The sequence below is a fragment of the Mchenga conophoros genome, linkage group LG15 (genome assembly GCF_057382185.1).
Source record: "Mchenga conophoros isolate Kocher_MC1m ecotype Shallow Benthic linkage group LG15, M_conophoros_male_GT1.1, whole genome shotgun sequence".
Taxonomy (NCBI): Eukaryota; Metazoa; Chordata; class Actinopteri; order Cichliformes; family Cichlidae; genus Mchenga; species Mchenga conophoros.
Window position 1 is genome coordinate 6,907,655 of NC_140540.1, and position 131,346 is coordinate 7,039,000.

A 131,346-nucleotide genomic window follows, 5' to 3' on the forward strand; every position below is an offset into this window, starting at 1 on the left:
CACAATATAATGAATTTGCATTTTGTTGCCTTGTAGCGATACATTTTATCTTTCAGTCTAGTTGAGTAGATGCAGCCACAATCATGTGGAAGACTGCTGGCTTGATAGTTGTCAATCAACACCCTCCAGATGGAGAGTAAGCCACAGAGAATCATTACTAAAAGGCTGGCTGTGCACAGAGAGCTGTATCGAAGCAGATCAATGGAAAATTGGCTGGAAAAAAAAAGTGTGGTATAAAAAGATGAAAATACAACAGGAATGACCAAAACCTTGAGAGGATTGACAAGAAAAGCAAATTCAAGAACTTTGAAAGCTTCACCAGGAGTAGTTTCTGGAGGCTACAACTGTCACATTCCTGTCACACACAATATCGAACCACTCCTGAACCACAGACAGTGTCAGAGGTGTCTTACCTGAGCTAAGGAGAAAGAGAACCAAGCTGTTGCTTAGTGGTTCAAAGTCCTATTTTCAGATCAAAGTATATTTTGTATCCAGTGTAAAGTTTCTGCAGTCTGTGATGATTTGGGGTGGCATGTTTTATTAAATCCAAAGTCAATGCATCCGTCTACCAGGAGATTTTAGAGTGTTTCGTGCTTCCATCTGCTGAAAAGCTTTATAGAGATGCTGACTTCCTTTACCAGGAGGACAGTGCCAAAATTACTACCAAATGATTTGTTGACCATGTTATTACTGTACTTGACTGGCCAGCCACCTCATATGACCTGAATCCCACAGAGAATCTACAGAGTATTGTTACAAGGAAGAAAATACAGACGAACTGAAGGCTATCAAAGCAATTCTGGCTTCAATAACACAGCAGGGCCATGAGCTGATTGCCTCCACACCACACTGTACTGAAGCAGTAATTCGTTCAAAAGGACCACCAACAATGTGTTGAATATATAACTAAACATGTATTTTGAACTCTTTTTTTGATTGCTTTTAGGAAATCTTTAATAATTTGAGGTGCTTGAGGTAAGCGCTAATCATCAGCATTAAACCAAAAGAGGTTTGAAATATTTCATTTATGTGCAATCAATTCAGACTTATTTACCCTATTAATTTTAATTATTTAAAAAAGACTTAAAGTGCCCCATAATGGCTCATAGAAAATAATAATCATCACTAAGAAAGCATTTTATAGTTTTATGCATTGTGTTGAAGATTAAATAGCAAAAGAATGAGAGTAGCACAGGATACCATGAGGTATTTATTTATTAATTTAAGAAAATCGGTTTGTTCTATATCTGTAACGAAAATGCATGCCAGTATTTCTTTAGCCAAAGCTGATCTTTTGCACTTAGTGTCTAACTGCTGGTGGGTTTGGTAAGTACATAATCCAGAACTTCCACCATCCGTCAGGCTCTAATCGTTGTATTTCAAACATATCACACACAAATATGCTTCTGTTTGAAGACAGGCCTGCAATTTGTACTTGTCCTGGTGTTTGACAGATACAGTGCCACTGTCTCTAACAGATCCTGTTGATCCATATGTGGGTAAGTGCAGGAGGGTTAGCTTGTTCATATTCCAGTCATGTTTGTGTCACCTTGCAGCTGAGGCTCTTCACCACAAATAATTCCTCTCTGTTCCTCCTCCTCCCTCTGAACCTCATTTTCTTAAAATTAATACTGCGATAATTGCCCGCTTTCCGCCCACAGCCTCAGTGACACAGCTTTTTATGTTCAGATTTTATCATTGTTATTACAGTATTTCACAGAGTGTGTATATCTGGCACTTCCAGGCTGTTCATTGAAGTAGGGAGAAGTGAAGGGAGAATTAAACAGGATCCACAAGATGATGATGGAAAGATGGCTTGAAAGTGCACATGCACTTTGTTTTAAAAACACACTGTCTGAATGTGTTCAGGAAGGCAGATGGTGCCATGACCCGAGACTGAAATAGAAAGAAAAAAAGAAGAAGGATATTTTGTCTTTCAGAGCAAGCAGAGAACAACCCTGTGGGCTTCAGAGAGTGTGCACACAACATGTATACACAACACAGAAACAGCACATTACAGTTAATGGACACTGGCCACATTTCTTTTATTGAATTATTTTTTTTAAAAGCTCAAAATAATAACATTTATAGGTTGGGACTGTGAACCCCAACCAAACCCGATCTGAAAATGGCTTAATTATCAAAGTGTCCAACAAAAAAAAAAACTCCCAAAAAACTAAATGCTGGATCCTGCACTTCCCAGAGTGCTCACAGCACAACCATATTAGACCACATCTGCCTGGTGAAAGCCACAAATATTTCAAACTCTGTATCTCAAGTTTGTGACTCATACTTTCTCATAAGTCTCATGCCAAAGCTGTGATTTGTAATTCATGGCACTCCCTCAGACGCCAGAGAAAAGCTCAGTAATCCTCAATGACCAGTAAAGTGATCTTCATGTTTAACTCTGCAGAAGATTTGCTAAAATGATAGATCTACCTTAGAGTTGTTTTAATTTAATCCAATTCCAGTTCTATTCTATTCAATTTTATTTATATAGCGCCAAATAATAACAGCAGTCACCTCAAGGTGCTCTATATATTTTTTAAGATAAAGACGCTGCAATAATACAGAGAAAACCTAAACAATCAGACAACCTCATTTGAACAAGCATTTGGCAACAACAGGAAGGAAAAACTCCCTTTTAACAGGAAGAAACCAGAACTAGCCTCAGGGAGGGGTAGATATCTGCCATGGCCTGTTGGGGGTGATGAGAGAAAGAAAGGATTAAAACACACTTTAGAAGAGAAGAGCTAATGATTAAATGCATGGATGTGTATAAACCCATAGTGACTGAAAAAAGATGAGTGAAGAAGAAACACTCAGTGCATCATCTGGTCGTTAAGTCTGACCACATTAGCCGTCCAAACGCCACTTCAGGTCCCAATGTCAAATGAACTCTGTGGCATCACTGAGAGTTAAAAACTGTCTAAATTCTTTCATCTGCAATAAAATGATCAGTGTGGAGGCTCTACCAGGTGTAACAATTACGTTTAACATGCAGGCATCCATGAAAACAGAATTTCTGAAGTTAAACGGAGGTTAGCAGGGATTTAGCTCGCTAGTTTCCATCTAAAGATGAGATACCATGTTCTGATTGAGGGATTTCTGAAAAATTAAAAGGTACAGCTCTGCTATCACTTCTGACATAAATGAAGACAGAAAACTAAGCAGCAGCGATGTTTGTAGGGTTACTGAAGTTGGGCTAACTGGTATATAATGATGTGCTACGTGGTGGCTAACAACACAGCTATGGTTAGTATAATATAAACACATTAGCACAGTGAAGCTGGAGGATGAACGCTAACTTTTTTCCACTCAATAAAAGTTAGCACTCGCATGGCAAGACGCTGTTAATGGACCAAACCGAGATAATCCATCCACAATCAAGGTTAGTCATTAATATATTGCTGCATGGGCTGGGCTGTCGTTACATCATAAGGGGTTTTTTTGGGGTTTTTTTTTTAAAACTGAGCTTTAAAAATGCTGCTGATGAGTGTGGTAATACAAACTGAGCAAGATCGACAGTGATCACCCCCTTTTTTGGGGGGCTTGTTCAGATTAAATAATACAAGATACAAAGCATTAAGACATCTTAAAAACATAACAGCCTTAATAAAAGCAGAGTAGTTTGGACCCAAATGCAGGGTTCATACGTCATCACTTAACAACCGGATTGGAAGCCCCCGGCAGCTTAGGCCTATTGCAGCATAACTAAGGGAGGACTGAGGGTCACATGATCCAGACCTAACTATTTGCTTGATTAAAAAGGAAGGTTTTAAATCCTATTTTCTATTTACACTGAGAAAAGATGTAACAACTGCATGCTGGAGCTCACATTGTGCAGAAAGCCAGAAGAAACTCTTGCTATGCTCTTCAAGGTTAAATGGACTGAAGGAACAGCCCAGGTGGTCACAGGGTTCATGAATATGCAGGAGCAAGTTCTATGAATGATTTCTGTTTCTGATGAGCCACAGCAGGTACGAAGCCCTACTTCTAACACTTTGCAGTAGATGCTATCATTGACCTTGTGATGAGCTGACATTTTGCAGCAGTGAAGTCACACTATGAAACGTTAGCACTGACAACCCAGAAAGTCAGGAAGAGTAGTGCCCTTTACTCTCCTATTTGATGGGACTGCAGAAGAACAAGCTTTCACATTTACCCCGATGTGAAACTCTGAGAGGGCCGTAAATGGGTGACAGCCGAAGACAAGATTTCGAGAGTGTAACTTTAAGATTGCTACACTGATTATTTGAGTCACACTGGATGGTGATAGAAACATGCCCTCCATCCACCCTCAGCCTCACAGTCACACTTGGCTTTGTGAGTGCTGGTGAATCACACAGTATGTGCTGCCATCACTGTACTATATCGCATACAGGTCGGCCGATGACTGAATCATGGAATCGGTTGTGCTGCATTACTCTGTGTGATTCAGCAAATTCGCACATTATGAGGGAAGCTGTGAAGTAAAAGAGCTCGGAGGGTTTCCGCCGATAACACCCTGGTGACCCCGTTTTACAGAACTCTTACGGACATTTTCCATTTATTTAAAGATGATGTAAAAAAAGAAAAAGAAAAAAGGAAAGCTCAGAAAAAAAAAGACTTTAACAGTGTGTACTTTACTTATGTGTATGTGCTGGTTGCCTGCCTTCCTAGAGATGGAGGGTCATTAATGTAAACAAGCAATAAGGTTATTATAATTTCATTATGAATATTATTTTGATTGAGTGCTGGAACAGAGCTTTGAATCATTTCCAAGTCACGTATTGACCGTGTTTTGTTTCTTGATGGCTCCAAAACTCAGTGTCCGGCTATCTGCCTCCTACTGATCAGTAAGCAATTAAGCAAATATCCAAAGAGAGCACACACAACCACATCCATACGGTTCATTGCCTCACCTTTAAAGCTACATCAGGGGTTTCTTTGGCCTTGCTTTCCCATGAAGCTAGAGAAAAGAAATACAGTTGTCAAATCCTTCAGGTCTAATACAGTACTGTGCAAAAGTCTTGAGCCATCTCTCATTTCTTTATATTTTGTTTCCAAGGAGCCCGAGTTTCGTGTAACTTTTAAAGTGGTCTTGAGCATTAGTTCTTCAGGCTATAAGAAGGTCTTTCAAAGTTTTTCTTTGGACATTTTCTGCTTTTTCACTAATTTTGGTGATTCCCAAAAAGCTGGCACATTTCAGCATGGTGTGCAGGTTGTCTCTAAAAAATTTGAGGAAACTGGACAAGTGGAGGACAAAAGATGAAGTGGCAGTCCTAAAAAACATCATCAACAAAAACAATCCGCAGTAGATGAACACATACCTAAAAGTTATTTTCTTAAGAAATAGGAAGACTCTGATGTGAGGACTTGAGAGATTGAATGAATCAGGTGAGTCAAGATTAAGAACGAGTGGGATGTGGCTATTTCCGAGTGACAGGTGGGTTTCTTGTTAAACAGTTGGTAGCCAAAGAATTTGATCTTGTTCATTTATAAATCAATGGGCACCATTAGACTGGCTAGATTTATTCTGCTTCGTAAAAATATAACTGGAGAGAGAAATCAGCCTTTGCACAGAGATTTAGTTGGACAGGTTCAAGTAGAACAGACTCATGTTTGAAAGCCACCAAAGTCACTCTAAAGTTTCAAGGTGTAAGTTGACATCTAACAGGTGAAAAACTGTACATTCAGACATAAATGAAAAAAATAACAGGGGGCAACTTAAAAACAGCTTGTCACTAAAATAACAGCAAAATATGTACTTCAGTGTACTATTAGAACATCAGTTTGAAGATTCCCATCACTTTGCTGTTGTTTCTAAACAAATACCAGTTGAATTTACCTGTTTGAGTTGACGTGAAGTACGTTTTCCATTATAAGCTTGAATAAGGATGTTTGAAGTGCTGCGACTACAATAAGCAACTATAAGTGAAAGATTTGTAGCCTATAAGCCTATTTTATGTGGGACGCAGAGTCCTCTCTGCCATTACATGAAAGACCTTAGTTACCGTTATTGAATGCATAGCAATACAATAAAGGGAGATAGTGTAGAGATTCATGCCCACATTGTCCTAGTGCTTCATGTGCATCAGCTTTGAGGTGGTTATATTTGTAAACAGAGCCTTTTCTCTCTATTTCAATCCTTCCTCGGTTTCAGCTGAGGCAAAATAAAAATCGTGTGTGGGTGTGCTTGGGGTGTGAAGGGCCTGTGAATGGTAAATGCATAATGGTAAATGTTATTTTCAAAAGCTGAGATGTGCACAATTTAGCAGTGATGCTTGGAAAGCTGATAAAAATAGAAACATTGCTTTAAAAGGATTTTACATTCTTAAGAATCCTGATTCAAATGTTTTGCATAATGGTGACTGGTTGCTTTTTGGATAATGGATTTTGGTTTTGCAAGAGCAAATTGTGGTGATTCAACAGACAAAATTTTTGCTCCAAAATGTTTCTGGGAAAAACTGGGACCTTTTACCGCAAGGACACCATATTATCTATCGGTTTCAGTCATGCAATGCAATAAATTTTTCTTCAGGGGAACCTTTAGTGTTTGCATTAATGTTACTTAGGCAAGTACCATAAATCTAAATGGTGAAGCAGATCAAATATGACCCTGTAGGGCAATAGCATGTTTGACAACAGCATGACCATGTAACCCGCTACTTTGAAAAAGGCTGCTGAGTAAAACTCGAGGAACATGAAACTAGAGCCCAGGGTGTTCATCCAGCCTCTAAACTCCTCAGATCAAAATCCCAGTGACCATCAGCGGGATGCACTGGAACTCAGCAGCCAGTTGCCCAAACCCAGAGTTTCAATTGCAAATGCACTGGTGGCCTGGATGGAGGCAACCTGTCACCAAATAATCGCAGACTGCTTCAGGCTGACTGCAATCACTCTCAGGTAGATTAGCAACATGCTGCAATCAATCACAGTAAGTGTGGGACAGTGAGTGCAACTCATCCGCATCTCCACTCAGCTGGTTTGCAACCGGTTGTCAAGCGCCTATGTCATTTTGCAGTTAAGTGACCATACTGCAGAAACTAAATCACAATTTGTGCAGGAATTTCTATTTTAGATCCATGAAGTTCAGGCTTTGCTCTGAATGCAAATAGTTAATTTGGGAAGTTTTGTTTAAATTTTGTTTGTAGATGGCAACAATTTGCCTAAAGTTTGCACTAAAGTTGCTTTGAAGGTGGCAACTGACTGAGTGGTTCCAGACCCATCTTTGACTCATCTTCAGAGGCAACAAGGCTTCAAAGACTGCAGTAATTTTGAACGTGCTGCGGTCTCCCACCACTGTGACTCCAGCATATACAATTGTATCGAAGTAAAACAGTCCCTTTAAAATGCTCGCCATTGTTAAAATAATTTTCTTACTGTAATCTTAATGTAGCAACACACACACACACACACACACACACACACACACACACACACACACGTGCACCCAGACTGAAATAAGGAGACGGGGATAAGAGGATATTAGTTCTGAATCTCATATCCTGTTTTATTGTTCAAATATGGCAGAACAAGATATACAACACAGTACAAACAACACACCCACTCAGTCGGACATACACGTGGAAACATGGAAAGGCAAACAGAGAAGACATATTTGTACGCTTGTTCACACACGCACACACACACGCAAGTCTGAGTTTGCATGATTGATACAGACAAGAATTTCTCAGGGGAACCGCTGATCAAACGTCCCACAGACAAACACATCCACGCTTTCACAGACACATGAACAGGCCAACAGGACAACTTGTGTATTAAAGGGGATTTTAAGGAGATTAAGGACCTGGTGACAACAAAAAAAAAAAAAAGCGAAAAGAAAATATTCAAAGTCCACCTTAAGACAGCTACCCCCCTCCTCCTCCTCCTTCCATCCGTCTGTGTTATTGACCGTTTAAGTAGGTTCCACAGAGATGAGAGTGCATTTTCCAGCTCACACCTGTTCTCACTGCAGGGAAATTAAACCTCAAACAGCTGAAAATCAAAGTCACTTGCTTTTTTCTTACAATGGAAATAACACATATTCTGTTTTATGGTGGACTTTTTAATTTTTTTTAAAAACATTTAACTCAAGAATCCAACCCTTTAGCCTCAGGCTGATGTTTAAGAGACTTTGGCAAATCCCCGAACCTACCCCACACGCGGGGTAAAAAACATCCTTCAAGAAAACAAGAATCGCACGAGTTTGTTTTAGTGACTGAAGGCCACTTTGATCTGAACAGTATAAACCTGCTCTGTAAAATCCGAAACCAGTTTTTAAAAACATAAATTACAAAAATCTTGTGCTTTGTACACCTTCGAAATACAAACTAAAATCCAGCGTCTTCATTTTTTATGTTTTTACATTAAATCATGTAAATCAGCTGTAAGACAAAGCAGCTAAACAGATTAAATAATCACTGTTCTAGCTGTTTCCTGCAGTAATATCTAATTTAACACTGGTGCGTACGTATTTCTGAATAACAGTGGATGGATTTCATGAGCACAACGCTATAAGGGCCTATGTCATTAAGCTTACATTAAAAAAAAAAGATGGAAGACAGCGAAATTAGGAGCTGTGGGGTTCTCAGCTGTGAGGAGCTATTGTGGGACTCTCAATCACTGCTTGCCTTTAACAGCTCTTCCATGTACAGTACTACAGAATCAGATGCTTCTCAGCATCAGCATACTGATACACCCCAAAACAAAAACACTGAGCCTCAAACAAACGGACTCCAGCCTGTGTCACAGACTTAACAATTGACCAACTGTGCTGCTCTTTAAAAATGCATTTCATAGAGAATCAAACAAAAAAAAGAAAAATCACACTGATGTATTAGAGAGGAAGGCGAGTTCTGAAATAAATACTTAAGTCTAACAGTAATAACAGCTTGTCAAGGATTTAATCATGAAGGTTCTGGCATTAACGGAGAGACGTTTTTGGCAACTCATAGTGTAATGTTACGCTGAAGCACATCATTTTATTTTGTAGCATCCCCAAGCCACCAAAGTTAGTGTTTTTATTTATTTTTAGTGGAGGTTGATTTATAGGATTTTGCTCAAAAGCATCACTTAAGTTTCCAAAGTGAATCTATCTCAACTCCATGATTGTCTCGGTGCTGCCTCGGTAGTACACACTCTGGTAATGCAACTGTAATATATGACACTAAAAGCAAAGCTGTGGGGTGGGGGCAGGTTATGTCAGTTTCTGTACCACACGTGAAGAAGATAAAATAAAATGATAGAAATATAAATAAGATCTATTTAAGTGGACTGCCAAATGCAACAGAAGCTTGCACAGATTCAAGTCCAGCATACTGACGCGTGTCTCACACTTAAGTTTGAAGAATCCAGCCAGTCACACGGCCTCTTCAGCCACAAAGATGAACAAATGATTTTCTGTCTATGAAGGCAGAAGACGTTTAAAGGATGGTGAAAGACTCTTCACCTGAAACCGTTTCAGCAAAAGGCTTTTTTTTCATTATCAGAGGGAAATAAAGGACATTTCAAGTTCATTTTAAAAGGTAAACTAAACTATAAACAAAACTTAATTTTTCTTATTCTAAAAGGGCAGTTTTGCAGTGATGGGTCACAGTGAAGCCTTAAATACGGATGAGTGTCTCTACAGGAGTGCTTCACATCTGTGTTCTGGGTTTGAGTGCCAACATGTACCCCTCCCCTGCAGATCAGTGCAGAAGGAGGGACGAAACTCTCGCTGTTAGATGTAGGACAGCAGAGTTGGTGCGGTAAGTCAACAGGCTAAACAGGCTGGCCTGTTAGGACGGTCACCTGGCGTTAATTTCAAGCTACATCTATTTAACTAGCACTGTGTCGAGCTAGGTCAGGTGGGCGGGTGGCTAGCGTGGCTGGCTGGCTGGGTTAGCTGGTCAGCAAAGCGGGCTGACTGGTTGGCTGGTTCAAGCTTTGTGCCCAGGTCTTACTGACTCTTCTCATGTCTAACCAAGCTTGGCTGATGGTGTCCGGACTGCTGGTTTTTCAGTCTCTGCGCCTCGGTCGGGTGAGGTCACTTCCTGTTCACTGTGATGGAGTTGGCTGTAGTGTTCGTCTTTGTAGCAGTTTCCTCTGTATTTCCAGGGGGCTTCACTGCGGCAGCATTAGGACCGCCCCCATTCTGAAGTGTTTCCTGTTTGTACTGTTGCAAGGCGCGGTTGACGGCGTCCTCGACCAGTCGCTTGCTGACCTTCAGCAGCTCCGCCTCGTCTGGCTCAGACCGGCGACGCCCACCTGGGTAGCAAAAGCACAAGTATATGAGCACGTCATGTCCATTAACAGCGAGTTGAAAAAAGTAATCAATCAACTTTGCCAATAAAAGAGTTTGTCAGCAATATTGTGGGGAAACAAAAACAAAGAAAATCACATAATTGATCAAAATCAACAAATCTTAGAAGATCAGTGGAATTGTGCCAAAGGAGAAAGCCATCCAGCCATGGGCCAGATTCAAATTACTTACTTTAAAATTGTTTAAAAAAAAAAATTAAAAAAAAGGGTATTGGACATAGCAAAACATTTTACATAAATATTGCCTCAAGGTCGAGAGTCTGGTCAGTAACGACCCCTCCTTCCCTTAGTTAGCTCCAGTTGCTAGGCAAAGTGTGTACCACTTGCAGTTGCCGAGTTGCTGCTGGAGTTGGTGGCAACAATGATGCAGCACATGGGGGACTCTAGTGAGTAAAACTAGTGAGTAAAACTTGCTTCTTACCAGTGCAACCAATATGTTTCAACACATTGACTTTAAGTTGAAAGTCAAACGTTGCCACGTTTCTGGCTTGCATATCAATTTTGCAAGTTTGACTACTGCTGAGTAAGTTGTTGGCGAGTATTTTCAGACAAGCTGGCATCTGCCATTCAATCTATGATGCAGCACTAGGTGCAGCACACTCTTTGGCTACCAATTACACCTGGCAACTCCAAGCAACCTCCAGCAACCACTTGCCAACTGGTTGCGGAACACGTACGTTTCCCTAGCAACTGGATGTTGCCATAGGGTCAATGACTGATCTGTAAGCCTGCGTGACTGAGGTCTAAATTCGTTTTAGCCCATATTGCGCGTAGTTTTAAAATGTAATAAAGGCAAATTTTGTATAACTGGCACCTTCAATGTTAAAGGCGACCTATTATATTTTCACACACTGTTATAATGATGGGTGCTCCTATTAAACACAAACCAGTGCACAAACATCTGAATGATGTCAGTGATAGGAGATTTCCACAGTATTGTCATCAACCTGAATGCAAAGCTACGCTACACAGTCCAAGAATAAAAACATGGGAGTGATAACAAGGATGCCAATGAAACTCTAAACCCGATTTATACCACCATCGTCAACTGTCAGAATATAAATGCCCCCTTGTGCCTGTAAAAGGGCATGTTAGAGCAACATCAGTACTCAATAAAAAAAATATCCAAACCCATCATGAAACTGCTGATTGTTCTCTGTGTTTGTGGCTCCAGCTGAGCTTCCACTTCACCATATGTGTCAGGAATTAGTCAATTTTTAGCTATAGTGACATTTAACTCGACGGTAAATTTGATTGCAGCACTAAGCTGCTTCCTGTGGTGTCTGAGTGCCTTTCTGATGAAAGCACGACCCGTTTCATTCTTTTTCTAATATGCTCAAAATGAAAACAGAAAATAACCATTAATCTGACAATAATTAATTGTGTGGATTCTCCACTCATCACAGACTGAACACGGCGACAACAGATTGATGTCGCAATAGGAAAGAAGTGATCGTTGCAGAGATGATAGTCACAGAAGATGTAAACAGCTGATATTAATTTCCTTTTTGGTTTGAACACCAAAGCAAATCATTTAAGTTTAGTTCAGCTACAGACAAAATGGCAGACAGAAAGACGGCAACGCCAGTCAGAAGAATCGCCGAGATGGTCAGTCAGTCAATAATTCATGTAGAAAGAGAGCAAAGCAGGCAGGCAGGCTGTAGGATGGACAGGCAGGAGCAAGCCATTCAGAAAGAGAGTAATAGAAAAATCATTCAGCCATCCAGTCTGTCTGGCGCACACAAACACACACAGGTACGCACAAACACTATATAACCGCATTAGCTTTTGATTACCAAGGCCAAGCACAAGATTCGCACACTAACCCTCTTTACCACAGAATCCCACTGGGCCCATAGGTTTGTTTCATTTGAAATCAGCGTCGTGCTCTATTATTCATTATACAGTGAGACAGAGCATACAGCAGGAGACGACGATGATAATTTTGCTGAGGTCAGAACCAGCTGAGAGTATGATGCGTAATTTATTGTCATCTGTTGTTTTCATCCGACAGAGGTGTCTCAAACCAGCCATGTGTCACATTCTCTTCTTATGTTTTTTTTAATATTAACCAACAAGATGGTGAAATTAAATTAAAGCAAGTTCTGATGCTGTGTTAATTGTTCAGTCATCTGCTGTTAGACTGTTACATAAGTGACAATCCACACACAATGAATCATTTTATATGAAAATCCTTCTGTGCAGACTACTAAATTAGCATACCCATGAATAATAAATACAACAAGGTGCCACCGACCTTGCTGTGCCCTCTGTTAATATGCAAATATCAGTGAAGTGCATCTGCTGACCTCTGTGCAGAATATAATACAGTGGCATCAGTCACCAAAGACCGACTGTGAGCTGAAATCTGTTATCCAGACCACTGGAATAAGTCACTGTCGCGAGTATATCACCTCCGCCACGGTCTGATGACACGAGCACTGTGCGACTGTGGATTTATGCTGTTTATGCCAAGCGTCCAGCCTGGTAACAGCACGCCAAACAGAAAACAGGAGTCGTCAGAACAAGCCAGCAGTTGCTTCTCACTCATCTATTTAACGTCCCCGTGTGCTCGAATCAGCTTTTCCATCTATTGTTTTTGAACATGTTCTGTTTTAGCAACTTGAGGTTTATCGATGTTGTGCTTTCTACAAAACGCTGCTGCTGTTGTACTGAGATGTTATTTGATTACCTGCCTGCTTGTCTTTTTGAGTGAGTCATACCTCTGATTGATGTTTGTTTTTCTATCTACCCTTTAGTTTTAGTGACTGAATTCACTGAATATGCCTTTCTCAGTAAAACTGCAGGCAGATTTCTAAGTAGCGCAGAGTGGCGCTCCTAGCACTAATGATCACAATCGTTTAAATCATGTGACGGTCATCCTGTTTAGCCTTTGCTCCACTCTTAGAACTCCCTCACAGTCAGCGCCACAAAGCGTCCGCTCATTACTGATGACCGGTTTCTGATTCATGAGATAAACAGCAACTGGGCCAATACTTATTTATTTATTTTTTAAGCAGGGAGCATATTCTGCACTTTACTTAGGCAACCTCCTAGTGGGCGACAGTCTGAAGTAAAACAAACATTAAAATGTTTGCAGTCCTCTCTGCTGTCAGAAACTGTTTAATCAACATTTAAAATATAGTAAAACTGCAGTAAATGTAGTTAAATTAAACTGTGCCTAACAACAGTAAAGCTGTAATTTGGTCAAACTAATCTCTGCTTTCTTTCTCTGCAGCAGTTCACATATAAAAGCTGAAAACTGTACGTTAATTGTGTTTTGTTATTTATGTTTTGTTAAATTTTATGCTGGATATTTGAGGGTTTGTATAAGAATGCATTAGAGCTGGCATATTTCAATATGTTTGGTCTAATCATCATTTTATGAATTGAGAAATAGCCCAGTCAGTGACGGTTACAGCCGGAACAAACTGGGTGAAACCTCGCCTCTCATCAAAACAGAAGAATCATATCACGGTGGGAACTGTGTAATTTACTGCAAAGGACAAGACGACTACAAGAGATATTCCTCAACAGGGTTCTACTGGTTCTACAGTTGAATTGCAGTTTGTACACATGCTGAACCCATTATATGTCCACTAGTTTCTAAAGGTCTCAACCCAATTTAAGTAATTTATTTGAATATAGATTGAAAATAAAACACATGAAGAAGGAATGTCTGTAATAAAATATGTGTAAGTAAATATCAAAGTAAGAAAGGTAAACCTAAAATGTAAACAAGGATTATGATTTCGAGTGCAGGATGAATTATTTTACTCAAATGAGGGGGATGCAACTGAAACAAATACATAAAACCCAGCAGCACGATTAATGGACAGCCTACTTAATCACTTCCTGCCCAGATGCTCTAAATAGGACAGAGACTGCTTCTGCTTCCACCATTTACGCTAACTTAATAAAGAGGAATGAGATTGTATGTGATTGGATTACAACAATATTAGTAAAAATACTGAGAATGATCAGAGAGACAAGATTTGGATACAAAAAAGCAACGAGATGGTATCATCTTTTGTAATCAATAAACTGGAGATTATTCCAAGGCAAGAAGTAATCACACCATTAATCAGCCTGAATTTGATTGTTGTGAAGGTATATGGGAAATGATGGCTTTAGGGTCATTGCAGTTGTAGCTTGTAATCAGATGCAGATCACACTTTGAATGAACCCTCCCAACTCTGATTGTACACATATGACGGGAGGAGGACACGTACTTGAGCGTTTAGCACGGACTGGAGCCTGAACCAAATCTGCAACACAAGCACAAACATCAAATATTAAGTAAGCACAAACAAACAAACAAAGCAGACATATTCTGGCGTCTCAGGGATTGCACACACTCTCCAAACAGCGCCGTTATAAGAGCCTCTTTGTGTGTTACCACGGGGGAGATACTTTCAGTGCTAGACAGCAGTGATTTTAAACATTAGTTTTGGACCCCGGGGCTACATGAAGCCTAAAATGGATGCAGAAATACTGTGAAGGCAAAACTGTTAACCAAAGCCACTGAGTCATACTACCAAAATATTGCATTAGGTTGGACAGAAGGATGGAGAAGGAAAGCAGGGCACAATACCGTGGGCAAGTTTTCTTCTTGTAAAAAGTGGCTTTTAAAAGAAATCTGTTGCATACCAGAAGCTTTTATTTTGAGGCTGCACTTCAGAAAATAAAACACTGGACAAGATACGATGACATAAGAGTGAACTAAAACCGTGACTTAGCGCTTCTTGAGCTCCTTCCGTTGCATTGAACACCCAGAAAATATCGCTTTCGATGCCAACCTTACGTAAGGTGGTTTCGTCTCGCTTGTCAAAGGTCTCTTCTGTGTCTGTATCTGTTAATGTGACTGCGTGTTTCTATCTGCCTATTCAATCTTGACCTGTCGAAGTGACGGCCTTTATGATGGCAGTAAAGCCATCCTCTGTACCTGTTTCTCACCCACACACACTAGCAGAGAAACAGATAAGCTTTTCAAACTGCGGATAAACGGACTCCACGGCAACGAGGCTGACAGACACATGAATCTCACTCGCTCAACTTATCTCTCTCTCCCCCTCACTCACACACACACACACACACACACACACACACACACACACACACACACACACACACACACACACACACACACACACACACACACACACACACACACACACACACACAGTGTTCCCACAATTTCTCAAAGCGCCAGCCCTCCTCGTATCCTCTCCTCTCGCTGCCACTCTGCTTTTACCTTCTCTAACCTCGCTCTCTCTTTATTCAAACATTTGTTCCTCTTGCTCTCCCTCTCTTCACCTTTTTTTTGCTGGCTGTGTAGTCATGGTGACAGTGATGAGAACCAGACACACACTTTTAACAGCAAAAGGAGGTTGTACCGACTTTCCATCTGTTTTTGTTGTCAAGTTTAACTCTCTATAGCCTCTAAGTATCATCTTCTCCCAAACCAGTTCGTCTTTACCTATTTGGCTTCTTTGCCTCTTTCTTACGTTCCACTTCCTCACTTTTTGGCCTTTTTCAAGTCTCTAAAACAGCTTTTTTGGTCTTAGACTGAAAGAAAAAAACAGTAGAGAAAAAAAGTTACAAGCGCTCTGCACTGAGGTCCCATTATCAAGGAGTGACCCTAATCATACGCTAATGTAATTTTTGTTCTCGTTTCTAAAACAAAAGGGGCAGAGGTTCGTTGGTTTTCTACTTCGATCCAGGCTAATGTATCTGAACTATCATGACTAATACATCTTTTAGTGTAACTTTATTGACTTGACTTTATCCACATCCAAACTAGAATTACAGCATTACTGTTAAAATGATTACATTACAGCCTTACAGTTGTGTCCCTCCCGTAATCAGTCAAGGTGCAGTGTAGACTTTAAAACTAATTTTATTAGCAATTCAGTTTCTTATCTTTCCCTGAGTCACTGAATAATAGGGGTGGGGGGAAAAAAACGATACTGTGTAGTATCGTGATATTTTGTTTGCTAATAATGTATCGATACAGGGACAGCAGAAATCGATATTTTGTTACAAAAAAGTTTTTGTGGCCTGGAACATGCTCTGACTTCAGAGCATGTTGATCAGCTCCTTTTTCTGAGCAAGAATCCTGACATTCCTTCACTGTCCAAATGTGTTTAACTTTTTTTATGGCAGCAATAAACATGACATACTTATTTTAATTTAAGACATGTTTTATTTTAATTAAGTTTAAAACTTTTTTATTTAATGTAAAATTATATATTTTTTTAATTTACTTTGAAATTCTTCAGTTGCTGAAGGGGCTGCATAGTTTTCACAAATTGCATAGTTCAGAATAGCTATAATTGTACCAGATGGTTGCATTGAGTTAAGTTGGACTAGACTGTAATACAAACCGTTCAGTTTGTCAACATTAAAACTGACTGAAATGAGAGAAAGACTGAGTGCGAGACTTTGTTATTAGATAAAATGAATATTGATAAAGTTTACCTTTATGTACAGAATCTGAATATCGCAAAATATTTTTAAAAAATTGCAATAATATCGTATCGTGCGTTAAGTATTGTGATAATATCGTATTGTGGGATGTATGGTGATTCCCACCTCTACTGAATAATGGTCCAAACAAGGGTTTTGCAAATCCTTTTGATATTACAGTAAAGCTGACCCTTGATCTTTTACAGCCACAATCTTATCAGTTCATCCTTGGCTTTAGCAGATAGATGGAGACTCCTTTCAAGAATTACTGTGATGACATATTCACAAGAATGGGCTTGGCACTGTCACCATTGACAAACAAAATCTAAGACGTTTATTACTAAGTTTATTGTTATAGCTGTTGCAGAGTCCATGTGAAAAGTTGTGTAAAATGTAATTAGTTCCCTCAATGTGTTTAGGACATGTGACAAGGTACATAAAGACATATGAAATCACTATTCTGCTACTGCTGCTGCTGGTTCAGATCCACAGAAACTCAACCAAATGAATATGCATTCAATCAACAGCAACAGAAATTGTCTTATTAAATAAAACACAATTCTAATCTTAACATGTGGAGTGGTTTTCAATAACTCAAAGAGGTTTTCTATTAAGTTTTCTAAATAAAAAGGTCACTCTGCCACAGTCACAGCATGTCCATGTACTGATGTTAACATATAGTTTAAAGCATCGGAGCTGCTGGGTGTTCTTGATATGTTCTCTTTGTTCCTCTCTGATGTGCTCCTGCTGTCTCGGTCTCTAATATCTTCCAGGTCTCATAGTTGCTCCGAGAGGCAAAGGTTGAAAGGTTCTTGCTGTTCTTGGTGTGCAGACGCTATGTTTAGGATTTTGACCGTACACTGTCAGCTTTGAGTCTGTACAACGTCAAGTGGCAGTGTGTGTCTGCTCGAAGTCACCACTCCACTGTAATATATGTTGCCCTTTGAAGGGACCGTTAAACACCATTACTGCAAATTCTCTTACACAACCTCCCCTACTTATTCATCTTGCTTTTAACAGCCTTTTCTTCAAGAGAACCATTTGCAGGATTCTGTTGAAACCTGGACAATTTCACTTGAAAATATCACCTCTTGGATGGATGGATATTCTACTGAGCCCAAACCGGAAATTAAACGGACCAGATAACGGCAGCTACTGATGATGCAAAACCGTGCACAGGAACTAGCTGTAGTATCTAAAATGATCCTTAATAATCGCATTAAATTGAATCTAATTTACTGGATTGTGTTTGCTAACTATCTAAAAATTTGCTGTCATAAATACACTCTTTTTACTTTGAATGAGCTGATCATTTTTGAAAGCTCTCACAGGGGTTTGAGCAGAACATCAATGCAGCATATCTGCAGAAGGAGGATGAAAGGAATGGGTAAATAAAAAGGAGGAGGAGAGGAGCGTGTTCGGGCCCTAGAGGAAGGCTTGCTGTATCATGAGTGCGTGCTTTGACCTCAGCATCCGCAAACAACTGGGAAAACAGAAGAATTTCATAGTAGTCTAATAATGTAGAAGAGACTGAATGTAAAAGCTTCTTCTTCAGTACGTGACTTTAGGAAGCAGAGGGTAACAATATCTGTGCAATAGGATGGAGCTTGAAATGAGAAAAAGCAGGGGGGGAAAAAATGAACTTGGTGCATGCGAGGACAAAGACGAAGAGAGAAAGCTGAGGTTGAAAAAGAAGAGGCCGGCGGGGTTTTGTAGGCTGTGGAGGGGTGGGTTGGGGTACAGAGCACTGACAGTTTGCAGAGAAATATACCAGAAAGTTTTCCATACTTGATTCTGACTGCAGCAGAGTGCAGCACATTTATGCCTGATTCTCAGCAGCCCATATCCTGGTATACACTTTATGAGGATGAGCTGTCCATGGATCGTTTATTATTAAGCACCAGGTTAGATTTTATCACCGAGGAAAATTCTGCAGCTGTAACGTGGCTTAATTTTCCACTACTTTGTGAATCTTGCAACACAAGAAAGTAATTACGTTTCTGACCATCTCTTCGCCGTGCCAGAGCAATGGGATACAGCAGGGTGTTGGTGCCCAGATCTGTGCAACTCAACCAGCGCAGTGAAGACAATTTTAATGGCTCAAACAAAATGAGACACAAGGATGGACCCACTAATCTGCTTTCATATCATTCTAAATACAAAATAATGAGATAAAAAAAAAACCCCAATGGTGATACATAAAGTGTGATCAGAATTTTTTTTGTTAATTTCGAGTTTCTCTTAATAAACTTGAAAAAAAGGGAAGCTTCATGATTTCCACGCCGCTCAGCAAACTGAGCTAATGAACTAAAAATGGACACGGATGGTAGCGAGCCAAAGCCATGCTGACTGCACAATTACACACGGAAACAAAGTGCTGCGGACTCATAGATGGCACCAATAATCACCAATAATAACAACAGATTTAGTAAAGTGGGGTAGCATTACTCTGTGGGACTATAACTGAAAATATTTCAACAACTTGCGCTGTAGTTCCAATTTTTTCAAACATTTTGAAAACGTGGCAGCTTTAATACTGTAGCAGTCCAATAATACTTGAACAAAGTACGTTTTCAATTATTTTAGGCAGCAGTGGTTCCAACAATTACCGTAGTTTTTTTAGAAAGACGATTATCACAAACTCAGTGAGAGGAAATCAGTTAAATGAACATGCAGGAAGAAAGGCTGATTAATATGTGAACGTTTGACTGAATAAGTAAATGTAAACACTGCAGCGACAAAACCAAAGTGTCCATCTTCAACTTGTGTTGAGCCATTTTTATCTGGTCCAAAAATATAAATCCGACTGATGAGCTGCAAGAAATGTCAGCAGATCCAATGAGCAATGATATCTAGCCCAAAAGACCAGCACTGCCTTCATTGAGCCATGTGACCGACAATGAATAAAGATAACAGTTTCAGCGTTGCTTTCATTAACTTAAGAAAAAAAAAAGTGGCACGTGATCTTTTAAGATTCCTGTGGGTTTGACACTGGAAGCAGACATTAAAGCTGCAGAGCCGGGCATGTGCGGCGTCTGTGAACTCAGTTTGACTGTGCATCAAACAGCCCGGTCTTTTAGTGTGAATGGAAAACAAGCACGGGAAAAAAAAAATCCCACTGCATTTTGATTTGATATGTTTCGGTCTTTTACTCTGGTGTGACAGAGCAACACATCATAGTCTGTTTGCTCATTTCCACACCTCACCAGTAAGCAGTGATAGTAAACTGGTTTATTTTCATTACTTACACATAGAACTGTATCTAATTTGGCTTTAATGTGTGCTGGAGATCTTTATAACGGCTGGAGACAGTCTGGTCCGGTTCTAAAACAAATTGAGCTTAAACAGAGTCTGCACAAACACAGACGCTGGCTACAATCCTGTCACAATCAAGCACTGATGGGGAAAAGGCACTGAAGAAGTGAACATCACATATTGATTGCACCTTAAAAAAGGAGACAGTGGGTTGTCTTCATGTAACAAAAACTTAGTCCCCAGGCCCCCTAGGCCATTCTTTGGGCCATGTGTGGTGTAATTTAAACCCAAATGTGACTCACTCCTTAGTATCAGGACTTGAGGAAAAGGCAGACAGCACTCAGAAATGGCCTTTTCTGCTCAGTGACCTGGGCTGTCAGGTCCACTCTTATAAAAGCACACTTACAGGTCATGAAAGAATGGGAATATTTCAGTGTTAGTAATACAGAGAAAGGTTTTTGAGTGCTTTGGCATTAGCAGAACTTCAGATCTGATTACTAATCCAATGTGGTTTGAGCAAAGACAAACATAAAACATCTTCAATTTAGGAGAGGAAACTTTAAATGTGGGTTTTATAAAATCCACAAAATCCAGTTAATCACACAGACTGATTTTCTTTACAAAAATAAAAAGGCTGTTTGGTGTGAACCATGCAAAAAACAAAACTTAAGACTGTTGACAATCTTCTTTAGAGTAGACATCTGGCTTGGATCACATAAAAAGCAAGACATGTAATGATGAAAAGTTAGAAACAAAACCAAATAAAACCCCCAAACCCATGGGTGACACCAAAACGTGCACAGATCAACAAATTCCTAAAGTCGTGTTCATGTGTCTATCATAAGGAAAACACTGAATGGTGTTAGAGGAAGGCTGGTTCCCAAAAACCAAATCTGCAGCATATTTTAAGTTTGTGAAAGATGATCTCAGTGCTCCACAACACTCTTGGAGTAGCGTTTTATGTGGACACACGAGACAAAAGTCGAACGTCTGCAGTTGAAGAGAGACGTCAAAGCAGACCAACACAAACATCCTACCCCAACTGCGAGGCATGGTGTTGCTCCTAAAGGAGATGTTACTAAATTCGAGAGTTTCCCTACTTTTTCACTTACCGAGTGTGTCTGATCAATTACAGCTGTCTGTATGTTGTTAGTTCAGTCAGATTGTTTCGTCTATAAACACCCGAGCCCATCTGATAGGTAATCATTTCAAAAATCCTTTCATTTCCTGATGTTTCCATACAACAAGGACGAGTAAAACCAGAGAGGCGCCAGAATAAAAGAAGAAATCTTAGCACAGAGGAGTGGCTGGGAGGAAAGAGGTGAAATGAGCAGCGCTGTATCCATCTCTTCCCTTTCTCTGTTTCTCTTTGTTGTCGATTTGCTTCCCCTCTTCCGCACGTGGTCCCTGCTGACTTCATCAGCACATCTCACAAATACAAACACAGAGCTGGATATTTAACACTTCTGTGACGTCACAGTTGTGCAAACCCATGCGACAGGGAAAGATGTCCGATCAAGGTCATTTCTGCTCTTTAGTTACAGATCATGCAGGTGAAAAGCTAAAACAGATATCCATATAGAGGCTGTGTGACTGTTAATAGCTTGTCCCAAGCATGCTGTGTGAGGAATAAAGTTTACCTTTACCAGACTGTTAGAAGAAGAAAAGAATCTAAGATATGGCTACAAATTAACTGCACTGAAAGGACATGAGTGTTGCTCCTGTCCTTTCCATGTCAGAAAGAAAGCTGGTTTAAGTAAGTTTGAATGCGGCATGGTTGTTGGCACCAACAACAGCTGCACAACAGTTTCTGAGTATTTTAGAAACTGCTGATATTTCCCCACACAACAGTCTCTAGAGTTTACAGAGAATTTTCTGAAAAACAGAAAGGATCCAATGAGCAGCAGGATGTCTGGGTGAAAATGGCTTGTTGATGTCAAGAAGTCAGAGGAGAATGGCCAGATTGTGTTGAGCTGAGGCAACAGTGAAGCTGTTTGCACACTGAAAACGATGACTAGTGATCATACAAAGTGAATGACATTCCTTGAATTCAGTGGACTATGGGTGAAAAAACACTGGCAACACAGAGTGAGTGGACCTGAGATAAATTTTTCTGAACTATCAGGTGAGAGATTAAAGCGACTACCAATGAGAGCCCAGGATACTGTTGACTGACGTGTGACTTCGTAGTCGAGGGTCAATACTAGTCAACTGGAGCCTGGAAACTTTGCAAGCAACCAGCTGTCAGCTTCAAACAATGCAAAACAACCTAACTGCATCTGTTTTTTAACGCCGCAAATCAAATAACCACCTGTTACGACCAAGCTATAGAAGAGCACACATAAATGCATAACACATTGAATGTTGAAGCAGATAAGCTACAGCAACAGAAGACCAGACTGGATGGCACACCTGTCAATTAACAACAGGAAACTGAGGGTATAATTCACACAGGCTCACCAGAACTGGACAACAGATGATTGGAAATATGTTGCCTGATTTGAGGAGTCTTAATTTCTGCTGTAACATTTATATACTGGCGTCAGAATTGGGTGTAAACAACGTGAAAGAACAGATCCATCCCACGTTGTATCAACGGCTGAGGATAGTGGTGGCGGTGTAATGGTGTGGGACATGGTTTCTTGTAACACTTTGAGCCGAGCATCATTTAAACACCACAGCATACCTGATTATTGTTGCTGATCAAGTCAAGGATTGGGTTTCGATTACATTTTTTACATTAATACTCAACTAAATAACAACCGTAAGAACACATCTAGCTCTCATACGGCATTTTAATGGGTATGACAAAAAATGGCTATTATTCATAAAGTTATAGTCATATAAAGAAATTAATTCAACTGTTTCAATTTTCTAAGTTTCACCAGCAGTGACAGCCAACACCACCGTGTGACACCCTGTCTTGTTGGTCAGTGTTTTATTCACACACAGATACACAGCAGGAACACAAGTACGCATGTGTCTTGTTGCGCTCACGAGGGGCAACTGTCACCACATCACATGGGTAGCATCTGACCTACAGAACACACACGCACACACACATACACACACGTTTGTTGGCTCCCTCTACTTGCCTCTGTCTTTGTCTCAATATTCCCACTTCTCTTAAAGCCCAATCCCTCCTTTCTCCCTCATTAGTTTTCATTCCCTGCGCCGCTCTTTCCTTTTCTCTATCCTTCTCTCTCCACACAGAAGTAGGGCACAGTGGCTCGACTGTTTATAGCAATGCAGCTGCAAGCGGGGAAAAGAGCAAAGAGACACATCGGGGAGAAAACAGAGAGGAGGGGAGAACACACTCAGCCCAGTTTAATATTTCTGCCCTTACAAAAAAAGAAAACACACACACACCCACAGCCCTTCTGCAGACGAGCCATTTCAGCTGGTGTCAAAGTCTGTCTTTATGACCTCATGATCAGCACGATCAAGACCTCATGTAAGGCCTGCACACACAAACATACCCTTAACTGACCATAAATCAGTGGACGATTTTATTACTTTGTATCTCTGTTTAATTATTAATCTAACTGACAGGTCGTAGAAGGCATCATCTACCTTCTACGTAAGCGTAGCCTCACACAGAGACTAGCTTTTCTATTAGTATCTACATTAGATCAATTTCAATTTACCGACTTTCATTTCATTACTGGGACTGAGACAAACAAGTAGCAAATCCAATTTTACCGAAGAGAAAAGAGAAACCCTCACACTGACCGAAACCCTCCTTTAACTAGAGCAAATCTATATGTGGCAGCATGTGTGCATTCAGTTTAAGAGAAGAGATGTATTGACCTTTAACACTACTCTTTAATGTTGCGTTAAATGTTGTGACATGCTATGACCCTCCACAACAGATTGTGTGTGTGTGTTTTGATAATATTGGAGGAAGAGAGTAATAATTGCAATTCATGTCCTATGACATGCAGCAGCCCCAAAAACTACGCTGCACATTCATGCAAAACCCAAATTAACTAACAATACAGCTGCTGCAGAACAATGAGAGGGAAGGCTGCAATCAAACCACAAACTGCTCCCATAATTATCCTCTGGAGCTCATTTAATTTCATGTAAGCTGATGAAGAGCAGCCTCTTTTTGTCGCTGTCACTTAGTGGAAAATTTGTCCCCTGACTTTAACTATTTATTCATTTGAATTTTCCTTTAACCGACCGCAGATATTGTGCAACGACCCCGTGCATTAGATAACAGTGGTGCTCGAAAAACAAAAAAAACATCTTCCAGAAGACGCGTTAACTGGCTAATCCATGGCACATGACGATTAAACGAATGCAGAATGATAACCCAAGAGGCATTTACAAGTTATTTTAGAGCCGCCCCTCCCTCCACTCGTTGGATATTTGACCTTCACTGCGCAGCGTGACTTGCAGAGCTTGACTGTGAGATGAGCGTTTTCGTATTTGTCTGCTAAAAGGTCGAAACTTTCTTTGTGCCCAACTTGAATCTGAGTTTTAAGACGTGCACATATGGCAATGACATTGGAGCCAATTATGCCCAAAATTGTAGCTCGGCCAGCTGATACGCTGACCGCAGACCGAGAGTTTCAGTGAAATATCGGGCATCGAGTTTAAAACAATCAAATAAAAACCACAGAGTAATGAAATATTTTAGAACAGCTGTGAAGGGGGATGAGTAGATCTAACTTCAAGGAGCATTATTGAAAAAGTGCGTCAGTGTGACAGGATCTTTAGCTTCTTTAGTCCATTATGTTAAAGCAAAGCAGCAAAAGTTAATAAAAGAACATACTCATAGGTATTATGAGTATAATTTATACGATTAAATAAGAAATATAAACTTAAAGGCAAGCACAAAAGCAAAAAGCTCCTTTGCTTATTTATTTAATAACTTTATATTTATGAAAGACCACTGCTATGTAATATAATAGAGGTGGAGTAGTAAGTAGTAGTCACAGTTTAGCCCCGTTTTGTTTGGCTCGTGTGCAAAATAATGCACATGCACAAGAAATTAAGGACCTGCTTATCAGAAGCAGCAACACCGAAAACAAACAGCCAAACAAACAATAAAAAATAAACACTAATGCAAAGCCACAGAGCAGCTTTCTACAGACACGTTTTGCACAACCTATTCACAAAGTGTTTCATCTGAAGCTTAATCAGTGGCTCTGCTCGGCCACTGATTAATTACACACTGATGACACAGAATTACACAGCTGAAATAGGACCACTCGTCTACAAACGCTCAAACATACACAACACTAATCTGCACACAAATGCTGTGACATGATGCTGCTCTCTCACAGACACTCCTTGTCCATGTGTAGGTCACACACTGACATGTATGTAGCTGTGCGCACACACTCAGCTGACACAAAGCACTGCGCACACACACATATACGATGTGCAGTATCTTCCTACACTGCACACATGCAGTCTTTTCCAAAAAAGCAGCACCGCTGAGTATCAATCCGATTGGTTTCTCCAACAACACACACCCACGCATGGAGACAGGAGCAGGAGGCACTTACTGATTTTCTCCTCGGCTTGGGAGAAAGGGAAGCAGCACAGTTGACCCATGGCGCCTCCTTCCCTCTCCTCCTGTTCCCCTCGCCCTACTGTTACCCCTCTTTTTCCTCAGCCCCTTGTTCTAAGCCTGACGGATGGAGGGAGAGCCCCGCTTCTCCTCCCGTCTTGCCCTCTGTGTCACTTGTTCTCCTCCCCTCCCAAAGGGCAGACAAACCCAGTGAGGATGAAAGCAACCAAACAAGAAAAAACCCCAAAAAACCCTCGCTCTCCGTCCGTGCAGCCCAAAGAAGACAGAGAAAGACAGCAGACGCTGGAAAAAAATGAACGAGTGATTCCTTGCTCTTGCTCTACTTTGCACTAACACAGGGAGGAGGGGGGTGTGTATCAGAGAGAGGGAGAGAGATAGGGAAAGAGGGAGGAGAGAGAAAGAGAAGAGAATGGGAGAGCTGGACGGTGCATGTGTAGGAGACAAAAAGACAGAACAAATAAAGAGTGATTTTGGTTTGAAGTGAGCAAAGCAGGGGAGGGGCGTGCATGAGTAAAGATAAAGAGTGCATGTGTGTGAAACTAGATGAGGACAGAGGAGGAGGGCTGCATGTATGAGCAGGCTTCAGTGAGAAGACACTGAGCGAGCCTTCGGATGTGGAAAAGGGAGCAGTGCGTATGAGGAGACGGCGGACATCGCTCTGTGTTTGTGTGTGGAGGGGTCGGGTGCCTACAAGCTCCGCCTCCTCTCGTCACTGTAGCTTGAATAATGATTGTTGAACAGCCGGCAGCTGCAGCCTGCTACTGGGTTTATCTGTGTAATTTATGAGGTCTGGAATGGAATTAGGACGTGGTGAAATAAAGAGGATAACATACATTACAGATAAAAAAAAAAAGTAAAAATTCTGGACTCAAGTGTGGATTATGACTAAAACAATAGTCAGGGCTAAACACCGACGTCCCAAGATGAGGGTCAAGGAAAGGCACATAAGGAGATTATCATCAGCTTCCTATATATATCCACTCTCTTATTGTGAAGGTTGCAGTCATTCAGATGTAATGACTAGTAATTCAGTGTGGCATTTACATCCGGGATCTCAATGAGCCTGACTGGGGGTGCTGAGCTGTTAATGTCTTCTTTTTAACATCTTTACAGCAAGTTAGTTGGCAATAAGTGATTTTCAAATGCTAAACAAAAAATGGTTTGGAAAAAAAGCTTGTCATGGTTTCTCAATTTTTGCAGGTAAATATTTGCTTTATTTTGTTTGTTGTCTGGTGACAGTTGTCTTAATTTTTTCATTATTATTTGTAAAATCAGGTAAATGCGCTCTAGACGACATAGACTACTCCTTATTATTAGAGATGCAATCGATCATTATCCAACCTGGATATAAATTTAATTGGAAATAAGCATGTCAATTACTGGAAATACAGTTAGCAGATAGGGCTGGGCCATACTGGCAGGCATGTCTGACAGCGAGAGCAGTGTTAGCACCTAAAAACTAAAGAAAATCCAACAAAGCACAGTTCTTTGTAAATGATGCAGGAAAACTGATCCTGCTAACAGTGGAAACAACAAACGTTTCACCATTTGAGGTTAAAGCACATCACCGAGTACAGCCAGACCGAATCCACATGAGGAAGACTAGGGCTAGACCCAAAACACAAAATATTTTCTAATTTTATATTTTATTACACAATACTGTGTAGTTCCTGAAGAGTTACAAGAATGATCTACATTTCTGTTAAACTGGTGTGTCAGGCAGTCAAAATTTCAAAGGAAACCACTTCTTAGGCTTTTTTGTGCTCACATGTAGGGCTGAGTATTGTCACTGATTTCTAGAATCGATTCGATTCAGATTCACAAGGTCCCGATTCGATTCAATTGAATTAGATTTGAATCTGGTAAATTTTGCCTAAGACTAGTGCTGGGCAATATGGAAGAAATATTTATCACGATATGAATTATTTTATATCACGATAACGATATATATCACAATATACCACCTGACCTGTGGTCATATGGAAAGTACGCAGTCTGTAAACAGCGAGCGCAGAGGGTGCAGTCTTTGTTAATGAAATGGATGGTTATGCTCATGTAGGGCTGCGTATCTCTGCTCGTTCATAGGTCAGTCGTCAAAGCATAATGCACAACACTGCAAACATCCTTCTCTACTTTGGCCCGGCATGCGTCATATAAGCGAGGCAACTCGACTTTACTGAAGTGCTTACGACCGGGCATAACGTACCTCAGATCAAGGACTTTGACGAGGTCACGAAAGCTGTCCTTCTCAACTACATAAACAGGGGCCATGAATTTACAAATGTAACGCGAGACGGCTCCTGTGGTTTGTTTATGGCGCTTGGACGTTTTCTCATAAGAGCCTTGTGTGAAAGACTGCTGTATCTTCGGCTGGCTATAGTTTTTCTTTTCCCAACTTGCTGCAAAAAAACAGCATGTACATCAAAATAAACGATTTCCAACAGTGTAATTTGAGTTCTAAGCATCCAAGAAATGATACAGAAAAGCATAAAGTCAAACATAACTTTTAAAAACACCAGTATAGGCTTATAAGGCCCTGAAGGTTAAAAACAAAACAAATCTACATTTTCCGCAAAAATGACGTCACTTCCGGTTCCGGGCAGGTAATGGCGGACATGCGATAGTTCACGCTGACCAACAACAACTCTTCCAACATAGGAAGTGTTATGAAAAGCTGATCGGAAAAGCGTGTTTCTAGAATATTATGTTTTTGTTGCTGCAAGTGCTTTTTATGCAATTTTTGCAAAGCTATATGTGGAAGGAAACCGTGACCTAGGACAAGCTGGTAGCATAAGATTGAAATGGCCTGTATTTGTATAGCACTTTTCTAGTCCCTAAGGACCCCAAAGCACTTTACACATTCAGTCATCCACCCATTCACACACACATTCACACACTGGTGATGGCAAGCTACACTGTAGCCACAGCCGCCCTGGGTCGCACTGACAGAGGCGAGGCTGCCGGACACCGGCGCCACCGGGCCCTCTGACCACCACCAGTAGGCAACGGGTGAAGAGTCTTGCCCGAGGACACAACGACCAAGACTGTCCAAGCCGGGGCTCGAACCGGCAACCTTCCGATTACAAGGCGAACTCCACGATCGCCCCAAGATGTAAGTAGAACTCCTCCGGTTTCATATGCAAAAAAAATTATTGCCCTAGCTTACATGGTTCCAGTTATACAGGGATTTAAAAATAATTAGGCAAAACGGAGCGTGCCCACTCCGACCGGCTTTAAAGTGTTAATGATATATTTTATGTAATAATTTATAAAATTAGGTTAGAAACGATAGAAGACAAATGGCACGATAGACACTTTTCTATCGTCCACACGATATATATCGTCATATTGCCCAGCTCTACCTAAGACAGTTAGAAATATTATAACTCTGATCATTTATCAGTACTGACACTTGTGAGACTTCATCAGAGGTGTAAGCATCACAGCAGATGCCTTCGTATCAAAGTAACTGAGGATAAAACAGAAAAATATGAAGGAGATTTTCCTGGCCTGGCTTTTTATAGCAGATAACCTTAAAAATATTCTGCAGTAGAACAAAAACGGAAGAAAACATGACTCAGCATATGAACATTACCTGATGCTGCTGAAGCGAAGTTACAGAGGTTTTATTAGAGACGCTGCTAAGCATTTTGCAATTTGTCATAATTTTAAAAAGTTTGAATTTCTGCTGTTCAATACTGAAGAAATGTAAACTAACTTAGGTAGTGTTTCATCATTGACAGTAACTCTTTAACGGGAGAAGATGTACTATTACGTGTACTATTGAGATTTCTTTTTCCATTTCTTTCCTATGCCAGCATTTCCATGCTATTATGGTTAAGACTTTTGGCCTTTCAGACACTTATTAATATTTATATTCCTTATAAATGGTAAAAACATCATTTTTACATTACTATGTATATATTTCCTGTTTCTTCTATACTAAAAAATGTATTGAACTGAGGTGCATGCAGATTTATGTGCCGTGACATCTGTTAGGAGTGATAAGTGAAAAGTATCGTCTGTGAATTGATTGGTTTCTTGTGCTTATCTTTAACGAGTACATCTCTTGGTCTTGGCTTAATCCAGCTGGATGATGTCAGCAGGTTTTTCAATATTTATAAAAAGAAAGCTGCTCGACAGCGATGATGTAATGTGCATTATGGTGCCTAAAAATGCAGATGTTCCTGCTCCTCTTTCAGGTGAGCGTGAGGTCCTACATTCAAAGGCACTGACCTCAAAGAAGGATCGCAGATGGAGCTCAGGCATTGCAGGCATTGCAACTATTCCAGCAAAGAAAAAAAATGTTTTGCTTCATCCATCTGTGAAAATGGATTATGATAATGGCCAACAGAGTCAAAACAGACCATCAGATTGTGCCTGTTTTAATGAAGTTGTTCTCAGGGCACAAAACACAAAATATGGACGCGCATGATCCCTGTAACACTTTCTCTGTGGAAACTCACACCTAAATCAAAACGGTGGGCTGCTGAAGAAATTATATCCACGTACGTATATCCCACTTTCTAGCTCTGCAAGCCAACATGCAATCTGCAAAAAGTAGAGAAGCAAGGATCAATTTTACATGAGGATGGTGATGAGAACTGGGCCTCCAGGTATAAGGCAGAGACCAAACAGCTGTAATCAAGGTAAGATTACAACCAGGAGCACGAGTATCACGCTGCATGATCTGTGCTGTGTGCCAGTACGTGTGTTATGTATCTTTTAAGCCTTGCCAACACAATCCTTGTTCACCACCAGCTTCACCTGCCAGATTTTCCTTTCTACAACTTCACCCTATACTCCACAATGAAATTAAAGTTAAAGAGTTGTTTGTTTAAAATAAGGAAACCGATTCAGTGTGCACCACAGATCCAGAAACCATCCAGAGGTGCACAAGGAGTCTATTTTCAGAGGTACATCAGACAAATTTAAATAAGGTGAGTGAGGAGCCTCATTCTCCCTAAACTTAAGGTCTCAACTGGATGGGTCAAACACCAACACCTCCCCTTGCATGTTTTCAAGTTGCAATACCACTCTGTGGTTAGTTAGTAAGTGTTTGAAATCACGTGCGCATCTTCCATGGAAACTACAGGTGACCATGAAAATCTATAAACATTTTTCTCCAGCAACCGGAGGCTGCCAGGGCCTCACCAACTGTTCTGTTGGTCTTCACGGCTGTGGCTTCCATATTCAAAGAATTTTTGATTTTGTTTTTCAGTCTTATGTCAATGTAACTTACATCAATATGGGGGAAAAAAAAACAACAAAAGCAAAGTCAAATTACAGGCAAACAAGTGTTAAGCTAAAATTTCTAGCCGTCTTTGTTGGAAGCACTTTGCTGCTACGCAGACGACTGTGTGAAACAATGAGGATTCATGAAGGAGAGTGATTACACACACGACACACGACTTATAAAAACATAAGGGTGCATTCAAGTGTGAGTTGAGTAATAAATTACTCTCCACCAGTTCCAGGGACGCGTTTTTCTAGCTGCAAGTGATTGTTAAAAGCACACCTCTACCCTCCAGCATTAATGGTGGATTACACACAAGAGCTAAGGGTAAGGGGAGATGTGTTAAAGGACACACACACACACACACACACACACACACACACACACACACACACACACACACACACACACACACACACACACACACACACACACACACACACACACACACACACACACGTAAACCATGTGCATTGTGGAGCTTTATAAGCTGAGCTCAGCTGCATAAGTAGACAGTGGAGCTTTTTTCTATCAGAAGAATTCAGCTCACAGCTGCCACGTTTCACACAAACACACTCGCAGCTGTGAGGAGGTGTTTTTATTGATTTGCCTTGATTTCTATTTAGTATCAGTTACACCATAACAATACAGTATGTGTACACGCAACGCTTGGTATTGATTTTGGGCTTTTTAATGTCAGATGTTCAGGGTTAGCTACAGGGTTACTTATGCAAACAAAAAGCGATGTGAGGACGTTTTATCCCAGAAGAACACATTTATTCTCCGCATGTTAAACCATAAAAACAGTTGGGGTTATTGGTGGTATCTTAAGTACTCTTCCATTTAAGCCTCACAGTGCACACACAGCGATAGCTAAAAAAAAGAAAAGAAAAAGACACAGTGTGGACTTTGTTTAGCTGATCTGAACTCATGGTGCCTCAGCACTTTGTCACAAGACAGGTTATGCACACAAAGCAAACAAGACAACTGCATACTTTAGATAACCGAGCCCTATTGAGAGCCTGTTGTTATCAATGCTATGTGATTATCTATACACGTGCCCACAGTTATGTAAGACTGTGTAACACACCTGGCATTTCAATAAAATCAACCAATACTTATTTATGTAGCATTACTATAAACATTTGGTCACATAATTTGGCATTTCAAATACGTAAATCAAACCAACACCTCTCCATCTATTCAGTATGAACAAACTGAAAGTTATCTTATTGCTGCTAAGGTAAACTAAAGCTACAGGAAGGTAAATTATAAATCATCTTTCACTGCAAAGAAGATGAGAACTATTCAGCACAGAGGTGCAGATTTACAGATTACTGCTCTCCTGGCGCGGTCGCCACAAGGTAGGATTTTTACCATAAAAACTCAAACTACTTATCAACCTAAAAAGGAAAAAAAAAAAAAGATTACTCATCTGCATTGCACATTTCAGCCAAGACTGAACACAAAACCAAATGGGCTTTTTAGTGGATAATGTGGTCTTTCCACAGTACCGACAGATGAGGTTTTTCTAATTGTCTGTTTTATTTAGACAGAAAACACCACATAAATTCACTTTACTTTGGCTGCTATAATGTAGCCTGTTTGCTCGTCTAAAGTAGCACATCCCTCTCCCACACACGGGCCTTGTTATGATGTTCGATTGTTTGTTGTGTTGAATCAATTTGGTGAAACTAATGTAAAGTAGCATTTTTCACGTGCTCGCTCCATCAGCGTTCACGCACACTCCAATAAACAAACTGTCCATTGAGCTGGGATCTGTATTTACTCATTCACAGGCTGGTGGAGCTTCTTTCACTCAATCATACAATACTACTATGTGAAACCCTCAGGCTGTTTGCAAATGTCATTTTGGTAATGTTTTTTCCCCCAAAGTAACATGTAGTAACATGGTTCTGGCAATTGGATATGCACCAGAAAGACATAAATTATGGTAAGTATTATGGTAATATCTAGGTAAGTAACACAATTCTCTTTTGTATTTTAATCTTGAATATTTCACAAGTACACATGCATATGAAGAAATCAGCAGCCTGGTGTTGTTGGATTGAATCAAACATCATGTCCCAGAGGTGTTCTATTGCAATCAGTGGTATCAATTCCTTCATTCTCCAGGAACTATCTACATATTCTTGCCAAATAAAGCCAGACATTGTAGAGCACCAAGATGAAGCCAGGTTAGAATCTGACAGAAGGCCCAAGGATTCCATCCTGATACCTAATGGCAGGCAGGGTGCCGTTGCCTAGGCTGTGGAGGAATGTGCGTCCCTACATGGACATGCTTCACCAGACCATCACTGACCCACCACCAAACCGGTCATGCTGAACGATGTTACAGTCTCCAAACGCTTTCTCGTCTGTCACATGTGCTCAGCGTGAACCTTCTCTCATTTGTGAAAAGCACAGGACGCCAGTGGTCGACCTGCCAGGTCTGGTATTCTGTGGCAAACAGGCTTGACACAGCCAGGTTCACTAGCGGACATTCAGACATCAGTCCACCCTCATGAAGTCTGTTTCTGATTGTCTGGTCAGAGAGATTCCCACCAGTGTCCTGCAGATCATTTTGTAGTTCTAGCAGTGCTCATCCTGTTCCTCCTTTCACAAAGGAGCAGATACTGGTCCTGTTGATGGGTTAAGAACTTTTCGCAGCCTTGTCCAGTTCTCCTCGACTAACTGCCTGTGTTCTGGCACCTCTCCGTGCTCTTGAGACTCCATGCTTATGGAGTAATGATGTGTCATCCTGGAGGAGATTGACTACCTGTACAGCCTCTGCAGGGTCCCGGGATCACCTCATGCTACCAGTAGTCACACTGACCCTAGCCAAATGCAAAACAGGTGAAAAACAGTCAGAAAAGATGAGAAAGGAAAAAAAATTGTCAGTGGCCTCCAACTGTAAAACCAATTCTGTTCCTGTTTCTCCAACTTGATTAAGTAGATTTGTATCTGAGACATTTAATTGACTTGATGCTAAACTCTGATTAAAAAGCATTCTTTTAATTTTTTTTGAAAGCCACTACCCAGTTGTGCATCTTTTGCCAGTCCCTCTTGTCATTGCAGTGTCTCCTTAGCTCGACCGAGCCTCCTCCACCTCGCCTTTTAAATCAAGCTTCAATTCGGTTGTCTGTTTAATGTCATCTTCACTCACATCTCCAATTTTCTCTCACCATCTGTCTGGCCTACCTATCTGCCCTTTCCATCCGCACGATCTATTTAATTCTACTGATTGTGCAAGCCCGTTCCTCTCTCCTCTGCCTTTCCATTCTCTTCCCACACTCATTTATCGTTCTCGATTAATCTCACTTATTTCTTGCTCTCTCCTTTTCAATCTCTTTCTGCTGTGCTTCCATCCTCCCATCTATTTGGCCGGATTATTTGATTCCTTTCTCCTTCTCTATTCTCATCTCCTTTATCTTGCTCCAACACACCTGCTATCCTCTTAGCGTTCACTACTGCAAATTGTCAGGTGCTTATAGTTTGCTGCGCTCCCTACAGATTCAGATGTCGACCTGAGATAACATACCTGTGTGCCGCACATAAGCTTTACCGTTCTTTTTTAACATCTGAAAAATTCCTGGCAGGGCCTGCTTGATGCTGGAGCCTTGTTATCTGGTATAATGTGTAATTCCAGGATCATAGTACATGATATTTTTTTCTTTCAAGATGTCAGATACAGCAGTGAGAGTCAAGAAACTGCTACTTGGCCATGAGACAAGACTAGACCCTCATACGACAGCTTGGATTTTCATAGTGTGCATGAAGGACAAAGGTGATTGTGAAGGGGGTGTTAATCATGGCAGCACTGTCAACGTCCGCGCTCTTCCTCGTCAACATATTCTCATGGTATTCGTCGGGACTATGACACTCTGCAGAATTTGTCAGACTAGCTGAGAAAATGATGTTGTTCCCAGATGATGGACAGTTGTCTTATAGTTTACTTCTAGTAGTAACACAGCATGCAATAAAACAAGCATCTGTTTTACTGTTCTGCGATCATTGGACTAATATTGTGTAATCTGACTGTGTACAATGCCTGATTTAAATCGGGCTGAACTCCCCTTCAAGGTCAACCTCAGTAGTCCCTATGGTTCAGCTTTAGCATTGCTCGTTCGCTGCCTTTAAACTTCCTCTTTGATTAATAGTCGTTTTTCTCCAGTGTGTCAAACTGGTGATCCTTTAACTGGATTTTTATTTCAGGGGAACTTGAAGAGAGGTAAATCTGGCGAGTCGATGGTATTCTTCTAGGTTCCCACCAGTGTTGGTCAAGTTACTTGAAAAAAGTAATCAGTAACTAATTACTGATTACTTCCTCAAAAAAGTAATCCCGTTACTTTACTGATTAATTATTTTCAAAAGTAATTAATTACTTAGTTACTTAGCTACTTTTTAAAAACACGATTTACAACCTGAATAGGTAATAAAGCGATAGATCTGTCAGCCCAATTCTACTTTTTCTACATAATCCATCATACAAAATGTAATCAAATGGAAATGTCTCTTTTTTAAACTTGTTTTATCAGTTTTAATCTTTTAACTTTATGCATCAAGCAAAAATTAAATTATATGCAACATTCTCTGACTTGAAGAAAGTAGTTTAACATTTAAACCTATTTTCTGCACATTCCAGCGCATAAAATAAAATATTTTTGCGTTTACACTCTTTTCAAATAGATGCAAGTAAAACACAGCAGAATATAAATATTTTCACCTGTAAAGCAGGAGTGGGGTAGGCGGAGGTGTGCTCTGGTGCAGGTGTGCCACAGCGGTCAGGTGAAGAATCCGCGAGTTTCTCTGTGAATTTCCCATTAACTTTTACTCGTGCACCATAGAGAGCATCCTGGCGGGAAACATCTTAACCTGGTTCGGGAACAGCACCATGCAGGACAGACGAGCTCTAGAGAGGGTTGTGCGGTCAGCTGAGCGCACCATCCGCTCCGAGCTCCCTGACCTGCACTCAATCTACAGCAGGCGGTGCTGGACCAAGGCCAGGAAGATGGTGAAGGACCTCAGCCATCCCAACAACGGACTGTTCTCTCTGCTGAGGTCAGGAAAGCGATTCCGCTCCCTGAAGACCAACACAGAGAGACTGAGGAGGAGCTTCTTCCCGCAGGCGATACAGTCTCTCAATCACACCACCACACAGTACTGACCCACACATATGGTTCTTACACACACACTGGACTTTCTGGACTTTGGTTTTGCACAACACTGGTCACTATATTCTTCATTTCCGGTTAATACTTGTACAGCTGCTGTTATTGTGTATATATTTATTTATATTTAGATTTCTTCATACATTCTTATATAGTTCTATATTGTGTATTTTGTTGTACAGTTATTTTATTTTCAACTTTAATTTATATATTTATCTTTATCTTATTCTTCCCAGTTAAATTTACCCTTCATTCTAATTTGTGTTGTACAGTTATTTCATTTTTAACCTTAATTTATATTTTATTCCTTCCTAGTTAAATTTACCCTTTTTAATTTTTCATATTTATTTCCTATCTTATTCATAGCCTTTTCCTTTTTTGTTTTCTTTAGGTCACGAGCAGTTGTCCAAGCATTTCACTACATATCGTACTGTGTATGACTGTGTACGTGACAAATAAAAATTTGAATTTGAATTTGAATTTGAATTTAAGTCGTTGCGCACTCGGAGCTTGTTTAGGGGTTTTTTCGGTGTAAAAAGAAGTTTTCTTCCCACGCACAACGGACACTAATGTTTTTGTCACTTTTTATGGAATCAAACTCAAAGTAAGGTCAGTACTTCCACGTTTTAAACGCTGCACGCTCATACTCTCTCCCGTACTCGATATATGATCCATTGTTGATCTGCACACAGCTGTTGTCACGAAGGTCGCACTCGCTTACGTCACTGTCAAGAGACATTCTTGCAAAAAAAAAAAATCACGGTTTTAGTAACGCAGTGTTCCTACGGGAAAGTAACGGTAATCTAATTACCGTTTTTGCAATAGTAATCCCTTACTTTACTCGTTACTTGAAAAAAGTAATCAGATTACAGTAACGCGTTACTCTCCAAGTAATGCGTTACTGCCCATCTCTGGTTCCCACTGCAAGGTTTACATGCTTCAAGACATTTTCATCCTAGGGAACAAATTCACAGAGCACAACTTAAATTGTGGCACAACTTGGTGTCGCTGGATTGACTGCGATTGAACTGTGGACCTCAACTGAAACATGCTGGGTCAAAGCCAGAGACCCACTTTGCCACACAAAAATCAGGTCAGCTTGAAGGAGAAGTTTCACACCAATAGTTTGCTTACTCTGGTCCGAATCAGTTGATAAGTTTGGAAACTTGTAGCTTTTCCCTGTGACTTGGTTTCTTTTCACAGAGAAAAATCCAAGTGATCTCCACGCGAACCTAAAGGCGTCACTACAAACAATGTGTGAATGTTCAATCGGCTTATTGGCCAGATGTGTCTGAGGCGGGAGCAACAAAAATAAATAGAGGAAGAAGATGCTAAGTTCTGTACTATTAAGAAGTATACTGTGTATACTTAAATTATAGTGTACTATAGTCCCTTGCCACATCCCAGAATACACAGCACACATGGCTACGGAAAGTTTTTCTTAGCTCAGTCTTGCAACAAACCCCTAGTAGCTGTTTCAGATTAAGGTTGGATTGCCTTGGAGTACATGGTCTTGGTGCTGTTCTTTTGGTGAGCACCTGAGTGTTCACACCTGCTCAAATGAACCAGAGCTCAATTTGAAAGGGACTAAAAACTGCAGGTGTGAAAGGATCCTAAAGTGTGCTCTAGAAATGTTCATGCAAAAAGATTTCCAGGTTGCGATTTAAAAGTGTCTCTGAAAGCAGTGAAAGGTGCACAAGAAGAAAAAAAACTTGAATGAGAAACTGCCCAAGACATTTATGATTACATGAAAATTGTTTACATTTTTATTTTTGTACAATTATGTTTTCCTCCCTTGTAAACACATCCAGAGTTACTTAAGTATAAATTATGCTGGTCACACCAAAATTGGCAATACCTCTGTTTTATGAGATGGCGCTATATAGCACTAAATCGAAGGCCTTACACAGATGCTCCAGTATAACAGACACTCATATCTTCCCTTCTTCCAAGGAATTACAGAGGAGGAGGCGTGTACAGGAAGAGAGGTAGTCTATATTAAATTAAATCAATTATTAGAAACAGAGCCAGGCGGATGTGCCAATATTACCACACGGGAAGACTTAAGCATTAACAGTGAGAGCCTTTAGTATAATTAAGGCTTGTTTGTTTTTACTGTTTTATTTCCCTAGCGTACCCATAATTGTTGTGCTTCCAGTCAAATAAGGACACTGATCACTGCTTTTAAAGCAGTAGCGACAGCCATAAAAACGCAACTTGTAACAAAAGATGAGAAAGAAGGGGAGGAAATCTAAATTATCTGCTTAGTGCCATCAAACAATGAACCACTACCCAAGTAATTCCAAAAAAAAGCATTTTTCCATGGTCCCTGCACTCGAATGTTTGGCATGTGTCTTTCAACAAATGCAAGGCAGATAAGATTCAGCGGACCTACCCGTCCTTGTGGCTTCTACAAACCAGAGGAGTAAAAAATAAATAAATAAAAATAATAATAATCCATCCAACGAAACTCTTAAATGTTCAAAACATCAGCGGTCCCTGAATGCCGTTAAACTCTTTACAGCTCAATTTTCATCCTTTAAATATTGTAAACCCCTGATTCAATATTTCTCCAGAGAGAAATTAGCCCACTTACACTCAAATTAACAAAACTGCGTCATCAGTCTGTGTAGCTGCTGAGTGGAAAACGAGCACTGCCAAAGAGTTACTTCATAGAAGAAAAAAAAAAACATGCAGCACAGTCTGTACAGAAGTGAGTAACCTTATCTTAACAAAACAGCAAAGGGTCAGAGAGCAACAAAGCACCTTCTTGAGTCCATGTGCACGCAGTCCCACAGTGCTGCTGAGCACTTCTAGTCTGTGCATGCCTGTTAATAAGCATTTACACCCATTTATTTGGGTGTCTGTACATAAAGCTGAATACTGTAAATACCAAAAGGTCCCGAGTTGACCTAGACCTATTATTCTACCTCCACAGACACAGACTGGAAATAATACACTGACCATCTCCTATGTAAGGCTGCTTTTATTATAGGCTCGACTTCCCTTGGCTGTAACTACATATTAATGGGAAACTGTTCTACCTCTAGGGGGGGATTAAAAAAAAAAAAAAATCAGGATAAGTATAACAGTTTAAATGTTCCAGGCACATTTTGTAGTGACATCACGAGTGATGAGGACACTTTTCAACACACGCACACAGACTTCTTTCATTGTTTTGACTCCGTGGCTTAAATTTATGTCACATTCCAACAGGCCAGCGAGTGGAAAGCGAACGAGAAGAGACTCAAGTGTTTTTTGGTATCTTCGTGCTGAACTTTTAGCGCCTGTCCAAACAAAAGTGCACAAACAGCTTTTCCATTTATTCTCTGGCCGCCACAGAACAAAATAAGTCAGATAAACATGTCAGATTTTTGTAAAATCAGACCATTTGTTTTATATTACATCTGCAACACAAACTCTACACAGTATCTTTTTAACTATTTCCTGTATCGATTGATGAAATTATTTTTTCATGTGCAGGTGAGTTGAAAGCAAATAACATAGTTTTTCTTATTTTTAACTATGTGGCGTGAGCCTCACTGTTTGCACTTCACTTTGCTGTATGTATTAGGCACTATCGGCTTCTTTGGCAACACTGCAAACACAAACCAGTTGCTCCCTGTTGCATGAAATCCCTGCTTGCTTCAGGACCTGTACTACTAAACTGTAACCGCCACGACAAACTGATCTCTACCGAAAACATAAAAGTATACAACTTAAGAACATTACAACAGGCAACAAAAATCCCCCCCTTCACTCTTTGTTCTTGCACTCTGTACAGTGTTGCTTCCTCAAACATAAAAAGATGCCCTTTTAGATTACATTCAATGAGCTCTGTAGTGGATTATGTTGTAGTGTGGATTATGGGATTAAGATATACACATACAGACTCTGACCACTGTGCCCCACCAGACAAAAAAACAAACAAAAAAACCACAGAATGAGAGCCTGAATAATTCTGGATTTTATGTTTTTTACCAATCAATTTATAACTTGAATGTGTTAGGGTTTTTCTGGATTTTTAGTTGATATTCTGTCTTTCCATTAAAATTAAACCGAGACTGTTCATCTCTTTGTAAATGAGCAAACTTTCAAATTCAGCAGGAAATGATCAAATAATAATTTCCCGTGAGAAACACGGATGTAGAAGAGAACAAGCCCGACCAGTTCATCGGACGCTATAATCAATAGCAATAGACACCAAACTACTGCTATCACCTGCAACGCATTATGATATTTTATGCAATATTTTGTAAGCAACTCAAGTACAAGGCCTTGATGAAAACTAACAGTATGCGATAAAGCTCCACTTTAAATTAGCGATTTCCCATTTGAAATACGGTTGAAGTGCCAAGTCTATTCCCGCTGCATCGTCGTCTCCGTTGAGCCATAAGACAGCAGCAGGTGTGCTGGCTGAATAATTGCTCTCCTACAGAGAGAGTGATGACACACGCTGCTCATCATGTGTTCTTTGCTTTAAAGATTTCAAGTGTTCGTGCGGATGCCGGTCACTCTTAAACCACAGGTGTTTGGGAAGATGAATAGTTTGTTTTTCTTAACTGCTTCAATTCTGCCATTGTTGTGCACTGGTATAAGTAGATCCATCATACACAACATTTCTGCTCTTAATGCTGCTGTTGTACCATGGCTGGCAGCAAAATGAAAAAAAAAAAAAAAGTATTGGTTTGTTGGTGTGTTTGAGTGGTTTGTGGGAAAATGAAGAAACTCTGTTTTTAAACATAAAAAAACCACAGTGTGCTTTGGAGGGCATCCATCCATCCTGGTTTGCTACAGAATAAAATCAAACACTATCGATGCTCAGAGGAGAGGACTTTTGTGGTACAGACTGTCATCTTGCTCTCAGTGTTGCAACAAGTAGCCCGGTTATAGCGATCTAAAAATATGCTAAGGTCTCATGTCAGATTTCTGTCTCGTGTTGGTGAAGCTGTGATTATGGTCAGCATTGTTCTGTCTGCACGTAAGAGTCCAATGAGTGAATTCTGAGTCATAAAGTGGGTTTTCCTCCATGAGTTAGGGTGTTTAGTTAGGTGACGACGTTAACAGCTGTCACAAATATACAACACTTTAAAAAGAATACTGACAGACACCAGTGCTACCTTGAGTTATCGCATTTACAACATTTTCAGAAAACCTCAGAACTTGTTTTTGACATCGAGGTAAGTGAGATTTGAACTCGTCAGAGATTTTTAGTAGATGCACCTATGGCATCAATTTGAAAACCCTAAGTTCCCTTGTTCTTAAGTTACTGTGCTCACAAAGTTGGGTTCCAAAACCCAGAGAAGGCCGAGCATGGTGGTCAGCATTTGGCGTCTTTGTCGCAATTTACTCCTCCCTCACCTCCATCAGCACCGGCTTTATCTTTATGTGGCTTTTACAGTTTGTGTATTAAGTGTTTAGTGTTGTGTATTAGTCCTGATGGACTAAAAGTAGTTTAGGGGAGAAGCTTGAATCCGCCAGCCCGCTCTGAGGTTGGTTCATGGTCTTCTTCTGCGTGTTTTAGCCGGGGCTCCCATCTCTTTTTGTTGCAGTTGTTTGTAGGTCACTATTTTCATTATTAAAGGCTTGTTGAATGGCAGCAGTGAGACCGCGAGACTTTGCACAGTACAAAACATCACTACAGCTTCAGCTGAGTTATTGTAGTTCTTAGTTTGTACGAGGACGATTTTGTTTTTCTCTTAAAGTTTACATAGTCTCGGTTTAAAGCTTACGTAACCTCTAAGCTTGAGGGACTCATCCACTTAAATCCTGCCTTTCCTAGCACTTTGCTCACACACAGCGAGCAGTATCACATCATATTTAAACTCTCCTCACTGTAACATTCAGTGTGCAGGCTGCATGGTAACATCAGAGCAATGGATGCAATATTTTCCCCCATTTTCATACATTTTAAATAAGCGCTGTTTTGGAAAAACACTTGACAAAAAAAACACAAGCTTTTTGATGATGTGAAGTGTGAGGTAAACACCCCCTCCCCTTGACCGTTTCTCACTCCCACACACACACACACACACACACACACACACACACACACACACACACACACACACACGCTCTTTGTCTCTCACAGACAGCCCAGTGATCCACAAAACATTGTGACAGCCTAGTTACACTGACAGCTCTCTCACTCACACACACACTCACGCATACACAGCAATTACCGCAGATACTTGACAGCGAGACTTAGGAAGTGCTTGTGTGTGAGACTAAGGTATACACAACTCCTGTTAACTCCATGGTAACTAAGGGTAGGACAAATTTTGGTGTGACGACATATCGGAGTGCTTTTTCTTGTGAGAGCTTTCTGCAAAATACCCTAACTAAAGTTTATTCCACTTTTCAGAGCCAAACTTTATTTCAGACTCATGACTGAGACTGAGTCATAAAAATATATAAATATTTCTACTGAAGTAAATATTGTAAGGGAAAGGGTTACTGGTAACAACATTATGAATATAATAATTATGGAGCTGCTTTGAAGCCAAGAGAAATGAGATATTCAGTGGATCCTTTCATCTGAAACACGAAGATGAAATCCACCATGAATCTTCCTTCAGTACTTCAGACCTGTTTTACTTGATGGCATCTGGTTCAGACCCCAAATTTTGATGCTTTTATCTGCTTTTTAATGACTGTTTAGGTTTTCTGCTACACTTAAAACATGAATGTAACGTCTGGGTGAAACCAAGGCAAAGGGGCTGATTTGCGTGGTTGCAAAAAGACTTCTCTACCTATAGAAGTCGGGAAAACAGCTTCTGTAAACACCTAATGAGTTAATGGGCTCAGTCACTCATTAGTTAGATCATTTTTTAAGATTTTGTAAATTCTGGTAATACTGTGTTAAGAAAGGATTATTTCGGGTTTGCAACAATCACAAAATAAGAACTTGTGATTGACAAGTTGTTAGCCGAAGAGCATGCGGTTTCACACTCAGACCTGCCTCTTCTCATCGCATCAGGTTTTCGTGAAAACATCTAAAAGCTTCAAAACAGGACTTCACAAACAAGTGGGTGACACCAGGTGGTTTATGTTCTTACCCAGCACTCAAACCATATTTTATACTGCAAGCTGCATCCAGCATTTGCTAATTTAATCAACTCAATGTTATTTGAAAAGAGGGTCATCAGTCATTAAATTCAGCACTTCATTCATCTTTTCCTCCAGCTTTCTTGGGGTACCTTTCACATTTACTCACAGATATTATGAAGCATCACAGGTGACCCGTCACGTAGGGCGTTAAATACTGTGATACCACTGGTGTGGCTCCTCGGTGAATCCTACTCATAATAGAAAAACATGTGGCCAATGCACAGAAACAAGTCACTCAGTGTTTCCATCCCACCGTGAAACTAACTGAATATTTATTTGGTTTTTTAATTATCACACAAGTGATTTTCATTGAACCACAGACCACATTAATTAGGTCAGCAGAGTTTCTCAAGTTAAGACTTCTTTGTTGGCAGATTGAAACACTAATCAGTCACAGCTTAAAACTACATGATGGATGTTTTATGAAAAGCACCATAAATGACCCTGAGAGAAGCATTTGTGCTTCTAATCTAAGTACAGCATGTTGCTTTGTTGGTATTTCAGAGCTGAGGGGCACATTTTCATTTTGTTTCTAAAAGCAGATTAAATGATTACAATAATTTAACATCTTTTTTTTTTTTCATTTTTTAATAACAAAATGTCTCCAATCTCATCTCATCATGTGAGGACTATCAGTCTATTGTTTTTCAATGACGGATGACAAGAAGTGGCCGCTCACAAACTAATCACGGCAATTTGTTTTATCCCAGACAGACGAAACTGATGGAAGTAATCCTTTAAAAGACACGTTTTCCTCTAAACACAATTCCCTGTCGACTCCCGGTAGCTGCTAGACAAGAAGAGCACAAACGTACTGACAGCCTGGCAGCGTCCCAAGTCGACAGTACCGTCTCAAATCATATCTGGCTACAGAGTAATAAACAGCACGACATCAATGACAAAGGAGCTGAACGGGCACAAGAATTATTCTACGCGATTCACATCAAACCGAACTAAAAGCATGAGCCATTCCCCTTCATGTTTTGCACACTCACATTTTTACATGTTCTACTCACAGTAATGAAACTGCTTAAGTTTTTAAAGCAGAAACCTTCCATTACTTCTTACATTTAGAGGAAATTTGAGTCATTATTCTCTACCGCCGCCAAGTTTTCAAAGACCCGGCAGGCGTTAATACACAGCTGGGTGGTAATGGCTAAAATGGAAATTAGCTCTCTTGTGTAACACTGCTGTGTTTGATTAAACCACTGTGCCTCTCTTTTAAGTTCTGCTAAGTACTTGAAGTTTGACGGTGTTACACAAATCCCCTTAGAATAAAAAAGAAAACTGATCAAACCACTAACAACAACAGCAAGTAGCAAGAAAATGAAAAAACTGCAGATAAAATCAGCAAAACCACCAAATCCTCATTCTAATGAATAACAAAACTGAGCTTCAGTTCACTTCTCAAATTACAAAAATATTAAGCCAAACTGTTGTTGCTGTGAGCACATTTTACCCACAGCTATGAAAACCAAATTGTTGAGACTCTCATGTGAGCTGACAGCGCCCTCCGGTGGTTCAGTTTTGCCTCTGACACAACAAAACGAGCATCGAAAATAACTGTGTGAGTTTGTGCCTTTACTAACCGAGCTGTAGTGACGTTTCAGTGTGGTAATATCCATCTTGCTGCTTCTTCTTCAACATAGAACAAAGATCCACCCGCTCCACCGTCTGATCTCCAAAGAATCTGTGGTGATGAAACGAAAAACAGTCACAATGACAGAAGATAAAGACGCAGCGAGCACTGAGGCCTCCAGCAGATAATAAAGGCAGATGTCAGTCATATAGCCGCATGATGGCAAAGAGCAGCGGGGGTGACAGCCAAATTTAAGCCTTTTTCACACGCAGCAGGTGGGAGAGAGAGGATGAGCACTCGTAAGCTGGGAATTCAAAGGATTATTACCTGCACTATTCTCATGCTGGAGTGATCAGATGTCAAATGTATTTTGCACCAGGGAGATGGCTTTAAATATATGGTACACTAGGTTTCTGTGTAAATTTGCATCTTAAAAACCACAAAAACTGAGTCAAAACATTACAAGATGCCATAATGTTCAAGCACCGTGTCATCTATAGCTGCTGTGTGAGTCTTACAATGGCCCCACTGCACAAGAAGTCCAAACCTTATAATGTGCTGTGCAGATTATGAAGTTTTCATTGTATGAGAAACAAAGTACCTACTTGTCAGTGTAGTTGGAGTAAAGGGCCGGGTCCACACGCTTTATACCCTGAGAGAGACAAAGGAGAAAGGAAGTGGTATTAGTCACAGGTTGCGATAAACAAAGTGAAATTTCTGCACGCACACAAACGCACTGACAGGAAGAAGACAAGTTCGCCGCCCGGCAGGCACCAGGAAGGATAAGGTAAGATAAAGTGTCAGAGGGAACGAGATAGATGCTATAATTCTTCTTCCCTTATCATCCACCCTCAACCATCTTTCATATCTTCTTTATTTATCTCCTCTCTCTTCTTGGTGTTTGGCCCTTAACCTTTACAGTAGTCATCACGAACTCTAAAGTGATATAAATTCAAATTTCTTCTTAGTTATTAATTCTAATGCCCATTATCAGTTTCTGCTGGAGCCACAATGTGACATTTACCTACAGCTGCAACATTTTAACAGCTTCTGAGAGGAAGGGGAGGGAGAAGCACCAGTGCAGATGGTGTAGTTAAAAGCAGCTTTTTATTAAAAACAACACAAACCTGAGATCGGAGTTTTGAAGCTCTGGACAGCTTCATAATGGTGAGGTGGGGTTCAAACCCTCGGCAGTCTCCTTGCAGAAGCCCCTGCTCCTCAAAACGGCTCCGCAACAACTCTGCAACAGACGTGCGCACATTTATTTTTAATATAAAGCTTCTCCCAGTGAGTCATTCAATTAAATACTGAAAATAAGCACATCAAAAAATTCAGCATATTTTCACAGCAAACCAAAACAAGCACATTTAATAAACTAAAAGGAAGCATGATAACTGATATAATGATACACATGCATAAATATAGAGAACATGACGTGGATTCAAATGCACAATAACGTGACTCCATTTCTTCCGCTCAAGCATCTCGACTCCCTATTATAGATTTTTTTTTACTGCTATAACAGAGCACACAAATGGAGCAGCCACAGATGGCTGAGAATGTGTGTCAGATGATGGGGAAAAAAGCTTTTAGCCAAAATATCATTTAGCTACTGAGATAAAGATAGATAAGTGAATAAAGGCGTGAATACACAGACAAGCCTGCAAGGACAAATATACAGACAAACAGTGTTTAGAGTCAGACTACAGAGGTATTTTTAGATGAGGAGCTCTACAGGGAGAGAAAGGTTAGTATATAATCAATACCAGTGGTGGAAAGTACAGACAAGATGACGAGAGAGCCTGACTTCCTGTCTTATATTTCCTTTTCTTATAGCACTTCCCATAAGGAATTTTGATTTGTAAATCTTCTGTCCCTACAGAGTAATTTTCTGCAAAAACAACAACCAGAGCCGTTCTTTATGAATGCTGCTTGTTAAACTTCCAACTTTTCTAAATGCTTCATAAGCAGGGCCCTAAAAGAAGCTTCAGTCTACGTGAAAACAAAGTTTATGTTTCAACATAAACTTTGTTTGCGGTACTAATGTTACTACTAATGAGGAAAGCCTTACAAACTCAGATTCACAGGGGGTGGAGGGGCCATTAAAATATTCCATTCATCCCATAAAATGTAACTCTACACCTTTAACTTGTTTAATATGCAAAGATCTATGACTTTCATATCAGCCCTTTTGCATTATCCTTCCACTTGCCTGCAACTCGTCCCCCAGAGTCCTCCACACTCTCAAATTCTCCAGCTTGTTTTGATAACCAGATGAGAAAAGCCCTGTTCATTAATGTCTTAACCACGAGGTCCTGGAACAGGTCGTGGTGCTGCTGAAAATTCAATACAGCCATCCAAGCAAAGCTTTTACATACATTAACATTAGTGCAGTAAAAGCTTCCCAGCCAAAGAAACATCAGCATTTCCTTTGAACCTTAATTGTCACTTTCTCTCCTCTGTCTGCGTTTCTGTTTCGTCCGGAGGAGCACAGGAGACGTACACGACGAAGCAGAGAGCAAAGAAAAGAGCGAAACACCAGCAAGGACGTAACATCATCCAAACAGCATCACAACACAGCGATTCTGCGATACGTGGCACGCTGCTTTGACAGATCATGGCATCCATGCAACCAAAAGATAAAAAAACCTGCATAAAAGGTGTGAAATATGAATTTATTCCCTGCATTTTGGTCTCAGCGTGCATCAATACCATTTAATTTCAATGCAAGTGTTACCAGCTCTCCAGTTAGCATTCCCCACTGTCCGCCATTTAGTATTACCTGGTACTGTTCTCTGCTTCAAACAGCTTCAAGTTTCACTAAGAAGATTGATATCTGGTGCCAGCTTGCTGATAATTGTATCATAACAGGATGTGATACACTATATACTCACATCAGCATTTCATCCCACTTCTTTTAAGTTAGATAACCTTGTCCCAAATCACTGGTTCTGGAAAGTTAGCCCCAGCTAATTACAGCCATGCCCAAAACCCATCGCTGTCTGATTTAGTGTTTTTGAGACTTAGATAAAATAAAATCCCCCTCAAACTCTCAGATCAAAAGTAATAATATGTAGAAACTTTGCCTTTGTAGCTCTGTATAAAACAAAACGGCTTCAGTATTGCTGAATTACACCAAACCCTGACACTCAATTCTTTCTGGGATTTGCCTTTGCTTGGCCAATGTAGCACATTTTTGGCTCTCAGCAGCAAATCTCAGCATGAGCAGCTACAAATCCCACAAAAACAGTAATGCTGCCCAAACACTATATGTTCACATTAATATAGAACATCTCACAGAGGTAGAAACAATCGAAAAACCTTAAGTATCATACACACATTAATTACAGCATACTTCCAATTTAACTGTTAAGGGTGAAAATGGAAAGTATTAAGGTCACCTCATTTACTGTGTATTAAACGTGTGTGTGTGTGTGTGTGTGTTTTAGTGGTGCAAGAGCATTGGAGTGGGAATCCTCTTAGAAATGGCTTAATGTTGTTGCCGGAGGCACAACACAAAAACAAACATGCAAAAGATTCTGAAGGCACCCACACACGTGGATTTAGGCACAAGAAGAAAAATGTAGGAACAGAAATGTTCACACACACACACACACACACACACACACACACACACACACACACACACACACACACACACACACACACACACACACAGATAACAGAAAAGGAAAAACATCAAAAATTCCATTTTATTTAATCAGATTGACTAAATTACAGATGAGGACGTGTTCACACTGAAAAACAAATCAAAATGTGGACGTCTCTGCACTACACAGAGTATGACTTTAATCATTTCTACACGTTTGTACGATGTATAACTTTGACCCGGAGGTTCTTACCAAACTGGCTGCAATTTATTTTTAGAATTCCGCTATTCTCGTTTTACCAGGTCCTCTGTTGTCTCCGAGACAAACGTCAGGCTTAGACTTTCCATGACTTCTGAATGAGAGACTTATGACTTAAAACATCTTAAAGATCTTAAACATCTCATTCTCTTGCAGTTGTCTAATCATTGATACCCATAAGAAAGGCTCCACCACAGCAAGCATCCACCTGCATTAAGGTGTTTTAAGCTTCGTAGTGTCTCGAGAAGGAAAAACCCTCCAACTGTGCATACTTTTAATTGATCTCATATGTAGAAACGTAAGCAGACACTATTAGCTACTAGCAGCTGATTCCAACTTCAGACACCCCTCCAGAGTGCACACCAAGTACAATATCACATTAGCATTGAATTTCACCCTCTACTAAAGCGTGAAAAGCAAGTAGAACAAAAATGTCACTCAATGCTTTCAAACCTAAACACCAAAGAGACAGAGAGAGGAAGGATGACCACAAGAGCAAGAAGCTAAATGTTTGCCACTGACCTGCCAAGCTGTCCAGTGTGTGTCTGTGTTGTCCGCAGGCCAGTCCGACAAACACCACCTCCTTCCTGAAATGACTTATCCCTGAGAAGGGCAAGACCAGATCCCTCCCACCCAGCAACTCAGCCAGTGACGGCTCAACCTGAGCCAGCACCGCTGCCGCCCTATAAGGAAATATACACATGAATATGCACAACACACAAACACGCACACACATTCATGACTTAATCCTCTCTCTCGCTCCCTTCCTGTCATATTACATAATGGGAGAATCTAGTGATTACTAATAACACCATCTTCTTCTTGATGGGATTAAGCATCACTTCATCACATAACGCAGCTCCGATGTCCCTGAGTGTCACGGAGTTAGCTCACAAAAACACAGACTGCCTTTATATTTCCATCAGCCTCTAAAGCTATGCGAGAACAGCAATTTCAAACTCAAATCTTTATTTTTCTACCGACTTTCAATTTACTTCAGTTGTATATGATATGATATGTGCAGTGGCAGAATTTGAACTCATTTAGTATTTTAGCCTTTAGGATGTGTGTGGGACAGATATGTGCTGACAGAGTAAAAAATAACTGAAAATGCTTAAAATGCTTAAAAGAACGTTTAAGATGAAAATGATGTAATGAAATCCAATCCAGGGGCGTTTATTCACTTTAACTGACACATAAAATAGGTGATTTTTAATCTAAGCTGACTAAGACAAGGCTTACTCTAAAACATCCAAACCACTGGTAAAAATGTACAGCCTGACCGTCGTGGAAGTGCTGAGAGGAAAAAATAAGACACAAGCCGTACCTAATGTGACACGTTGGTAATTAGGCACTGCCGACACTGCATCCATATATTTACTTCTGCAACAGGATTTTGCCGAGCATTGCATTTTATGCTCAGAGAACAATAAAGAAAATGGAGAAACCGGAACAAAAGAGATGTTGTTCTAGTCAACCTACATCCCAAGACACGACACCTGCTGTCACTGAGTACACCGCTGCTACATGCATGTGTGCATGTTTGGGGGGAAAAAAAGCTGCTGAGGATTCTCCGCATGGAGGAGGAGGAGCGACCCAACACAGTAATCTGGGGGATACAATGATCTCAGTGAGGGGCTGAAATTTGTTTTGGTAAAACAGTTTTTTGTTGCATAGCTTTGGTCATTTTATTTGCCGCCCCTCTCTGAGCCTGGGTCTGCTGGAGGTTCCTTCCTGTTAAAAGGGAGTTTTTCCTTCCCACTGTCACCTAGTGCTTGCTCATAGAGGGTTGTGCAATACCGAAGGGTTTCTTTCTGACATTTTAGGAATTTTACCTTACAATATAAAGCACCATGAGGTGACTATGGTTGTAATTTGGCACTAAGTTTACCTGAGTTGAACTGAATTGAATCTGAGTCTTCTTAGGTACAATAATGAGCCTCAGCCCAGCCCTGTAATGTAGCATCCAATGTGTGTTATTTTTAAAAAAAAAAGCTCTGAAGGAATGAATCAAAGAGCTGCAAGAATGTGTGTGTGTGAATATGTCTGTGAAGGTTCTCAGTCATCCAGGTCATCGTAGTCAAAGGAGCTTGCAAAGAAAAGCGTCAGTGTGTGTGAATGTGGCTCGCAGTGCTGGAGTGGTCAACAAGACCAGAAAAGTGGAATATAAAAAGCAACCCACAATGCTGTGAGCACTTAGATGATCATTTTCAGGCTCACAGAGAGAAGCTCTGCTGTAACTAATAACATTAACAATAGCCGTCTTTTTACTGTTACTACTCAAGGCCATTTTTAATGCTATGAGTAACATCTGAGTTCAAAATGGCTGCTGTAAAAAAGCATTTTGTTGTGGGATCAACAGAAGACTTTTGTGATAGAAGTCATTTTATTATGTCGCAGTAAGAAAAGGATGGGTATCTAAATGATAATTAACTTCTTCAGTTTGAGGGCGACTCTTATTCAGAGCAAAGTTTACTTCCTGATGTAACTACTAAAACGTCATTTATTGCTGTCATGAACAATATAATGTCTGCTTTTTAATGTTAGTGTGCTATAGCATGAAATATGACATGCACTTACATTCTACAATGTAGTTATAGTTAGTTAAAGAAGCAAAGGTAATTTCAGACAATTTGGGTGTCATAGTATTCATATGAACTTCTGTGTGTGTGATGTGATGTGGATGTCAGCATGCGCACCAACTCACAGGTCTACTTGCTCCTGATTGGCAAGATGAGTGACTAAAAGCGTGATGTGAAGAGTTGGGACAGGGATCATAGCTTTGGCCAGTCGGGGGTCCTGCTGGAGCACGGCCTCTTGGACCTCACTCACAGCTGAACTTATCTGTCAGTGGACAGAGAGCAGAAGTCAGTTAAAGGTCACGTCCTTAAACTGTGATTTGTGAGACACAATGTGCATAAACTCCACCTGCTCCAGCTTCTTACCTGAGTGTTAGTAATGGGGATGGAGACAAAGTAATTGGGTCGCTGGCTCTCTTTCTTTTTCTTCTTCTTGTCCCCATCGTCCTCACTGTCCACTCGGCCCTCGCTGTCTCCTCGCTTTCTCTTTCTCTTTTTCTTAGTTGACTCTTGGCTGGGGACTACGGACAACAGCAAAATGAAAATTGCAATTAAAAATATCAATTAAAAGGTCCCACATCGTGAAAACACATCCTATTTTGTTATGTAGTTCTAATAGAGTTGGAGGTGTAAAATATAAGCTATGAAAATATGAAGTTGCTTCTGATTCCGTTCCTCTAGCACCAACACCCACACATAAAAACTGGACATCATGCTAAGGATTTGCATGAAAATAAATATAATACAGGATGAGGACAGTGAAAACAGACCACTTATTAGCCATAAGGTGCCCGCTTGACTTGTCATCAAGGCTTCTTAATAGTGGGGGGAAAATGTTGCTAATTCAAGTAATTATAAAACATTAGAAACATACATAGTGTTTTCCATGTTGTTGGGCTGGCCAAAGCAAATGGAAGCTCTGACAATAAGTTTTCAGAAGTATCAGAACACTTCAGCGTTTTCTTCATCAGTTTCTTCCTCTCCCTCCTCAACTTCCTTCTAGTCTTCTTCTCACTTGATCCTGAAGGAGCTGTCAAAAAACAAACAAGTTTATCATACTGTATCTACATGAACTGAATATACAAATGAAAAAAAGAACAGACATGCAGTCACAGGCATGCAGTGTTACCCACAGACTCGACACGGCTCATGAAATAGTGTGCTAGACACAGCACCAGAACCCAAAATTATGATACCCAAAATCTGAAAGTCTGAGAATCATACAAGAGGTATTGGTACTGAGTATTAAGTTTCTGGCACCGTAACATTTTTACAGTGTGCTTAAGTTGCTTAAGTGCAGAATGCCGGCATAGAAGATTGTGTTCTTCTAACGTTAAATTATTGCTACTGTACGATAGGGCTGCTCAATTAATCGAATTTTAATCACGATTACGATCTGGGCTTTCAACGATCATTAAAAATGACTGAGCCGATTATTAGCCCCTCCCTAATTTATCCACGACACCTTAAAGGCCGGTCCGTGAAAATATTGTCGGGCATAAACCGGTCCGTGGCGCAAAAAAGGTTGGAGACCGCTGATTAAGAGGACCCGAGGGAAGCTCGGAAAGCTAAGCAGAAGTTATTTGGAGAGTGACTGCCGTTGGTTGAAAAGAGAGTTTAAAAAAAAACAAACTTCAGTGGTGTTGCACACTATTTTATATTATTTTTTTTAAAGTCATTGTTAACCCTTTAAAGCCGGTCAGAGCAGCACGCTCCGTTTTGCGTAACTATTTTTAAATCCCTGTAGAACCTGGACAGTGTAAGCTAGCGCAATAATTTGTTTTGCATATGAAACCGGAGGAGTTGTACTTACATCTGATGCCATCAGCTTGTCCTCGGTCACGGTTTCGTTCCACATATAGCTTTGCAAAAATTGCATAAAAAGCGCTTGCAGGAACAAAAACATAATATTCCAGAAACACGCTTCGCCGTTCCTATCAGCTGTTCGTAACACTTCCCACAGTGAAATGATGCACCTGCTGTTTTCTTTGCAAATTTGCATCATAGGATTGTTTTTGGTTTTTCCTGCAGTATATAAAAATTGCTGTTTCTCCAAAATAAAACTATGAAGACACTCAAAATAAATTTCCTGTTGTTGTAAACTATTTTTTGCAACTTTATTGTATTTAAAGTTTTGAGGGATAAGCCTCTTAAATTTCTCCAAGTAGAAATATATGTAAACAAAACAAAAGCGATTTTCAATTTTTTTTGTAGTTTATTGCACTTTTTTGCAATTTATGTAATTACTATGGACTTAATGCATACATATTATTAAAATATGGGCTATAACAGTTGTATTGATGTATAGCAACTTGAAATGCTCCCACAAATGGCACTACAGCATGTAAAAAAAATAATATAAGCTCTGGTGGACTTGGTTCTATAGTAGGTCTTAAAGGGTTAAATAAATATCGTCAAATAATCGTGATCTCAATTTCAGTGAAAATAATCGTGATTATCATTTTTGCCATAATCGAGCAGCCCTACTGTACGAGTCGTCATCTAAATTGCATCTGGACTTTGACTCAGGCAGAACCGCATTATAAAACGTGTTAAGCCATAAGCTTAAGAGTTTCTGGCAAAAACTTAAAGTTACGTTTGGTCACCTCATAAAATTTTAAAAAGCAGTTATGAAACTTTTTTCATTTAAATTCAATCATGCAAGGACACGTGGCAGTCATGTTTACTAGTCTATTGTTGTCCACACTCACATTTGATAAATATTGCTTTGCTAAATAAAACACAGATTTCAAATTATGTGGTACCAGGAAGCCAACAAAAAAGTGAATCTATTCCCCAATTAAACCAAAGATTAGTCAGTATTGTATGACAGTTTCAGCCATTTAACTTACTGGACACCGAGGCAGCTTCAGGATCTGCAGGACTTTCCTGGACCTCCATGCTGACTGCCCCTGTCTGGGCTGAAGTCATCACCATCTCTCTCAGGTCCTTGTGCTCTTCTCCGACCTCCTTTCCTGCCAGATTTTCATCACCCTCATCATCCTCATCTGATGCAACTGCAGTTGTGTCTCTTCCGTAGGAGATGCTGGCTGGCTGCATATCACACACGGTGAGCAGATGATGATAGGACGGTGCTGTCACCTAAAACAGAGAGGCCATGTATCATTTCCAGGTTACACTTTCTGCAGCCAGCTTGATTTTTCTCTTCATTACCTGAAATCTGAACCGCTGTGCAGGCGGCTTGAGGCGAAGAGCTCGTTGGCAATGACTGACAGATACTGAATGCTGACTCCTAAGCAGCACTTCATTAACAGCACATATCCTATGTAAACACGCGCTTTGTGAACGCTTAGACCCGAGGCTCAATATCACACGGCTGAAGATCATAACACACAAGTCTGTTCAATTTTAGATATAAACTTTTAGATTTTTAAACAGAGAAATGTATGAAGTAGGCATCACAGAGAACAACATTGCAACTACCACAAAAAACAAACAAACCCACAAGTCTGCAGCTTCTTATGAAACTCAAAAGACTGACTTTACCTCCATTTACAACACCTGTTGAAATATATCAGAGCCATGCTGCAGAACATCTGCTGAGCTATACAACTGTTAGCTAACTCTCTCTAACGGAGCTGTGCTACTGTTTATCAAACTAAACGAAATACGCGCACATTTTTCTTACTTTTTTATATCGAGCTGGCGCAAAAAGCACGCAGGTGGTAGTGTTTGTATCAAAACTGGTAAGGTAAATAACACAAAATAATATTCATGCCAACGCGCTAGTTAACTAGCAGGACCTACCGGAAGCATTCATTTGTAAACAATATCAAACTTCCGGTCTAGAAAAATAAAATAAAACAAACATTTTCAAAATAAAAGTACAAGTTATATGTCCTCTCCATTTAGGAAAACAAAGACACTAAAGACACAATCGTATTCATCCAGCTTAGTTTAACTTCATATTTACTATTTCTTTCCACCGTAAATTTCCCTTTCACGAATGCCTTTCTGCAGAAGCTCTACGCCCCAGGGGGCCTCAAAACACAGTTTAAGTACCACAGTGCTAATCTAAAGAATTAATAACACGTCATTTATGTGACATTAATTTGGCGTTGCTAGCAAATCAAAGGACCGGATTAAACGTAATTATTCCGTCAAATACTAGAATACAGCGCAGTTTATGTTAGTTCATTTTTATTTAGATGACAAACTTTACACCAGCCAAAAAAAAAAAAAAGAAGTTTGTCACACACAATTTTTCATTTTCTATGAATATAATGTATACATCTATAAAGTGGCTTATCATTGAATATGTGGTCTTTGCACTCTTTAGTCTTTCTTAGTGAATAAAAGTCAAGAATATAGAAAATAACAGCAGAAATATTAGCTGAACTAGGCTAAATTATACTGTAAATACACTGGTGTTTTGAACTGTTCAGGACCCCTCAATTTTTTTTTTTTTTTTAAAAAGGAAAAAAGAAAAAGAAGACAACAGATGTTTTTTTAACATTTTTATTCACAATTTTAAACATTGGCTTGATTTTTTTTTTCTGAAAGATGAAAATAACTTGCAGATTTACATAGCAACCGTGAAACTAATCACAATATATTTGACTTTGATATAAATATATTTATTATTTATCTTAATGATCAAAGGACTTACGATGTCACTGTGTACATATAGCTGTAACTGTCAGTTTTGGGTTTTTTTAGAGATAAACAGCAGTTGGTACAGTTGAAAGTAGTTTTATGGCTATCTACACCCATATACTGTGTCTCTGACCTCTTCTTTGACACTTCATGATCACACCTGTTGACTCAGCAACTACCCTTACAGCTGAAATAGCTTAAAGTACTGAAATAAAGGTCACAAAGACGATTCTGTGCTGCCCTTTTGTTTCACAATGCACAAAATAATTATTTTGCATGATCAAAACCATAAAATCCTTAAATCCTATGCAAATGGTCAGAGCAATCTGCACTACTCAAGTGATACAGTGCAAAAAAAGTGGATTACAAAAGAGTAATGCATGGGACATATTTACAGTTTCTTTGACTTGTGATATCTGACTTTACACTATGAAAATCCAAAAAGGGATTGAATTCTCATTAATGCACCACCACTATTACTACTTTTAGCAGCTACATGTGTCTTTCCACTTGTATCTTTAATTGTCTGGATATCTGCGTGCTGCAGTAATGCCTTTCGAATTTCAGAAATGGCACTGTTATTTTGCTGACACTGCAACAATCCATGCACTGTCTCATGGTAGAAAACATGGACTAGTAACACAACATTAGAAACGCCATCCCATGTTTTCATTAAAGTTACATGCTTGGGTTCATGTGCGTGATGCATCAAAACCAGAATGACAGGCTGAGAACCTACAGAGAGCAAAAAAGAGGAGACGGATTACGAGAACATAACATAACAGTGGAAAAGTATTAAAAGAAAAAAAATTTAATGGCCACAGATTTTCTTATACTATAGAAACATTAGACAAAATTCATGCTATTCCTGATGCTTTTAAAAGCTCATCATTATTATGAGTTACTTTCAGGTCGTATTCTCAAACCCAAAAATGTCTCATAAAAAACAACTGCAATTTTTTGAATGGATGACTAATTTAATTCTTTCCCTTACCTTTGACTTGCGTCATGGCTGCACCAATATCTGTCCCCATACGTGAAACAATGGGACAGAAGACAATAATGGCCTGGCAATCCTGATTGCTGTCTTCCTGTTCGATCAAATTCAAATCTGGATCCTCACTTAAAGCCTTTACTTTTTCCAGTATCTGTTGATGGGCATTAAAGGTTTTTCCACTTATCACCATCTTGTACTTCAGTGTGGCTATAGAAATAATACAAAAAATTACAAATAAAGAGCAAGTTAAATTCACAGGAGAATCAAATTAAACTTCCTGGAATACAGTGATTCATGATAAATGAAATAAAAGACTTTGCTTCAATGAGTGAAATCAATTTATTAATATAGCACAAAAAATTCTTGCTTAAATTTCAAAACATTACTAGAATGATTAACAGAGCTGTCTGAGTCTTTTATATATAAAGTTTTGAGTTGAACAGGTTTTAAACATAGTGTTTTAGATCATCTAAATGCAAATATAAAAATGTTAAGCATTCTCGAAAATATATGTGCTCAGGTAACTATACAACATGCAGCTGAAATTTTAGGGTTTATTTTTCAATACAATTTTTTAGAGTGGAACAAAATATCATTTGATACACTGTACTGCCAAAGGTATTTGCTTGTCTGCTTTTACACACATATGAACTTAAGTGGCATACCATTCTTAATCTATATGGTTTAATATGATGCCAGCCCATTGTTTTCAGCTATAACAGTTTCTAACTCTTCTCGGAAGGCTTTCCACAACGTTTAGGAGTGTTTATGGGAGTTTTTGAGCATTCTTCCAGAAGCACATTTGTGAGGTCAGACATTGATGTTGACGAGAGGCCCTGGCTCGCAATCTCTGCTTTAATTCAACCGAATGATGTCCTGTTAGGTTGAGGTCAGGATTCTGTCCAGGCCAGTCAATTTCAGTCATGTTCCTTCTATGTTGGAATAGAAAGGGGGCATCTCCAAACTGTTCCCACAAAGTTGGGAGAATGAAATATTTCAAAATGTCTTGGTTTGCTAAAGCATTAAGGGGCCGAGCCCAATTCCTGAAACACCATGCCCCATAGCAAACTATGATCCCCCTTCCACCAAACTTTGCACTTGGCACAATGCTGTCAGACAAGTACTGTTTTCCTGGCAATTGCCAAACCCAGACTCATCAATCAGATTGCCAGACAAAGACGTGTGATTCGTCACTCGAGAGAACACGTCTCAAATGCTTCAGTAATGTCGTGTTTTACACCACTGCATCCAACACCTTGGACTTATTGAAATAAAGCTTGGATCTAGCATCTTGGCTATGGATAACCATACCATGACTCTACGGATTATGTGCCTCCGCTAAATCCGCTCTGTGATTTTACGTGGCCTACCACTTGGTGGCTGAGTTGCTGTCATTCCCAATCATTTTCAGTCACTGAGAGTTGATTGTGAAATATTTAGCAGCAAGAAAATTTTACAACTGCACTTGTCAGACAGCTGGTGTTTTTTTCACGACACCATGCTGGAATTCACAGAGCTCCTGAGAGTAAACTATTCTTTCAGAATTGTCTGTAGAAGCAGTCTGCATGGCTAGGTGCTTAATTTTATACACCTGTGACCATGGAAGTGATTAGAACACCTGAATTCAATCATCTGGATGGGTGATTACCTCTGGCAATATAGTGTGTATAACAGTGTATTAAGTTAGATTTCTGAGGTTTTTTTTAACATATAATAAGTGAATATTGAATATTGCCTGGAGTTGGAAACCTTAAAACCTGGTCAATAATACAACCTTACATTTTAACAGTGAAGAGCTAAATTTACCTTGTCTTTTATGTGGATGGTCACGCTTGAAAGAAGGAGAGCGTGAGAACCGATTTGCACTACTGGTACTTGTATCTAACAAATATTGATGTAAAACAGCTATGTAGCTATGTATGGCTATTTAACAATAGCCATACATAGCTCCATATGCATGTGTCTGTGTGTCACTAGACTGTAAGTAAAAGAAGGTGAAATTTACCTTGTTGTATTTCTGGAAGGTCACTAGTTTGGCTATTCTCACTACTTGACGAAGAACCTGTTGAGTACAAGGGCATAACACATTTACAAGAAATAAAAAATAAAACTTATGAATGTATGTAAAAATCTTAACTGTACTTAAGTAATAATATATATCGTCATATACTATAGTTTTATACTATATGTAAGGGGTTTCTGAAAATCTATCCTGTGAATGACAACATAGCAGAATTTCGACTGACTTGACCTTTTCCATGTGTTTGTGATTCATGTGCAAGATTTAACACTTGAAGCAGACTGCTACACCAGCGGATTTTGTGGCAGGAACTTAAATCAGATAAAATTACACAAATGTTTGCACTTTTACTTTTAATTCTAACCAGTGAGAAATACATAAAATCAACTAAATGAAAAGCCAGCAGTGTTTGAATTACTGACTAAAGAAATGGATGCCTGTTGAATCTACACTCATGAACTTACGACATGTTAAGATTAGGCTGATTATACAAATCATTTCATTATAATTACTTTTGTGGGTTTTTTTTTTAATTATTATTAGTTTGCGGCATAAGGTAGTCCAGGTGTTTCTGACACCTATACTCAATTGTTGCAACAAGGGGCCTACTTACTGTAACTATATATACATATATATATGAATTAGGGGTGGGAATTTAACACGTTAATTGCGATTTATTAATTTGAAAAAAAATAAAAATAACGTGTTAAAAAATTAACGCATTTAACGCACTTTGCATTCCAAGCAAAGGGGAACTTTTGTCAATGCACGATTTCCTAGTATACCGATTATACTGATGTACACACACAAACGTTTTCCTCTGCAGAAGAGAAGAAAAAAATCAGAGAAAACAGAGGTTGGAAATTTTTGTTGCTGTTATCCTATTGGATCGGCATGACATCTAAACAACATGGAAACAGACCTGCTGTGCAAGCTGGGCCTGCAGGAGCAAAAGAGAAGATGCTGGGATGAAAAACCCCCAATACTGTTAGATGTAGATATTTGCATTGTACTGTCAGTCTATTCTAGCTTCATCAAAAAAACACCCACCGTTTACGGTCAACAAAAAGTGAAAGTAGACTGACTGAACAGTTTGGTCATGCTGTGATCCAGCATTGGTTATTGGAGTACATGCGCAGCCCCGCCCACTATAACCACGCGATTGCTGCAAAATGTCCACCCTACTGTTACTCATTTTATATTAAGATTTAAAAATCTAGTTGGTATTGGTAAGGTGAGTAGCCTTCAGTAATAGTAATAAATCACACAGCAATAGTACATTCATGTAGTTGTAAAAATCATGATAATATATTATGTAATCCAAAGTATTCAGAATACATTACTCTCATTGAGTAATGTAACGGAATACGTTACAAAATACATTTTGGGGCATGTATTCTGTGATCTGTAGTGGAATACATTTTAAAAGTAACCTTCCCAACACTGACCTTAACACCTGGTGAAGAGCTAAATTTACCTTGGTGGGGACAACATTGCACTACTGGTAATTGTATCTAATAAACCTTCATGTAAAACAGCATTAAAATGTAACAATAGCCTGTGTTAAATTTTACTGGAGTGCAAAGAAAAACAAGGTGAGATTTACCTTGTTGCATTTGTGGAGGGTCACTGGTTTGGCTATTGTGGCGCTTCACTGGACCACTTGACAAATAACCTGTTGAGTACATTGGCATAACGCATTTACAAGAAATTAAAAAAAATCTTATGAATGTATGTAAAAATCTTAACTGTACTTAAGTAATAATATATATCGTCATATACTATAGTTTTATACTATATGTAAGGGGTTTCTGAAAATCTATCCTGTGAATGACAACATAGCAGAATTTCGACTGACTTGACCTTTTCCATGTGTTTGTGATTCATGTGCAAGATTTAACACTTGAAGCAGACTGCTACACCAGCGGATTTTGTGGCAGGAACTTAAATCAGATAAAATTACACAAATGTTTGCACTTTTACTTTTAATTCTAACCAGTGAGAAATACATAAAATCAACTAAATGAAAAGCCAGCAGTGTTTGAATTACTGACTAAAGAAATGGATGCCTGTTGAATCTACACTCATGAACTTACGACACGTTAAGATTAGGCTGATTATACAAATCATTTCATTATAATTACTTTTGTGGGTTTTTTTTTTTTTAATTATTATTAGTTTGCGGTATAAGGTAGTCCAGGTGTTTCTGACACCTATACTCAATTGTTGCAACAAGGGGCCTACTTACTGTAACTATATATACATATATATATGAATTAGGGGTGGGAATTTAACACGTTAATTGCGATTTATTAATTTGAAAAAAAATAAAAATAACAACGTGTTAAAAAATTAACGCATTTAACGCACTTTGCATTCCAAGCAAAGGGGAACTTTTGTCAATGCACGATTTCCTAGTATACCGATTATACTGATGTACACACACAAACGTTTTCCTCTGCAGAAGAGAAGAAAAAAATCAGAGAAAACAGAGGTTGGAAATTTTTGTTGCTGTTATCCTATTGGATCGGCATGACATCTAAACAACATGGAAACAGACCTGCTGTGCAAGCTGGGCCTGCAGGAGCAAAAGAGAAGATGCTGGGATGAAAAACCCCCCAATACTGTTAGATGTAGATATTTGCATTGTACTGTCAGTCTATTCTAGCTTCATCAAAAAAACACCCACCGTTTACGGTCAACAAAAAGTGAAAGTAGACTGACTGAACAGTTTGGTCATGCTGTGATCCAGCATTGGTTATTGGAGTACATGCGCAGCCCCGCCCACTATAACCACGCGATTGCTGCAAAATGTCCACCCTACTGTTACTCATTTTATATTAAGATTTAAAAATCTAGTTGGTATTGGTAAGGTGAGTAGCCTTCAGTAATAGTAATAAATCACACAGCAATAGTACATTCATGTAGTTGTAAAAATCATGATAATATATTATGTAATCCAAAGTATTCAGAATACATTACTCTCATTGAGTAATGTAACGGAATACGTTACAAAATACATTTTGGGGCATGTATTCTGTGATCTGTAGTGGAATACATTTTAAAAGTAACCTTCCCAACACTGACCTTAACACCTGGTGAAGAGCTAAATTTACCTTGGTGGGGACAACATTGCACTACTGGTAATTGTATCTAATAAACCTTCATGTAAAACAGCATTAAAATGTAACAATAGCCTGTGTTAAATTTTACTGGAGTGCAAAGAAAAACAAGGTGAGATTTACCTTGTTGCATTTGTGGAGGGTCACTGGTTTGGCTATTGTGGCGCTTCACTGGACCACTTGACAAATAACCTGTTGAGTACATTGGCATAACGCATTTACAAGAAATTAAAAAAAATCTTATGAATGTATGTAAAAATCTTAACTGTACTTAAGTAATAATATATATCGTCATATACTATAGTTTTATACTATATGTAAGGGGTTTCTGAAAATCTATCCTGTGAATGACAACATAGCAGAATTTCAACTGACTTGACCTTTTCCATGTGTTTGTGATTCATGTGCAAGATTTAACACTTGAAGCAGACTGCTACACCAGCGGATTTTGTGGCAGGAACTTAAATCAGATAAAATTACACAAATGTTTGCACTTTTACTTTTAATTCTAACCAGTGAGAAATACATAAAATCAACTAAATGAAAAGCCAGCAGTGTTTGAATTACTGACTAAAGAAATGGATGACTGTTGAATCTACACTCATGAACTTACGACACGTTAAGATTAGGCTGATTATACAAATCATTTCATTATAATTACTTTTGTGGGTTTTTTTTTTTTAAATTATTATTAGTTTGCGGTATAAGGTAGTCCAGGTGTTTCTGACACCTATACTCAATTGTTGCAACAAGGGGCCTACTTACTGTAACTATATATACATATATATATGAATTAGGGGTGGGAATTTAACACGTTAATTGCGATTTATTAATTTGAAAAAAAATAAAAATAACAACGTGTTAAAAAATTAACGCATTTAACGCACTTTGCATTCCAAGCAAAGGGGAACTTTTGTCAATGCACGATTTCCTAGTATACCGATTATACTGATGTACACACACAAACGTTTTCCTCTGCAGAAGAGAAGAAAAAAATCAGAGAAAACAGAGGTTGGAAATTTTTGTTGCTGTTATCCTATTGGATCGGCATGACATCTAAACAACATGGAAACAGACCTGCTGTGCAAGCTGGGCCTGCAGGAGCAAAAGAGAAGATGCTGGGATGAAAACCCCCCAATACTGTTAGATGTAGATATTTGCATTGTACTGTCAGTCTATTCTAGCTTCATCAAAAAAACACCCACCGTTTACGGTCAACAAAAAGTGAAAGTAGACTGACTGAACAGTTTGGTCATGCTGTGATCCAGCATTGGTTATTGGAGTACATGCGCAGCCCCGCCCACTATAACCACGCGATTGCTGCAAAATGTCCACCCTACTGTTACTCATTTTATATTAAGATTTAAAAATCTAGTTGGTATTGGTAAGGTGAGTAGCCTTCAGTAATAGTAATAAATCACACAGCAATAGTACATTCATGTAGTTGTAAAAATCATGATAATATATTATGTAATCCAAAGTATTCAGAATACATTACTCTCATTGAGTAATGTAACGGAATACGTTACAAAATACATTTTGGGGCATGTATTCTGTGATCTGTAGTGGAATACATTTTAAAAGTAACCTTCCCAACACTGACCTTAACACCTGGTGAAGAGCTAAATTTACCTTGGTGGGGACAACATTGCACTACTGGTAATTGTATCTAATAAACCTTCATGTAAAACAGCATTAAAATGTAACAATAGCCTGTGTTAAATTTTACTGGAGTGCAAAGAAAAACAAGGTGAGATTTACCTTGTTGCATTTGTGGAGGGTCACTGGTTTGGCTATTGTGGCGCTTCACTGGACCACTTGACAAATAACCTGTTGAGTACATTGGCAATAACGCATTTACAAGAAATTTAAAAAAAATCTTATGAATGTATGTAAAAATCTTAACTGTACTCTAGTTCTAATTTACCATATAGTCATATACCATAGTTATATACTATATGTAAGGGGTTTCTGAGAATATATCTTGTGAATGGCAACATAGTAGAATTTTGACAGACTTTACCTGTTCCATGTGTTTGTTTCATGTACAAAATTTAACACTTTTTGTACACAGACTGCTCTGAGCATGGCATGGGCAGAATGACATGTTATTTGAGACTCTGTTATTTAAATTCTATGGATTCATGTAAAAATAGATGTAAAAGCAAAGAAGATTGAGCCGTGGTCAGATATTATGTCTATTCAATACCAAAGACATGGCTTATAAATATTCAGCATAAATGGACTGGATCAGATAGAAAACTGGATTAAAAACCTTTGTCCTGGTTCTGCAATGGTTGAGATTTCCTGAGGTCCTCCAGTAGATTGATATGTGCATCAAGGAAATCTTGCACTTTATTCAATTGGATCTTCATTTCCTTCAACATTTTCAGGTAGTCAACCAAAACTCCATTTTCAGTTAAGGCAGCTGGATGGAAAGTTTAAGGTTATGTATAAGAATATGCATGTGATATTTTAAAACTTCCCCAAAACATCCTAAATCCATCCATCTATTTTCTTCCATCCATCCATCCATCCATTCGCTTCCGCTTATCCTTTTCAGGGTCGCGGGGGGCGCTGGAGCCTATCCCAGCTGTCATAGGGCGAAAGGCGGGGTACACCCTGGACAGGTCACCAGTCTGTCGCAGGGCTAACTTATCCAAATCAATCAAATGCAAGAGCCAACAATGTTAGCAGGCTGTACTTACCCCTGAAAGATTCATGTGGGATGAAGTCCTTGAATTTTTCTATGAGCACACCAATTGGTTTCTGAAACAAAGAAAAACAAATAAAAGTGTTTATTGTCCAGATCTGACTTTCTATATGGGTTACACACATCCAGCTGAATCTCTCTCCTCTCAGTTATACACAGCTTGCTTGCTTACCTGCTTGTTTATTATATCAAAGATTTCCCTTATCCGTTTGACATTTTCAACTCCAGGTAACAGCAAACCCAGGTCTTGTAAAGTCAGTAACTGGAGATCTGAGTCAGCTCTCAAACCTTCCTCTGAAAGATTAGATCTGTTATTGATCAAGTAGTCTCCTGATTGTCTGTGAAGGTTCTCAGTCCTCCAGGTCATTGTAGTCTAAGGAGCTTGGAAAGAAAAGCGTCTGGACTTTTTTAAGTTGCTTGAAGACGTTTCACCTCTCATCCGAGAAGCTTGTTCAGTTCTAAGAGTGAAATGGCGGAGAGTCCCAGATTTAAACCCAGTGGGAGTTTCCCCCCAAAGAGGGACAAAGGACCCCCTGATGATCCTCTACCTAATCACATGAGTCAAGGTGTGAAAACGGGTGTGGGTCACAATGTGCCAGGGTTTCAGGTGAGCTCATTGTGAAACCTGGCCCCACCCTATCATGTGATTTCTTGAGGTCAGATGGCCCAGGGTGTGAGTGGGTGTTAAGGTGTCTGGGAAGGGAAGATGGTCGCTCACAGTGGACATAAATGGCTTCTTTCACTCCTCTTTCAAACCAGCTGTCCTCTCTGTCCAAAATGTGAACATTGGCATCCTCGAAAGAGTGACCTTTGTCCTTTAGATGCAAATGGATCGCCAAGTCTTGTCCCATGGAGGTGGCTCTTCTGTGTTGTGCCATGCGCTTGTGAAGTGGCTGTTTGGTCTCTCCAATGTAGAGGTCTGGGCATTCCTCGCTACACTGTACAGGATACACCACATTGTTAAGTTTGTGTTTTGGAGTTTTGTCTTTGGGATGAACCAGTTTCTGTCTGACTGTATTGCTGGGTCTGAAATGCACCGGGATGTCGTGCTTGGAGAAAACTCTCCTGAGTTTCTCTGATACACCGGCTACATAGGGGATGACAATGTTGTTGCGTCTGACTTTCTTATCCTCCCTAGCTGGTGTCCGATCTTCTTTTCTGTGCATCTTTACTGACTTTATAAATGCCCAGTTAGGATACCCGCATGTTTTGAGTGCTTCCTTTACATGTGTGTGTTCTTTCTTTTTCCCTTCAGGCTTAGAGGGAACATGTTCTGCCCGGTGGTGTAGGGTCTAATTTCTCCAAGTTTGTGTTCCAGAGGGTGATGGGAGTCAAAGAGGAGGTACTGGTCTATGTGTGTGGGCTTCCGGTAAACTTCAATGTTGAGGTTGCCATTCTCTTCAGTGTGCACAGCGCAGTCCAGGAAAGGCAAACAGTTATCCTTTGTGTGAATTTGATGTTTTTATCCACGGCGTTAATGTGCGCTGTGAAGGATTCCACTTCTTGTGTTTTGATTTTGACCCAGGTGTCGTCTACATATCTGTACCAGTGGCTGGGTACTCTAACTTTAAAAGAGCCAAGAGCCTTTCTTTCCACTTCCTCCATGTAAAGGTTGGCTACAATAGGTGACACGGGGGTGTCTGTAGAAACCCTCATTGTATTCGAAATATAAAGTGGTAAGGCAGAGGTGTAACAGGGTGCAAATCTGATCGGGTGTGAAGTTGGTCCTGACTTCCAAGGAGCTGTCTTCTTCTAGTCGTTTTCTGAAAGTCTCCACTGCCTCCGTGGTAGGTATGCAAGTGAAGAGAGAGACTACATCAAAGAACACTATGGTTTAATCTGGATCCAGGGTAAGTTTCTGGACCTTGTTGGCCATCGGGACCATCTGACCTTAGAAAATCACATGATAGGGTGGGGCCAGGTTTCACAATGAGCTCACCCGAAACCCTAGCACATTGTGACCCACACCCGTTTTCACACCTTGACTCATGTGATTAGGTAGAGGATCATCAGGGGGTCCTTTGTCCCTCTTTGGGGGGAAACTCCCACTGGGTTTAAATCTGGGACTCTCCGCCATTTCACTCTTAGAACTGAACAAGCTTCTCGGATGAGAGGTGAAACGTTTTCAAGCAACTTAAAGAAGTCCAGACGCTTTTCTTTCCAAGCTCCTTAGACTAGTCTCCTGATTATACATTATAAAAGTTATTATTGTTTGTTGTTGTGATTTGGCGCTGTATAAATAAAACTGAGTTGAATTACAATTATAATTCAATTTATGGCTTTGTTAGCTTTTTTCTTGTTAGTTTGCAGCATAATGGAGGAACAATGGAGCCTACTCAGTGTAATATATTTATGCCTATTTACATCTTATTTACTCTGACAGTAAATATTCTCAAAAAACTGCCATTTACCTTCCAGTTTATTGGCTGCCACTTCATCCTTGCGTCTTATTTCCTTAAGCAAAATATCCATGATTTCACCTGCAGAAAAGAAGAAAAAAAATCAGAGAAAACGGAGGTTGGACATTTCTCATACTGTATAGTTCCGGTTTCTGTTCTCCTGTTGGATTGACATAACATCTGAACAATGTGGAAACAGACCTGCTCTACAAGCTGGGCCTGCAGGAGCAAAAGAGAAGATGCTGGGATGAAACCCCCCCCCCCCCCCCCAAAAAAAAAACAACAAAAAAAACCAAATACTTCTAGCTGTAGATATTGTTGATCGTGATGTCAGTCTAGCCAAGCTGATCACAAAACGCCCATCATTTCAGAATTAACCCACAAGGTTTAGTGTTCATGGGAATTTGTGAAGTCAGACGTTGATGTTGACGAGAAGGCCTGATTCCCAGTCTCCACTCTAATTAATCCCAAAGTTGTTGTGTCGGGTTGAGGTCAGAACTCTGCGCAGACCAGTCAAGTTCTTCCACACCAAAGTGGCTAATTGATGACTTTATGGACTTTGCTTGGTGCATTGGTGTGCAGTCATGTTGGAGCAGCAAGGGCCCATTATTGACTAAAAAAATGGATGCCTGTTAATCTGTCTGTTACATTGAGAGAATGACATGTCAACTGAGACTTCATGTCTCTGTTATTTCCATTCTGTGGATTCATGTAAAAGTAGATGTAAAAGCAAACAAGCCTGAGCTGTGGTCAGATATTGTGTCTATTCAATATCAAAGACATGGCTTATGCATATTCAGCATAAATGGACTGGATGAGATAAAAAGCTTTACCTACATTAAGTTGAAGTTTGCTACCCTCTGTAAAAGCTTTGAATCTGCACTCATGAAATTAAGACACGTTAATATTAGGCTTAAAAAAACTGGATTAAAAACCTTTGTCCTGGTCCTGCGATGGTTGAGATTTCCTGAAGTCCTCCAGTAGATTGATATGCGGATCAAGGAAATCTTTATTCATTTGGGTCTTCATTTCCTTCAACATTTTCAGGTAGTCGACCAAAACTCCATTTTCAGTTAAGGCAGCTAGATGGAAAGTTTAAGGTTATGTATAAGAATCTGCATGTGATATTTTAAAACTTCCCCAAAACATCCTAAATCCATCCATCTATTTTCTTCCGCCTATCCAAATCAAATGCAAGAGCCAACAATGTTAACAGGCTGTACTTACCCCTGAGAGAGTCATGTGGGATGAAGTGCTTGGATTTTTCTATGAGCTCACCAATTGATTTCTGAAACAAAGAAAAACAAATAAAAGTGTTTATTGTCCAGATCTGACTTTCTATATGGGTTACACACGTCCAGCTGAATCCCTCTCCTCTCAGTTATACACAGCTTGCTTGCTTACCTGCTTGTGTATTATATCAAAGATATCCCTTCTCAGTTTGACATTTTTAACTCCAGGGAACAGCAAACCCAGGTCTTGTAAAGTCAGTGACTGGAGATCTGAGTCACTGCGTAAATCCGCCTCTGAAAGAGCAGATCTGTTATTGATCAAGTAGCCTCCTGATTATACAAATTAAAGTTATTATTGTTCGTTGTTGTGATTTGGCGCTGTATAAATAAAACTGAATTGAAATAACATTCAATTTGTGGTTCTGTTGATTTTCTTCTTGTTAGTTTCCAGTGGTTTCTGACACCTATACTCATTTGTTGCAACAACGGAGCCTACCTACATTGCATAAATATTTTCATCTTATTTACTCTAGTAGTGTAGGATAAATTAGGGCTGTTCGATATAACGATATATATCAGATTACGATATAAAAACGTCTATCGTTTCATTTTACGCTATCGTTTGTTTCGTGGTGTCGCAAAATAAACTGTTTACAGCAATATTTTTTCATCGTTTTGATGGTCACTGTAGTGGCTATATTAATTTCTTAAAGTTCTCTCTTTCTCTTATATTTAATATAACCACACTACAGACGGACAAGCGCCTGTTTTTATGTGTTGTGGTTAGCAACAACGACGGTAACAGCATCGCGTGTCCGCTTGTTTATGTTCCACATAAACCTTTAAACCTTAGACTCAAACGTTAGAACAGGCTTTTCCCCGCAGCACGCCGTGTTATAGATTCTCACAAAGAAAACGGCTTAACTTATGTCTAAAAATGTATAGTTTCATGCATCTGTTAAAGATTCACAGAAAATGTTACATTTTTGTGATTTATATCGTTATCAGGACGATAGAATTCTTATATCGGGATATGAGATTTTGGTCATATCGCACAGCCCTAGGATAAATATTCTCATTTTCTCTGCCACTTACGTTCCAGTACAGAGGCGGCTGCTTGGTCCTTGCTTCTTATTTCCTTAAGCAAACCATCCATGATTTCACCTGCAGAAAAGAAGAAAAAGTCAGAGAATACGGATGTTGGACATTTCTCATACTGTATAGTTCCTGTTTCTGTTCTCCTGTTGGATCGACATGACATCTGAACAACGTGGAAACAGACCTGCTGTGCAAATGGGGTCTTCGGGAGCAAAAGAGACGCTGGGATGAAAAAACCCCCAAATACTTTCAGATGTATTGCTCATATCGTCAGTCTAGCCTAGCTTGATCAAAAGAACGCCACCGTTTACAGTCAAAGGAAAGTGAAAGTAGACTGACAGAAGTGGTTGGTCATGCTATGACGTTGCAGGGCTTTAAGCAACCATTGGTTCATGAGCAGCCCCGCCCACTATGACTGCTAAAAAAAAGTCTGGGTCCTAAAATATCCAAAGTCATGCACTGTGTGTTAAACGTACACATAATTTTTACACAAAGCACATTTCACATTTTGGCAAAACGAACAAGAACAACACCATGTCACAATGTAATCGTGCAATGTGTCTCATCTTTAAAACTTTAAAAGTCTATATAACAGTTATGTAAGGACTTCGTTGTTTCACTCGAGTCCCACAGCATCAGTCTTCAAGTTTGTGTTACAGAGCCAGATTGAAATAGCTCAGCATGCAAACACTTAAAACACCAGCAGGGTGCAGCAGTGCACAGTTTTTCTTTGCCAGTGCAACCCGTACAAAGTGCACACACTGCCATACATCTCAGTGCAGGCTTGTACAGTAAAAAGACTTCCCTCCAAATATGCTGCCGGTAAAAAGATTCCAAAAGAACACTAAAGGGCGTAATTTGAAAAGGAACAGGGACAAAACCAAGAAATGATTTCCTTTGTTTCATGTGCTGTCAGGATATTTAAAGGTGAGGAACCATTAGTATTAACCCATTTAATCTCAAATAATTTTCCCCTGCAAAATAAGTGCATGCATTTTACTCCTTAGACATCCCCTACACACAATATGTTTAATTTTGTTAATGTAATATGCGGTTAAAACAGCAACAATTGTTGCCAGTGTGATTAAATGGGTTAACACAATACTTGAACTTTGAGCATATGTACAGGATGTTCTTGCAGCCTCTCACAGTACAGCACTGACTGTGTTCTCTCCGTTCATTAAGCTTTCTGCTATTTAATAGTAGCTTCAGCAGCAATATTTTTTTTAATTGTTTTTAAATATTCTAAAAAGCTGAAAATGGCAACTTTTCCTTTATTTTTATTAGTACGTCTTCTTGTCCACTAGATTCAAATAAACTTCAATAAAAATTGTTCTGCACATGTAGCATGTGTGTGCTCACTCTGTCCTCAGAGCCAGTTTCACCAACAGCTCAGTCAAATTCGTGCTTCACTCTCTGTATGTCTGCAGAGAGCCGAGAGATAAAGAGAAGCTATCTTGAAGTCAGAAGCAGCGGCATGTTTGTCTTTGTGTCTATATAACTGTTTGAGTTTTTCTTGGAGGCCTTTTGGCAGTCGCTGACAGAAGGTGGAGTGCTTTTTTCTCTCTCGCCTGTCTCAGACTTTACTGCAGGAGGGAGACAGCTCCTGGTGGCTCTGCTTAGCTTCCTTCATGTATGCTGTTGGAATGAAACAGTGTTGTGTGAATCTGACTGCGTAACATAGCAGTCTCTATGCAATGACATTCAAAGCGTGTCTGAGAATGTGAAAACGCCTGGCTGCTCATTCTACGACGGCTCAGTGTTTAGCTTTTTGATTGTGGCTTTCAAGCTTCTTCGGTGGTCCCTTTGAAGAGAAAGCAAACAGTAATACTAACAGCAGGGTTTGAGCTTTAGTTTCAGTAAACAGCAGAAGTTGTTTTGATATTTCACTCTTTCTGGTTTTAATTAAACTGTAAGCAAATACGCCGAGCTGCTTCAGTGACCGTTACTTTATCTGAGGGGGAAGCAGTGACAAGCTTTGGCCAGAAGATGGTAATCAGGCATCATGGATCTATCGATTCAGCAAATGCAGGAGCGTTAATGGATAAGTTTAAGAGCACATTTGGACTCTAGCCTAACTTTTCAATGATGCCAAGTCTGCAGTGCATCAGAAAATACTGAACTGGAGCCAACGCTTAACCCAAACAGATGTCTCCGTCTTACTTAGTGGTCTCATTTACAGCTATCAAGATGATATCTAATATGTTTGGTTCCAAATAAGTAAGTAATGATTCATTTTGAATAAATAAAAGAGCAGTGAGTGGGAAAACATGTATTTGACCATGTGAAAAACTACAGAGCACTTTTGACCCAAGAAGTGTATCACACAGAGGAGGAGATTATAATCAATTAATCACATGTATGTTTAAAAAAAAACAAAAAAGTAAGGTCGATGATATCAGATTTGAACCTATGGTCAAAATTACCGCAAAGTGCAAGACCACAAAAGTGTGGATTTCTGATTTAGAGGCTGGTGCCTGCTGTCTGTACATCCTGCAGATGGCACAAGGAGATACAGTTTGTAAAACTGCGTCTTAAAAGCAAATCAAACTGACATAAACTCCACATTGCTGCTCAAATCTTAAATTCCTCTTGAACTTAACATCAAAACGTCTTGCCGAGCAAAGTCTGCAATCATGCGACCTGCCTTCATTTAAAGTCAATCTCAGAGAACATTCAAAGGACACCGTCGAGCCAACTGAGAAACTTAAAATTATTCTACATGCAGAACTTTTAGAAAACTTTAAATGGGCTCAGAGGCAAAAAAAAATCTGATTTGGTCCAAGGCTATAATGCCATGTCATGTGTACCAGCATACAGCATGTATTAGACTCTCTTTTTAGACCACAGACTGTCCTGTGCCTCATCATCTGCTCTGCTGATCATGTCAGAGTACGATGACTGCTGGCAGACTCACACTTCTATGCTATGATCAGAAATAGCACTCACTTGAGTTTCGACTGAGTCATGATAGCAAGACTACCTACATTGTGAAGCCTCATGGGTGCTCTTTGGTTGCTTTATTCAGGGGCAGTGATACGAAAACACTGCTGTATTGCCTGTGCACATTACATATAATTAGGGGAGAGCGGGGTAAGTTGTCACACTCTTCACACTGACTAACTTTTACTGAGCACCATACATCACAACGTAATAAATGTTTCACCAAATGAAAGACGGAAGTCTCAGGCACATATGATGTATTGATTACATTTTCATATCTTATCTCATTACGGAGTTGTAGACTGTTGAATGGAGAATGTGTACTTGTGACAATTTGCCCCATCGGCAGGTAAGTTGTCACACTAGATTATCTTAAAATAAGAACACAAATACTTAATTGTGATTATTGATTTTAATTGTTAAATTCAAACCAAAACTGGAAATTTGAACAATTATGCCAAGAGAATTTGGAAAAAAACAATTATTTCAATCCAATACACATTTTAATCAAAACATTAAGTAGAAAGAAAACTTTAGTTTGAACTTTAAACTCAAATGTTCTCTGGCTTGCACATAAATCCATCATAAATGAATGGAATGCTGCAAATAACTTGCTTTACTTAACATGTTTATCCTCTGAACAAAACAGATGCCCTATTTCTGATTAATCAGACTCAACTTCAGAGTCACAATTCTGGCACACATAAATTGCCTGGCCTGAGGTGCAAGCATCATGGGCCCATTAGTTGCATTTTACGCATTTTACCCAGGTCTCTTTTGGACAACTGTTTGAAAATGGCTCCACACAGACAAGGCAGAAGCACTCTTCATCATCTGATGATGACTCTTGAATTATTTTTCTTCTTTTAGCTGCGTTGTTCTTCATAGGTCCAGATGTTTTCCCCCCTCACGTCCCTCTCTTTTGAAACAGCTTTTTGCTAGATTCAGCCTTATTCTTTTCTTTTTCTAGTTGCTGCTTCACTGGCGTGTCGGTTAGAATTGCTGATTTGCGTTGTTTTCTTCCTTTGCTGGATGGTTTTCGGCGGCCAGCTTTTGGATATGGCCGGATGTCCTCTGGAGTTGGTAGTCCGCTGTCAGTAATTGCAGTGCTGGGTAAGGGTGAGCTCGTGATAGAGATGGTGCTGGAGCTTGGCAGTTCAGAGTTGGTGCTGGGGCCTGGCAGTGCAGAGATAGTGCTGGGGCCTGGCAGTGCAGAGGTGGTGCTGGGGCCTGGCAGTTCAGAGTTGGTGCTGGGGCCTGGCAGTGCAGAGATAGTGCTGGGGCCTGGCAGTGCAGAGATAGTGCTGGGGCCTGGCAGTGCAGAGTTGGTGCTGGGGCCTGGCAGTGCAGAGTTGGTGCTGGAGCCTGGCAGGGCAGGGTCCGGAATAGGGCGATCTGTGATGTAGGATGGTGCAAACTCGGCTTCCAGAAATACATTTCTGTTGTAAGGTTGAATCCCAGCCACCCTAAAACCAGCCTGAATGTTCAATGGGGTTGCAGCCAGAGGATATGCAATTGCCACAATCCCAGGAATGTCATAAATGGACATTGTCTTCCCAGGGTTGTTCCTCATCCAGGCATCACACGTGCTGTTGATGTGCCTCTTTAGTGGCCCGCAGACAGACCTGTCTAATGGTTGGAGCCGATGTGAGCAGTGCGGTGGGAATGACAGCATGATTATGCCATTTTCTTTGGCATAATTGAGTCCATCAATGGACAGATGAGACTCGTGGTTGTCCAAAAGGAGTAAACAGGGCTTCTCCTTTGAACACTTTGTATGTTCATTGAAATGTTGCAGGAAGTCAACAAAGTGTGTGTCTTTCATCCATCCAGAGGAATTTGCCCCTCCTTTGCTGCCGGGTGGCCCGTTGATCAGGAAATGGTCATGGAAGTGGACACGTGGGAAAATAAAGTATGGAGGTAAACTATTCCCTATGGCTGAGACAGCACAGGCCAGTGTGACAAGGGTTCCCCTTTCAGCAGAGGTCAATGACCCTACTTGTTTGAATCCACGTCTGGCCAACACTTTGTCTGGTTTATGTACAGTGGTGACCCCAGTTTCATCAACATTCCAAATGTCTCCTGGTCCAAACTCATATTTGCATAACACTTTCTCTAAGTTGTCAAAGAAAGCATTGACATTCTCTCTGTTGAAGCTACTTGCCCTGGCAAGGCTAGTTGCTTCTGGCTTTCTCAGTGACAATGTTGTATGCTGCTTTAAAAAGCCTGTAAACCACTCTTTGCTGGCCTTTTCTTTTTCTGCCCACAAAGGCACAAACTTCAGTTCGTGTGCCACAGCAAACTGGTAGGCAAGCTTTCTGACCTCACTTGGTGACAGACCAAAATAAATGTCAGCTGACCTAGTAATATATTCAACAAGCTGCTTTTCCAAATCAGGGGAAAAAATCTTCCTTGGCGTTGTATAACCAACCATTGTTGTTGGCATGGCTGTCTGACTTTCAATTTCTTCTCTGGTAATCTTTTGACAATACCGAGTTAGAGTACGGTAATTTATGTCAAAATCCTTTGCTGTACTTCTGATTGATTTGTTCTGCATCTTTACCTGCCTGACTGCCTTTAACATAATGTCAGGTGGTGTTCTGCCACGCTCTGTCTTTCGTTGATAATTTCGAACCATCTTACTTTCTTCCTTCCTTCCTTAATTCCTGCCTCTCCTTCCTTTCTTCAAAAACCTTATTACAAATACAAATGAATTACAATATCAATTTTTTGGAGCATTTATTTGTACTGGGGCAAGTTGTCACATGTGACGACTTGCCCCAAAGTTAATGAGACAACTTGCCCCAAACTGACATTTATGCTAATTTTGGCTAAATGTCAGGGTTAGCTCAACATAGCACATCAGCTGAAGTATCAAAAGACACGTTAATGTCTCCTCTATTTTGTGTAAAATAATAATTTGTAACATCTATACCTAACAAAGTTGTACTGACGAAAATTTAAAGTGATTTATTTTTCCTTTTAGGTCAAAAAAATAAAAAAAGATGTGCTCACCTCAGATTAGAGCAGTCTTGACCACATGTGAACAGGAGGTTGACTATAGAAGAAGAAGTCACACAAAGTGGCTATTTCATTTTTGAGATAGAGCCTCTAGTGTTGGAGTTATGAACAGTGTGACAACTTACCCGTGTGACAACTTACCCCGCTCTCCCCTACATATAAACTGAGTCGAGGGTTTGGGGGGATGGAGCAGTCATATATAAAAGTAATAATTCCACTTTTCCTGATAACAGCTTAGACAACATTATGACGTGTTTGATAATGTTGCTTCAGGAATGTGAAATTGAATTAAAACAATTATAAAAACAACAACAACTGTAAATACAGGCACATAAATAAAGGATGGACACAGTTATTAAAAAAACAACTACAAGGGAGAATGTATGATTTCCTGTGTGTGCATGCTGCAAAGAGCAGACGCTGACCTTTGGATTTCATAAGCAAAGAGTGGATGTGGAAAGACAATGTCAAGTGGGGAGAAGAAATTCTTATGTATTTGATCCTTTGATATGAATGGCAAGCAGATAAGCACAGATGAGAGGTTGCTCTAAAACAGGGGAACAGTGATGCAACTTGTGTTCCTTCGCACCAGGAGTCTGATCTCCTCCTCTTAACACACTCAATTATCTCAGAATGAGATTTTCTCTCGACTAGAAACAAGCAACATGTAAGATTAAAAGTCAACGCTTTGTAGGCACAGATGCACACACATTCACGCACACACACACACACATACACACACACACACACACACACACACAAAGTGCGCACTGTCACAGACATTGCCCTGAGTTATTATGCATTCATAAATCAAAAGGTTGTGACGGGAATTAATCTAAAACGATGGTGAGCGTAAGTCACCGGATGCAAATATGACAGCTTTATTAGAAAACTAGATTGCTTGAATTTGTCTGAATTAATGTGACACTTTTTCTGATTAAATAGCACTCCCTTCCCTTCACTTACCAAGCTGGGGATGGAGGGGGGAGGCGATTAAGGCGACCACAGAGAAGCAGAGGCTGCTCATATCCACAGTGGGGGTTTTTGTTTGTTGTTGTTGTTGTTTTTTTTACCTTATTGTTGTTTATACAACAGCAATACTTTTTAATTAAGTTTCTGAAATGAGCAGTCCAACTATGATCCGAACAAACTGAACAATCACATTCATAGTGAGCTCTAAATACAAATATTTAACTCATAATGATGAATATGGAAGCTGCTACTCTATGTCTGAGCTTAGATGGGCCAACTATTGGATGTAAATATTGATTAGTTGGCTGAAATTACAATTTTAAATGATTCATATGTTAGCAATTAGCAAGTATTTGCAGCAGTATGGCAGGGGTGTCAAACTCATTTTACATCATGAGCCACATGGAGCCCACTTTAATCTGAAGTGACATTTCTATAGTGTGAAAACACAGGAACTTTTCTACCATCTGCTATATGTTTGACTTACTTTAGTGTAGCTATGGAGGTTATCAGTAGGGAAAGTTATAAAATGTTACATTTTCCAAAGTTATCCAATGGGCCAGCTTCAAGTCTTTGCCAGGCCAATTCTGGCCCCCAGGCTTTATGTTTGACACACCTGGTCTATGCCTTTAGCCACAGACTTTCCTCCAAATATTGTGCCATCTCGCTCCACAAACCGATGACTAAAATCCCAAAAGCTTCCAAAACAGTAATCCACCAACCAGTGGGTGACATCCCCTACCATCTATAGGCCTCCAGCTAAATGGTTGTCATAGCCTAGCAGACACAGCCGTCCCGCTCTCTTTTCCTGGCAGTGCTCGGCAGGTATTCCCACTCCAGCTGCAGCCTCTTCAGCACACCTGTTCTCTGTTACCTGCTGGGGATTTGAAGACCAGGCTCTTCCACCAGTCTCCGCCAGATCGTTGTACTTAGCAGCAGTAATCAGACCTGTGCTTATCTTATGCTTTGCTTAACCTCGGGTTCTCGCTTTTCACCTCCTGGTGTGTTTGGTTGCTGATTCCTGGTGAAAGAAGCAGTCGGAGCCTGGATTGGGAAAATCAGGGATATTCAATTGGGATAGCACAAGGACATGCAAAACGTAAAAGTGTGCATCTTTAAAGCAAATCCAACTTGAATAAACTCCACATTGCTGCTCAAATCTTAAATTCCTCTTGAACTTAACATCAAAACGTCTTGCCGAGCAAAGTCTGCAATCATGCGACCTGCCTTCATTTAAAGTCAATCTCAAAGAACATTCAAAGGACACTGTCAAGCCAACTGAGAAACTTAAAGTTATTACATGTGCACAACTTGTAGAAAAACTTTATGTGGGCTCAGAGGTTCTTGTTTTACAAAAGCAACATTTAGAACAGGCAAAAAAATCAGAATTGTTTCAAGACTTTAATGCCGTGTCATGTTTAACAGCATAGAGCATCAATGAGACATACATCTCCCAGCAGATGTCTCGTTTTAGACCACAGACTGTCCTGTGCTTCATCATTTGCTCTGCTGGTCATGTCAGAGTACAATGACTGCTGACAGACTAACACTTCTGTGCTACCACCAGTAATACAGAGTGAGAATCTTGAGCTCTCATTTTCCTTCCTAGTTCTCTCCTGATTCAAACAGTTGGTGTCTTGATTGGGAAATTCCCTGAATAGAAATTCTCACCTGTAAAAACCTAACTGGCCGGGACAGCTCTCTGCCCACTTAAATAAATAAGTTCCTGCCTGAAGAATTTACATGCCTGCCTACTGTAACCCAAACAGAACACACCAGCATTGCAGGTTATGCTTACCTGTCAACACTCACCTTCACTCCCCAGGTGAAACTTGCATTCTGGATAACCCTGCCTATAAATACAACAGTTAAACCGGTAACATTTGTCTGGGTTTACTTTTAGGTCCAGACATTCTAGTCCAATATGAAAATGCTAATTTATGGCGTTTTAAAAATGTTATATATACTGTATGTGCATGATAATGGCCTGGTTCTTTTCAGCTCTTCTTGACAACATGTCTCATTCAGCCATTGGCACACTTCCATACAAGCATGCTTTTCTACATTTAAGTGCTTTCTACCTAACTTTAACACTCTAATGAATTCACCAGGAACAATTCAGTTTAGTACTGTGTCTTTTCCAAGGATACTTGGCATGCTAGCAGAGACTGAATGACCAACTTTACTATCAGTGGATGACCTGATCTTCCTCATGAGCCACACCCACCCCGACCAAATATCTGAAAGCTAAATATTCACAGCTGCATCACCATTTAGATGTTTAGATCTTGTTAATGTTGATATTTTGTGTAATCTTCTGTTTAGACCCAGCTGAGATCAATGGGAATGTCCTAAGATATTTTCTTTATGTTGTTTGGAAAACATAAATCTAAACTATGATGGTAAAAATATGAAATTTGCCCTGGGAAGATAGGAGCTCACCGAAGACATAGAAGAGGTATGAGTGCACCAGATCTGTAGAATATATTTGTTGAAAGATTTCATTCAAAATTCAGGAGATGACCCAGTCAGTCAGCTTTGTCTTCTGGGAAGCACTGAGGTCTCCATTAAAAAAGCCTCATAGTGTTACTTCAAACAGCAGTTTAAGCTATCTCCGTGAGGATTGACTGACTGCTGAGTGACAGATCAGCCAACCAAAATTCCTCCCCATGGAGAGAAACAACAAAGATTGAAAAAAAAAAAAAATTAAAGAAATAGCAGCTATAATTTACCTCATTTGCTGCATCTTTGTAAATATTAAAAAATGTTCGTTTTATTCCCTCGGGAAATTCTGATCACAATTTGGGAAATGTTAGGACTGGAATAATTAATCAGGCTTTGATTTAAAATGTACCTGATCAAAATAATTGTTGCTGCTCAGTGCTCTTATTAGCTTTTTAAAGAGAATGATGTGAAACAGTGGTGCTTGGGTATTTTCAAAGTAAAATAAAGAAGTGTTCCAGCTTTTACAAACTACTTTGACCTATATTTAACATCACAAATCAACAAAGTGTTCAGCTTCTTGTTTTACATACAGTCTCTATTGTATTGCGTTTCTTAATGGTGCTTGTTGTCATTATTGCTCTCTCTTCTGTCTTTCCTGTTGTCTTTCGCTTCCTTTTAATTAAAGAGCACTTTTCCTCCTTCTCTAAAAGACATAACCGCAAACAGAATCTGTGGATTACCTCCTCTTCTGAGTGCTGATGTATAAAATACAGCAGCGAGGCACCAGAGACGGGGAAATAAACATAAAAAAGAAGAAGATTTAAGTCAGAGGTGATGTGACATGTTTATTGAACAGACAGGTTTTGGGGGTTATGATGGAAAATAGCAAGTGACTCTGCTGATTCCACCTTTAGAGAGGAAGGATAACCAGCCTGCCACAGGGAGAGCAAAGCAAAGTGGCAGGTAACGACAGAATGCAGATCACAGCCTGACGTGCACAACTACACTCTGGGCTACGGGTTGGAGGTTGGCACACCAGATTTTGTATTCAACACACAGCCTTGTGAAGCCAGTGGTGGGACTGTGTTAGTAGACGGGGTGGGGGAAAGGGGACTCTCAATGTAAGGGCTAAGGAATGCTTTGGGAGTCGAGCCAGGAGGGATGGTGCAGCAGCCCGGGTGGGATGACTAAAGCATGAAAGGAGGGTTAGGTAATTTCCTTTGGGAGGCAGGAAGGGGGGGTCTGGTACAGTGGATGGGTTAGACTGCAGTAGCACATCTGTGACAAACTGTAGTACACTGGAGCAGGTGGAAAACGACCAGGAGACCAGCAAAAATGCTACTGCGTTCCTATTTGTCTCAGATTTTCTGTGGCTTAGCTGCTGTCTTCAGATCAGTCAAGTGAACCTCTGGAGGAAAAAGAAATCTTGTGCCTGCAAAAATGTTTGGAGAAATGTTGAATATTTTAGACTGTCAGCTGCACACACTTTGAAACCACACTGGAGCCACAGCAGGAGCCACATCTGTTTTTATTTGAAGAAATTAAAATCGACATTAGAGTTACAAGCCTCTTTGAGTGCTGTATTAAATGTTGGAGAGAGATGAAAAAAAAGTCTAAAAATGTGCCAAAATGAAACATTTTTCTCTCACACTGCAGGTTTAAATGGCGTGGGAGCTTCGACTGATGACTTACTCCCTTGTTGGATTCTGCTGTGCAGCTGCTTTGAGTGTGTGTGTGTGTGTCCATTCTTCCAGCCAAGCTTCTTAAGGAAAACACACAACATCGAGCTGTGGTGAGATTTGCTTTGTGCAGTCGATGTAAGTGTTTGTGCGTTTGCACGCCCCGAGCGTCGTTTTGCCGGCGCTGGTGCAAGTAAGTGTCATGGTGCATCCACGTGCCTCATTGTGCATGTGTCTGTGTGGGTTGTTGTGCATGATAGTCATGGGAGTGCGATTCCTTTGATCACGACAGCTGCGTGGAAAGGCAGATTACCTTTCATTGCTGCTGTTTGTGACAGAAAAGCGCTCTCAGGTTGACAAACCCCACCAGCAAATTTAATATCCTCCTCATTTCGCTGACGTATCCCAGGCTACGAGCAGTTGCCGAAGTTATTTGAGAATATCATGGAACAGTAAATAATATGACAATATCTGTCGACTCAAAACAGGGAGCACAGGACTGAGGTGTGCTACTGAACAGATTGTTCCAGTTTGGCAAATTCAGCTGTGAGTAGATTAAAAATGATCCCCAAAGTATTGATACAGGTGAAGATTTTTTTGTAAGTAACTATAATTTGCTGCAAAGATTGTTACTGTCTAAAACCAAATACTTCCAAATCCTTAAAAATTAAAATGTTGAATACTACCAAAAAAAGAAGAAGAGAAGAAGAAAAAGTCAAATAAAGAAAACAAACCACTGAGTTGCTTTTATTGCAAAGTGTTACAGTTGTGCTTGGACTGATTTGGGTCTATTTTATACAGGAATGTGTACTGTTATTTTTTCCCCCACAAACACACATCCAGGCACACAAATGTATGTTAACTAATAATATACCCGTATTCTTTCCACCTCTCCTGTTCAGGCTAATGTTAATTCCCCCAGACTGCTCTCTGGCTGTCAATAATTAGTTTGACATTTTAAAAAATTGCCCTTTTCTTGGAAATTGACAGTCCTCTCATGCCAACCTCCAGGGCTGAAAAACGAAACCTTTTCCTTGAATTGCCACTTAAAACCAGCTCCTGAGGGGATTCAGACCCCATACATGCCCTCTCCACCACCACCACCACTGTAATAAAATGGCTAACTTTTAAAAAGGTTACACCCAAGAACAAAAACTGAAACTGCAGAGTTGTTGAGTTTTTATCTACTCATGTGATCCACCCATTTATGCTGTGGTATGGTGGTTAGCACTGTCACCTCACAGCTAGAAGTTCCTAGGTTTGATTCCACTGGCTGGCTCTGGCTTGTTTACATGGGTTCTTCTCTGGATACAAGACATATCAACTGACTGGGGTCCCATGCCAGTGGGAGGCCCCAAGGACTGTCAAACTTTAAGCTAAAGCAGCGACAATGTGCAAAGTTTTCAGTGATAGCAGGACAGATGTGACCTTCTAAAGCCTCGATTATACTCATTTGCGGACACAAACAGCCGGAAACCCAACGGCTGAGTAGTCGTTCCTGTTTTATTTCCGTGAACTCTGCTTGCAGTCTGCTGGGCCTCACGCTCACTGTCCGATTATGAAATTTGCGTGACTGGGTCCCAAGCAGACTCTAATAGACTCATGGACACGAAGAGTATAAAACCCTCATAAGTGAGACCCGACGAACTGGACTCAGTCCTGTTGCAAGCGGTGTGCATGTTACGGCCGCTGGCCTCAGGTGGCCCCGCCTTCCTCCCTGGAATCTACAGTGCTCCAGGACTCACGGGGGATTGGCTGGCCCGGACATATGCCCGCCCCAACTTCATGCGGATCCGAGCCTGTCAGACTACACACACCATTGGCTCCCGCAGGAGCCTGGAGTACGACGGACAAGTGACACAGCTGACTGCAGTTATGACAAGTGACACAGCTGACTGCAGTTACCTGATAGTATAAAAGGCTGAGGAGTCTTCATTCGTCGAGGGACTTGTTGATTTGAACAGACTGTACAGAGAGTCCCTCCCTTTTGCCTTTGTTTTGTGTTGCCTCCTGCGAGACGTTTAGTAGAGCAGTGCTCTACTGGTGCTATTAATCGTGGTGTTTGTTTAAAGTTTCTCTGCTGCCTAGTGAGTTGTTTCACTAACGGAGTTCAGTTGTGTTAATAAACCTTATGTTTGTCGTCCTATCTAACTCCTTGGTCTCTGGGCTCGTTTATGTTACGTCCGCTGCCGCCTAGCAGAGCCGGGCCGTAACATAAGTGGGGGCTCGTCCGGGATCCCTCATAGGGGGTCTTTGTTCCTGGGAGTGGGGGTCAAAAAAAAAAAAAAAAAAAAAAAAAAACGTAAGAGAAATTGAATTTGCTAAAGATTAAGCACTATGTCGGCTGCGTTTTGTTTACAGCGCTTTTTAGCTGCCCCGTCTCTTGAGATTATTAATAGCTGTCGCAAGAATGATTTGCTGCAAATTGTGGATCACTTTCAGCTGCAGGTTTCAAAAACTCTCCGTAAGAGTGAAATAAAAGCCTTAGTGGTGGACAAGTTGGTGGGAGCTGGTGTGCTTCAAGCGCCTGTTTTGCCTGTGGTCTCTGGTGTGCCAAGCCAAGCTGCTGTAGTTGAAGAGGGCCAAAATGGTTCCAGTGGGGATGGTGAGGGGGATGAGCGGGGAAAAACGCCGCGCACGCTTCCTCGCTATGATCCACTCTCTTCTGGGAGTTCCGAAGGGAGAGAAGGCGCTCGGCTGAAGGTGCGGCTGGCACGTCTCCAGATGGAGGCTGAGGAGAAGGCTCAGAACCGGCGGGTTCAGCTTGAAATAAGGAGGCTGGAAATAGAGGCAGACAAGGCCGTTAGGCTCCGACAGCTTGAGCTGGAGTCACAGTCTCAAGCCTCATCTGTCTCTGCTGTTCATTCCGGTCCCACCTCCACGTCCACTTCTGCTTTTAAAATTGATAAGTGCATTTCTTTAGTGCCCACTTTTAGAGAAACTGAGGTTGATACATACTTTGCAGCATTTGAACGAATCGCTGGCGCGCTGCAGTGGCCTAGCGAGATTTGGCCTCTTTTGCTACAGTGCAAACTGTCCGGCAAAGCTCAAGAGGTGGTGGCTGCTCTTTCTTTAAAGGACAGTTTAGATTACTCGTGTGTTAAAGCAGCTGTCTTGAAGGCATATGAGCTAGTTCCAGAGGCCTATAGGCAGAGGTTTCGCCAGCAAAAGAGATTGCTGTCGCAGACTTATGTGGAGTTTGCAAGAGAAAAGGGGGTTCTCTTTGATAAGTGGTGTGTTGCGTCAAAAGCGACTGACTATGACGCTCTGCGCGAACTAGTTTTGTTAGAGGACTTTAAGAAATGCATTCCTGAGCGTATTGTGCTGTATTTGAATGAACAGAAAGTGACGTCACTCACATCTGCTGCTGTTCTTGCTGATGAGTTTGTACTCACTCACAAAGCCTCATTTACTGACAGTGAGAAGCCACGGGTTAGCCCTGTGCAGCAGCGCCACACAGCTAAAGAGTTTGGGTCCAGGGAACACCGTGAATGTTTTTACTGTCATAAAACCGGACATGTGATTGCTGACTGTTTAGCATTAAAACGCAAAACATCACATGCTCAGCCACCCAAAGGGGTGGGTTTTGTAAAAGCTGAGGCCCGTCACGAGGACCATGAGTGTGGTGGTAGGGTGCCTGACCCCTGTTTCGAACCATTCATTTTTGATGGCTTAGTATCGCTAACAGACAATCCATCCGAGTTAAAACCTGTGCGTATTTTAAGGGACACTGGAGGTTCTCAAACTGTCATCCTCTCAAGTGTATTACCATTTTCTGCTAAAAGTGAATGTGGTTTTAATTCTGTTCTGCGGGGGATAGAGATGGGTTACGCTCCTAGACCAGTTCACAGAATTTTTATTAAATCTAGCCTTGCTACAGGATTTTTCCCTGTTGCCGTTTGCCCGGCCTTACCAATAGAGGGTGTGGCCATGCTGTTGGGCAACGACATCGCAGGAGGGGTAGTGCTCCCTCGTCTGGAGGTTTTAGACAACCCCCTGAATCAGAAAACTTCTGATGTGTTTATGCACCCTGGGCTGTATCCAGCCTGTGCAATTACTCGAGCACAAGCTCGGAAAGATACTGATATTGCCCTCTCTGATTCTGTGTTGATGTCCTCGTTTTCCGGGGAGAATGATGTACCCACTAACAGAAACAATGTTCTGTCACCTCTAGACTCTGTGACGCCTGAGGAGCCTGATCCATTTCCTAAGGACTCTGTACTGCCCTTGACTAGAGACCAGCTGTCAGCAGCTCAATTAGCTGATGAAACAATAAAGAGCTGTTTCAAACGTATGGTAAGTGCTGAGCAAGCCAAAAAGGAGCAACAAGCCTATTTCATAGAACATGATGTTCTAATGCGTCAGTGGTCTCCACCAGGTGCAGAAGGTGCAGATTGGAGTAAGGTCAAGCAGATTGTAGTGCCCTCTGCGTACCGGCAGAAGATCCTGGCCCTTGCCCATGAAAGCCAGTGGTCAGGACACTTGGGCATCACAAAAACATACCAGCTACTATTAAAACATTTCTTTTGGCCTGGTATGAAGCGTGATGTTTCTAAATTTTGCAACAGTTGCCATGTATGTCAGATTGCAGGTAAACCCAATCAGGTCATACCCCCGGCTCCGTTGTGTCCCATTCCTGTAGTGGATCAGCCGTTTGACCATGTCATAGTAGACTGTGTGGGTCCACTACCTAGAACAAAATCAGGAAAGCAATACCTACTCACGATAATGTGTGCCGCTACCCGCTTCCCCGAGGCTGTCCCGTTACATAAAATTACAGCGAGATCTGTCGTTAAGGCGTTGACAACCTTCTTTTCAGTGTTTGGCTTGCCTAAGGTCGTACAAACCGACCAGGGCTCGAACTTTCAGTCTAAGGTATTTCACCGTTTGGCACAAGCTACCCTAACTCTCAACTTAGCTAAGTGTGAGTTTGCCAAAGCTACTGTGACGTACTTAGGCAGGGAGGTGGGACGTGGACAGGTCCGGCCCATAGATGCCAAAGTGGAAGTGATTAAACAGTTTCCCACGCCTACCACCAGGCGTGAGTTACGTCGGTTTCTAGGGATGGTGGGCTACTACAGGAACTTTTGTAAGAATTTCTCCTCTGTAGTAAAGCCATTGACTGACCTGCTCAGCCCAAAGGTTGAGTTTAGCTGGTCGAGTGAGTGTCAGGATGCTTTTGAGAGTGCAAAAGCCCTCCTCTGCCATTCTCCTGTGTTAGCTGCACCTGATTTGACGCGACCATTCAAACTCGAGGTTGATGCCAGTGCTGTCGGGGCTGGGGCAGTGCTGTTGCAAGAAGACTTGCTGGGTTTGAACCACCCCGTTTGTTACTTTTCCCGCAAGTTCAATAAAAATCAGTTAAACTACTCCACCATTGAAAAGGAGACCCTGGCTTTGTTGTTGGCTCTTCAGCACTTTCACGTGTACCTGGGGTCCAGCATGTTGCCTCTTGTCGTGTACACAGACCACAACCCACTTGTGTTCCTGGCGCGTATGTTTAATCACAACCAGCGCCTTATGCGCTGGGCTCTGTTGTTGCAGGAATACAACTTAAGTATCCACCACAAAAAGGGGACTGAAAATGTTTTAGCTGACGGTCTGTCCCGTTTGTAAACATGTTTTACTGCTTTTGTCTTTTGTTTGCAAAAGGCAAAAGGGAGGGACTCTCTGTACAGTCTGTTCAAATCAACAAGTCCCTCGACGAATGAAGACTCCTCAGCCTTTTATACTATCAGGTAACTGCAGTCAGCTGTGTCACTTGTCATAACTGCAGTCAGCTGTGTCACTTGTCCGTCGTACTCCAGGCTCCTGCGGGAGCCAATGGTGTGTGTAGTCTGACAGGCTCGGATCCGCATGAAGTTGGGGCGGGCATATGTCCGGGCCAGCCAATCCCCCGTGAGTCCTGGAGCACTGTAGATTCCAGGGAGGAAGGCGGGGCCACCTGAGGCCAGCGGCCGTAACAGTGCAGGATTCTGTTTAGCTCTTTTCATAACCAACGGCAGTCTTTGGACCTGGAGCATGTAATTACATCTGCACAAGCCAAGGGCTGTAACCAACATTTAAAGAATAAGAAAATGTTTAAATTTGCAGTGTTTTTGTTAGTGTCAAACTATAACATACAGTATAACATAATGGTGATTAACACTGGTTGATCCCTTGTGAAGTTTTGCCTACAATCCAAAGAGACTCTAGAAATGCCATAGTGCTTCCTCCCTCAGTCTAAAGAGATGTGCTAATTTATATGCAAATTTTGTAATGATTAGCCTGAAGGATAACTCGTTTTCTTACAACTATGCAGTTATTTAGTCCCAAATCCTCAAGTTCTCTTGAACAAGTGGAAATGCTTTTACGTACACTATTAAACATAGCCTTGAGTTGTACGGATGATTTCACCAAAAAATGACCCCCGATCACGACCACGTTTTTCCCTCAAAGACGAGGGTTCATCTTCATCCTTCAGGGATTTCATAAAGTGTTGGACAATTCTTAACCCAGTTTTAGCAGTTTCAGCAATCTCCATATCTGCTTGATGCAGGCCGATAAATGGAGTTGAGTAACCTGTGTTTCCATGACCACAGCTGATTAAGATATAAGAAGCTGCTCGCTGTATCATTTAGGATTAAATAACCTGTTGCCAGCTGAAACATATTAATCACTGCGGTGATTATCCAGAGGAAGGCTCTTACTTATTTGCTTAGTTAAATCCAGATGGCGACTGGCCAGGCAGTGTACCTAAACACTTAAAGAAAGATGCAGTGTGTTACCTCATTAGGGCAAGATTCTGTTTTCAAGTTGCACGGCACAAAAGAAACTTAATGAGTAGTGTAACAAATTACTCTCTGTAGGGAACATCAAGTAACATAATGCGTTAATTTTCTGTAATTTCAGAGTAATATGTGATATGTTTCCATCCAGTTTGGGGAAAGAGGGGAGAAAAACAGCTAAACTGGAGGCTTTAAAACTGGACCATAAACCAGATAAACCAGTGACTTCAAAGTTGCTATGTTTCAAGGTTTTTTCTGTCCTAATCACCATCATCATTAAAATTAATTTAGGCAATGTTACAAAATATCTGCCCAAATAAGTGCCTGAGTGGCAAGACTTACATCAACCAGTAATTTTTATTTATACACAGTACAATATATAATTTGTACTATAAATAGAGGAAGAAGCAGCTTAGTTTGGCAGAAACTTTTAAAATGACCTAACTATGTCTAACGCTAACTAAAACTACCAACACCTTAGCACCGGTGTTTAATTAAACAGTCATTAATTAATGACAAGTTGCAATTTTAGGAAGGTACACCTTTTGTAGTGCCTGTTTTCTGGCAGTAATCTTATGTCTTTTCTGTGAGGTTGCAAATCATCAAAGTTAAATCAGGAATTTAAGAGGATTTATTGAGCAGATTTCAATAATTTTCGATGGAGACAATTTCCAGTCTTTGTGCTAAGTTAAGCTAATAAGCCGTTGACAGCTTCACAGATTTCAGACAGTAGCGTAGCATCGGCCTTCTCTGCTGTAACTGTTGGCAAAAAAGCAAACGTGCAATAATTCCTTTAATATATAGAGCACATTGTAGTCCTATGTCCCGACCTATGGCCTCTGAAACCACTTATTTTATTGGTCCAGTCCAGCTGGAGGTGTTTCTAGGTGAAATATACACAAAAACATAACACGACTCAAGATTTAATTTAATATAAAAATGAAATATATGATTTAATATTTCTGTGAAATGACTTGATAAAAGCAATACCCAGCTTTGTTTCAAAAACCCCGCAAATTCTCACTGAGCTGCTTGCTATTGTAACAATGGCCAGTGTGTGTGTGTGTGTGGGCTCCTGGAAACTGATAATCTGATCAAATGTTGGCTTTTGTGCTTACTGCTTGATTTCTGTGTATGATTATACGCTGAGAAGTTATTAATGAGAATATGAAGATGCGTGTACAGTAAACAGCTTACTGCGATTATGAGCTCAGCATGGGTGACAATCCAAAGTGGTGTAAACACCGTCTGTAAACACACTCTGGACTTCTGGCAACATGAAGCTCATTATGGGGTGAGCGTGATCAAAGGTTTGTGGCACTGCTGATCCTGAAATCTGTTTTGGATAACAACAAGCCTGGGAAAGAAGATGTTAGACATTAAAAAGCTGCTGTCTCAAATGAAATCAGAGGTAAAGACTGAGACTCCTTGAGCCTGTGTAAAATGGATACACTGCATTGCTTAAAGTATTCACTCTCCCATCCATCAATGAATTCAGGCCTGTCAATCACTTCCATGGCCACAGGTGTATAAAATCAAGCACCTCAAGAAATTTCCTCACAACTAAATATCCCGCTGTCAACTGTTAGTGGTATTATAACAATATGGAAACAAGTGGGAACGATAGCAACTCTGCCATAAGTGGCAGACTGTGTAAGGTCACAGTGCTGGGTCAGCGGATGCTGAAGCGCATACTGCACAGAGGTCACAAAGTCTGCAATTCAGTTCAGTTTTATTTTTATAGCGCCAATTCACAAGGTAAAGAAAACAGAGAAAACCTCAACAATCATATGACCCCATATGGGCAAACGCTTTGGCGACAATGGGAAGGAAAAACTCCCTTTTAACAGGAAGAAACCTCCAGCAGAACCAGGCTCAGGGAGGGGCGGTCATCTGTCACTACCGGCTGGGGGTGAGTGGATGACGACAGGACAAAGACCCGCTGTGGAAGAGAGACGGAGATTAATATTAAAAAATAATTAAATGCAGAGAGGTGACTGAAGAAGAAGCACTCAGTGCATCATGGGAATCCCCCAGAAGTCTAGACCTACTGCAGCAAAACTAAGGGAGGATTCAGGATAACCTGATCCAACCCTAACTATGTGCTTTATCAAAAAAGTTTTAAGCCTAATTTTGAATCAGTCGCCACAGACCTCCAGACTTCATGTGGCCTTCAGATGAGCTGAAGAACAGTGTGTAAAGAGCTTCTTTAAATGGCTTTCCATGGCCTGGGCCATTGCAGCACCTCTGTTCTTTTAATTTTAAAACATATTTCACTCTAGAATACTTTGGTATACAAAGGAGCTCAACTTAAATGCAGGTACCCAGGTCCTTTGGCAAAACAAGTCCAAATCATCACCCCTCCACCACCGTGCTCGACAGTATTAGCCGTTTGTGCCCATGTGCTGTGTTTGGTTTTTGTCCAAAGGATGTTGTTCCATTCTTGGAGTTTGTTCAGATGCAGCTTTGTACACTAAGTCCTGCTGCCATGTTCTTTTTAGAGAGGAGAGGTTTTATCTCGGCAATCCTTCCAACCAAGCAATGCTTGTTCACTCTTTTCCTAATTGCACTGTCACAAACATGTAATATTTAACATGCTAAGTAGAGTCTGAGATGTAACTCTTTGTTTCTTTTTCTCTGAGCATTGCACAGACTAATCTGGGGGTGAAGATGGTCTCGATGTTTTCCACTTGAGAATCTTTCTCACTGAAGAATGATGGGCTTCAAATTATTTGTAAATGCCTTTATAACCATTTTCAGACTGATGGGGAGCAACAATTGCTTCTGTAAAATCTCTACTGTATTATATTTCCTCCTTGGCATTTTGTTGCCACACACCTGAATGCTCCAGAGCAGCAAACTGCCAAAAGTTCTGCTTTTATAGAAGTGAAAACAGTTTCTGATGATCCATTCAGTTAATTGAATCCATTTGATTCACAGCACCTGGCTGCTACTTTGCCTCTTAGGGGTATTTATTGTAAGGGTATTTTATAGTTATTGCTATAGCAGCAGTAAGTCTCCACAGAGTCGTATGAAAACAGTCATTTTTACATTATTATATAATACTTGTTTTTGTATAACTGGTTTTATGGTGTTTTCTTTCTTTGCTGTTTTCTTTCTTTATTTACGAAATTTTCCCTGACTGTGTTTTGTGGCAGAGTGGTGCTCTGATGTAATGGTTTTATCCATAACAGCACACTTAAAATTGTGGATTTCTACATTTTGTACATTCCATCACAAAAACCACTCAGAGCACCCTGGCTGCAGAAACAAGTTACCTCTCAAACACCGGGCTGTATTGGAAAAATATTGACAACTTGTAATTAGCAGGGTTTGTTATGAAAGTCTCATTGAGTCGTGTTGTCATCATGATGGTACTTGCCCTGGTGCCCCCCCCCCTACTCCATGTTGCTGATTAGGCTGAACTGTGATGATGTGTACTCCAGCATGCTGAGCCATTGAGTATGAGAATGTGTAAACCTGAAACTCAATTACACATTACAAGCTCATCTCCCTGTTAAAAACCGTGATTTTAAAAAAACTGCCTCGGTTACCTGTTAAATAAACATCGTCACTTTTTTAAAGTAAATATACTAAAATGTTTTTAAAGAACCAGATAATGAATATTAAACTATAAATTTAACTCCGTTTCTTTGTGAAAGTGTGAGAAACACAGTTTCTAAAAGAAAAATTTCTTGCACGAAATTCGAGTGTAGAAATGTGCATGTTTCATGTGGACTGTGCCATGCGCATGTACCCCTCCCACCCTCGGGTGCGGTTCACTTTTGTGTAAAGCACCTAGCCTGAGGGCTGAAGTTACCAGGTTGTGTAAATAAATTAAAGCAACAAATTATGTTTAAAAGCTTCTCCCTCAGGCCAGGGAAAACCAAGATCCATTATTCATGGCTCTTACTGCCGGGAATCTAAAGGCAGGTGTGTGTGTGCGCGCGAGTGTGTCTGTCGGTATTTTTTGTCAATTATTCAAAGATTAACCGCCCTTACCTCATCACATTATCTTGCTGATGAAATTGAATATCATTTACATTGTGAAACCGGTAATGAAACCACAACAACGGGCACTGCTCCTTTTCACGCCGCAGTAAATGGAGAGATTCTGGTTGAAATCTGATGCCAAAAACAAGTAAAAGCTGACATTCCATCAGATATTAGTGAAAAGGGAGAAAAGAAACAGAAGAGACAACATAGCAAGAATACAAAAGAAAGCCTTGAAAAACCTCCTATTTAGGGGCTTAAAAAATAAGAAGTTCATATTTTGGTGATAATTTAAGTAAAAAAAATGTATTAGAGTAACTGGATAGAAGCTCTACAGTATTTTCCAGTCAGGTGCGTTATAATTCTATCAGCATGCACAGGTTGGGGGAGGCTTAAAAGGATCTCCAACAGCACTTACTTCACACATGACCACACCACTCTAGCTTCACACTGTAATATATTAAATCCTAAAATAGAAAAGTAGTATCAGGTAAATGATAAGTGGTAGGAACGTTTGTGCCGGGGTTGCTGTTGGCTGGGGGAGGAAAAATAAGGAGGACTCACTGGAGTAATACATGGCCCTCGTGCATCTGTGTGTTATGCCTACAGTTAAATAATATACACCCACATTAGTAGCAGAACAACAAATATTAAAAGCAAGTTAAAGACTTAAAACATTACTTATTTTTGCTTCTTTGACTGTCATGTGTAAACGTGTTGCTAGCAGTTAGCGGACCCAAATTGCAGACCCTGAGACTGATTCAGAACTCACACAGTTTGTGGTGGGGCTCGGGAAACTAAACACAAAACAACTGAAAACACAGTCTAAACTGAAATCTAGAGCTTAATAGTTACGTCAGTCCTGTCGATATTTGAATCGATCCGCTGCTCAAAAGGCACCTGGTGTGGCAGCACAGAGTGGGCTTACGCAAGCTTGGCAAATACCCATGTATTTTCCTTTGCTGCTTCTGTTTGTCTGCACCTCTAATACACCCTGTTATTACAAAATATGTATTTCATTTATTTTAAAGAAAAACTCAAAGATGAAGATCATTCTGAAGTTAAGAAAATCCAAGAAAAACCACATATGCCCTGTTAATCGACGCAAAAAGACTTACAACATGCTAATCCAAGAGTTTAGAGTTGCTCCCTTTTTTATGTTTACTATCTAATTTTTCTGCAATAAAGTGGACAAGCTTATTTCCCCATTTACTAAATTCTTCATTTAATCCGCAGTAATGTGATCATTGTAAAGCAATCCCATTTCTCATACTGCGTCCTTTTGTTTAAGGTGGTGTATATAATCAAACTTCATTAACACTAGTCATCATTAGCTACTAAATCATCATCTGGTTATAGTATGCATTAGAGAGAATGGATGCTAAAAGTCCTAACCTCTCCTAAGGTAAGTGACTATTTTTCATATTCACTTATAGCTATAAGCATGCAATGATGAGAAAAAGCCTGGGATAAAACTGTCTTGCATAATTTCTATTTAAAACTCTTCCTAAGCATGGTTTGAATAGATAATAATGGATAATGCAATGTAATTTAGTGAATCAACTCCCTGTTCAGTTAGATTTTCTACTACACCAATGTGCTCACCCCAGCGTGCTTAAAATCCATTACAGCTGCAACAAAGTTATGATTTCATTATAATTTCAATTTAAGTTCATGATTTCATTATACTGGAAACTCATTCCCAAAATACTGGTTACCAGCTGCAGCAGTACGGCTGGTATTGTAATAACCTTGTGTATGTTTGTGCATGTGTGTGATCTTTAAGTATTTATATGCCTTACTGCAGCCTTTTATCAATGCAATAGTGTTGCAACCATCTACAGTATAATCACCAAACTTTTTAGGTTTTTAGTTTAGTTTATGCTGGATTCACAGATGTTAAAATGCCTGAAGGACTGGAAGTTAGAATTAGCTCATTAGCATTTTTGTACTTTAAAAGAACATTAGCTGATGCAGATGAGCTAGGTAGGTTACCAGTATCCAAAACTGATGATTAAAACAATTTAAAAACCAACAATATGTAGCACTTGGTAAAGTGTAAAGCTAAAATATGTCTAAAACATTGCATAAATCTGTTGGTATTTGGGCTATTCAGCTATATGTTTGGGTTTTTTGGCTGCTACATGTTTCCACCAGTAGAGGGCAGTCACGGCAAAAAGAAAAGAATAATGTTCTGTAAAAAAAGAGAAAAGCTTGCTTGGGTTTTGTATGTAAAAGCCACGGTTCTGGAGTACCCAAATAAACTCGGTTTGGTGTTTACACCAAGTTGTCCTGGAGTGGTGTAATAAATACAGATTTTTATAACCTCCATAGCCTTAGCTAAAAAGTTAAACATTGGCTAAAATTTAGCTAAATGCAAATGAATCCCAAGGCTGTTCAATTTTAACGCATATGTTTAGTAATATCTGACTCAAAAAAAGCATTTTTATTTTACTTTTACTAGCTAGTGTAGGTGCTAGACCATCTAGACCAAGGTGAAACACTCATGAATTATTATTGTTAATTAATTAATAATGGAGAAATGTTGGCTCACTCTTCTTAACGTTGTTACTTTGGTTCATTTTGTGGACATTTGTTTATGCAAAACTCTCTTAAGATCCCATCACTCAGGATGAGGTCTGGACTTTGTCTCAGCCATTGCAACACCTTGATGCTTTTTCAACCACTTTTCTGTAGATTTGCCGCTGTGCTTGGGGCGAACGTGGCTCACGGGGTTGGGAAGCGCATCTGTAATCGGAAGGTCGCCGGTTTGATCCCCGGCCTCTCTGTCCTGGTCGTTGTGTCCTTGGGCAAGACACTTTACCCTACCGCCTACTGGTGCTGGCCGGAGGGGCCGATGGCGCGATATGATATGGCAGCCTCTCTTCTGTCAGTCTGCCCGAGGGCAGCTGTGGCTACAACTGTAGCTTGCCTCCACCAGTGTGTAAATGCGAGAGTGAATGAATAGTGGCATTGTAAAGCGCTTTGGGTGCCTTGAAAAGTGCTATATAAATCCAATCCATTATTGTGTTGCATGATGCAATTTGGGCCAAAGCAGCTGGAGCTTTTTTTATGATGTTTTGTAAAAGGATGATTGAGTTGTTTTCTCCTTTATGTATCTCTCTTTAACCTGTTCTTCTGCTCTGCTTTTTAAGAGGTTCTTGGTATCAGCACTTTGGGGTCCTTAGGGACTAGTAACGCGCTATACAAATACAGGCCATTTACCATTTTTACCATAAAAAAAAGCCAAAATCATCACCCCTCTACCACCATGTCTGACAGGTAGTGTGAGCTATTTGTGCTGATGTGCTGAGTTTGGTTTTCTCAGAACTGCATTATAAGCAGACATCTCCACCTTAGTATTGTCTGTCCAAAGAACGTTGTTCCAGGAGTCATTTGGACAGTTTGTCCAGTTTTTTTCAGATTCAGTTTTGCAACACTAAGCCCTGCTGCTGTTTTCTTATTAGAGAGAAGAAACTTTCTCCTGGCAATGCTTCCACTTTATTTTTGTTTAGTTTTTTTTTTTTTTTTTTTTTTGCATTTCTCTGAACATTGCACACTCTGACCTTGGAGTGAATTTGCTAGAATGTCCACTCCTGGGAAGCCTGGCGACTGTCTTGAATATTTTACACTGTTGAATAATTTTCCTCACTCTGTAGAATGATGGACTTCAAATTATGTGGAAATGGCCGTCTATTTTTACTGGATTGATGAGCAGCACCGAGTGCTTCCTTAGGATCATCGCTGATACATTTCCTTCTTGGCATTGTGTTTACACACACCTGAACGCTGCAGGCCAGCAAACTACCAAAACCTCTGCTTTTATAGAGGTGATCAAAGTTGCTGATGAACAATTATTCCTTGGTATTGAATGATTAGCTGAGTGCACCTGATTAGCAGCATTTGACTGTTACTTACCCTTTTAAATCCTATGGAAGCACTTTGTACTTTGTTTGTTCACTTTGTAATATGTCATGTTTTGTAGTTGACCTAAGGTTGTATTTACCCATTACCCATCAAACTAAGCCAGTAACTAACTAAAGTAATCATCACAGTACTGCTTTACCCTTAAAGTGTATGACAATGTAAAATTAAACGTAAATGAAGCAGCTGGAGCTTTTTTCATGATGTTTTGGAAAAGGATGACTGAGTTGTTTTCTCCTTTATGTATCTGTCTTTAACCTGTTCTCCTCCTCTGCTTTTTAAGAGGTTCTTGGTATCCTTTTGATTAACTCCATCTTTCCTCTTCCTTTCCTTTTTTCAGAGCGCTTCTGCATTAAAAACAAAAAACACAAACATAGTCTACAGTACATACTTATGTGTTTGAGGATGAACACTTAAAAAGGTTTTCACGTGCCACTCACATAGGTCCCAAGTGGCTTGGACTGCTGAGCTTGTGCCCAGGGTGCTGATTTGACAATCTTGCCCAGGGTCAGACATTTTACTTGTTTGTTTTGCTGGCACTGGAGAAGGGCAAGGAAATCATAAGCATTGATTGGCTGAGGCGGTTGTTGCTCCAGGGGTGTTGTTCTCTAGACAACAAGCATTTGGAAAGACGTGCTCCAACTCACAAGTCCTGGTAAAAGGGCCAGACTTATGGGTGCTCGTGTCAAGGCATAAAATCAAAGGCAGAGACACTCATGAGCTGTTGTAATGCTGGACGCATGAGAGGTGACTGTCTTTTGTTAAAGAGCAATAAATTCCTTTTTTGGATGTTGCAATGGTGGAGGTGGAAGCCAGGAGTGTTTCATTTCATTACCTTACATTTTGTCATTTTATGTCTCCATGGTAACACAGGGAACATGTAATGTGATTTGATTAAAAAAAACAATCTACCTATTTTAGATCAAATAGTCCAGTAACTACAAGCAGAAGACACACAGACATGACGATCATAATGTGTAAAAAAAAAAAAAAAAGCGCAAAGGTTTCAATTTGGAATCTTTTATTCATCAAATTAAATCATCAGTTACCGCTCAACAACAGACAGAAAAAACATTACTGAGATTTAATGTGCAACACTGTAACAGCCATCTCAACCTTTCTGTCCTCTCTCCTCCAGCTCTGGTTCTTTTCCACTTCCTGTCCTTCAGAGTTCCTCTGAGTGGAAAGCTGATACGCAAGAAACAGAGTTCATAAAAACAAATTTTCAAAGTTAAATATTGCCAGATGGTGAGCGACACATACGACAAACTTTCCTTTACATGCATGAAAATAAATGGCTGACATTACCCAGCAATCAGTTTAAGACTGGGTGCATAAAGGAATGATTGTTTGCCTTTTGATTGGCCTTGAACTATAGCACATCTTTCTGCTGCCATCAGTGTGAATCAGAATGACTTTTAGTTATTTTTGAATCTACGGTAAATGTTTTAAATGCAGTTTTAAATTGCCCTCAGCGGCATGTGTGCACACTTTGTCTATTCATCATAACCCTCTTAGTCAGCTACTGCAAAAGCTAAGCCCTTGATAAAACGTTAGGCAGGATGAGCATCGCATGAATTGTTAATAACGGTCAAACAACTGAGGGTTAATTTAATGTCAGGTGATGTTTTCTTACATGTGAGGCTTTCGGTTAGATGATGAATACCTTCCTCCTCCTCATCAGGAGCTACCAGACTGGCTGCAAATGCCCACATCATTTCCAGCCACTCAGTGCTCTCCTGAGGTGAGACTCCAACAGAGCTTGATTTTATTGGACGAACTCCACCTAAAGCAAAGCAGAATAGAGATAAAGATCTAATGAATAGTATATAACTAAACAACAGAACCTTTCATTTTAATGTTTTATCTAAACTAGAACGGCAAATCAAAGTTTCGCTGGAACGTAACTTTCTCTCAGAAAGTGACCGAAACTAAGCACTTTCTAAGCATTTGTCTGCACCAAAAACCATACCACAGTCAAAGTCACTTAAAATCAGCTTTCTTCCACGTTCAGATGTTCAGTTTAAACTTCACCAGGTTGTCTACGTGCCTAAATTTGCATGGAATTACCGCTATGTGATTGGCTGATTAGATATTTGCATTAACAAACAGTTCAACAGTTATACCTAATAAAGTGGCCAGTGATTGTTTACTATCCTGTATTTATTTGGACTCTAATAGAGTATCTTTGCTTTCACAGTTCAAAAATAATCCTTAGTTATCTGATCTTGGACTTTGGAAACAAGCTGTTTTAGCTCTTCTCCCTTTAAGAGGGCTTTCTTCTGATTGGCTGTCCATCTCAAGCACTTTTGACCTCACAGTCAGAGCTGTGTGTTCGAATATCCACTCCCACTGATATCGTGTAGAGACCAGAGTTGAAAAACCAAGGTGACACAGAGGGTTTAGACCAGTGTGAAGCTCGCCTGAGCTTTTGGCTCATGGGGATTACAAATAATTAGACTGATGTCATCAACTGTAACTTTGGCCATGTTTAACATCCAAACAGTAAGATTTTATATGACAGACGCTTATATAAGACTTTACCCTATGAAGCTGTTCAAGCTCACACACTATGATGGGGTTTGTCACAGTTCTGTAAGCCTTGGTTTGTTTTCACAACCATATGCTAGTATTCTACCATAGTATACAATATGCTATATAGTATAGTATCTAGCATAGCATAGCATAGTATAGTACACTATGCGACAGGTTTATGTTTTGAATTTGGGTGTATATGTGATGTATGCTGGCTTAGAAGTCTCTGCTTGCCTCTAGTCCTCATACTTCTCTTCGCAATGGCGGCAGGGGGAGGGAGGCCTGAGGAGGGGAGACACACAAGCACGACATTAACCGAAACTGCATCGTATGAAGTACACACAGGACGCATGCTGAGAGGAAAAGGAAGAACACGCACAATAGAAAGATAATCCACAACGAGAGCTGAGAAAAACAACGATCAGCAGCCTTCGTCTCTGCGCCTGACTGCATAGTTCGTGTTTTCAGCCACATATAGCGTTAGAGTTACAGCTTTGCCGCTTTAATGCAGCAAAGATGTTAAAGAGAAAGAAAAAAAGCTGCTCCCGAACACAAATCACACTTTCCATTAAAAAAACATTTTTTTCTCCATGATGCAGCGCACATGCGGAATGAGAGCACAGCAAGAAACCACAGCGGTATTAAATTTGCAGAAATATTAAAACATTCCTGATTAATTTTTACCTGGATTTCCACCCCTGATCTCATCTGCACAAATATAAATAGTTGTGACTCACTAATCTTTCCATTACAAGCACCCTGATAGTGGATCTTTAAATCTTTAAGTCAGTAATACACAATTGTTTTTTACTAGTTACCAAAAATGTAAAAGGACCGAATTATTATATAAATGCAGGTAGGTCCTTGACTTGTATAGGACCAGAAGTCTTTTTTGAAAACTACAGATATCACTGCCGGGAGATTTGAAAAAGCGTGGAGGTTTACTGTGACTAGCATTGGCTTCATTCTACAGAGCTGGAAGCTTCGTCTATTTTTTACTCCGTCGCCTCTGTCAGTGCGCCCCAGGGCGGCTGTGGCTACAATGTAGCTTCCCATCAACAGTGTGTGAATGTGTGTGTGGATAACTGGATGTGTAAAGCGCTTTGGGGTCCTTAGGGACTAGTAAAGCGCTATATAAATACAGGCCATAACTCATTCACTGCCATTGACGTCTATAGACGTCAATTGAAAAACTTACGTTGACTGCCATTGACGTCTATAGACGTCAATTACGTTTTCAATGGGAGGGGCTAGAATACAACCTCGGGCAGCTTGTCAGTGAACATCAGACTGCTTGAAATGTATTTTTCACAAAAAGCTCGTTTTCTCCCTTTTTTTGGTCAAAACAGGCATTTTTGGTGGAACCCACCTCTCTTCTACAGCTGATTACTAAAGAACGGAAAATGGTAGAAACAAGCTTTTTTTTTGGATGGAAGAGGAGAGTCTGTTCTTCATTTTGGTAGGTTCAGCGTTTATGTGATCATAACACACAGTTTTCTGTGGCCCTTCAAAAATGAGTAAAAATGCTCAAAAACCCTGGCAGTGAATGAGTTAAGAATATACCAGAATATACCAGAACTGGCTTTAGCAGGTGACCACTTTTTAGTCAGTTGTCCAATTACTTCTGTTTTTCTGTGTATAAATGTGGTTGTAATTCCTAAATAGTTCATAAATCCCTGCAATAAATAAGGACCTAAAATAAAAAATAAAAAAGTGCACTGTGGTGGCATACAGAGGCAAAAATAGAAAGATAATGACATCGTCACAGCATGAATTTCACTGTAAATTATTTCTTATATGAATTAAAATCAGATCTGTATTTCAGGTCTGCAGCACGGTGGCACGGTGGTTAGCACTGTTGCCGCACAGCAAGAAGGTCCTGAGTTCAATTCCACCATCAGGCCGTGGTCTTTCTGTGTGGAGTTTGCATGTTTTCCCCATGTTTGCGTGGGTTCCCTCCAGGTACTCCGGCTTCCTCCAACCGTTTCCATGCAACTTGTGGGGAGAGGTTAATTGGATAATCTAAATTGCCACTAGGTGTGAATGTGAGTGCAAATGGTTGTCGGCCCCTGTGTGTTGGCCCTGCAATAGACTGGCGACCTGTCCAGGGTGTGCCCCGCCTCTCGCCCTATGACAGCTGGGATAGGCTCCAGCGCCCCTGAAAATGATAAGCGGAAGCGAATGGATGGATCTGTATTTCAAACAAATAAGCAACAAATGTTAGTGACATAAAAAATATATATTCATACTCATGTGATGAAAATATTATTATTATTATTAGACAGACTAATATATAAATGATCTATAAATATATATACTGGTCTAATACACTGTCCCTTGTTTTATTAATATCTATGTATAACTATTATATCTACACTCTGCCAAAAGTATTGCTTTTTTAAAAATGTGTCATATATATTATATAAAATTATCAATATTTAATGTACAGTAGATCCACTGTATTCTCTGCAGTCTGCAACCCAGGTATCTGCTCAGTATCAAAAATACCTGAAATATTAAACACTCTGCCTCAACCATAAACTGCTCTACAAGTGTTTTTTAAAAACTGATTTATATTTGTTCATCTTGTCAAATCGCCCCCCCAGAGTCGTCCACAAATTCACTCCACAGGCTGCTATGAACATGGCCCATGGCCCATTGTTTTGTTTTTTTTACTTTTTTTTTGCACACGCATACACACACACCTTTTTAATTTATTTATTTGCCGATGAATAAAAGATCAAAGAAACAGTGAAGGAGATGAGGTGGGTTGTGTGTATCAAAAATGGTGGGAGTCTCGCAGGTGATTTTGTCATGTTATTGTTTTAAATGCACGCCGGGTATCATAAGAACGACGACCGTGTGTTTCCAAATTGGGTCAAATTGTTCTTTAAAGCTGAAGTCAAGTTTTCTAAAGTTGTATGATCTGTCAGGAAACTGAGCCACTGTTTTTCCAGTAAGATATTTTGTTGTTTTATTTTTTGGCGATGGTAAATCTATTAAGATAAAGGTTTGGAGTTGTCAAAGAGGACAGGTCAAGTAGAAGTAAAAGCAGAAGGGGATTATGGGATGGTGGATGCATTTTTATTAAGATCAAATATAAGAATTCAATAAGAAGATTTGATGTCTCTGAATTAAAAAATAAATAAATGGAGATTTCAATCAAGCTTAACAACAACACACAATTATTAGCAATGAAACCAATGGACTTACCTCAGCTAAAAACATTTATAAAGGGCGACCTCTCCGAGAGGGCCACCAAGGTACCAAATGATACGTATTTTTCTCCAATTGTGTCATTTTAAGGATTACCTTTTTCCACGGGAAATTGGGCCCCCGGTTTCCTACAAATTGCATTTCCAGCTAAACTATTATTCCCATAATGATTGTAATGGTGCTCTGGATTACATTCAGAGGCAGTGTTTTGTTGAATGAATGAAGCATGCCGTCTATTAACGACAAATGCATTAGTTAAACACACATTCAGCTAAATGTTTCCTCGTTACGGTAATAGAAACTGTAATGTGATTTCTAGGTTGGATTACTGAACACGAGAGTGATTAGGTTGCAATCAAATGCTGCACGAGAAGCATTATGAAGACATGACGCTGGAATATTGTTTTCTGCTTCCTCCCCTCTGTGCCTTTCAACACTTTTTTTTGTCTACTTTAAAGGCTGTTTGTGTGTCACAGCTTCTTTAACTCTTTCTTAAACTGTCCAGTAATTGCTGCTGTGTCTGTTTATTGTCTTACCGAGCTGCACACGTGAGCTTTAAATGACCTGATCTCATGTGCAATCAGCTGATTAAGGTGTGACCTGTCGCTGCTCTGCCTGAATATATCTGCAAGCAGCCAGATATTAATTTTTATTTTGGTTTCTCTGGTCCTGAAACTATTACCTGTTATTAAGCTGCTAAAAGTCCTTAAAACAAACTGTAATCATATGCTGCCGCTGCAGTGCAGGTGTTTTGCATCTGCCTCTCTGAGGAACATGTTGGAATTAGCACATTCATCAATACTCTGCATTTAGATAACTGTTGGCTCTGGAGTGCTAAATGGATTGTTTGGATTTTCTCCGTGGATCTCTTTCAGTCTCTCTCTCCCAGGTAGAGGAAGCTTTCCGCCTGCTTCTCGCCCAGTGCGGAGGAGGTGCATAGGCTAATGGAGCCTCATAAAACAACTGATTAATGCACTGACATTTCTTTGATTGGCACTGCAGACACAGAGCCAGAGAGACAGGGAACAGGAGGCCAGCTTTCTCCCTTGCTAACGCTCCCTCTCCTTCTTTTGATTGCTGTCACTCTGTCACTCAGTTTCCCTTCCGCTCCACCTTTCTTTGTCTTTCTTTCTTTCTTTCTTTCTTTCTTTCTTTCTTTCTTTCTTTCTTTCTTTCTTTCTTTCTTTCTTTCTTTCTTTTCCAATCACATCTCTCTTCCACTTCGCTCCTCTTTAAATCTATTTTCTCTCACGCTCTCACTTTCATGTGCTTATCTTCTGACTCTTCTTCTCTCTTGTGCCTTTTGTTTTTGCTATGTTTTTAGTTTACTGCAGTTTAGCAGCCACATCAAAATGATAAAACACAAAGAATATAGATGAAAAATACAAATTGTGCAACAGAGATTTAAAAACGGGAACCCAAGGGGCTCTGACAAAAAACACCCAAAAAAAAAACTTCAGAAGAAAAGCGCAGAGTTCGAAGAGACAAAAACAAACAGGATAAGAGAAAAGAAATGATACAAGAGAATATTTATTTTTTCTTTCTATCCTTCCTTCCTTCATTCCTTCCTTCCTTCCTTCCTTCCTTCCTTCCTCCTACCTGGAATATTCTGAAATTCTTGGGGAGTTTTTGGCTTTGTATTCTGGTTCTTTATTCTTTATTATTTAGTCTTCTGGTTATGGAAATATATTACAATTCCTGTGATTAAGTGGATCCAATGTCCGACACCTGACCTGTAGTTTCCTCCTTGCTTTTGTTGTTGACTTCCCCCCTTTCCCTCCCCTTGGCTTAGTGTAATCCTCTTCTATGTCTGTCTGTCATTTCCTGTTTTATTTTGATAGTCTCTCGTTTTGTGTGCTTTCTGTTTAGTTTTGCTTTCTGTGTCTCATTGGTCGCTTCAGTCTTGTTCCCACCTGTTACTGTTCCCTGTCAATATTTGATCTCATTCTGCTCTTTGTCGTAATCGTCCTCAGCCTGTTTGAGTCCTTCTTCAATCTTTCCCTGCATACTTCTGTTTGTTGGATTACTAGCTCCTGGTATAAGTTAATTTTGTATTTTTTGCAAGGGTTCAGCAATTAAGCTGTTTTCATTTATACTTTTGTCTGCCAAGTCCTGCATTTTGGGTCCTTCCCTGCCTAACACACAGCTGAGACGTGACACCTTTTGCTTTTGCATTTCTCACGCATCTCTGCATTTTTCCATTCCTGCTTTTGTTATTTTTGTTTTTTACTTTCTTCTGAATTGCCTTTGTTATAGAGTATGTCCCTGAGAGTGTGGGGGTCTCTGTCTTTCTAATTCCGTATGTTATCCCATATTTTTCGTGCAGTTTTTCTAGATTGCTCTGGTGCGATACTCACATCAGCAACATCATCCTCTCCACTCCCAAAGCAGATATCAAAACAGTCAAGGTATTTCTCATAATGCCGACTCACCTGTGCAAAAGACTAAAACAAAACTTTTTCTTTCTTTCACGTCAAAACATACAGAGTGAGCGATCACTTTAACTCTGTGAGCAATGAGTAAAAACCCTTTCAGCTTTTATGACCTTTCATTTTTAAGACTTAGACACCAAATGGTTTTATACATTTATCAAAGCCAACTGACTTTGGTCAGAGTGTTGTAAATATTGTGGCCTAAAGTAGAGTTGTAAGTGTTTGGGATGTATTTGAAACTTTACACAATATCACTACTGAACCTGAGAGCAGCAAAATCCTATATGTGAAAGTATCTTCCTATTATTATTATTCTTTTGGCTGCTTCCTTTAGGGGCCTCCACAGCAGATCATCTACCTCTATCTCACCCTGTCCCTAGAGTCTTCCTCTGTCACACCAACTCTCTGCATGTCCTCCTTCGCTATGTCCATCAATCTGCTCTGAGGTCTTCTTTTTTTCCTCCTGCCTGGAAGCTCCATCTTCAACATCCTTTGTATCCTTTATATCCACAATGTCTGGGAGTACCAGGATGGACAGGATTAGAAATGAATACATCAGAGGGACAGCTCAGGTTGAGTGGTTTGGAGACAAAGTTAGAGAGGCTTGGCTGAGATTATTTGGACATGTGCAGAGGAGGGATGGTGGATATATTGGGCAAGAGATGTTGAAGATGGAGCTGCCAAGAGGAAGACTTCATTTCAGTTCCTCAACCTTTTCACTCTACCCTAACCCGCATTATCTGCAGCACTATTACCAAAGTCAGATAGACACCAAATGGTTTTATACATTTAAGTCTTAAATGCTCAAAGGGTTTTTATTCATCGCTCACAAGAGACTGAGTTTGCATATTTTTACATACAGTGCTATGAAAGATGATTTGTCCTGTTCCTGATTTATTGATTTATTTACTTCCTTTTTTTTTGTCAGACTTGTTTCATATAATCAAGTAAATTTTAATATTAGACAAGGATAAACTGAGTAAATCTAAAATGCAGTTTTTAATTTCAGGGGGAAAAAGTTTTCCAAGGTTTTTCAAAAGTAATTGCCCCCTAAACCTAATAACTAGTTGTGCCACCCTTGGCAGCAAGAACTGCAATTAAGCGTTTGCAATAACTGGCTATAAGTCTTTCACATCGCTGTGGATGAATCTGGCCCACCATTCTTTCCAGAATTGTTTAATTTGAGCCAGACTGGAAGGTTTGGGGACAAGGTATTTATGTCTGCAGCTCGATCAGATTTGAACCCAGACTTTGACCAGGCCACTCCACAACCTTCATTTTGTTTTTTTTGAGCCATTCAGAGGAGGACTTGCTGCTGTGTTTCGGATCATTGTCCTGAGTGTGCATGAACTCCGGAGCAGGAACTTGTGGCCGGATATTTCCATCAGGAGTTTGGTTGAGAGTAGAATTCATGTTTCCATCAATATGGCAAATCATCCAGGTACCGTAGAAGCAAAGCCACCAGACCATCACGCTACAACCACCATGTTTGACCGCTGCTGTAATATTTTATAGCAGTTGTATTGGGACTCAAACCTTCCAAATTGTTGCTTGATGCGTTGCTTTTTGAGATATTTTAGCCTCACTTTGTCAGAAAGCTTCTATTTAAATGAAATTTAGCTTTCCAATAAGTGCAGTTAATCACAGTTAATTCATGATTTAGCAACATGGACAATTACTTTTTCACACAGGGCTACGTGTAGGTTTGGATTTTTCCTCCCTTGATTATAAACACTTTAATTTGCAAACTGCATGTTGTCTTTACTTGTGTTATCTTTGTCTAATATTTAAATTTGTTTGATGATCTGAAATGCAAAAAACAAAAAACTCTACAACTGTATTTCTTCTTTGATAACCCTTAAAATGTAGCTGTTTCATTTACACACGCTGTTCTTTGCTGAAACGTTGTGATGGAAGAAATGCCTTGTGTTAAATTGAGCCCAGCATTTTGTCATTTTTCACCTTGGAAATGTTTGCTTCAAAAACTGAAAGGATGAAAGGGAAAAACTATCATGTACATCCTACATTGAGCGTCTAGAGAATCCCTGTGTACTACGGTTCTCCGGTCTAGCCCCTCGGCAAAAGGTTTCCTTGACTTATATAAAGATGGGTAACTTTCATAAACAAGTAAACTCTCATTGAAGGACTCTGTTATTGTTCTACGTTAAAATGATCCTGAATTATGACATTAGCAGTCATGGAATCATGCACCACATTAATCATCACTCAGAAAGTCCAGACAAGCATGCAGTACACATGCTGGTCTTTATGCACAACACTAGGAAAGAACGAGGACACGCTGATGGGTAACAAACTAAAGAAAAATAAAAGCTGTGCAAATGATTGGAGAAACTGAAAGCGAACACTGGGTCACTTAATGCTTTAATTAAAACAGTGGACTTCAGTCAGCACTTCTCAAACCATTTGGGAGGTTCAAGGCCAGGGACAGTGCTCTCCACAATTGCCAAATGAAAACACCAAATGATGAAATGGATTTTGGAGGAGCAGCGTTTTAGTAAAGTGCAGGAATGATGTCAAGGAGCACTGAGTCTATTCTGGACGCTTGTGACAGCCAAATACCTTTCTGTCCTTCATTTCCTTTAATTTGCCACCCATCCGTGGGCCTTGATAAATGCAGACTCTTTGCGCTTGGTGACAGAACAGAACAAGACTGAATTCCAGTGAATCTAAAGTAAATGAACAAAGGCTTGACATCAGGGCAAATCGACACTGTGTGCCTTAAGCTTAAAGAGCGAGTAAAATAACCGTTTGTTCTCCAAACAGACTGACTGTCTGGAGTCTTTAGGTGCTTTAGTCTTTAAGACTTGTTTCAAATACATTTTAAGAGGCATGTAAGGGCAATCATCCCAATCTGACCACTGGGATCAGTGGATTCATTAATGTGGGTGAAAATGTACATCGTTTTAGATGGAGGTTCATTTGTTCTGCAAGTGAGATTTGGGAAATCCAGAATGTAAAAAGCTATTATAGCTTATTAGCCTCTTAAAAAATTGAGATTTAGTGTCGATTTACCCGTTAAAGGTGAAAGTCAAAGCCTCCGAACTAAAGAAAAACATGCTGAGCAAAAATCACATCTATCCAGATTTGACTCTGAACAACTGCAGTCAACACTCTGAAAGCAAGCGGAGCAGTCAAACAGTGTTTTTGCTGTTGGTTTTACCAGGAGGTAAACACACGGGGTCGTCACAGTATGAGGTGTAGTCTTTGGATGGGATGGCAGGTGATTGACAGCATGAGCATGGAGGGGAATTGGAGGGGCGGGGTGGAGTGGAGTGGGGTAAAGAAAGGGGAAAAGTGAGGAGAGGAGTTAGAGATGAGTGTGTTGGATGTGTGAGGCAGGCCTATCCTTACACTGTAGGATAGTGAGGGTGATGTGTAGTAGCAACCGGTGGGAGAGTAGAATAGATAGAAGGGTCACTATGTCGCTGTTGTACACGGAAAGAAAGGGAAGCTCAGTTGCAGTTTGATATTTAACTTTCAGTTATACTTGGCTTATTTAAGTTTGCCGAGTGTTAGTTATTATTCTTTTATGGCTTCAAAAAACTTAAAAAAAGAGCAAAAGAATGTACCAGTAGGTATAAAAAGAAAAAATAAAGAAAACCAAATCAATTCTTTTTATTTATTTAGGGGACGTTTACTCTACCTACAGCCTTTTTTCGCATTTTTCTTCCACAGCCAGGTGCTTCATTGCACTTCATTAATTTATCATCAGCAAGTGTTTTCACTTTGATAAAAGCAGAAGTTTTGACAGTTTGCCGGTCTGGAGCATTCAAGTGTGTTAATACATTGCCAAGGAGGAAAGACAACAGCAGGGATCTTACAGAGGCAGTTGTTGCCCATCAGTTGGTAAAGGGTTATAAGGCCATTTCCAAACAATTTGAAATTCAGTATTCTGCGGTGCAAAAGAGGCTTCACAAGTGGAAAACATTCAAGACAGCTGCCACCCTTCCCAGGAGGGGACATTTCAGCAAATTAACCCCAAAGGTCTGATCGTGTTCAGAGAAACGGCAACAAACCAAAGAGCTACATCTCAGACTTTACAGGCCTCAGTTAGCATGCTAAATATTGAAGTTCGTAGCACTACAATTAGAAAAAGACTGAAAAAGTATGGCTTATTTTGAAAGACTTCCAGGAGAAAACCTCTTCTCTTTAAGAAGAACATAGCAGCATGGCTCAGGTTTACAAAGTTGTTTCTGAACAAACCACAAAAGATCTGGAAAAATGTTCTTTGGACACACAAGACCAAGGCAGAGATGTTTGGCCCAAACCAAACACCTCATCAGTAAAAATTTGGGTTTGTTTTTTTAGTCACAGGACCTGGGCACCTTACGTTCACTGCATGGACCATGGGTCCTCTGTATACCAAAGTATTCCGGAGTGGATGTGGAGACATCAGTCAGACGGATAGAGCTTAGCTGAGACTGGGTCAAACAACAGGGCAATGATCCCAAACACAGCACAAAGGCTGATAAAAGAAAAGAATCAAGGTGTTGCAATGGCCCAGTCAAAATCCAGACCCCAACCTGACTGAAATGCTTCGATGGGATCTTAAGAGACTTGTGCATAAAGAAATGCTATAATCATTAATTAATTGAAGCAATGCTGCAAAAAAGGAGCATGAACTAAAACTCCTCCACAACAATGTGAGATGCTGATGAAGTTTTTTAGAAAAAATTTACCTCAAGGGATTCGAGCTAAAGATGGTTCTACAAGTTATTTAATCACGAGATGTAGTGGTTAACGCATTTGTTTGGCAATGAACGGTCACTGGTTTGAGACACAAATCCCCCTCAGGGCTTTGTCACAAAGAACATCCAGTGTAAAATTCTGCCAAATCAAACATGTGGCGGTACCTCCAGCGACAACCCCACAGGACTGCGTACAGTTTGTGTTGCATGTGTCGAATGCCCAGCTGGGACAAATATGAGCAGACTGTTCACATGACCGGGTAGATGAACTAAAGCATAAGACCAAGATGAATGAGATATTAAAAATGTATAGGGTGAAACTGCAACCCAGCTCCCTTCCACACAATTAAAAGACAATAGTTTCATTATTGAAACTAACACTGTTTCAGAAGAAGCAGACACAAAGTGTACTGGATACAATGATGCTATCAGTGGAAAATAAACACATTCATTTAGACTAAAGGTGTGACTGAAACAGTGTTCATTTCAAGATAAATATCAAACCTGTTATGGATTAAATGCTAATTACAAGTTTACACTGACAATGTTAACATGCATACCAGTGGATTCACCCTAACTGAGTTCTGAGTATTTAATCAACTTGGACAGTAGGAAATACACTTTTACAGACTCCTGCCTGAGAACTGGATGAGAAGATTGTGAAGCTCAACTAAGAATTCAGCTGGTCGATAATTTCTGCTGATACCGGCCAGCTAAAGATACTGGCATCCATGTATGTGAGATACGCTAATATTACAAATTTTTTGTTTATTTTTATTATTTCATTATGACAATGTGCATTAATATGTGCATGAAAACATTTTTAAAACATCAGCCTTAATAATCTGAAATGAGGGCAAACCCTAAAATACAATCTGGGTCAGACTCTAAAGTCTTATCCTGACATTTATATCCAATAATTAAGAAGCGACATCTTTAGCTTAGCTTAAAGACAGCTCTACTTGCCAGTAATTACTTAAAATAACACTTTAACGTGTTAAACTTTGATGTGCTAAAACAGAAGCGTAAAACGAGAATTTGTTGTCTTGTGCTGAGGTTATTTTTGACACAACCAGTTGCCAAGCAATCAGCTGCTGCTGCTGCAGGAAGTTGCTGATCTGAGTCAAGAAAATTCACCAAATAATCCTCTCTGAAAATGGCAGTTTCTCAGTTAGACAATTTGTTTCTTTTTCCAGGAATAAACACTAAAGATATAACGTAGGAAACAGTGAATTTTAGAAATGAGTTTAAAGTGCGGCTGGAATTTGTTTTTGCCTTTTTGAGAATGAATTCAAAGTGAAAGCAGTGTAATGTTCAGCTCTGCACCGCCGTGTCTCCGTGCTATATTATTGTGATTTACTGGACGTTTCCCCTAATATATAAATTAACAGCTTTCTACAGATTTGCAAGCCTTAAGCAGAACTGAAAATGCTTAAGCAGAGATCTTCACTGTTGCATTCACTTCAATCAGCAGTGTGGTTGTGATCTCAGGGAAATTCATTTCCTGTTATCTCATGACAATGAAGCAATTAAAGCCGGATCAAAGCTAACAAATGTGATTACTCGAGACAATTAAGTCATGAAATGGAGATAAAGGGATTAAAAAAATATATGAGAAAACAAAGCTGCTCCCCGTTTGTGTAATGTGGCAACAGCCGCTGCACAGGATTCCACTGATGTCCACATTAAGCAGGTTATTAAATGAATCATTTTACTTTGTACGGCTCAATGCTGTAATCAACCCCTGTGACTCCATTATTAGTATGCATGTTAACACCAGAACGCACCCTTTCGATCCATTCTACGGCCGTATGAGTGATATTTAGGAGGAAATGAGGAGCTACTGCCCTGATAAATAAGCTAAGAAAAAGGTAGACTAATTAATGTTAAAGTTTAACTGAGTATGTGAACAGGAGAAAATGCATTCGCTAAACCAGTATGTGTCAAGAAGATGGGAAACACACCTCGCGTTACTCTGAACAGAACTGGCATTAAAGCAAAACACACACATGTCGAGGCACATGTGGTGAAAGCAACAAGGAGATGGTGTGTGTCCCATAGTTTGACTCGGTGAAAATGATGTCCACTTTTGAAGTTTGCTTCAAAAATGTCTGAAGTCTTGTTGGAAAATGCTCGGATGAAATATGGAAGTGTGAAATGTGGAAAATGGGTGATTGATGAGTGGAAGGAAAGCGTCATTAGGCATTATAAAACATTACAAACACATCATGATAACAGTTAATAATAAAATATAATAATAAACAGTTAAATAATAAAATTATGAGAATAAAATGCTGAATTAAGTTCGGGATTTTTAAGAAGAAAAGTAAACAGCCGTTACCTGCCAGAGTTTTATAATCGAGCAGATCAAACAAAACGATAGCCACTGCTGACCACGTGATGATAAGGGCCACGACCATCAGCCAGGCCATTGGTGAGGTGAACGTTAATATGACATCATCCAGAAATGTCCTCTGATTGGGCCGAGATGGAGAGGCCACCTCCCTGATGCTGGTCTGACTGCTCATTGGTGAAGATAGCTGGGAGCAGAGGGAAAGAGGAGAAGGAAGGAGATGGAAACTTGAGTTTGAAGGGGGTCTGGGCATTGAAATACTTGCAAGAATGTTTAAAAAATTTAAAGCATCACTGCAAAACCCATTCAGTGTAAAGTTACTGAATCCCCGACTGATTACTGAACAATATTGGCCTGTGCATTGGCAAATTTGCACACAATATAATATAATTTTATATAAAAATGCATTCTCAAAGTCGTATCATTGTAATAGTGCTGAACTAACACACTTTATATTTTGATTCAATTCTTTATTTAATTTATTTAATGTATTTTTTAATGTCTGTTATTTATTTATATAAATTTAATGTAAGCTTTGTCTGTTAATTCGTGAAGAGTACTTACACAGACTTTCATTGCTCAGTGTAACCATTGTGTTTTGCAGTGTACATGACAATCATTTGTTATTTATTAGCAAATTACAATATATGTGTGAGTCCTAGCTAGGCTTTCTGGATTGTAAGAAGGCATTACAATAGTGAGAAATCTAGTGATTCATTCCAGCATGGCATGAATAACATGTCAAATAATCTCAATTTCAATTTCATGTTTTTTTATTTATTTATTTTAAGAATACCGTAAGTGGAGCATAATTTCAGTGAGACATATGCTGATGAGTTATGTTTTTTGGGGCACTACAGTATAAAACGCGATTAGTTTCCAGAACTTGAACAAATTATGCAAACTCGCTGCCTTTGAATAACTAAGTACAGCTCGTTTAAGGTGACTAAGTTAGGGCAACTCATTCATTTTGAGTACAAGCACCACAAAGCAAAAAGTATTTAAGTGTATTATATTCAAGAGAAGATAAACAGTTCTTCAGCCATTCTCTCCAAACTCTGGCTAAAAGTAAATGTAAATAGCACTATTGTGCTACTATTTAATATAGATGTGCAACAAATTGCTTCTTTTAAGTGTAAAGTGACCATGACAAGCTCGAAACATGAGTTCAAATGCACTGCAACTTAAGGAAACACAGGAAAATAGAAAAATGCTGAGAAAGCCTACAAAACTCAACAGAAGTGTTTTTGGGGGAAGCAATAACGTGACGGACCAGCTGCAGAATGATAGAAATGGAAACATTAGAATGATGACACACCTAAACAAAGTGAAGGATTCATCGGTGTTGTGAGGGAGAAAAAGATGTGGATAATGTTTGTTGTTTTAATCACACGACGCATATAATACTGTAGATACATGTTTGCTATTAGCCGTTTACTGTTAGCTTGTCACTTCTGCAGCTGCTCTGTAACATTATTGTCTCCACAAAAACACTTCTGCTGTATTTTGTAGGGTGTTTTTATTGTTTTTTTGTGAAGCATTTTTTTTCTATTCCAGTTGTGTTCTATTCATATTTTATATATTTATTTTATCTTTTATTATCTGCTTGTGTTTTCTTAAGTTGCAGTGTGTTTGACCTCTCAGGGCCACCGTAGAATGCATTGAAATAACAATCAAAAATATGGCTGAAGAAGAGGGAGTTTTGTTAAATAATAATATAATAAGATGTACATATAAGTGTATCCATAAATATTAAGTGATGACAAAACCGTTTCCTAGTTAACGCTCAGTTCTAACTTACTTACCGACTGTAGTTTACCAAAAACGTTTCTTCTGTGACTTCAGCGAAGTTAGGGTAGTTTTCCTAAGAGGCGTCCAAGGTTTTAAAGCAACGTTTAACAGAAACAAATAATCTGATATTAAATGACAATTAGCATTAAAACAGATGTTTCAAGCATTTTAAAAACCACACAAACCTCTGGAGCGTTGGAGGGCTAAATGTTTTGTGGTCCTAAACTGACAGTGAATGCTGGTTACAGGAGTTGCTAAGTGTGTTATGTGACATTGTGCAGATATGTTACCACCACAAATTCACTGCACCCGCACTGTCAATTTGTGCTCAATATAACAGAGTAACTGGCACGTCTGTGGCATTGATGTTAGCAGCTCAATGCGCAGCAGGTGTTTATTTATGCAGCATTTTGTTTTTCTACGTCAGGATGAACACAAGCTGCATGAGGAGGAGAGGGGCAGAGCGACAGAAAGACGAGGAAGAGAGAGACAAACAGAAGAGATAAGACGATTACATCCCCGCTCCAAAATCGGCGCTTCAAGACAAATTACTTCTCTAAACAAAGTTTTCATCACTGTATGGCAGCGGGGGCCGCGCTCCAGTAACATGATTACATGCCCGTGTTAGGTTGTTTGTGTTCATTATGTGGCGCTTGGGATGATTCTTTTTTTCTCTCCCCTCTTTCTGCGCCTGCCTCTCACACGGCGTATCTGCTAATATGAAAGGAGAGATTTGAAGAAACTGCTCTGTATCCTTCTCTTTAATTAGACTCTGAAGGATGCAGATCCATGTGAGTGCTGCGTGCTTTGTGCAGGTCTGGTTTAAGCATTCATTATGAAAGTCTCATTAAGAGAATCAGCTGCTGTTTCTCACCTTTGATGCCAATTAATTTAAACTCAGTATAGAGTGGTGACAATGTTTTTGCTGTCCTCTTATTACATAATGAATGTACCACAAGGCAAAATGCATACCCATGTTATTTCTCCACTTTCTTCTTCTGATGAGTTAAACCCAGTCACGTGGGTATCTGGGCTACATTGTACTCTATAAAGTAGCAGCTATTATTTCTTGATATTTTGCAAAGAAAATGGGAAACAGGTGCTCTGATGTATTGAAGCATGTGTAGACATTTGTGGAAATACTGTATATAAGGCAAACTGGACAAATCTAATGGGCTTGAAAGTCAAGATTTAGTATTACCACATTTGTCCTTCTCCAGGCTTCTTTAAGGAGATTCAAAGCTGTTCTTTGGATGTTGGCTTCCTTTTGTTCTGTTCTCTGTCAAGATCATCCCAAACTGCTTCACAAATTTTGAGGTTTGGGCTCCGAGGTGGCCAATCCATGACCGATAGTGTTATATTGTGTGTTCTTTTATCCACTTTTACTGCATTGACAGCGTGTTTCGGATCATTGTCATCCTAAGAAAGTGAAGCCATTTCCAACTCGACAGTTTCTAAAGGGTATTGTATGATGGATTGAAATCCAGCAACAAACTCCCCAACACCACTGGCTCTAATGCAGCTCAAAACCATCGCAGAGTCTTCATCCTATTTTCCATGCTATAGGCGGTTGTGATCTCACTGTTGGACCTCCCTCCTGACCTGGCGATTTGAACCAAATATTTCAACTTTGGATGAATCGGTCTGTTGATTTTCAGTCCAGTTCTTCTGTAATTTAGCATACCTCTGCCTTTTCTCCCTATTTCCCTTCCTTAAGAATGGTTTTTTGACAGCCATCCCTCCACTGAGCCATTTCTGATGGCTTTGACAAACAGAAGGTGGATCAACTGAAGGTCCAGATGCATCTCTCAGCTCTTGTTTAAGACCTGAGACTTGAAGATACTGTTCATCAGCTGTTTGTAGGCCTGCCTTCTTTTGTGCTTCACTTGACCAGTTTCCTTAATTTTTTTAAGCGCATAGTGCACGCCATGCGATAGGCTGCAAATAACAAAGTTCTTAAAGATCCAATTTAAAATTGGCTCTTTGCTCAGTTGTCTGTTCTATGGCAGGCAGAACACTGATTCATCTGTTGAGTTAGGTCCTTTTTTTTTTTTTTTTTTGCTTGAATGATTCACAGGTCAGTGTTAAGTGGACACACACCATGCTGCAATATATCAAGTCTCAACTAACAGCTCTTTGAGAATCACCTTGCTTGTACAAAAATAATATGTCACGGCTGTGCTATCTTTTACATTTTTCACACATTCAATTCTTTCTTTTTTTCAGCATGGGGTTCACAAAGTAAAATGTTAAGATTCTGTAGCTGGTCTCGGGCTGACCTTTCTTTTGCAGCGTTCAGTTAACAAGTTGCAAAATCAATTTAACATAATTCTACCCACTCACAACCTAATGCACATTTTTGTGTTCGTCTGATTCGAGAAAGCTGAGCATTGATCTGGTGAACAACAGCTGCCGTCTGTGTTATTTCAGAAGCTGAGCTGAGAGCGCGTGCGCGTGATGTAAAGGCCGACCATTGATCAAGCGAAGCCTTGGCAACAGTTAGTCGGGCCAACATATTGATTTGAAACAGCTAAAACAGCAACAATGTTACAATGACAGAAGGACTGGAGAGCAGTCAAAATCTCCTGCAGCAGGTAGAGGGGAAAACCTGCACAGTGCAAAGATCCACTTCACTGTTCTGCTACTAAATGTATTAATTAAGTTTATTTCCTCTGTGTTTGAAAGTTTCTGTCAAACTGTGTGTCACAGTCTGCAACCTTTTCCCTTTTAATTTTCCTCACTTGCTTTGGTTTATTTCCTGAATTAGACTTAAATGGGACCTGCTTGCTCATTTTTAAATTCAATAACATTATTCTTGGACTCAACTAGAACAGCTTTGTATGACCCTGATATTTAGATTCATATGCATTAGTTTAAAATGAGTATTCACCACTGCAGCAGTGCATAGAGTCGTGGTATATAGTCTTTGAATTATAAGGTTTCATATACAGTATGAGGACTTCGTTAAAAAACTAGGTGATCCTTAGTCAGGTCTTAAAATGATGTAAATAAAACCACAGATGAACAGCAGCACATGACATATTCCACTGTGTCATTATTTACTGAACCAACACTAAACCTCACTGCAGGAGCAGTGAGTGAAAAGCCAAGTACACCCTGACTGCTTCCATAGGAATTAAGTAACAGTCACTAATAAATGCACTTGATTAATTGTCCATCAGCAAGTGTGAGCACCTCTATAAAAGCAGATGTTTTGGTAGTTTGATGGTCTGGAGCAGGGGTGCCCAATCCCGGTCCTCGAGAGCTACCGTCCTGCAGCTTTTAGATGTATCCTTGTTCCCACACACCCGAATCAAATGAATGGCTTGTTATCAGGCCTTTGCCAAACATGATGGCATGCTGAAGAGGTAATCAAACCATTTGATTCAGCTGTGTTGGAGTAGGGATGCATCTAAAAGCTGCAGGATAGTAGCTCTTGAGGACTGGGATTGGGCAGCCCTGGTCTGGAGCATTCAGGTGTGTGTTAACATGAGGCAAGGGAGAAGAGACAACAGCACTGGTCGTAAAGAATTAATTGTTGCGGCCGATCAATGTGGGAAGGGTTATAAAACAATTTTCAGGCAATTTGATCTCCATCGTTTTACTGTAAGAGAGATCATTCACAAGTCAAAGACAGTTTCTCATCTTCAATGAAGTGGACAAAAAGCTGAAAAGCTACATTTCAGACTCTACGAGGGTCAGTTATTCCCAGGAGAACATGTTTTGGAACATGGCAGCATGGCTTAGGTTTGTGAAGCTACATCCTAAGAAACCACTTCTGAACTTCTGTAACAATCTGTCTTTTGACAGATGACACTAAAGCGGACATGTTTGACTAAAATGTACATCGCTGAACATTGATGAACACCAAACAGAGCGTTCCAGCACAAACACGCCACACCAACTGTCCAGCATGGTGGTGGAAAGGTGATATTTTGGGTTGGTTTTCCAGCCAAAGGACCTGGTCACTTTGCAGTTATTGAGATGACCATGAACTCCTCTATATACCAAATTATTCTAGATTCAAATACGAGACCATCCACAGGATGGACAAAGCTTGGCCCACACCCGGGTCACTGAGCAGAACATACGGTGGCCCTGAGAGGCCAAACGGACTGCAACTTAAGGGGAATGGATTTTGAACATGGAGCTGCCAGGCAAAAATGGGAAAAAAGGAAGACCACGGAGAAGATTCATGAATGTGGAGAACATACAGAAGGCTGGTGTAGCAGAGGAGGATGCTAGGGATAGGGTGAGGTGGAGGAAGATGGTCAGCTGTGGCAGCTAAAGAAAGAAGATGAAAATAGCTGAGGCGACTGCACAGTTCTGCCAGCATGTATAATACATCTTGGTTACCATACCCAATTAATACAGCAGACATGAATAATAATTTACACCAACTGGGAAAAGCATTCAGAAGATAAAGAAACTGCTTTCACAACAACAAACTGTTTTTGAACATTTCTGATCTGAGAAATGCACCAAAGAGAAAGAAATGTAATGCACTCTGCGTGTATATATCCGCCTTCAAATACAGACGACCCAGCCCACCTGCTGTTACCCTCGAGCTCTGAGCTTGATCTGCACTCACACACACAATGGCCGACTGGTGCTGCCTCCTCCTCCACGACAAAGGAATGAGCAGAATTAGAACAATGTGGGTGCCGACAACTAACTGGCAAATGAAAGGGCAAATGAAAGACAACAACAGCTTGGTCAAAACTCTGAGTCACCGAATGCTGTAAGGAGGAGTCAGCACAGTACTGCTTACAAAGTAAACTTGCTAGTAATGTTTCCAGTTTTGAGCTGCTTTTATTTCACCGTCAAATGACGGTTTATCTCATCAGGAAAGCCCAGATGTTCATGAGTGTGAATGCAGGGTTTTTTGGGGGTTTTTTTTTGCATTATTGTCCTCGTTACTTTGATATACAGCACCAAATACAACCCAAACCACTGATAAATGCTTGTTATCAGGATGATAAGTTCCTAAAATTATCATGGATTTACTGCATGGAGGTGAAAATATATTTGCACATGTGGTTCAGTTTCTGGGCACGATAAATGAAGAGTTATTTATATGTGAGTCTTTTCTCTTTATTCTATTTTACAAGTTATTTGATGGCACAGAGGAACAGGAAAAAGAGTAAAGCGTGAGAAAGAAGAAAGGCAATTGTTTCAACATCAGAGCGAGTGTTTTCAAATGCAGTTGTTCCCCACCTGGGGTTCAGGACCCCCTATGTATACGAAGACATGTTAGAGAGACCCCAAGATGCTTTGAAAGAAAGAAAGGGGAATATATCTTTTTCCTTTCTTTTGGAAATTTCGATTCTTTGAACTCTGCAGGCTTTAATAAATAACACACGTAGCTCTATTTTAAGGGGGTCACAAGTGAAAAGGGTTGGTAGGCACAGGTTTAATGGGGGCATAAAGGATGAATTATGGTCCTAACAACAGTGCTGAGCAAAAAGTTGCTTTTTCACTAGATTTTGTGCTGACAGTGGTTGTGGTTTTCTATCTTTGCCAACTGTTAATTTCAAAGCATAGTACATTTAGGACACTTTATAGTTTTTAGACATGTTGGTTTTGGAATTACAAATTACAGGTAAGTGCTCAATATCATTACATCCATGCAGAAAGAGAGCAACTGGTCATCATATAGAATTAAGTCATGAAGGAGAAATTTAATGTAATTTTACTTGCAGTCTTGAGCAGTAGGTCTCAAGGCTTTCAGAAGGTCTTTCAAAGTTTTTCTGTTTTTTCATGCTTTTTCACTCTAGTCCTTGTACCAGACCGTTTTCACAAAGTTTCTTATGTTTGTTGAGCCACTTAACACTGACAATGAATCATTCAAGGATCAAAAAACACCTCAGTAAAAGGATGAAGCAGTGTTGTGTCGACCTATAACAGACAACTTAGCAAAGGACCAATTTTAATGTGTCTCTTTAGGCACTTTGTTAGTAGCAGCCTGTTAGAAAAATGCATAGTTTGTTTGCATTTTTTCATTGAAACTACAGAAAATGACAAAGATAGCACAGTCTGCCAGATATATGAGAGTATTTTTGTACCAACAAGGGGACTCCTAAAGAGCTATTACCTGAAAACTTGCTATACTTCTGCATGGTGTGCAGTTTGTCCTTAATAGATTTGAGGAAACTGGACAAGTGGAGGACAAGAAAAACTATCACGAGTAAAATCTGTCTACAACAGAGAAACAGTCGTGCCCTTAAGAAATAGGAAAATATCCAGCAAAACCCCAAAACAGGACCTGAGAGATTAATCTGGGGCTTCAGTTGATCCATCTACTGTTCACTGAATCCTGACCAGAAATGGTTTCAATGGAAGGGAGACTATCAAGAAACAATTCTTAAGGAAGTGAAATAGGGAGGAAAGGCTGAGGGACACGAAATTACATAAGATTTAGAGTGAAAATCAGTGGTAACAGGTCCCAAGGAGTGGTGAACCCAGTCATCAGTAAAACATGATGGAGGCTCTGTTATGATTTGTGGCTGAAATTTGTTTGGTGAAGGTGAAGAATCCATGACTGATAGTGTTCATTGTTTGTTTTTCTATCCAGCTGTGGCACGATCACCAACACCAATGAATAGCATCTAAATGGGAGTCTTATAGTCTACACCTCATGTGTGCACATACTTCCCATTTTCCAGCCGCACATATTTCCCATTTTCCTATAATTCAAAATTAAAAGGAATGAGGGTTGTCTCAAGACTTTTGTACAGCCACTAATGTCTAATCACAATGTCAAAAACACATTTTTAAACTGACCCTCAGTTTAAAAGACCATTTGTGGTCCCTTCAAAACCTCAAGAGGAAACAGTGACATAAGAGATATGGCCCAGATGGTTCTCCATGTTATTAATAGCGCCATCTCACTGGCTGTTAGTTACCTAATATCTATTTTAAATGACAATTAAAAAAAAGAGTAACTGGGTGGATTGCAAACACTCACATTTCTGTTTTGAATTTATTACTTTTATAAGTTTTAAAAGAGTGAAATGGATTTTTAAAGTACCTTAGTCTTTGAAGTTGCTGGATGTTCACTGATAATCTTCAGTCCTTCAAGGGCTCTGGGAATGCTGTGTTACCATAGAAACAAGTATGTAACTCCTTGTCAAGTCCTGTTTTTAACCCGAGTCGATTATGAGAAAAACACATTAAATTGTCTTAAGCCAGATCACAGCGGGTCTAAAAATACACAAAAACTTTCCCACAAGTGGCGTGAAACTGGGATAAAATCCAAGAAACTAAGTTTTGTGTCCCAAAAAGTTACCAGGGCGAGGTTTCTGAGATTTCAGTGCTGGAGAGAGTGGGACAGAAAGGGAGAGACTGATAGAAAGAAGCAGGGAGACGGAGTTTGACCCACTGAGAGTCACCCAGCCCCTCTGAGGGTCCAAAATAGACAGATAGGGAAGGGAGAGAGAGAGGGAGCAAGGAATGTAGAAAGGGTGTAAAAGGAACAAAAGATTTAAAGAACAAGGAAAAAGGCAGGAAGAGAATACAGTGAAGAGATGAAGGTCTAAAAGTCTCCTACTCACATATCCCAGAAACACAGAGCTTATTAATCACCAGCGAACAGCTGATATTTCATCAGTGTTTCCTCTGAGAGGCCCATTTCCTCACCTCATTTCACCCACACTGGCTTCCTAACTGTAAACAAATATAAAGACAATTCCTTTACATCTGCAAATTGAATTAAGTAGTACTATTATGATTAAATGCTTGGTGGTTCCTCGATAACACTGACAAAAGTACATTTTACAAGATTCTCAGGGGTCCAAGCAGATTCACTGTGTGCCCTTGACAAGAACTTCAAGAAAACAAAAGCACTTAAAACTTTAAACTTTCTAAATTTCCCAGCCTTTCCCAGACTTGCTCCAGGGGAAACATGTTTCCTCCTCAGTGCCCAGGCTTGTCAAATGGAGGTCAAAGTGAAGAGTAAATAAGTGAATAAATACCTAGCTGAGCCCCATGTGAGATTTTAGGCCTTGTCAGACACTGTTTTTTGGAGGCCCAGTTTAATCAAGGATGTGTGTGTATGCTTGTGTCTGCTTGCGAGAGCTTTCAGAAGGAGTAACCTGACCCCCCCCAGCTTTGCCCTGTGAGCCTGTACTGCAGAGGCTATAATTAGAGATACAGACAGCAGCTGGTGTTAACATTGGACTGGACTGCTTTAAATGTAGGGCACACAGAGAGGGCACAACACACACAAACACACGTGTTCTTTCTTCTGTAAGATGTATCACAAAAAGTTAGGCCAACACTGTATGTTGAGTCTTTTTGGATCGGGTGGGGGGTCATTCGTAACTGAGGAGGAAAAGTGGGCTATCCACCAACTGGAAGGTTGGTGGTTCAATTATGGACTCTCTAGTCTGCATACTGAAGACAGGACTTTAGCTTAAACTCAGCTTTATTGCCAAAAACTGTAACAGCATAGAGGGAGATCACAGCAAGAGACAGAGGGAAACTAAAGGCTTAAATACACACAAGGTAATCAGGGAAATGGAACACACCAGGGACACAGGTGAACTACATCAGACTAAGGAGACAGGCGAAGCAAAACTGAATAGAACGCACACAGGATGACAGACTATCAAATTAAGACAAGAAATAAACATAGACAGAGACCCAGACTCCAAATATACAAATTTGCCACACAGGGAGGAGTAAACAAACAGACAGGAGACAAGATTCACCAGACAGCCACAGAAACAGGGCACAGAGAGCAGACACGGAGACACGACTGGAGAAGCAGACTGAGTCCAGTGGAAATGACTGACAAATGAGACAAGGACAGACACGTGAACATAGCCTGCCAAAGTAAAGCAGGAAATAACCGAACAAGGAAACAGAAATGCAGACTTGACACCGAGAAAAAGGTAAACAAATACTGAGCTGGAGACCAGACACAGACAGACAGAGAAACCAACACAGAGGCCAAACTGACGCGCAGAGATGAGACCAAGATAGACAAAAGAGAACTAACTAAATCAAACAAGGAACTTAGGACTAGGAATATAAATACAAAAACTCAGGTACTAGGGAAATTGAACACGATACTTGATTCACAAGAGCTTGAAAATCAGTTAGTTTTTAAAACTCCAAGAGTATGAATCCCGAGTCCATAACAAAACTTCAGAGTTCAAACTCTGGGACTAATTTCTACCACTTTACAAACAGCATAGAGGGAGATCACAGCATCATGAAAAAATATTACTCAGTTTATAAAAAAAATTTCCACACAAATTATTCTGCAATCCCAACCCCCCCCCCCCCCCCAAAAAAAAAAGTTGGGGCGCTGTGTAAATAAAAACAGAATGCAATGATTTACAAATCTAATAAAGTTATGTGTTATTGACAAACGAACATAAAAAACAAATGTTATCAACAAAAAATCACATCTAAATGGAACATTTTACTTTCCATGGGATGGGTGCTAATAAACGCTGGAAAAGTAGGGAGGACGAAAAGGAAACAGCCTGAGGAATATTTTGCAACTATAATTATCTTAACTATAAAATGAGCATCTTGGAGAGGCAAAGTTTCTTAGAAGTAAAGTCAGGCAGAGGTTCACCAATCTGCAAAAAAACTGCATCTGCAAATTATGGAAATAAAATTTCTGAACATAAAATTATGAAGACTTTCAGTATCCCATCATGTATAATATATATTATCATCAAAGATTTTGATAATCTAGATAAAAAATAAAAAATCCAAATATTGGAAGTCTCTGATCTTCCACAAACAGACATTGTGCATGGGATCACAAATCCAGGGTAAAGCTCTGTCATGCAAAGAAATGGAACACTGTTCTGTTGTCACATCTGGAAAGGCACCATCAATGCCAAAAGGTATATACAGGTTCTAGAGCAGTATATGCTCCAATCCACTTGATGTCCTTTTCAGGGAAGACCTTGCATATTTCAGCAAGACAATGCTAAACGGCATATTGCATCAATTCCAACAGCAAGTTTAGAAGAGTTCAGCTGTTGAACTAGTCTCCTTGCAGTCCAGACGTTTTATCAACCGAAAACATTTGGAACATTATGACATGAAGAATATGACAAAGACAACCCAGGACTGCTGAGCAGTTAGAATTCTAAAATCCAAAATTCCTCCCCAAGAAATCCAGCAGCTGGTTTTCCTTTTCCTGGAATTGGACTGTTTTTAAAAGCAGAGGGGATGCTGATGTGTGTTGCTGCCATTAAATTCAGAATAATCTGATTTTTTTTTTTCTTATAATGGTACACTTTGTCAGTTTAAATATTTTCAATGTTTTCTATGTTCCATTGTGAATAAAATTTGGCTTTATGGGATCATTCTGGGTTTTTTCGCCATTTTCCACAATGACAGAAACACAGTTTGAACTCAGGATAATAAATATTCAAGTATGTATCCTATCAGGTGCAGTTTGGGGGCACTGGTTAGCTGGCCTCTTATAAAGTTATGTTAGTAGTAATAGTAGTAGTAGTGTTACAGCACAAGCTTTGCTACTGCCTCTAGATCTAATTCATTCTCATCCCAAGACACGTCAAGAGACTTTTTAGTCATGTCTTGAGAAGATCATGTTTTGTGTCAGTGCCATTCTGCATCAGTGTTGTGTGTTAAAAATGACCCCTATCTTCAGAATTCAAAAATTAAACGGATCCTTTGTGTGATCATATGTGACAAGCTGAGAGTGACAGACCCATCTCACTGTGGTGTCGACGCACTGACACCGCAGGATACACCACCTTCCGTGTATATGAGGGACCTCAACAGCTTTGACAGGAAGCACAGTACCTGGAAAAAATCTTCCAGCGAATGCGGTTGGTCCGTTATCCTCCACCTGCAAACAGTGATGAAAACAGAGACAGGACTCTTGTGCTCTGCATATCTCAAACTACATTTTCGGGATCATATACCCACACCAAAACCTTTTTTTTTATTACTTGTTTACTGGTGAGCGTGTTGCAGCTTTAGTCCTGATTTTCCATTATTTCTTTGTGATCTCATTTGATTTTTCTCTCAGCTAGCTGTTTCGAGCACACACAAATGCACACCCGTGAGAGATGTACTGATGAAACCAAACACCCAAAGTAATTCTGATGAAACTAACAGCAATCAACAAGAATGGCGCTCATGTCTGCTCTACAGTACGTTGTGTCTGCCGGCGTCTGGCTTTGTGTGCCAGTCTGACAAAAAATACACAGATACATCTTGTTTTTGTATATTTGCAACTGTGACTCAGCATATTGAAGAGGTATGTGCGGAAAGTCCCCAGTGATGCAGTTGTATAACAATTCCAGTGGGTTTTAAGAGACTAACCATCACACTGACAAATTGAGGTCCTCTGTGACAGTGCATGGAGAGCTTTACTGATCCCTGGGCACTGGCACGAGTTCAGATCCTGGAGAGATATTCAGCCCTGCTGCTTCCTGTTCAGCACCTAGGACAGCGAACAAGGACAAGCTCCCACCTGAGGCCAGAAGACGCAGCTGGATGGGATGTGTCCAACAATCTGGTTCAGTGCCTCAGGTGAACAGTTAGAGCTGAGGTTCATAAATCTCAGTATGGGAGAGTATGAAGGCATTAGTGTGAACCTTACACAAGTTCTTGGATACCACTACTAGCATGATGCTAAATCTTACTTTTAAGACTTGAATTAAAGCTCAGTGAAAAAGATTACAGTTGATAAAGTTTTTTGTTTTTTTTTTAAATTTCAAGTTAAGTGATGTGGTACACAATGTCAAGAATTAAACAGCATGAAGGTGTACAGGGTGGGCCATTTATATGGATACACCGTAATAACATGGGAATGGTTGGTGATATTAAAGTCCTGTTTGTGGCACATTAGTACATGTGAGGGGGCAAACTCCTCAAGATGGGTGGTGACCATGGTGGCCATTTAGAAGTCGGCCATCTTGGATACAACTTTTGTTTTTTCAATAGGAAGAGGGCCATGTGACACATCAAACTTATTGGTAATGTCACAAGAAAAACAATGGTGTGCTTGATTTCAGCGTAACTTTATTCTTTCATGAGTTATTTACAAGTTTCTGACCACTTATAAAACACGTTCAATGTGCTGCCCATTGTGTTGGATTGTCAATGCAACCCTCTTCTCCCACTCTTCACATTCTTCATCAGTGGCTCATTCAGCAAGAGCCCACAACGTAGCACAAAATTATATCAAATTAAAGGTTTATTTAAGTTAATTTCAATGGACCAGACTCCATTAAAATTATTTTTTTTCACATTGTAACTTATATCAAAACGTTACATGTAATCAAATTACTTAAAATATACATTTGGGGCTTTTTTGTGTAGTTGCTTTCCCATAATTTAAAACGTATTTTTGAGGACATTTTTAGCTTTTACTGAAGAAGACAGGAAAGCTGAGAAAGAACACAGGGCAGAAGAGACAGAGGCAGATTTAAACTTGGGCCACTGCAACAACTTTATAGAAAATGGGCTGCTTTCTTTGTCATCTTTTATATACAGTCTGTATATGTTGTGCTTGTTAGCTCCTTACAGTGTTACCTAAATTAAACTTGAGGAAAGAATAATATATTTGTAAGGCCAAAAAGAACTAAATGTGTGCAAGACATTGTTGATCCAACATTTTGAGTTTGGATTTTCAAGTTCAGTTTACGATTGAATATTTTCTCTTGAATTCATAGTTTTCCAACCGTTCCTCAGTGTTTCCCATCTAATCCTGTGGTTTCAGTTTCCCTATGTTAAGTTTGTAGTTGCTGTTTCCACTTCCTGTCTTATTTTAATAGTTTGTAGCTGCCTGTGCCTTGTTTATAGTTTTACTTCCCTTCCCTTTGTCAACATTGATTTGGTTTAGTTATCCTAATGTTACCCAGCTATGTCTTGTATTTTCCTTTGCGTTTTTCCTCCCTAAATGTATCCATTCAATCCTTGGTCCCATTTCCTTTGGACCAGTGGTCTCCAACCTTTTTTGCGCCACGGACCGGCCTTTAAGGTGTCGTGGATAAATACAACAAAATAAAACCAGTACCAATAGCAAAAAAGAAGATTTATTCATAACACACGGGACAAGACCCAGGTAAACCGAGTTAACTATAAAAATGATTTTAAAAACATAACTATAAAAACCCTCAAAACCATCAATTTCACACCCGAGCTTCAACTCTTGCAGCCCAGCACCAAACGAGTCACGTACCGGTCCATGGCCCGGGCATTGGGGATCAGTGCTTTGGACTGTTTCAGCTAACATTTATTAAAGGTAGGCTTAAGTTTTTACCTCGCCTGCCTCTGATGAGAGTGCATTCAGGTCCTTATTCCTCCCAGTCTACATCTAAAGCTTTAATTTTCACATTGGAATTAATTATAAGCTAAATGAGGAACGCCATCAATTCTCTGGAAAAACATGTAATAACCCACAGGTACATGATGGAGTGTTACTTCACGTAATGAGCTGCTAAGTCGTCTTAACATGTCAAATTAAGATGTATATTAGACTGAATAAGATGTGATTTTAAATTACAAATTAATTTGGGGGCCGGATGCTTGCTCGTTCCATGTGCTTCCTTAGTAATACTGCCAGGGGGTACCAGTCACCTATTTTGGATGAGTAGATAGCTGCAGGCCTTTAAGCTGCAGAGGACAGCAAGGACACTGTTATTAAACAGATGTGAAGAACAGACCAGTCATACATCAACCGTATATGTCTGTCTTTCCATGCCTCTCCCTGCTCCTTCATTACTGCCTGACTTTTTCACCTACCCTCTTTCTTTTCTTCCTCTCCTCCCTCTTCTCACTTCTCCTCTCTGCCTTTGTAACTGTATGTCCTCCTTTCACCCTCACCTCTCCCTAGTCCTTTTCTTAGTCTCCTCTTCTCTCCTCCTGTCCCTTTGTTTGTCCAACCTGTTCTAGAGTTACACTTCTTCCATTCCTCATTCTTTCCCCCTCCATCCATCTTCCCTCTCTTTTCACATCCTGCACTTATCTATCTCTCCGTCCCTTGCTGTCTTTGTTTCTCTCACTCTCACCCCCCCCCCCCCCCCCACACACACACACACACACACACACATGAACACACAACTCTTCTTATTAAATTAGTAATAATGTCACCATGCTCCCTCCCAGGAGGCCAGTGTTATTGACTTCATTATGCAAATGTAAACCAGCCCAGAGCTATACTACTGATGGGATAAGACATGTACACACACACAAACACACACACGCTGTTTATAGGGCGAGTGTGCTGGCCAGGAAAAATTTCTTGCTGTTTCAGATAATTATGTCAACCAGTGGAGTTGATGTGTGAATTAGCATGAAATCTGCTAAATCCAAAAGGCCTGGGGCTTATGATATCAGTCTTGGAGTGACAATGTGTTAGTATTATACACAAGACTAGACTATGGAATAGAGTAGAATAGAATAGAATAAACATATGTGATTGTGTAAAAAATTGGCAATGTTCACATAAAACATATTAACTGTAATGCAGGCCAAGTTACCCAACAGGTATCTGAATGGCCCGTGACATGTTGGAGTTATTTTGGCTTTGTGGTTTGGCCAGGCAGCGACCGTCCTCTTATTCGGTCTCTGATCTGTTGAGCACGCAGTTCGTTCTATAGTAGTGGCACTGACTGATAAGAGTTGCCAAACCCTGCTGTGTCTTGATACAAGTTCACAGACCTGGAAACATACTGGAGTGTATACAGAAAACACACAGGCTCACATATGGGCACAAATACACACACACGTTCAGCCACAGTATTGGCAGACTTGGTCGGGACAGATGGAAAGACAGCAGAGAGCAGGGAGGAAGTGGAAATTAAAGTCACAGTGTCAGGATGAACAATTGGAGCTCAGGGACAAGCAATACATGCTGTTAAAGTATTCCACCTCAATTTTAATCAGTGGCACAGTTTTCCTATTTACAATTCTTCATTAATTACAGTTTGAACAAATAAAAATACAGTTTGTTTTTCTAACACCAAAATGTGTCACCATTGTTCGGATAGTACGTGCCGCTTTATACCGCTTCAGCTGATTTACTGAAATGCTTAGGTAGTTGTTTTGACTTCCATTGTTGCTTAATTAAAATTGCCTAAACATCTGTCTTGTTTATTTGATTTGAATCCAATATCCTATTGAGCCTCTCTGGCACTTCTTTGAAATTAAACCTCCACTTAACAAACCTTAAAGCCATAGTTTGTTACTTACCATGTAGCTGCAGCTCATTTGCTCAGCGTAAGCCCAAAGAATTCAAATAAGAGCAACTCATGATCTGAAATAAAGCTTAAATAAAACATTAGAAATCATAGAATTAATAACTGAATTAGCCAATATAAATATTTGTTGATTCGATGATATTTCTTGATGATGAATAGGCAATAAACTTTGTACACAGACTACTGACTTTAGCTTTCTGTCTTTATCTCATCATGACTGGATATTAGATGAAACAAGACAAACTGATAACATACCGCTTTGTTCCGCCTTTCTTTTGTTCATTTATGCATGCTGACAGCCTTGTCCAACTTGCTGCACTTTTTCTCATCATCTTCACCTTTTTGAATTCTCTCCAAGCTAAAGAGTTGTAAAATGTCATAACTGTAGTTGTTATCTAAATATGCACTATTGGCAGACGGTGATGAGTCGTATAGGATTTTTTTAAACCCATTCCTTTAGCAAAAGGAGGAATAAAAAACTCTCTTCACACACAAAAACGTATTACTGGCAAATTGTGCATTAATGATAAAAGTATTGCAGCAAATCTGTTTAATCTCCAGTAATGCATCACATTCTGTAAAATCATCAGTTTGTATTGTAACTGTTCCATGAGGACTGCATATCTCTAAAAAAAAATGTTTTAATGAGCTCAGGAACACAGGTATACACCTTAACTCTCAATATCTATACCAGGATTGAAAATATTAATGCAAAATGAAGGCGTTGTATTAGCAAGACAGCTGGTTTAACTTTGTACATTCAGTCAGCCAAGTGATATCTCAACCATGCTAATCATCAAAGTGCTGACTGAGCCTGCACCTATTCAAGTTGTCTGTTTCATTGAAGCAGACATGGAAATAGTTCCTCTCTCAATCATCAAGGTTTTCACTGCTAATGTGCAAAAGGACTTGTTAACGTTTTAACACCAGTCTAACTCTTCTACATCATGCACGCACGTTGGCAGAGGTTGTTACTGAGGAAAAACTTTTCTGTAACACTGATAACTCACAGAGGGCTTGTTTACTTGCAAATTCTAGCTCTGTTTCTACACAGAGCGGAGCGGCAGCTTTCCCAGTTCTCCATCAGTTTCCCGTGAGAGATGGTTTATCTATAATGACCAGAAAAGGCTATGTTTTCTGGAGATGCCCATCAAAATACTGGGCCCTTAAAGACTCCAGTGCAGTAGGAGCCAAGCTGACACAAACCTGCTTCCAGAGACAATATTCAAATGCAGCCACAAGAACACAGGAATTAAAAGGTTGAATGCAGCAAACAGTTAAGAAGTTTTGTTACAACACTATTTGAAATGATTGAGATCATGTTCATTTTGTAATGTTATAATTAATGTCTACTTTCAGATTTTACTGGTCAAGCACTGCTTGCCTTGCTTGCTCTAACTGAATGACACTGCTTTATAGAATATTTACACTTACTTAGAGCTTACTTCCTCCTATGCTTAGCGGCGCATCGGGCAGCTAACGGTCTCCATCGATGTCAGTCAGCGGTGACTGCTTCAGCTTCTGCCCAGGCGATGGATGGTTTTCAGATCATCCATAAACGTTTGACACCATGTGATCTTTGGTCAGCCTTGCTTTCGCTTGGTAGTGCACAGGAACCATGTAATGGCGATTTTTTGGCCAGGCGATAAGGGGGGTAGACGTAGCCAATGTCGTTGCAGAAAGGGGCTTCCGCTTTGCAGGCCATATTCTACGTCTACCCCCTTATCGCCTGGCCAAGGTTGCTCTTACATAGAATATTTACAGCCGGATACAAAAAACTGTTCTGTTGGTTTTATCATACTGGCTAGCTAACATTAGACCTGTCCAGCTCTAACCTGTTATCCAAATATGGCCTATCCCCACAACTCAACATGTTAATCTACAAACTATTTTTCTCAGGAGACTTTTTGAGTGGTCGTAATAAGGTTTATTATGACTCAGGTGTTACATTAATTGAGTTACTTTTTTCTGTTACTAGATAACACAGAGAAAACTAGAAAGAAAAGTGGTAAATCTATACATCCTTCTTTTAAATTAAGTTTATTAGTAAAACGATAATTTCCGTCCTGTATATTACCACTGTCATTTAGAGCATGTAAGCGCAGAATTCGCAATACTGTGCAAACTCATAGCCTCAAACATACGATAATGTGGTTCTCAGTATATTGTATAAAGGATGAGAAATCCTTTTTTCACCTGTAGTTCAGCCGAAACTGAACTACAGGTGAATAAAGTAAAAAATTGTTTAAAGAGCCAATTCGCTGACCAACTTACTGACCGTTTGTAAAAGGGGCCGATGCCATCTCACAGTTCACTGCCTCAGTTTTGGTTCAACAATGCAGAGCTCTTAGACTGACAAGAATATCTCTTTATTCATCTGTCTGGTTCCACAATTCAAAGGAAAAATGGAAATGACATTTTTACACAAGTTTAAAGCACACAAAGCTTCAATTTCTTCAAAATATTCTGCATTTAAAACAACTGAAACCAGGCAGACTCATCAATTTCAATAAGATTGTACTTCTGATAGAGACTTTGGAGTGACTGTGTTATTTAGCGCCAGATTGTGCCAGAGACTGACTGACTGACTAGCTGTGCTTCCATCTGCTTGTTACTCAGCAGTGTCTGACTAACTGACTGACTGACTTATATAGAGCATCAAATGATATAAAAACAGCTATTAGACACAGCTATTCGCAAAGATTATGCTTTTGATTCCGCCTGTCTGGTCAGAAGGCATTAGAAATGAGGAGCTGCACACCAGACACCTCATGCATTTTTAACCAATCAATATCCTCTGTTCTACATCTCTTTTTCCTTCTCTATTGCTCAATTTTTCTTTGCCTCTCTCTGTCTGCCCTTTGCTTCCTTTACTCGCTGACGTTCATGCTGCTGCTTTATGCTGTGATTATTTTTCTCTCTCTCATCTCGCTCTGTTTGTTCTCTCTCTCCATCACTTGCCACAATATCGCTCTCAAGCCAGCTTCTTGTCTTTTCTTTGCTCTGTCTCATTTGCCTTTTGTTTTTCTTTGCTCCAATCACCACGATCTCTCTGTCTTCATATTCCCATCCAATTTCTTTATTATACATTATTAAAGACGTGATTCATTTTGGAAATTACCTGACCTTGGATTTGACTTATTCAGTAGCCTTTCTTTCTTTCTTTCTTTCTTTCTTTCTTTCTTTCTTTCTTTCTTTCTTTCTTTCTTTCTTTCTTTCTTTCTTTCTCGCTTGCTTGCTTGCTTGCTTGCTTGCTTGCTTGCTTGCTTTCTTCATTATTTAGACAATATTCCTAAACTGGGGAATATTCAAACTGGGTTCTAAGCATGCTTAAAAGAATCTAGGACACAAATCCTACCATGAATCCACATGGTAGGATTTGTAAAGAATTTATTCGTAAATCGGGGTGGAAAATAAGTATTTGGTCAATAACAAAAATACAACTCAATACTTTGTAACATAACCTTTGTTGGCAATAACAGAGGTCAAACGTTTACTATAGGTCTTTACCAGGTTTGCGCACACAGTAGCTGGTATTTTGGCCCATTCCTCCATGCAGATCTTCTCGAGAGCAGTGATGTTTTGGGGCTGTCGCCGAGCAACACGGACTTTCAACTCCCACCACAGATTTTCTATGGGGTTGAGGTCTGGAGACTGGCTAGGCCACTCCAGGACTTTCAAATGCTTCTTACGGAGCCACTCCTTTGTTGCCCGGGCGGTGTGTTTTGGATCATTGTCATGTTGGAAGACCCAGCCTCGTTTCATCTTCAAAGTTCTCACTGATGGAAGGAGGTTTTGGCTCAAAATCTCACGATACATGGCCCCATTCATTCTGTCCTTAACACGGATCAGTCGTCCTGTCCCCTTGGCAGAAAAACAGCCCCATAGCATGATGTTTCCACCCCCATGCTTCACAGTAGGTATGGTGTTCTTGGGATGCAACTCAGTATTCTTCTTCCTCCAAACACGACGAGTTGAGTTTATACCAAAAAGTTCTACTTTGGTTTCATCTGACCACATGACATTCTCCCAATCCTCTGCTGTATCATCCATGTGCTCTCTGGCA

General features: G+C 40.0%; 3 protein-coding genes and 1 pseudogene across 9 annotated transcripts; all 4 read right to left on the reverse strand.

The window, feature by feature from the left end:
• Positions 1–7,470: 7,470 nt before the first annotated feature.
• akap7 (A kinase (PRKA) anchor protein 7) lies at positions 7,471–55,068 on the reverse strand. Of its 3 annotated transcripts, XM_085246344.1 has the most exons (11): positions 54,271–55,066; positions 53,949–54,198; positions 51,971–52,126; positions 51,463–51,617; positions 51,225–51,361; positions 49,040–49,200; positions 45,776–45,888; positions 45,254–45,300; positions 44,659–44,759; positions 14,517–14,552; positions 7,471–10,230 (listed from the first exon to the last, which is right to left on the reverse strand). In XM_085246344.1, exons 1-11 carry the CDS (start codon positions 54,442–54,444, stop codon positions 10,010–10,012), a joined length of 1,551 nt encoding a protein of 516 aa, XP_085102470.1. In that variant the 5' UTR covers positions 54,445–55,066; the 3' UTR covers positions 7,471–10,009. The 3 variants fall into 3 exon arrangements, with proteins under 3 accessions (XP_085102470.1, XP_085102471.1, XP_085102472.1); XM_085246345.1 differs by lacking the exon at positions 14,517–14,552; XM_085246346.1 differs by lacking the exons at positions 7,471–10,230; positions 14,517–14,552 and adding an exon at positions 31,231–33,625 and having other exon boundaries at positions 54,271–55,068.
• Positions 55,069–55,527: 459 nt separating this feature from the next.
• Positions 55,528–69,637, reverse strand: LOC146557621 (uncharacterized). Of its 3 annotated transcripts, XM_085247535.1 has the most exons (15): positions 69,479–69,637; positions 69,292–69,360; positions 68,369–68,490; positions 68,192–68,252; positions 67,900–68,046; positions 66,977–67,045; positions 64,738–64,859; positions 64,561–64,621; positions 64,128–64,280; positions 63,614–63,682; positions 61,976–62,044; positions 60,337–60,405; positions 58,716–58,772; positions 56,708–56,917; positions 55,529–56,448 (listed from the first exon to the last, which is right to left on the reverse strand). In XM_085247535.1, the coding sequence occupies exons 1-15, from the start codon at positions 69,558–69,560 to the stop codon at positions 56,141–56,143; spliced, it is 1,668 nt and encodes a 555-aa protein (XP_085103661.1). In that variant the 5' UTR covers positions 69,561–69,637; the 3' UTR covers positions 55,529–56,140. The 3 variants fall into 3 exon arrangements, with proteins under 3 accessions (XP_085103663.1, XP_085103661.1, XP_085103662.1); XM_085247537.1 differs by lacking the exon at positions 60,337–60,405 and having other exon boundaries at positions 55,528–56,448; XM_085247536.1 differs by lacking the exon at positions 61,976–62,044.
• Positions 65,114–66,441, reverse strand: LOC146557622 (uncharacterized; annotated as a pseudogene).
• A 26,405-nt stretch (positions 69,638–96,042) lies between the features above and the next one.
• On the reverse strand, positions 96,043–119,468 carry trdn (triadin). 3 transcript variants are annotated; one of them, XM_085246978.1, is made up of 7 exons: positions 119,105–119,468; positions 112,089–112,147; positions 110,272–110,470; positions 106,403–106,444; positions 97,808–97,855; positions 96,675–96,824; positions 96,043–96,226 (listed from the first exon to the last, which is right to left on the reverse strand). In XM_085246978.1, exons 3-7 carry the CDS (start codon positions 110,456–110,458, stop codon positions 96,204–96,206), a joined length of 450 nt encoding a protein of 149 aa, XP_085103104.1. In that variant the 5' UTR covers positions 110,459–110,470; positions 112,089–112,147; positions 119,105–119,468; the 3' UTR covers positions 96,043–96,203. The 3 variants fall into 3 exon arrangements, with proteins under 3 accessions (XP_085103104.1, XP_085103105.1, XP_085103106.1); XM_085246979.1 differs by lacking the exon at positions 112,089–112,147; XM_085246980.1 differs by lacking the exon at positions 106,403–106,444 and having other exon boundaries at positions 119,105–119,467.
• Between the last annotated feature and the right edge of the window lie 11,878 nt (positions 119,469–131,346).

Excerpts from the sequence above, each read along its gene's own strand:
- akap7 (XM_085246344.1), bottom strand. The coding sequence starts at position 54,444 with ATGATCTTCAGCCGTGTGATATTGAGCCTCGGGTCTAAGCGTTCACAA. Across the intron at positions 54,199-54,270 it reads CACAGCGGTTCAGATTTCAG|GTGACAGCACCGTCCTATCA; the intron begins GTAATGAAGAGA and ends TCTCTGTTTTAG. Across the intron at positions 51,618-51,970 it reads AACAACATGGAAAACACTAT|TCCCCAGCCAAGAGTCAACT; the intron begins GTATGTTTCTAA and ends TGTTGTCCGTAG.
- LOC146557621 (XM_085247535.1), bottom strand. The coding sequence starts at position 69,560 with ATGAGCAATACATCTGAAAGTATTTGGGGGTTTTTTCATCCCAGCGTC. Across the intron at positions 64,281-64,560 it reads CCCACATGAATCTTTCAGGG|CTGCCTTAACTGAAAATGGA; the intron begins GTAAGTACAGCC and ends CTTTCCATCCAG. Across the intron at positions 60,406-61,975 it reads CCCTCCACAAATGCAACAAG|GTTATTTGTCAAGTGGTCCA; the intron begins GTAAATCTCACC and ends TGTACTCAACAG.
- trdn (XM_085246979.1), bottom strand. The coding sequence starts at position 110,458 with ATGAGCAGTCAGACCAGCATCAGGGAGGTGGCCTCTCCATCTCGGCCC. Across the intron at positions 106,445-110,271 it reads CGATTATAAAACTCTGGCAG|ACTACACCTCATACTGTGAC; the intron begins GTAACGGCTGTT and ends TCCCATCCAAAG. Across the intron at positions 96,227-96,674 it reads TCTAACCGAAAGCCTCACAT|CTTTCCACTCAGAGGAACTC; the intron begins GTAAGAAAACAT and ends CTTGCGTATCAG.